The sequence below is a fragment of the Syngnathus acus genome, chromosome 4, assembly GCF_901709675.1.
Source record: "Syngnathus acus chromosome 4, fSynAcu1.2, whole genome shotgun sequence".
In the NCBI taxonomy this organism is placed as follows: domain Eukaryota; kingdom Metazoa; phylum Chordata; class Actinopteri; order Syngnathiformes; family Syngnathidae; genus Syngnathus; species Syngnathus acus.
The window spans coordinates 11963406-12105578 of NC_051090.1; the positions used below are offsets into that span (position 1 = coordinate 11963406).

Genomic DNA, 142173 nt, shown 5'->3' on the forward strand with positions numbered 1-142173 from the left:
CCAGGCGAGGTCGTCTGTGATGTGGACTCCCAGGAATTTAGTGCTGCTGACCACCTCCACAGCTGAGCTGTTGATGATCAGTGGAGCGTGGTGAGGCTGGTTCTTCCTGAAGTCGACGATGATCTCCTTCGTCTTCTCCACATTCAGGATCAGGCTATTTTCTCTGCACCAGCCCACCAACTGCTCCACCTCCTCTCTGTAGTCCAGGTCGTTGTTGTCCCTGATGAGGCCCACCACCGTTGTGTCGTCTGCAAACTTCACGATGTGATTGGTGGTGAACCTGGGGGCGCAGTCGTGTGTCATCAGGGTGAACAGCAGGGGGCTCAGGACGCAGCCCTGAGGGGAGCCTGTGCTGAGGGTGATGACATCGGAGGTGTTCTGTCCGACCCGGACTGACTGAGGTCTGTTGGTGAGGAAGTCTAGCAGCCAGTTCCGAAGGGGGGTGCTGAAGCCCAGGTGTTCCAGTTTTTCCACCAGATGTTGTGGAATGATGGTATTAAACGCTGAGCTGAAGTCCAGGAACAGCAACCGCACGTGGGTGTTCCTCTCCTCCAGGTGAGCCAGGCTCAGGTGAAGAACGGAGGAGATGGCATCCTCAGTGGAGCGGTTCTGCCGGTAGGCAAACTGGAACGGATCGAATGTTGGGGGGAGTCTGGAGACGATGTGATCTTTGAGCAGCCTTTCGAAGCACTTCATCATGATGGGAGTCAGTGCCACAGGTCTGTAGTCATTCCATGAGGTGATTTGAGGTTTCTTCGGCACCGGAATGATGGAGGCAGCCTTGAAGCACACTGGCACTTTGGCTTGGTCCAGCGAGATGTTAAAAATGTCTGTGATGACACCAGCCAGCTGGCCTGCACATTCCTTGAACACCCGCCCAGGTATGTTGTCGGGGCCTGGGGCCTTACGTGGGTTGACTCTTCTCAGAGTCTTCCACACGTCGGCTGAGTCAAGGCAGAGGACCTCCTCTTCCTGGTGGGGAACAGTTTTAACTGCCGGAGTGCTGTTTAGTGCCTCAAAACGCCCAAAGAAGTTATTTAGACCATTTAGGAAGTCAGCATCAACCTCACCCACCGGGGGGGAGGGTGAGTTGTAGTCCGTGATCGCCCGTATGCCTTGCCACATACTCCTGGTGTTATTGGCGTCGTGGAAAAAATCCTGAATTTTTCGACTGTGGCTTCGCTTCGCTAGCCTGATGGCACGGTTCAAGTTGGCTCTCGCTGTCCTCAGTGCCTCCTTGTCGCCAGACTTGAAGGCTGAGTTCCGTGCTCGCAGCGTATGACGTACATCCTCAGTCATCCAGGGTCGTTGGTTGGCTCGGGTGATGATGTTCTTAGTGGTGCTGACGTCCTCGGAGCATTTGTTGATGTAGGCTGACACAGTCATGGCGTACTCATCAATGTTGATCTGATTGTCATATGTTGCTGCTGATTTGAACATGTCCCAGTCAGAGCACTCAAAGCAGTCCTGGAGTGCCTCCATGGCCCCCTCAGACCACACCCTCACCTGCTTCACTGTGGGTTTTGCTCTGATCAGCAGGGGCCTGTATGCAGGGGTTAGCATAACAGATAGGTGGTCTGAAGAGCCGAGGTGGGGGCGGGGGGCTGCTCTGAATGCATCCTTTATATTGGTGTAAACCAAGTCCAGAGTGTTCTCTCCCCGAGTTGGAAAATCCACGTGTTGGTAAAAATGAGGGAGAATAGTCTTCATGCTAGCCTGGTTGAAGTCCCCAGCAATGATGAAAACCCCCTCTGTGTGCGTGGATTGCAGCTCACTAATTGTCCGGTAGAGAACCCTCATGGCCTCTTTAGTGTTAGCGCTAGGAGGCACGTACACAGCCGTGATGCTAACAACAGTAAACTCCCTGGGCAGGTAGAAGGGTCTGCAGTTCACAGTCAAAAGCTCGATGTCCGAAGAGCAGAAGCTGGCGACAGATCTAGCATTTTTGCACCAGTTGTTGTTGATGTAGACACACAGCCCACCTCCTCGGGATTTACCGCTTAGCTCGCTGTTTCTGTCGGCGCGGAATGTAGCGAGCCCCTCCAGGCTAACGGCGTTGTCCGGCATTGATGAGTTCAGCCATGTCTCCGTCAGGATGAGAGCGCAGCAGTTTCTAACTTCCCTCTTTGAAGAGAGTTCCAGTTTTAGATGGTCCATTTTATTATCCAGCGAGCGGACGTTGGAGAGGAAGATGGATGGAAGCGGCGGTTTGTAGGGGTTAGCTCTCAGCTTAGCCGTTAGCCCACCTCGACAGCCGCGCTTTCGCCGCCGGTCACACCGCCTACGCTTACTCCTCCTCCGGCGTGTGCTGCCCGGCGAGCCCGCTGCGTCGTGAGCTCCTGGGGCTAGCGCCCTGAGCACTCCGAGGCTACGCAAACAGACTAGGGTAGTTGTGGCTACGTGTCCGAAAACACTCGATGACCGTACCTCCAGCAGGCGCTGGCGATCATACGCTAATCTACTGGATGGATAAACTAAACTTTGAGTTGTTTGTAGTGTCCTAGGCGACATATTTTGTGAAAATCCTCGTCGAATGCTGAGACCCGTCGCGGCCGCGGCCAACAGGGGCGCCGCCATCTTGGAAAACTTGGAGGCTTGGAGGTCCTGCCTTGACTCCACTGTCCACTTCCTCACAGTCCTCACCACAGGCTTAGAAGTTTTTAGTTTCTGCCTGTAGGCCGGGATCAGATGAACTAGACAGTGGTCCGAGAGTCCTAAAGCTGCACGAGCCGCAGAGTGGTATGCATCCTTGATCACGGTGTAGCAGTGGTCCAGAGTCTGTGCCCCTCTGGTGGGACACGTTACGTGCTGTCTGTATCTGGGGAGTTCGTGTGCGAGGTTCGCCCTGTTAAGATCACCCAGAACAATGATTAGTGAATTTGGTAGAAGTTTCTCCATGTCTGTTACCTGGTCGGCCAGCATCTGCGTGGCTTCACTCGCACGTGCGTGTGGTGGAATGTAAACAGCCGCCATGACGATCGAGGAGAACTCCCGTGGTGAATAGAACGGCCGGCAGTTTATGAAAAGTGTTTCTAGGATCCGGTTGTTCCCAAAGATGATCTTTTTTCTGAAATAATTTTACGTTTACGGACTTAAGTAGGAGTCAAAATTTGGGTGCGTATTATACATGGGTACAGGCTTTTTTCCAGCATCGACATGCCATTTTTAGGGTGCGTATTATACATGGGGGCGCATTATACATGGCAAAAACGGTAATTATACCTACACACCAAATCAATAAAGAAGACATAACTAGACATTTTTGATAGGTGGTAATGACAAAGGTTTTGATAACTTCATGATCTGATATGTATTTCTGTGCACTTTGAAATAACAAATGTTTTTCGATATATTGCCTGAATAGCTTAATGACCCTTAAGGAACTGTTTACTGCATGCCTGATTATTTTCTAAATCACGGACACTGCCAAAGTCGTCTAAAAATGTTCAGTACTTGATTATATCTTATTAATTAATCTTGATTAATGCTAGACGGCAGCTTTGGATTACTACTGAACGTTCTGGACAGAGGGAAATGTTTTGCCTAACAATGAAAAGATATGTGTCAAAAGATAGTGTCAAAAGAACAAACAAACAAATGCATGGTAAGTGGTGAGTAAGAACTTTGCAAAGTCAGGGAACATTAACAAATTGATGATGTCACAGCCAAAAGTTCACATAATTCCGTACAAAATGACAAAATTGAAAGAATGATGAATGGGCGGTGTGCGACAGTGGGCGAAGTGGATGTATGTGCAAGAATGGTACAGGAAGGACACTTGGAGATAAAACCGGTAGAGGTGCCAGAGGAAGAGCGGCAGGAGGAAACCAACCAAGAACCCGGTCAAAGGTGATCACCAGGGCCAAAAGACGGGATGGAAAACAGCAGCCCCCACACACACCGAATCGCCCATAATCAGCACCCATCCCAACGGAACCAGCACCGACTACCATGGAATCAAACTCTCCTGCAAACTTGCCACACCCCCTGACTCATCACCGATCAAACTTGGCCCACACTGGCATGTGCAAGTGAACATAAACTGACCAAAGAACCCTTGAACGTTGCCTTTTCTGAATGGAGACTTTCTGCTCTTGAGCATGGTCGCACAAAAGGCCCAGCGCTGTATTGTACTTTCCTGAAAACAGAGCTTTGTTAACAAGAATTGTGATTGAACTCAACCAACCTGTGTAAGTCTAATTTTGTTTCGGTGTCTTAGTCTTTTCCTAAAACTGAAAAAGAAAACGAACACGCAGTGAGTCAACATATGATTGGCTCTGGCTTTTGCCATGAGGTGCAGATAGCGCGCTTCCCAAATTGTGGACCAAATCCAACCCCAAGGTAGCGTTTACTTGCGGCATAAACTTTTTGATTGGTTAAAAGATGTCAAGTTGTCCATACATACATAACACGTAACAAAATAAGTCCCCTCACAATATTTATGAACACGTGGTGAATTGTCTTCGGTGCTCAGCTGGTCTTCAAAAGCACGTGGTGGAAGGTGGCTGGCTCGGGGAAGGAAAACCTCTGTGACATATGGCGGATTTTAAAGATTTTATTCAACCAATGTCAGAGTAAAGTGCCTCACGCCCAGAAAACATTTCGAGTGCGCCCCCTGAGTCTTCCAGTCTCCATGCTTCATACCTGGCGACTCTTAACCCCATTGCTCTGCCTAACAGCTGCGGGTTGACCTCCGACTTGCCGATACGGCCTCCCTATCATCCTTTTCTGGTCACAACCAACTGGATGTTCTATATTCTGTCGGCGTAAATCTTCATTCCTGAAACCAAACCCCAATATCCCGCACGAACTGGTTAGTCCCTGACCTGGTACATGACCCCAGCCTTATGAGGAAAACATACAAAAATAAGAGCAGGATAAAAATATACTACAACATCTCGTAAACAAGCACTGCAGTCAAGCAACAAAGTAAGCTAATGCTAGCACTAGCGCAGGGGTCACCAACACGGTGCCCGCGGGCATCAGGTCGCCCGTGAGGACCGCATGAGTCGCCCGCAGGACTGTTCTAAAATTAGCTCAAATAGCTGCACCTGTCAGTGAGCTGCATCTACAGTGGAGCCTTGGTTTTCGAACGTCCCGGTTCTCGACGGTATTCGAACAAAAAATTTGAGATTTTTTTGCTTCGGATGTCGGACGAAATTCGGTTGTCGAACCTCGCGAGATGAGCCGAGAGGACCCGCATGCCAACTGACTCCGTTCGTTATTACGTTCTCGTTACTCTGAGGATTGCATCAACTCTAATCATGCCTCCAAAGGTAGCAAGTGGGTGCAGTAAAGCCATCCTAAAACACAAAGATGCTCCTAAAGCAATGCGACACTGAGCGCCTGGCGCGCTGCGGTTGCGCGATCGGACAAAATTAAGCTCCCTGCGCACTGATGTCCACTTAAATTTTGGAAAGTACATCAGGACTTTAAAAATATTTTCTAAATTTCAGCGACGGCTCTGTCACGATAATGCGACCAGCGCAGTGCAGTTGCGCGGTCGTCGACGCGCTACGGTTGCACGTTCGGCGGTGCACTGCAGTTGCGCGATTGGACAAAAATGCGCAAATGAAAAAATGCTTAAAAAAGGCGGTGGTTTTTTTGGGCTTGGAACGGATTTTTTATTTTTCATTATTTGTAATGGCAAAATATGAAACGGAATTCAAACGATTCACTTCTCGAACAGCCTTCTGGAACGGATTGTGTTCGAAAACCGAGGCTCCACTGTATTTATTTTCCAGTCAAACCTCGGTTTTCGAACGTCCTGGTTCTCGAACAAATCGAAATTCGAACAAAAAATTCGAGATTTTTTTGCTTCGGTTGTCGAACAAAATTCGGAGGTTGAACCTCGCGAGATGAGCCGGGAGGACCCGAGAGAACCCGACCGCGCGGCCCGGATGCCGACTGACTCCGTTGTCATTGTATTTTCGTTACTTTGAGGATTGTATTAAAACCTAATCATGCCTCCAAAGAAAGCAAGTGGGAGCAGTAAAGCCATCCTAAAACACAAAGACGCTCTTAAAGCAATGCAACAGTGAGCGCCCGGCGCGCTGCGGTTGCGCGATCGGACCAAATTAAGCTCCCTGCTCACTGAGGTCCACTTAAATTTTGGAAAATACATCAGGACTTTAAAAATATTTTCTAAATTTCAGCGACGGCTCTGTCACAATAATGCGACCAGCGAGGTGCAGTTGCGCGGTGGCCGACGCGCTACGGTTGCGCGTTCGGTGGTGCGCTGCAGTTGCGCGATCGGACAAATATGCGCAAATGAAAAAATGCTTAAAAAATGCGTTTTTTTTGTTGTCTTTCCATTATTTGTTATGGGACAAATAGATTCGGAATTCGACCGATTAACTTCTCGAACCGCCTTCTGGAACGGATTGTGGTCAAATCCAAGGTTTGACTGTATTTTTGCTTGTAACTGCATCTGAGGCAGTATTTCAGCTCAAAGTATTTTTGTTCTTGCCTATTAATGGTGATCAATGAGGCGGAACATTTTTCTGTGTCGTTTCACACGGACCCGTTTTAGTGACGGACCACCGGCAAAAATCTCCGCTAGGAAAGGCCAGTTTTTCTAAGCTGTTGACTAGCTGTTAGGCTACGGATTTTAGTTATTGATCTGACTCCAAATTATGATCAACATTTAACACATGAATCGTTACGTCCTAATCCACACACTGGTACACCTAACAATTTTGCGAGTTCGTTCTGTCAAAGAGAAGACCAATAAATCAATTAGGCCGAATTTACCAATTGTTTAATCCTGACAAAGCAAGCTAATACAGGCGCCTGGGTCTCGGGTCCTTAACACAAAAACTAGTGTGCCTTCTGTGACCATCAAAAGACAACACATTCTTCCGGGTTGCCCAGTTTTAAAGAAACACAATATGAATATTCAAGCATGCAAAATATTGTGTGGTGATTGGTCGATGGTCGTCTCCTCCTCGTTTGGGTTTTTCCCCTGCTCAGCACAGGTGTCTGGACCACAAAGACGAGTTGTTCCTCACCGGCCTTGAGATATCCTCCCTGTCTGGACATCCTGTTCCACAATACTTTGTAGAGAACAAATTCATTGTAGCCTGCACATTCCTTTCCACTTATTAATCACCACACGAGCACACTAGAAATTATATTGATATGATTATATATGTCTAATGCAGCCTTAATCAAATATGTTTGCAAACTGCCGAAAGTACATTTCCCTTTACTAGCCAAGTTACAGTTAAGTTTCTTAAGCCTTATTAACCACCTCTCACGCCTGTATATGCAGCTAATAAGTTCTCACGGTCTGTCAAAGTCTGCCAAGTCAAGATAAACAGATCAGTAACAAAAAGAACTCGAAGCTGTCTTTTATATACGAGGAGGAGTTATAGTGAGAACTTACTGCTTCAGAAGACAGCAGTGAGCAACATAAACCAAGTAAGATGTCTGAGAGTGGCAGAAAGCATGAAAGTGTGCAGGGCGCAGACTCGCAGCCACAAGTGACTGGAGGCACATTGGTCAGCAACCCGACTACCTCAGAAGAGCCACGACTAGGCCAAAGAGTCCGCAATAGGACAGAAAAGGGTCAAGAACTGCACGGTGAGCAATTAAGAAGAGTTGCACATCGTTTCAGTGTGTGCTATGACAAGTGGAAGGATGCAATTAAAGTGGCCAAACAAGCGCTTCGTGGAGACACTAGAAGGTACTCAGATGAGCAGCTGAATGAATATATCACTCAAGTATGCAATGCATCTAAGAGGCTGAATGATGTGTATTATGAGTGGAGACGCATTGATGTTCCTGACAATGAAACACGTCGTCGAGCTGACACCTGTGAAGTAGTGACAGGGACGATTGTCAAGGAAGCGATGGACCTTCTAGACAAAAGGGCTAAAGGTCAAAGGCCTGAAAAACAAATACTTGATGACAGGCTGTCCGTAGCCTCACATGAGACAAGCACTACCTCTCACCACACTAAATCCTCCTCTGCAAGCAGGAAAAGTGCAGCTGCTGAGGTTGCCGCTAACGAAGCTGCCTTAGAGGTAATGCTGGAACAAGAACGTCGTATTGAGGAGCTTCAGAAACTGGAAGCTGAAGCTGCTGAGTTAAAAGCCAAACAAGAGGCTGAAAATACAGAGAGACAAAGAGTGGTAGATGCCAAACGCCGAGAACTAGAGCGACTGAAGACTATTAAGAAGCTAAACGCTGCCAAGGCACGGCAACAAGTATATGACCAGAGTGAAGGATCAGGTCACGTGTCTAAGGGCAACTGCTCAGATGAAGAAATAAATGAGCTTCTACATCGTCGTGTCTCTGTGAAGAGAGAAATTAAGTCTCGAACTAGTTCGCCACAGAACCGTTCTCCACCAACACTAGAATTACAATGTTCTCCAACAAGGCAAAGGGACAGAGTTGAGGACAGCACATCAGCTCTTGTCAGAGCACTTGCAGAATCCATCAGTGCGAGTCGCATTCCTCTACCAGTGTTCAATGGTGACCCACTGAGGTTCAATGACTGGAAGGTGTCCTTTCAGACGCTCGTTGACAGAAAGAATATTCCTGCAGAAGAGAAGATATATTATCTTCGCAAGTACGTGGGGGGAGCTGCCAAAAGGTCCATAGAAAGTTACTTCTTGCTGGGCTCTGAGTCCGCCTATTATGCAGCATGGCAAATGCTAGAAGAACGATATGGCAATTCATTCCTAATCGCCAAAGCTTTCAGAGACAAGATCGACTCGTGGCCCAAGATAAATTCCAAAGGCAGTGTGGAGCTTCAAGAACTTGCTGACTTCCTGCGCAGCTGTGAGTCTGCCATGTCTCAAATCAGAGGTCTTCAAGATGGCGGCGCGTGCACACGCAGCGACCTCTCTCTGTCCCGCCCGTACGGTGTTTTGTTCGTTTAATGAGTGTTTGTCCGAGAGTTTTCTGTGTTCGTCTCGTCGTACTGAGTCGTGCTACAAGTACATGTTCTGCTCGACATCGGCGAAAGCGAGTTTTGTGGCGTTCTGGACTTTGAAGCGGGGACATTAAAGGAGCTAGGACTGCTCCGTCCTGAAACGTCGCCGGACTCGCCTGCTATTCCTCCCCCGGTTAGGGAGCGTCGGAAGCGGTGTGCGAGGAGGCTGAAGAGGGGCAAGCGCGGAGGCGTCCGGGCCAGGCTGGCGGCCAACCCAGCTCGCCCGGCCGTGCCTTCCATTCTTCTGGCGAATGTTCGATCGCTGAACAACAAAATGGATTACGTTCGCCTGCTGAGATCTACGAACCGGACAGTGCGTAACTGCTGTGTGCTCGTGTTCACTGAGACTTGGTTGACTGTCAACATTCCGGACTCTGCTGTACATCTGGAGCGGCTAGCGTGCTATCGGGCGGACCGGGCCATTGTAAAAGGGGGAAAAACGCGAGGAGGTGGAATATGCGTCTACATCCGTGACGAATGGTGCCGGGACTCTGTAGTGGTATGCAAGCACTGCTCGCCACTGGCGGAGTTTGTGATCATTAAGTGCCGTCCTTTTTACCTGCCGAGGGAATTTACTGCGATTCTGCTAGTCGCGGTATACATCCCGCCTTCCAACATCGAAGGCGACAGGATCGCGGCTCTTAGTGAACTGTACCAGTCTGTCAGTGAACAACATCTTCGCTGGGGATTTTAATCACGCTAACCTGAAGTCTGTTTTTCCGAGGCTTCACCAACATGTTAATTTTCCAACACGTGGTGACAGCTTCCTGGACCTGGTCTACTCTTCACATAAAGGAGCTTTCAAAGCCGCCCCCCTCCCCCATCTTGGACTTTCTGACCATATCACTGTTATGCTTTTGCCCGCATACAGACAAATGGTGAAAGCATCCAGGCCGGTTCGCAAGCGGGTGAGAGTGTTGCCTGAGGGTGCCTCTGATGTGCTTCGAGACTGCTTTGGCTCTACTGACTGGGAAATGTTTAAGCAGGCGGCCACTTGCAATGGTCGGACGGATATAGAGGAGTATACTGACTCTGTTTCCTCTTACGTCGCGAAGTGCATTGCTGATGTGACCCACTCGAAATACATCGTCACTCGGGCTAACTGGAAGCCGTGGCTGACTGGGGCTGTCCTCAGGCTGCTGAGGGTCAGGGACAAAGCCTTCAGAGGCGGGGGATGAGGCTGGCTTGAGGACAGCGAGGGCCGACCTGTCCCGGGGCATCAAGGAGGCGAAAAGGGCGTTCTCTTGCAGAATTACCGCCCACTTCAAGGACAGCAAGGACGCACGGAGCCTTTGGCAGGGCATTCAGACCATCACGGACTACAAGCCCGCGCCGCAGAGCTGTGAGGGCGACATCCGTCTGCTCAACGATCTCAGTCGCTTCTTTGCTCGCTTCGACGCTCAGAACAGCACTTGCCCGCTGAAGGCCCCTCTTCCTCCACAAGAGCAGCCCCTGTGCCTCTCTGCTGATAGCGTGAGGAGGGCGCTTGCCGGTATCAACACTCGTAAGGCGGCGGGCCCTGACAACATCCCGGGTCGAGCGCTGAAGGACTGCGCTGGGGAGCTGACGGGTGTCTTCACGGACATCTTCAACATTTCCCTGCAGCAAGCCATCGTCCCTTCGTGTTTCAAGGCTGCCACCATCGTACCTGTGCCGAAGAAACCTGCCCCGTCCTGCTTCAATGACTACCGCCCCGTGGCACTGACGCCCATCATCATGAAGTGCTTTGAGCGGCTTGTCATGGAGCACATCAGATCCATTCTACCCCCCACCATAGACCCCTTCCAGTTTGCGTACCGAGCCAAACGGTCCTCTGAGGATGCCATCTGCTCGGCCCTCCACTCGGCCCTCACCCACCTGGAGAGTAGGGACTCGTATGTGAGATTGCTGTTTGTGGACTTCAGTTCTGCCTTCAACACCATTGTGCCACAACGACTCATCTGCAAACTCGCCAAGCTGGGCCTCAGTACCTACCTCTGCAACTGGCTACTAGACTTCCTCAGTCAGAGACCTCAGGTGGTACGTGTTGGCGACAAGATCTCCGCCAGCATCACGCTGAGCACGGGGGCCCCCCAAGGCTGCGTGCTCAGTCCGTTGCTCTTCACCCTGCTGACGCATGACTGCGCTGCAACCTACAGCGCCAACCGCATGGTGACATTTGCTGACGACACGACTCTGGTGGGTCTCATCACCAAGGGCGACGAGACTCAATACAGGTTGGAGGTTGACCTTCTGACCACGTGGTGCAAGGACAACAACCTACTGCTGAACGTCAACAAGACCAAGGAGATTGTTGTTGACTTCCGGAAGGGTCACACCCAACACCTGCCGCTGACCATCGACGGTGCTGTGGTGGAGAGAGTGAGCAGCACCAGGTTCCTGGGGGTGCACATCAGTGAGGATCTCTCCTGGTCCACCAACACCGCATCACTGGCGAAGAAGGCCCAGCGCCGCCTGTACTTCCTGCGGAAACTCAGGCGAGCGTGTGCTCCTCCGGCCGTCATGACTACATTTTACCGTGGCACCATTGAGAGCGTCCTCTCCAGTTGTATTGCTGTTTGGGGTGGTAGCTGCACTGACTACAACATGAAGGCCCTCCAGCGCATAGTGAACACGGCTGGTAAGATTATTGGTGCTTCACTCCCCTCCTTGAAGGACATTTACGCCTCCCATCTCACCCGCAAGGCGACCACGATTGTGAGTGATGTGAGTCACCCCGCTCACTCTTTGTTCGATCTTCTGCCCTCTGGGAAGAGGTACAGGAGCCTGCGCTCCCGCACCACCAGACTCACCAACAGCTTCGTACTCCAGGCTGTTAGGATCCTGAACTCTCTCCCCCCTTCTGCGTAGCGTCCTGTACTTTTGCGCTATATTCTGACTGTCTGCTGTATGCTCCGTTTTGCTCCTCTTATTTATTTATTTATTTATTGTGTTATTTGTTTATTTATTATTTATTCATCACTCTTATTATTCATTGTTTGTGCCTTCTTGTTTTTATTTTGTGTTGTTTGCTTGTATGTATGTCGTGTACTATGTTTTGTCACCGTGGGATAGTGGAAACGTAATTTCGATTTCTTTGTGTGTCTTGGCATGTGAAGAGGTTGACAATAAAGCAGACTTTGACTTTGACTTTGAAGTACTAAATGACTGCAACGAGAACCAGAAAATACTCTCCAAACTACCAGACTGGTTGACCTCAAGATGGAACAGAAAGGTCATTGAAATAGAAGAAGAAACTCACATGTTCCCCAGCTTCAGTCAGTTTGTAAAGTTCCTCACGCGTGAAGCCAAAATTGCATGCAGTCCTATTACATCTCTCCATGCTCTGAAACCAACGGAAAGAGTTTTGGAGAAGGGCTCAAAGATCAGAGGTCCTGGAGCAAAGGTCTTTGCAACCAGCTCAGATGGGCAAGCCGTCCCCACAAACTGTATCTTCTGTGACAAGGTCGGACACAGTCTTCAAAGGTGCCGGAGGTTCATGCAGAAGACAAACTTAGAACGAGTCAAGTTTGTTCAAGAAAGAAAGTTGTGCTTCGGCTGTCTGAAGTCTGGTCATCGCTCCAAGGACTGTGGAGAAAGAAACACATGTGATACTTGTGAGAAAGGACATCCAACTTGCCTTCATGATGATCGCGCCAAGGAAGAAAGAATGTCAACAAAGCCTTATGGATCAAGGTACAGTGACAAGCCCAAAGAGAAGGAAAATGAACAGCCACAAGAGCAGGCAGAAACACCATCAAATGAGGCAACAACAAATAGAGTTGTACAGAATACCGTGGACACGCATACTTCCACAATAATTCCAGTGTGGCTGTCATCTGTAAGTGAGCCAAATCGTGAAGTCCTTGTGTATGCACTCCTTGACACACAAAGTGACACAACCTTTGTCCTCGAGGAGGCGGTAAAGGCTCTCAACACAAAGAGTGCGCCAGTTCAGTTAAAGCTCTCAACACTGGCTTCGAGAAACACAGTCGTGTCCTGCCAGAAACTGACTGGTCTACAAGTACGAGGATTTTATTCGGACAAGCTTATTCCTCTGCCAGTGACGTACTCAAGAGAGTTTATTCCTGCAAACAGAGACCATATTCCCACACCAGAGACGGCAAAGGCATGGCCTCATCTTGAACACATCCCTGATGAGATTGCTCCTCTGCAAAGCTGTGATGTCGGCCTGTTAATCGGCTACAACTGTGCTCAGGTCCTTATACCAAGACAAGTGGTGCCTGGGGAAGAGCATCAGCCGTTTGCACAGAGAACAGACTTGGGCTGGAGTGTGGTGGGATATGGTAACCCCTGTCTCAACTATGGAGATGCAATTGGAATGAGTCACCAAGTGATAGCGAAGCAAGTGATGCCAGGGCTACCGTCCTCATCAGACCTCACAAGTGAAGTTCACTATGTCTGTAGAACACAGATAAAAAAGGTTATCTTACCTGCAGAAGTCATGAAGATGCTGGAGTCTGACTTCATTGAAAGGTCATCAGAGGCCAGTTCCATCTCTCAAGAGGATTTAAAATTCCTGTCAGAAATGGAAACGGGCATCAAGTTAAAGAGCGACGGACATTATGAAATGCTGCTGCCATTCAAAAAGGAAAGGCCTAACTTACCCGATAACAAGATCTGTGCTATTCAACGCCTGAAGTGCCTTGAAAGGAAAATGAAAAGAAATCATCAATATTACGAAGATTACAAGACCTTCATGGACGAGACCATTAGCCGTGGGGATGCAGAAATGGTCCCAGAGGAAGACATTCACAAAACCCCAGCTTGGTGTGTATCACCCTCAAAAGCCTGAGAAGATACGTGTTGTGTTTGATTGCTCTGCCAAGTACCAGGGCACATCCTTGAATGACCATCTCCTGACTGGTCCCGAGTTGACAAACGCTTTGGTGGGAGTTCTGTATCGCTTTCGAAGAGGTCCGGTGGCAATCATGTGTGACATAGAACGCATGTTCCACCAGTTCCACGTCAAGGCAGAAGACCAAGATTACCTATGATTCCTTTGGTGGGAGAATGGGGATCTTGAAGGCCAACCTTCCATCTATCGGATGAAAGTCCACTTGTTTGGTGCCGCTTCGTCACCTGGTTGTGCCAATTACGGATTAAAGCACATCGCCATTGAAGGACGAGGGCATTTCAGTGAAGACACCATAAAGTTCATCCAACGGAACTTCTACGTTGATGACGGACTGTCAAGCGTAGCATCGGAAGACCAAGCAATACAACTGGTGAAAGAAGCTAGAGAGCTTTGCAGCACAGGCAAACTCCGGCTGCATAAGTTTGTCTCTAACAGCAAAGAAGTCCTAGCTACAATCCCAAAGGAAGAATGTGTAGAAGCTGTCAAAGACAAGGACATGGCACTCGGTGAACTGCACATGGAAAGAGCACTCGATGTAGAGTGGTGCGTAGCCTCTGATGAGTTCCAGTTCAGAGTGACCGTCAAGCAGAACCCACTTACTCGAAGAGGAGTCTTGTCCACGGTTGCTTCCATATACGACCCACTGGGATTTGTGGCACCATTCATCCTGGTGGGAAAGCAGATCCTGCAGCAAATGTGTCGTGACAAGCTTAGCTGGGATGACACCTTACCCGATGATTTACGACCTCGGTGGGAAAGCTGGCTCCAAGACCTGCAAAATTTGGCTGGGGTGAAGATTCCGAGATGTTATGTTCCATCAAGCTTCAAGGTCCAACACCACGAGTTACACCATTTCTCTGATGCCAGTGTATCAGGCTATGGAGCGTGTTCATACCTCAGAGCTGTGAGTACAACAGGTGAAGTTCACTGTTCCTTGGTTATGGGAAAGTCAAGAGTTGCCCCAACTAAGGTCATAACCGTACCAAGACTTGAGCTGTCTGCAGCAGTTGTAGCTGTCCGCACCAGTGACATGCTCAAGAAGGAGTTGGAATTGGAATGCCTACAAGAAATCTTTTGGTCTGATTCAAAGGTTGTCCTCGGATACATCAGCAACGAAGCCAGAAGATTTCATGTATCTGTTGCAAACCGTGTAGAACGCATCAAGCAAAGCACAGAGTCTACCCAATGGAGGTATGTGGCTTCAGAAGACAATCCAGCCGACCACGCCTCAAGAGGTCTCACAGCAGAGCAGCTACTATCCTCCAACTGGTTCACAGGTCCAGATCGTCTTTGGCAGAAGGAGTTACAAAGTGGAGAAGTCAAGGTGGGAGAGATTGCAAGCGACGACCCAGAACTTAAGAAAGTCCAGGTTCTCGACACCCAGGCGAAAGAAGTCAGGTCGGTGCTGAATCGATTGCACAAGTTCTCTGTTTGGTCCAGAATGGTGAAAGCTATCGCCAGACTCAAACACCATGTGAAGGAAGTTAAAGGTCTCCAGCCAAGGTCCTGTGAAGCCACCAGTTTGGAGGAAAGGAGAGAAGCTGAGCTGACCATAATCAAGATGGTTCAGGAAGCAGCTTTCTCGCAAGAAATACCGCTACTCCAGAGTCACAAGGAGACACCAGTCAAGGGCAAGGCCAGTAAGTTGCATCGGTTGGGTCCCTTCCTGGATGACCAAGGTGTTCTCAGAGTTGGAGGCCGCTTAACTCATGCCACCTTACATCCACAAGTGAAACATCCAGCGATTCTTCCAAAAGACAATCATGTATCGATGTTACTTGTCAAGCATTATCATGAGAGAGTGCTTCACCAGGGACGAGGGATGACCATGAATGCCCTCCGATCCAATGGCATATGGATACTAGGCTGCAGTAAAGCAGTATCTTCCCACATCTACAAGTGCACCAAGTGCCGGAAGTTCAGGAGATGCACTGAGCAACAAAGAATGGCGGACCTCCCGGAAGACCGGATGGAGACGGCTCCTCCATTCACTTACTGCGGGATGGACTGCTTTGGACCATTTTACGTAAAGGAAGGAAGGAAAGAGCTTAAACGCTATGGATTGATACTTACCTGCATGTGTTCCAGAGCTATTCACATTGAAATGCTCGACAACCTGTCCACAGATGCATTCATTAACTCTCTGCGTTCATTCATCGCTATTCGTGGAAATGTGCGCCAATTAAGAAGCGATCAAGGAACCAACTTCGTTGGGGCAAGACGAGAGTTTGCCGAAGCTTTGAAAGAGATGAATCAGGAAGAGTTCAAGGAACTGGGATGTGAGTTCATCATGAATACCCCAGCTTCAAGTCACATGGGTGGTGTCTGGGAAAGACAAATCCGCACCATCAGAAGTGTCTTGACGTCCATTCTAGAACAGTCATCCTCACAGCTTGACTGCTCCTCTCTAAGAACATTCCTGTATGAAGTCATGGCAGTTGTGAACAGCAGACCTCTGACCACTGACTGTCTCAGTGATTCGTCCAGTCCAGAGCCCCTGACGCCGAACCACATACTGACCTTGAAGTCCACAATCCTCGCTCCACCTCCTGGGAAATTTGCCAATGAAGATCTGTACCTCCGCAAGAGATGGCGTCGAGTTCAACTACTAGCCAACCACTTCTGGACAAGATGGAAGAAGGAATACCTCCTGAACCTCCAGCAGAGACAGAAGTGGACCAAAAGTCACAGGAACGCAAGGGTGGATGATGTTGTAATCCTGCAAGAGGATACTACACCGCGTAACCAGTGGAAAATGGCAAAGGTCACTGAAGTGTACCCAGGAAAGGATGGGAGGGTGCGGAAGGTCAAGTTGCTCATCAGTGACTCCACCCTTGATGCGAAGGGAAAGCGCTCCTCCAAACCTGTCCACCTGGAAAGACCCATCCATAAGACGGTGACACTGGTAGAAGCAAGCTAAAGATTCCAGTTTTTTCCTCTTTCTCTCCTCTTCCTGTCATTCACTCCAGGTGCAGAGTGAGGTGACCATTCTGGAAGAAGCCAAGACCAAGTTGTTGATTTGTTATAATTTTAAAATCATATTCAGTACCGTTGATATGTTTTTGGTGGGAGTGTAACTGCATCTGAGGCAGTATTTCAGCTCAAAGTATTTTTGTTCTTGCCTATTAATGGTGATCAATGAGGCGGAACATTTTTCTGTGTCGTTTCACACGGACCCGTTTTAGTGACGGACCACCGGCAAAAATCTCCGCAAGGAAAGGCCAGTTTTTCTAAGCTGTTGACTAGCCAAGTTATAGTTAAGTTTCTTAAGCCTTATTAACCACCTCTCACGCCTGTATATGCAGCTAATACGTTCTCACGGTCTGTCAAAGTCTGCCAAGTCAAGATAAACAGATCAGTAACAAAAAGAACTCGAAGCTGTCTTTTATATACGAGGGGGAGTTATATTGCTATTCTTGTTAAAATCACACTTACATGTGAACTGGAAATGACAATAATAACACATAGTGAAAGCCAAATTGAGCAAATTGGCTATTTCAGAAGTGTGTGTCAAACTGGTAGCCCTTTGCCTACGCAGGTTAATCACCACCACCCAGGGAGTAGCTCTCGGTTTAAGAAAGGTTGGTGACCCCTGCACTAGCGTTAGCGAGAAGCTAATGAATGCATTAAACACTTTGTAGTGCCCAAGAATAATACAGCACCTTTGATGCAATTTATCTGATACAACTAGTCAAAATACACCAACAAGTGAAAACATAGAGCGCACAGCTCCAAAATCAGCCGAAAGACTGACACTAAAGCTCTGAAAATGAGTGCATAGACATGCAATATTATTAAAGTGAAATCGTTTATTATTTTGGTGTCATCTCAAGCTTACCGCTTTACTGTGTCCGTTGTTTCCATAGATTGAAGGAACTGAACCATCAACGAATCAAAGTCTTTCGGCAAATCCTTCTCTATACAGACAAAAGAGTTCTGAAACACTCGTCCTTGAACAAGCAGGACTTTGCCCAAAGATGTGGGAACACTGCTTGATAAATGGTATTTGACCAGGCACTTATTTGAGGTTCTGATGCTGGGGGACGGTGCAATTAGTTGTGTAGATCAATGCAGCCAACAATGGAACATTTTGATCCCTCTACTTCGACATCCTTGAGTTCTTTGGACTACAAAAGTCTCCCCGAATAATAAAGATGGCGAATTTGCGAAACCGTTTGGCAACACCCATTACCTTGTTTGGTTTGTCCCGCCCCAATGGATGTGATGTAATAGATAGAAATACATAATAGAAAACGGAGAAAACTGAACGGAGTAAAAAATAGCCCCCAAACAGATCATAAAAGTATCTCTGCAGCACCTGGCGGGATAGATCACACCTTTCTCTTGGAAATGCCAAAATACACAAGAAAATGAATATAAAAGCAAAAAAAAAAAAGTGGATTTTCCATGATATGTCTCCTTTAGAGCTTACATACCACATTTATAAATTTTTCCGTTTTACTCATTCAGTTGTGGTCTATATAAAGTGGAACAACGATGCTTTTGTCTGAATTCCTTGTTTTGAGATATTTCACATTCATTCCCTCCACAATGCAACATGTGCACCTCCCTTTCCGGTTGGACATATTTAAAGTTTTTTAACTGAGGTAGACTTTCCTTGCGCCACAAACATTTTTATTGATTCAAATATGTAAATGGCAGAAGACTTATCCATACAACCATACATAACACGTAACAAAATAAATCCCCTCACAATATTTATGAACAAGCACTGCAGTCAAGTTAACCAGTAGGCTAATGCTAGCGTTATCAAGGACCTAACAAATGCATTCAACATATTGTGTTCCCCAATAATACAGCACCTTCGATGCAATTCATCAGAAATAACTACTCAAAATACACCCACAAGAAGTGAAAACAGAGCACACAGCTCTAAAATCAGCAGAGACTGACGCTAAGCCTATGAAAACGAGGGCATCATAGAATAACACAAAAGTGAAATATAGTTCATTATTTTTGTGTCATCACAAGTGTGTGGCGAGGCAGAGTCGCCTCCTAGCAGGAGGGTGGCCAAGCGTAGTATAGGAATAGGGGTTAGACCAGGGGTGTCAAACTCATTTTTTTCGCAGGCCGCATTGTAGTCATAGCTTCTTTCGGAGGGCCATTATGACTGTCAACCCAAATAAATGTATGAGCACCTCATTATATACAGTAAAAGCTACAAAACAAACTGACAAATAACTCGTTTTCAAATCAGATGAGTAAACAACTGGTCAAATATTTAAAAAAAAAAAGATATTAAAAGTGAAGACAATTTGCAATTCTAGCCATGGCACACAAATTTGATGCACAATTAGTCTTCGCGGGCCACATAAAATGATGTGGCGGGCCGTATCTGGTCCCCGGGCCTTGAGTTTGACAGGTGTGGGTTAGACCTTCTTCCGCAATCTCGCAGAGAAGGCTCCACAGCTGTGTACCGATCTTTCTGGCATACATTAAATAGTTAAACTGAGAAGGCAGTCTCCTGGTAATTTCTATTAGCATAGCGAGCATTAAAGATAAAGGATCTAACACACAAACTGAGAAAAAGTATGAGAACCAATCATCTAGGAAAATCAGATTGGAGCGCTCCTTGAGAAATTAGGGTTTTGTCCAGTCGCATTGATAAACACAAATATGCAAATGATGGCACAGACAAAAAGATTGTTTAATAATAGAAAAGTAGCCATTGTAATTTGAATTAGAGAAGAAATTGGATGCTTTGGTCCGGACGAGACCTGCCGATCAAACGCCAGCAATACGCCTGTCACCCCATCACCAGTCAGTTAAAAAAAAAAAAACATCCATTAACCCATGATGCTCATCACCAGGATGAGCAAATGTGCTTGGTAGTCAGCTGGCTCCGCCTCCTCTTTGGCAAACAGCAGCAGAAAAAACAAAAATTACATTACGTGTACATAAATATTTCTAAGTGAAAGTAAAACTAATTAATATCGATCAAAGAAACAACAAAAAAACAAATATACCACCCAAAAATAAAAACAAAGTCTTTGGCCGATTTTACTTCAGAGGATGTCGGTCGCCACTCATCTCAGGTCAAAGGTCGGAGTGGGTACCCCGTGTCGCGTCACGGGGTACCCACTCAGACCTGTGGAGAATGCGAGCGTCGTAGAGCGTGTTATCGTCGTCGTCGTTGTCACTCGCCGCCGTCAGCGCCAACGTGTCCTCCGAGTGGGCCAGCAGGCCGTACGTCTTCCTCGAAGGCGCCTTCTTCACACTACACCAAAAAACACAGCGCAGAAAATGCGCGCATGCGTCGAAATTTCGTAATTCAGCATAGCAAATATTCGCCGAGTTTTCGGCGTTGCGGGTCGTCAACAGTGACGTCACGATGCTCACCGCACGGCCCTGACAAGGAAGTAAAGCATGCCCAAGGCGGTGATGGCGACGAGCACGTACAAGGCTCGCTGCACCATCGACGAATCCGCGTTGAAGCCGCTTAGCGTATGGCCTTCTCTTCCCGCATTTCCTGCTGCGCTGCTGCTGCTGTTGCGCGAACTCGCCTCAGTAGGTCTGCTCACTTCATCGGTTTGCGGCGCCGCCAGAACGACAAATGTCCGTCGGAAGACTGGAAGAAGAAACAGAACCAGGGGAAGAACAAGCGCCGAGCGCGTCGGCGCCGCCATTGAAACGAAAGTAAATTTGAGCCCTTCGCTGAAACAAGTCGAATCGGCAGTCTGCGTTGTTGTCAATGTACACACCGACCAGGAAGTGAAGTGACGCTACGTATGTCCTCACGTCGACTGCACTTGAACGGCGCGGCCCCTGGTGGCCATTTCCGGCAGCACAGCGACTTTTCATCAAATGTTAGAATAGGCCCCTTTCCCGTCTCTATGACACTCTTTGCACATATGTAGAAGTTGATCTCAGTTAAGACCAACACCGGCTCTACGCAGGGGCAAGAGGGGGCAACGCCCCCTCAAACAGATGTCCTGCCCCCTCGAATCAAACTTTTAGAAGTGAAAAATTCGCTGATAGAAACACACTTTAATCAGCCCCCTCTCTTCTCTCATGTCGGTGCAGTGTGTGTCCTCACACAGCCTGCTGTCAGGACTCCGCGCCCCTGCGTAAACATCCAATCACTGTGAGTATGCAAATGAGGCAAGACGCAGCCAGAGAGTGTCAAGTAACAGTCAGCGCGGTAGGAGTTGGAAGAAGCAGTAAAAACTCCACCAAACTCGTCGTAATGACTGACCCGTGAAATAACTAATGATTAACGACAACTCAAATAATAGTTAATATAACATTCATATTATATGTTCCCCCCCTGAGAGATTGCCACCTTATTGTGGTCACGGGGTTTGCGTGCCTCAGTGACCCTAAGAGCAATACCAGCAGAAGCTTTAATCTTCAGGTGGGACACCCAAGCTGGACAGGTCTTAGTGTAGAGGCCTGACAGAGTGCAATCCACTTCTCCAGGTTGAGATCTGGACACACAGCTAACAACTGCCGTGAAGAAAACACTAACAGTGTTAAAAATGTGTAAAAAAAAAAAAAAAAAGAACATGCCCCCTTCACATTTCTGACTGCCCCCTCTTATGTGCATTCCTAGAACCGGCCCTGGTTTAGACTACAAGGTCACACAGGCTAGGCAGTCGCCCCCTTGCTGGAGGGCGGCCCAGAGTAGTATAAGAATAGGAACCTTGGAGGTTTCTCTGCAATCTCGCAGGGAAGGCTCCACAGCTGTGTATCAATCTTTCTGGCATACATTAAATAGTTAAACTGAGAAGGCTGCCGCCGGGTAATTACTGTTAGCATAGCATTAAAGATAAAGAACTGGGACAATTTCTGACAGAACGTTCAACCAATGGATAGTCATTTACTGAATAGAATAAGAGAAGTTGAATTAAGATGTGTCTAACGAAATTACATCATGAAGATGTGGGCGCTCATGCAGCCTTAAGTGACAGCTCGAGCGCCCAATGGCGAGGCTCAGATTGGCCCTAGTCTTCTCGGGGGCGTGCCCAGTAGATTACAGCCGCCGCAGATCACATCACAACACGTCACAAGCCATCAGAACCATTTGGACCATCGACTCTTGTTGCCGGATCCCCTTCTAAAACTGGAACCCGGTCGGACTCGTTTCTGGGGCTGCGACGGCCGCGATCATGGTTCGAACGGAACAAGCGTTCGAGTATTTATAAACCCGATGGAGGCCGAGCAGGTTTCGGATTCAGGTGTCGGACTGGAGTAAAAAACAAACAAACAAAAAAACACGAAGAGGGAAAAAAGGTCGTGTCTGTTGTACGTTTTGGGTCTTAAACGGAGCAGGAGGCGGAATTAAAGACCCACTATTCACTCCCTCTAATCCGGTTCTGAGCCATTTGGATTTGGGAGGGCGCGCGTGATCGGAGCCAGACGCAGCGTCAAGATGCCGACGTCCCGGCCCGGTTCAGAAGCAGTGCCAGCGGACTTCTGGGTGGACGGCTCGCGCAGGGACGGGACGGTGGAGGAGTTCTACATACTCGGCTCCGAATTGGGCAGGTCAGTCCGGACGGACGCACGCGCACGACACCAATGAAGCGTTGTTTCGAATGGGGGGGGGGGGGGTGCTTTCGGGTTCACAGGGCAAACTGTCAATGACTAAATACGTTTTGTCGTGATTATTTTTATTGTTACAAACGTGGTCTGGTCACGTGATCATGATTCTTGGCAGTTAAAGTTGAGCTCAACAGTCCTGAAGGAAGAACAAATTGACGTTGCATTGCTGTCACGGCAACAGGGAGCAGAGCATAATGGCTAATCATGGAGTTGAGTTTGTGTTTTTTTGCACTAAAGTGTGACATCACCCAGCGGCAAACACACAAATGTGTTCGTGTGCCGTCGTGAGGCCTGTTAGCAGGTGTGCTGTTGCCATGGAGAACAGGCAGGCCTGTATGGACATGATCTTCTTCCGCCATCTGGCACACATACTTACATACAAAACACACACGACACAAAAAGTGCACCCACACACCCGCAGGCACTTGCAGGATGTGTTGCGTTGTGTTTTCAGAGGCGCCACATCTGTGGTGTATCGCTGTGAAGAGAAAGAGAAGAAGAAGTCGTACGCCATCAAAGTTCTCAAGAAGACGGTTAGTGATCTCACGACGACGACGTCGTCACCTCAGCTTACCAACGAGCCCAGCCCGCCGGCTAACTTGCGCGACTTTGCTCGTTTTCCTGAGCCGCAGATCGACAAGAAGATCGTCCGCACGGAGATCGGTGTCCTGCTGCGTCTTTCGCACCCCAACATCGTAAGTGTGGCGTCGCTTCCCGCCACCGCATCACGGGTCCGTCCGATGACTATGATCTTTTGTCTGTTTGCTCTTTACTCCTCAGATCCAGCTGAAGGAGATCTTCGAGACGGACACGGACATCGCTCTGATTCTGGAGCTGGTGACGGGAGGCGAGCTTTTTGACAGGTGACCTAGCTGACATTTGCCGTGACGCGTCACTCCAGGTGTCCCCGACGAGCGTCGCGACACGTTACGCGGCAGATCGTGACGCGCAGCGTAATTGGTCACACGGTGCGTGGCGTGACGTTTCACCTGCCCACACGTGACTTTTGCCTTTCAGGATTGTGGAGCGCGGCTACTACAGCGAGCGAGACGCTGCCCACGTCATCAAACAGATCCTGGAGGCCGTGGCGGTAGGCTGTTCGCGTTGCATTTTCTGTCTTAAAGTATCAAAGTAAAAGATATCAAGTCTTAAGGTATCAAAGTCCAATACTTACAATGGAGGAGCTCATGAAAACAAACATACAAACATATCAGCAAATACATCTGAAAACAAACAGAATCCAAAGAATCAACATTGACATGGTTTCTGAGTTGTCCGCTGATGCAAACGTGAGGAGGAAGGAAGCTTCAACTTGTCTGTTTCCACCTCCCAATCTTGATTTCATCATTAACCTAGCTACAGTATCAACGTCCATCATCCAACCTCCATCACCTCTCCCGCCCTTAACTCTGCGGATTTGAAAACTCCCGGTGCGTGATTGCAAAATGATTCGGCATCTGCAACTTTGTGGACTCGAGAGGTGACCAGAAAACGGCCTGATTTGCACTAGGTTAGGCTAGCCTAGCCGATGGCGCACGAGCCGCCTGCATCGGCCGGCCGTTGTCTTTCATCTGTTGCTTTAGCGCTGTTAGCGTTTAGCTTCCAGCTCGCACGCTGTCGTGCCATCGCATAGCGTCTTCTTATGTAACATCCAGCTGCTCTACAGATTAACACGATCACATGGGATTAAAAGCGCATGCGTGCACGTGGGCCATAGATGACCTCGATCCCGCGTGTTGCAATGAGCGCGAGTCGACGTCCTTCTCCGGTAGGGCGCCTTGTTAGCATTGGCGTCGCGTCGCCAACTGTCTTGCCAATACAAATGTTTCGAATGAATTTTCAAAGATGAAAACAAAGACAATCTTAATTAGTGTGCAGGCGATGGCCTTCACACTTATGTTATTCTACAGTGTAGATCGGACAGGATCTCCAGGGGTGTCAAACTAATTTTTGTCGCGGGCCGCATCATAGTTTCCTTCGGGGGGCCATTACGACCGTCAACAAACTGATTAATAACTAAGTTTGAAACCGGACACTAGTAAAAACTGCTCAAATATTTTTAAAAGATCAATGGTAGCAAAAATTATTAGCTATATCTGTATTTTTCGAAAGTGAAGACAATTTGCAACTATTGACTGATGAAGTTGATGCAAAATTTGTCTTCGGGGACCACATAAAATGATGTGGCGGGCCGTATCTGGCCCCCGGGCCTTGACTTTGACACCTATGTTTTACACCAGCCAAATACGGGCCGCGGGCCACATCCAGCCCACGCGGCCGTTTAATCCGGCCCGCCAAACCTGAATAAATTGTATTATTAAACTTTTTTTTTGGTCATTTTCCCTGCAATCACTATGTTTCCCCAATAGATGGGGAAGGGCCCGCCTGCGAATTTACTCCCGGAAGGCGTGTCAGAAAGCTCGTGCACACTCACAAGTGTACGTACTAAGTAGTATCCGCGCTCGATTTCCATCATTGCCGAATTTCGAGTGTGGGCTGTGACGTCAGCATTCTCGTAATTCGCGCGTTGAGCTTACAGATACAGTTTTACGCTAATGCCACCCACAAACCTTCCCCTGGAATCCTTCCATTAAAATAAGTGGCCCGAGGAAAAGAAAGGTGGACACTGAGTGCCGAGTGTTTAATAAAAAAAGAGTGGACAATTTGGCTCGACCTACGTGTGTGAGCAGATCAAAGTCAAAGTCAGCTTTATTGTCAATCCCTTCATGTGTCAAGACACACAAAGAAACCGAAATTCCGTTTCCTCTATCCCACGGTGAAGAGACACAGTACACGATAGACATACAAGTAGACGACACAAAATAAAAACAAGAAGGCACAAACAATAAATAATAAATAAAAAATAATAAATAAATAATATGAGCGATGAATAAATAATAAACAAATAACCCAATAAATAAGAGGAGCAAAACTGAGCCAGTGTGCATACAGCAGACAGTAAGCATAGCGCAAAGAACAGGACGCTACGCAGAAAGGGGGAGCGAGTTCAGGATCCTAACAGCCTGGAGTATGAAGCTGTTGGAGAGTCTGGTGGTGCGGGAGCGCAGGCTCCTGTACCTCCTCCCAGAGGGCAGAAGATCAAACAAAGAGTGAGCGGGGTGACTCACATCACTCACAATCGCGGTCGCCTTGCGGGTGAGATGGGAGGTGTAAATGTCCTTCAAGGAGGGGAGAGAAGCACCAATAGTCTTACCAGCCGTGTTCACTATGCGCTGCAGGGCCTTCAAGTTGTAGTCAGTGCAGCTGCCACCCCAAACAGCAATACAGCTGGAGAGGACGCTCTCAATGGTGCCGCGGTAAAATGTAGTCATGACGGTCGGAGGAGCGCCCGCTCGCCTGAGTTTCCGAAGGAAGTACAGGCGGCGCTGGGCCTTCTTCGCCAGTGATGCGGTGTTGGTGGACCAGGAGAGATCCTCACTGATGTGCACCCCCAGGAACCTGGCGCTGCTCACTCTCTCCACCACAGCACCGTCGATGGTCAGCGGCAGGTGTCGGGTGTGACCCTTCCGGAAGTCAACAACAATCTCCTTGGTCTTGTCGACGTTCAGCAGGAGGTTGTTGTCCCTGCACCACGTGGTCAGAAGGTCAACCTCCAGCCTGTATTGAGTCTCGTCTCCCTTGGTGATGAGACCCACCAGAGTCGTGTCGTCAGCAAACTTCACTATGCGGTTGTCGCTGTAGGTGGCAGCGCAGTCATGCGTCAGGAGGGTGAAGAGCAGCGGACTGAGCACGCAGCCTTGGGGGGCCCCTGTGCTCAGCGTGATGCTGGCGGAGATTTTGTCGCCAACACGTACCACCTGCGGCCTCTGACAGAGGAAGTCCAGTAGCCAGTTGCAGAGGCAGGTACTGAGGCCCAGCTTGTCAAGTTTGCTGATGAGACGACGTGGCACAATGGTGTTGAAGGCAGAACACACCATTGTTCAGCCACATGAACATCAACAAAACCCGTCACAGATCTAGGTTAACGGACCGACACCTCGGCTCTATCCTAAGACTTACCACAACAAATTTTACTCCAGACCATGATGCACTAGCAAAAACGGGAGACCAACAATACTATTGATTTCTTTATTACTTTATTTAGATGTATTCTTTCACTAATTCTTCAGGATGATGTATTTGGTCAGAATGTTTGCCGTTTGATGTGATTTCTCCTCATTAGATAAACATATTTCATAAATCTGGCCTGCAAGCGCTGAAGTGATGGAAACTATTATTCATAATAACAGTGTTGTATTTAATGAGAATCACTGATAGTAGTTTTTTGGTGAAATATTTTTTTAATGCTATTAATAAATGCATTTGTTTTCAAAAAGCTTTTTTTGAATATCCATGCTTTACTACCTACTAAAAGTACAAACCTTTTATGCAATGACCTTTACATGTCATTTCTTTTACTTCACACAAACACTACATCCATCTGCTCCTGGTTCGGCCCCCCGGTCAAAATCTAGAACCAAATCCGGCCCGCCGCTCGAAAAGTTTCCCCACCCCTGTTCTACACCATTCGCTATATTATTGTGTGAAGGCGAAGGCCAAGTTAAAAAAATTCACGATTAAAATTTGCGCAGAATTTCACAAAAATTCATTTTTCACTTCTAATTTCTACATTTTTCAACCGATTCAACAGATTCCAACTTGAAATGTTCATCTTTTGCCTACCAATTCCAAAACTTGCCACTTACCAAAAAGTCAACGTTTTAAATTTTGAAATTCACGCAAAATTTCATTTTTCACTTTTAATTTCTACATTTTTCAACCGATTCAACCCATTCCAACCTTAAACTGTTCGTCTTTTGCCTACCTATTCCAGAACTTTCCACTCACCAAAAATTCCACACATTCAAAAAGTCAACATTTTAAATTTTGAAATTCACGCAAAATTTCATTTTTCCCTTCTAATTTCTACCTTTTTCAGCAGATTCAACGCGTCCCAAATTTAAACTGTTCATCTTTTGCCTACCTATTCCAGAACGTCCCACAATTCAGGGGTGTTTTCACTTTTCTCTTTCAAAAAATTCAGAGTTGTACCAAAATTTACAAATTTATCTGCCATATTTTATCTAACTTTTACAATCTTTGACTGATTCAACCCGTTTCAACTTTTGTAGTCCAAACTGAACCTTTCAAACCCGTAGTTTTCCTTTCGTTCCAAATTTCAAAACGTTTTGGCACATTTGTTTTTTAAAATTCCCATTCATCCTCTATGGGGCATTGAACATTTGCTCTAACTTCTAATTCTTTTGTCTGATTCAACCCATTTCAACTTTAGAATTCCAAATTGAACCTTTCTAACCCGCAGTTTTTGTTTCGTTCCAAATTTCAACGTTTTATGGCGCATTTCTTTTCTAAATTCCCATTCATGTCATCGTTTTAGCGATTGATTTGACCCACATGCAGAAAAACCAAGTTAGACGTCCAGAATGAGTGAGGAGTGTTTATTGGAGGAGCTGCGGCGGAGGTAGAGCGGGATGATCGGAGCCAGGAGTACGGAGCGGGGCAGCAGTGGCGGAGCGTGAGGAGTTCAGCCAGAACGGGGTGGATCTTGGCGGTGATCGGTGGAGGTAATCTACAAGCAGGATGCACAAGACTTGGTCAGAGAATTCAACGTGGCTGTGGCGGGGATCTTACTGTGAACCAGAGGATCTGAAGAACTTGGCGTCGAAGAGCAAGGCGAGAACTATGAGCGAGGAGCTAGAGGCACAACCATGGAGAAGATCACACTGAAGGGACACTTAGGCGACGAGCAGTTGACAGCATGCTCCTTAAGAGCGCTCCTTCAACGAGCCTGATGGGTCGCACCTGGGCCCTCTGCACTCTGCCACTCTGCTCACAGTTGCTCCCTGTGGACAAAAGAAGTATGCCACCCCGGACCCTGACACCACCCCCCCCTCAACGGCCGCCCCCCGGCGGCCCAGAAGAGGAAGATGGGAGTGACGACCAGTAGTCTGAGATGAGGGTAGGGTCGCAGATGTAGGAGCGGGGTACCCACGACCGGTCCTCGGGACCGTAGCCCTCCCAGTCGACGAGGTACTGCCACCCACGGCCCCGCCGACGGGCGTCCACGATCCGTCGGACCGGGTAGACCGGGTCACCATCAAGATCCCGGGCAGGAGGCGCGGGCTCGGCCGGGGGAAGAAGCACACTGGACTCGACCGGCTTAATCTGTGAGACGTGGAAGGTGGGATGGACTCGGAGGCTCGGAGGAAGACGGAGACGGACTGCCGAGGGACTAATCACTGCCAGGATCTCATATGGCCCGATGAAGCGGGGGGGCAGTTTCCGGGACACGGACTTGAGGGGGGACATCTCGAGAGGAAAGCCAGACCTTCTGACCTGGGGAATAAAGTGGGGCAGGCGTGCGTCGTCGGTCGGCATACTTGCGGTTCTGTTCGATGGACCGGTGTAGGGCCTTGACGACGTTGGACCAAACGTTCTTGCAGCGCCGTATATGGTGGCGAACAGACGTGACCGCGATCTCCTTCTCGTCGGCTGGGAACAGCGGCGGTTGATAACCTAACGAAATCCCGAACGGGGAGAGTCCCGTGGCAGAGGAGACATGAGAATTGTGGGCATACATTACCCAGGGGAGAAACGTGTTCCACTCGGACGGGTTATCGGAGCAGAGACATCGGAGTGCAGCCTCGAGCTCCTGGTTCAAGCGCTCAGTCTGTCCGTTCGTCTGGGGATGGCAGCCCGATGTCAAGGAGATCTTCGCATCAAGGGCTGAACAGAACTGTTTCCACACCTGGGATATGAACTGGGACCTCGATCGGACAGGATCTCCTGCGGGATACCATGGAGAGGGAATACGTGTTTAACGAGAAGCTGAGCTGTCTGGAACGCAGAGGGGAGTTTTCTGAGCGGTACAAGATGACAGGACTTGGAGAAACGGTCGACGATGGTGAGGATGGTGGTCATTCCCTGTGAGACGGGCAGGCCTGTCACAAAATCTAATGCAATATAGGACCAGTGGCGGTTGGGTATGGCGAGAGGCTGTAGAAGACAAGTCTATGGGATGACTTGTTGCGAGCACAGATGGGACAGGCGAGAACGTATTCCCTGACATCCTTGTGGACGGATGGCCACCAGAAGCGTCTGGTGATCAACACGATGGTGCGGCTGGTCGCGGGATGGGCTGAGAATTTGGCCGAATGAAACCAGTTAATTAGGCGAGAACGGACTGAGGAAGGGACGTAGGTCTTCCCCCGTGGCCCCGTGCCTGGATCGGGTTCCCGTAGCTGAGCCTGAGCAACGAGCCCCTCGATATCCCAGGAGAGGGAGCCTATGGTGCAACTGGGGGGAAGGATGGGAGCTGGTTCCTCCACTGACTCGCCGGGAGCGAATTGGTGGGACAAGGCGTCTGGCTTCGTGTTCTGGGAGCCTGGGCGATAAGAAATGGACAAATTAAAACGAGAGAAAAACAAGGACCAGCGAGACTGTCGAGGATTCAGGCGTTTGGCGGACTGTAGATATGACAGATTCTTGTGGTCGGTCCAGACCAGGATGGGTTGCTCAGTGCCCTCCAGCCAGTGACGCCACTCCCCAAGCGCCAACTTAATGGCCAAAGGTTCCCGGTCACCGACATCATAATTCCTCTCTGCGGGTGACAGACGTCGGGAGAAAAAGGCACAGGGGTGAAGCTTCCCATCAGAGTCCGAGCGCTGCGACAAGATAGCCCCTACTCCAGTGTCGGAAGCGTCGACCTCCAGGGTAAATTGTTTGCAGGGATCTGGATGAATCAGGATTGGTGCCTGTGAGAACTTCTCCTATAAAGTGATGAACACGGCGTTGGCTTCTTGAGTCCAGGTGAATGTTGTCTTGGTAGAGGTCAAGGCTGCAAGGGGAGCAGCTGTCTGTAGTTGCGGATGAATCGGCGGTAAAAGTTGGCAAACCCGAGGAAGCGTTGGACCTGGTTGCAGTTCTCAGGAACAGGCCAGTCCAGGACGGCCTTGATCTTGTCGGGGTCAGGCCGAACTTGACCTCCCTCGAGAATAAATCCCAAGAATGTGACGGAATGTTTGTGGAACTCGCACTTCTTGGCCTTGACAAATAAGCGATTCTCTAGAAGATGCTGCAGCACCAGGCGGACATGATGGCGATGTTCGGGGAGGTTCCGTGAATAGATGAGGATGTCATCAAGGTAGACAAAGACGAATATGTTGAGGAAGTCCCGAAGGACATTGTTGACTAACGCCTGGAAGACTGCGGGGGCGTTGCAAAGTCCAAAAGGCATGACAAGGTACTCGAAGTGGCCTAGCGGGGTCTTGAAAGCGGTCTTCCACTCATCTCCCTGGCGGATCCTGACCACATGATATGCATTACGGAGGTCGAGCTTGGTGAAGATGATGGACTCCTGGACTGGTTCAAATGCTGATGAGAGGAGAGGAAGAGGATACCTGTTTTTGACAGTGATGAGGTTGAGGCCACGGTAGTCAATGCAAGGGCGGAGAGTCTTATCCTTCTTGCCCACAAAGAAGAAACCTGCCCCCAGGGGTGAGGAGGACTGGCGAATGATGCCAGCGGCCAGTGATTCGTTGATGTAAGTCTCCATAGCTTGTCTCTCGGTGCGTGAGATATTGTAGAGTCTACTGGACGGTAGTGGAGCTCCGGGAAGAAGCTCTATGGCGCAATCATAGGGGCGATGTGGTGGTAAAGATGAAGCCTTGCTCTTGTTAAAAACCTGTCTTAGGTCATGGTATTCACTGGGTACTTGTGAAAGATCGATCGGTCCAGGTTCCTCGGGTGCTACTAGGGGCGGGCGAGATGGCACGGCAGACTGAAGACAAGAGGACAAGCACGTCGTGGACCAGGACTCGATATGGCATTCTGACCAGTTGATCTGAGGGTTGTGTCTCTGGCGCCAGGGGAAACCAAGAACAAGGGCTGATTGTCTTACGGGGAAAACATAAAATAATAATAATAATAATAATTCATTCAATTTATATAGCGCTTTTCAGTAACCCAAAGTCGCTTTTACATGGAACAAAAAAGAGTGGAGGGGGGGGGGGGGGAGACAATAGGTTATAGTTAACAAGACATCGGTCAGCAGTGCGAAGGAGATGGATGGAGGAGCAGGAGGGGCGGGAGCGGAGGTTGTTGAGGTTGCCAGTACGGGAGGTGGGGGTGACGGGGGGTTGGCAGTCCAAAAAGAGGAGATGGATGAGCCATCGGGGAAATGCTGGTCAGATGTAGCGGCGACGGCGAAGGATCCCAGCCTCGTGTGGAAGCAGCAGTGGACCAGGTGGTGATGCCGGTCGACCTCGACTGCACCCGCTCGAACGGCAGGCCCCAACGCACCACGGCGGCACATAGCAGAGCCACAGTTGGCGAGCCCACAGGGAGTGGAGCCCGTCCCCCAAGGACGCCGGACGGAAGGCCAGAGAGCCGGGCCAGAACTGCCGACGAGTCCACAGCAGGCGGCCACAGGTTCCGAGTCGGGAGGCAGGAGGTTCCGGTGGTGGTTTTGGCCAGTTGGCTGTTGGCTAGCTGGCTAACGTAGTTGGTAGTCCGAGGGAGAGGAAACAGATAGGTGAGAGCGGAGCTGCGGGGATGCGAGGTGGACGAAAGACAACACGAGAAAAATAAAAGAGACGGGTGCACTGAAAACGGGAAAACGAAAAACAAATAACGGACACGGTCCGGGACAGAAGCGGCAGTCAACAAATCTGACGCCAGCGTGCTCTAACCCGGAAGACAACAGACGGTGGGGGAGGAGGTGCTTCAGCATTAGGCGGATTATCACATGACCTTGAAAAGGAAATGATTTCACGATGGTTGCCAGAGATGATTAGCTCCACGGGTTTGGTGCGTTGGGTTATGCTAGAGAGCCCTCTCCCATCCAGGGCAGAGACAGCGAGAGGCATAGGGAGAGGCTCCGTCTCGACTTTGGCTCGGGAGACATAATACCTGGTCGATCAAGTTTCTCTCGCACCCCGAGTCGACCAGCGCGGATAGCTTGTAGTGATGGTTGTGCACAGACATCATGGCGGGTAGAAAGAAGCGAGGAGACTTAACACTTGTCGGCTGGTCCGGCGGTCCTTCCCTCAAGACCGTCGGACCTGCTCTTTTGGCCGAACTGGACAGTAGGCAATGAAATGATCCGGGGTGCCGCAGTACAGACACTGTCGGGACTTGCGGCGCTGCTGCAGCTCCTCCGGCGAGAGTCGGGCCCGGCCAATCTGCATGGCCTCGGGTTCTGGAGAGGACTGGCTAGGCGATCGCCTGGGCGGACTGGGCCTGGTTAAAAAAGACTGTGATCTCTCCTCCGTCCGCTCCCACCGGGAGCTTTTCCGTGTCTCCCTAATTCGATTGTCCAACCTAATGGCCAGGGAAATCAGGTCGTCCAAAGTCCCTGGTTCTTCCAGGACTGCCAGTTCGTCCTTTAAGGACTCATTTAAGGCTTGAAAAAAAAACATTTTCAAGGCTACAGGGCCCCACCCGGACGCAGCTGCTAACGTACGAAACTCAATAGAGAAATCTGACACGGTGCTGTTCTCTTGCCTAAGCCCCCACAACCGGCGAGACACACCGGTCTGATCGGTCTCGGTCAAAAACGTCTGCTTAAATTCCTTTAAAAACTCATCGTAAGAACAGCCAAAATGCCTGCAGTTAGAAAATCGGGTTCTGCCCATCTCAGCGCCTTGCCCGTGAGGAGTCCCAAAATAAACGAGATCTTAGCTCCGTCGTGGGAAAAAGACTGGGGAGACTGATTAATAACTAGCGAACACTGCAGGAGGAAACCTCCGCAATTACCACCTTCTCCGGAGAACTTCTCCGGGTGAGGGGAACGAACCTCGCCAAAGTGCAGACTCGGCGGCGATACTGAGGAGCTCGAGGCGCCTGCTGGCAGCAAGGGGGTTTCTCTGACCTGGGTGTTTTGAAGCAATCTGGTCATTTGTTCCAGCTGATCGTTGGTTTGCTGCTGCTGCTCCAGGAGGGCTTGGAGAGTGGACTCGTGGGATTGGAGTTGGTATTGCTGTTCTGCGAGGGCGCGTCTGAGTGGCTCTGCTGGGTCTGATTGGCTTGAGTGTTCTGTCATCGTTTTAGCGATTGATTTGACCCACATGCAGAAAAACCAACTCAGACGTCCAGAATGAGTGAGGAGTGTTTATTGGAGGAGCTGCGGTGGATGTAGAGTGGGATGATCGGAGCCAGGAGCATGGAGCGGGGCAGCAGTGGCGGATCGTGAGGTGTTCAGCCAGAACGGGGTGGATCTTGGCGGTGATCGGTGGAGGTAATCTACAAGCAGGATGCACAAGACTTGGTCAGAGAATTCAACGTGGCTGTGGCGGGGATCTTACTGCGAACCAGAGGATCTGAAGAACTTGGCGTCGAAGAGCAAGGCGAGAACTATGAGCGAGGAGCTAGAGGCACAACCGTGGAGAAGATCACACTGAAGGGACACTTAGGCGACGAGCAGTTGACAGCATGCTCCTTAAGAGCTCTCCTTTAACGAGCCTGATGAGTCGCACCTGGGCCCTCTGCACTCTGCCACTCTGCTCACAGTTACTCCCTGTGGACAAAAGAAGTATGCCACCCCGGACCCTGACAATTCATTCTCTATGGCAGGGGTCACCAACTCCGGTCCTCAAGGGCGCCAATCCAGCCTGTTTTAGATGTATCCCCCCTGCAACACACCTGATTCAAATAATCAGGATCGCTATCAGCCTTAATAGAGCTTGCTGATGAGCTGATCATTTGAATCAGGTGTGTTGTTGCAGGGCTGCACCTAAAACAGGCTGGATTGGCGCCCTTGAGGACCGGAGTTGGTGACCCCTGCTCTATGGGGTATTCAACATTTGCTCTAACTTCTAAATTTTTCAACCGATTCAACACATTCCAACTTTAAACTGTTCATCTTTTGCCTACCTATTCCACAACTTCCCACTTACCGAAAATTCAAAATTTTCAATTTTGAAATTTGCGTCAAATTTGACAAAATTTAGTTTTTCCCATCTAATTTCAACCCGTTCCAACTTTCAACTGTGCATCTTATGCTTACCTATTCCACAACTTCCGACTTATGAAAAATCTTCAACTTTAAAATTCACCCTAAATTTTACAAAATGTTGTTTTTCCCTTCTTATTCCTACATTTGACCGATTCAACCCGTTCCAACTTTAATCAGAATCGCCTTCATTGTTGCTGTACACAGTACATCAGAATTTGAGACATCATTAATTATCATCCTGTAGCATTCTCCGAATATTTATTCAGCTTCTTCGCTTTCACACGCAATTTCTCCAGAAATTGCAAATTCTAGTTGGATGTATCCTTGCTTTTTTCAATGTAAAAAGTATTTTGTGAATGAAACACTTGTTTTTGTTAGATTTTTTTCTTTGTCTTCAATGTTGTTGTCATGCCTTTTTGATCATGAATAATAACTGCTGTTTCCGTGTGTCAGTACCTGCATGAGAATGGCGTGGTGCATCGCGACCTCAAACCGGAGAACTTGCTCTATGCCGACCTCTCGCTCCACGCGCCGCTCAAGATCGGTGAGTGCCGCCTTTGGCGTCACCGTGACGAGCGCACACTCTGCATCAACCGTGCGTGCTGCCGTTATCTTTCAGCGGACTTTGGTCTTTCCAAAATAATCGATGAGAGGGTGACCATGAAGACTGTGTGCGGCACGCCCGGATACTGTGGTGACTGCGCCTCCGCGACGTGCCTCCTCACCTTCAGACGGACGAGGGGAAGACCATGCTGTGCCGTGTCGTGGCCGCCTCACCCTTTTCTCGCTTTGTTTGTCTTTTGAGCTCCTGAGATTCTTCGAGGAAACGCTTACGGACCAGAAGTGGACATGTGGTCAGTAGGCGTCATCCTCTACATCCTGTGAGTTACGCACATGCGCTGCGCCAGGCACGAGTGGCAACAGGGCGCTGACCTGTGTGGGGGCGGTCGCAGGCTGTGCGGGTTCGAGCCCTTCTTCGACGCACGAGGGGACCAGTACATGTACACGCGCATTCTCAACTGCGACTACGAGTTTGTCTCCCCTTGGTGGGACGACGTCTCGCTCAACGCCAAGGACCTGGTGGGAGGCCGCCGCCGCCGATCCGACCGTCTCTCAGTTCATCTGGTCGTCCATTTGCTAAGAGTAAAGCCAATGTCGCGCGCAGGTGAGCAAGCTGATTGTGTTGGACCCGGGCAAGCGCCTGAGCGTGCACCAGGCCCTGCAGCACCCGTGGGTACTGGGCAAGGCGGCGCGCTTCTCACACATGGACACGGCGCACAGGAAGCTGCAAGAGTTCAACGCCAGACGCAAGCTGAAGGTGAGCCGGTCCAAAACGCAGCGAGTCGCATCAGAGGACGTCACATGACATCGTTGCCCGTAGCTCGACTGGTCGGTGTCATGAGACGCTGTCGCGCCGCTCAAGCGACCGTCTCATACATCACGTTACATGGTGAGTTGGCCACGGCCCAGTCACGCGTGGCCTCACGTGACATCTTGCGACTCCCGTGTGTCAAGTGACGGTTGCGTGACCGTAAAGCACTGGTGTCAAACTCAAGGCCCGGGGGCCAGATATGGCCCACAGCATCATTTTCTGTGGCCCATGAAGACAAATTGTGCATTTAATTTATGTCATACTAAAATTGCAAATTGTCTTAACTTTTAAAAATCATCTTTTTAAAATATTTGAAAAGTTTCCACTAGTCTGATTTTGAAAAAAAAAATTGTCAGTTTGTTTTGTAGCTTATACTGTATATAATATGAGGTGTTCATTTATTTGGGTTGACAGTCGTAATGGCCCTTCGAGGGAAACTGTGACTAGAATGCGGCCCGCGCCAAAAATGAGTTTGACACCCCTGTGCTACAGCATATGGCGTAATGCGCCCGTCATGTGACTGTAACGCGGCAGGCGGCCATGAAGGCGGTGGTGGCGACCGGTAGGATGCACGAGTCGTCTCGCCGCCGCACCGACAGCTGCGAGATTCCCGCCACGCAGAGCAGTGTGGGGCAGGACCCGTCCCTCGAGTCGGCCACCCCCGACCCCAAAAAGGCCGCGCTCTCGGAGAAACAAAGGGAACAAAGTAGCCCTGTCCTTTCTCGCAAGCAGGACGCCGCGCCCGCCCCGACTAGGCCGCCGCTCCGGGCCGACGCCCAGCGGCAGGCCAGATCGGCGGTGGCCCCGCCCAGGCCGCCCAAGAAGAGCTACTCGGCGGGCCAAACAGCCACCGGGAACCGGGCCGAGCCCCCTGGCCCTGACAGCCTCAGCAACGGCTTAACGGCAGGGGTGGAGCCCGATGCAAAGACCGACCACGGCCAATGAACTCTTTCCAGAGACGCTAACGGTGCGGAATGGTGTTAGCTTGTGAATATTGACAAATAATTCCAAACTGACTTTTACTGACAAGTGCATGAAACCCTGCGGCTCGCATGCCAGCTAATATGCTAAGGTCTGAAATGTGAAGTTGTCAATCTGTTTACACTCTCTCTGTTTTTCAAGTAAAGCTAAGATGACTTTTTTAATAACTAAGATATTTTATGCTTGAAAGATTCTTGTTCTCATGCATTAGCAAGGTTGCACGTTTACGCCGACTACCTTTTTTTGCTCGTGTTTGCGCCACCTAGGAAACACCCTCATGTTAGCTTAGCTCGGCATCAACGGCAACAGGAGCGTTCCAACCGGAAGTCCACAATTGAGCAATGCTCCGTTTGTGTCGTCACGTTCAAATAAAACCGAGATGTGTGCCTGCATCACTTGGTGATGACTTCCACCTTTGTCATTGATTTAGCTTAACAGTCCATGTGTAAGCTAAGCTATGTGAATGGCGGAGATGTTCAGATGACAGCTTCCTGTTTGCTTTTGGGTGGGCGGGGCTTAGAATAATTAGTGTCCTTGTGTTTGTCGTGTTGATGCAGACAGAAAATGACATCATCAGACCTCAGTAAAGTTTCGTCACTCCAAGTGTTGAATTGTCTTTTTATTGCAATTCAAATGTATTTCTGCCGCCAAGCCCCGAAAAGTCTCCAAGAGCTTCACGTTTTTTTTTGACAAACGCTGGCAAGCCATGCAGCGCTTACTAGTCTACAACACACGTGACAGAATCAATAATGACTAACGCTTACAGCGTAGTGTGCGTATTGGGCGCGCTGCCACTGAGTACATGTATTATGTTTGAGCCAGTAGAACAAAAATCCTGGACGATTTTGAAATCCCCCCAGACATTTTTTTCGGTCTCAAAAGTAGGACATGTACGGGAAAAAGAGGACGTCTGGTCACCCTATATTATTGTAACCAGATTTAGACGCATCTATAATTGGTCTTTGCATTGACCAGTGGTTCTTAACCTTGTTGGAGGTACCGAACCCCACCAGTTTCATACGCGCATTCACCGAACCCCTCTTTAGTGAAATATGTGTTTTTTATTTTCAAATTCAAGACATGGATTATTTTTACTGTTTCACAAAATGAGCCGTGCATGAACATCACCTTGTTCAAAGAACAAAACCAACACAGTCCATGAACTCGCAACAAATTACATACCTGCAAATCAGTGTGGCTTCTGCTGTTGCCTTTGTGAGACCAGTTCAGACATGCGTCATCATGAATTTACACGATAAATCAGGTGTGTATGGACCTCCGCAGTGGAGGCTCTGCCGAACCCCTGAAACCGACTCACCGAACCCCTAGGGTTTGATCGAACTCAGGTTAAGAACCACTGGCATAGACCAAATATAGATGACAAAATTAAATCCATCATTTTTTTATTCGTTTTTTTATTTATTTATTTAATTAATTATTTTGTGTTGAAAGATATTTGAGAACATTGGAATGTTTTATCAGCGCTTTTCTAGTCAGTCAGTCAGTCAATATGTGGTTAATTCAGTCGTCTGTATCTGCTGTAGGATCATTCTTATTCTTTTATTTATTTAATTATTACAGATTGATTTATTTTTCTATTCATTTTTTATATTTATTTATTTAATTCATTATTTTGTGTTAAAAATAAAAATATTTGAGAACATTGGAATGTTTTATCAGCGCTTTTCTTGTGGAAATCCTGATGCTGCCCAGCCTCACCCAGACTCTGCCTGCAGCGGCCCCCAGGTAAATTGAGTTTGAGACCACTGCTTTATAGTGTCCGTAAGGAAGAGAAGAGAAGGGAGGGGGAAGGAAGGTCCTTATATACGTATGTTCTGTTATCACCTGAATGTTCTGTTACCTGCTGAATGTTTTGTGTCTATGTGTCATGGAAATCAACTGAGCTGTGTCCATGCTCTCTGCCTATGTGTAAGTTACAAAGCTCTGTGTGCTGTGTCTGTGCTCTGATTGAGCAACTATGTTTGTATAAACTATATAATATGTACACATTGCTGTTGCTCTCTCTTCAGTCCCCCTTTTAACCATGACAGAGGTCAACCAAAAGGCAAGGACAAACTAACAAGGGGTGTCATGAACACCGTCAACCAGGTGAGTGTCGGGTGTGTCATCCGGAACATCAACAGGAACGGGAATATTAGATCATCTGATAGGCGGGAGGTCGGTCTAAATTGTGTATTTCAATAGCAGAAGGTGTGGTAGAATCGTGTACCATTTGGAGGGGAGTTCGTAATTCGAGCCACATTAGTGGAGAAATGATAAAGAGCGCAAAAGCACAAATTCCTAAAATAAGGCGAGTAAGCAATGGACAGGTGAGGATTGCAATAGGCAAAAACCATCATTAAAAACCTTAGACAATGTTAGTAATAAACTGCGGGGAGGAGGGGGTCTTGCCCCATTTCTCCTGTTCAACTTGAATGTTTGAGTGAAAAACCATCGATATGGTCAGAAAGTCCAATATGGGGGAGGGGGGCGGCTTTGAAAGCTCCTTTATGTGTCGAGTAGACCAGGTCCAGGAAGCTGTCACCACGTGTCGGAAAATTAACATGCTGGTGAAGCCTCGGAAAAACAGACTTTAGGTTAGCATGATTAAAATCCCCAGCGAAGATGGTGAAACCGTCAGGGTGCGCCGTCTGTTGTTCACTGACAGCCTGGTACAGTTCACTAAGAGCCGCGATCCTGTCACCTTCAATGTTGGAAGGCGGGATGTATACCGCGACTAGCAGAATCGCAGTAAATTCCCTTGGCAGGTAAAAAGGACGGCACTTAATGATCACAAACTCTGCCAGTGGCGAGCAGTGCTTGCATACAACTACAGAGTCCCGGCAGCATTCGTCACGGATGTAGACACTGAAGGAATCGGGTCAAAAGACACGAAACCCGCCTAGCCACAATAACAGATACGCTCACATCTCTTTGGATAAAGTATATAAGCAGACAAGTATATTCATGGAGTCAACCAATAAAGCAGACATAACTAGACATTCTTTGATATAAGATAATAACAGAGGTTGCTACAACTTCACGATTCAATATGTATTTCTGTGCACTGCAAAATAAATGTCTTTTGATATGTTGCTTAAATAGCTTAATGACCCTTAAGGAACTGTGTAATGCATGCCTGATGTTTTCTCTCTAAATCATGGACACGGCCAGAGTCGTCTTGACCGTTCAGTACTTGATTATATCTTGTGTTTTGACTAAACGTCATATGTCGCCTAAATGTGAGACGCCAGCTTTTCGATTACTACTGAACGCTCTGCACAGAGGGAAATGTTTTGCCTAACAAAGAATAGATATGGTGGGAAGTATGATTAAACTAAGAATATAATGATGTGAGCAAAGACATGGAATATCAAAAGAACTAACTTTGCATAGTCAGGGAACAGTAATAGATTAATGATGTGACAGCCAAAAGCTCACATAATTCCGTACAAAATGACAAAATTGAAAGAATGACGAATGGATGAGGTGCGACAGTGTAGGAATGGAGCAGAATGTTTACAGGAAGGTCACTTGGAGATAAAACCAGCTGGTGCCATAAGGAGACAGCCAAGGACTCGGCCAAAGATGATCCCCAAGGCCGAAAGACAGGATGGAAGATGGCAGCCCCCACACACACACCGAATCGTCCATAACCAGCACCCACTCCCATGGAATCAAACTCTACTGCGAACTCGCCCCACCCCAACGACTCATCACCCATCAAACGCGCCCCACACCAACTGAATATAAGCTGACCAAAGAACCTTGAACGTTGCCTTTTCTGAATGGAGACTTTCTGCTCTTGAAAGGCCCAGCGCTGTATTGTACTTTCCTGAAAACAGAGCTTTCTTAACAAGAATTATGATTGAACTCAACCAACCTGTGTAAGTCTAATTTCTGCTTCAGTGTCTTTGCATTTTCCTAAATCTGAAGAAATTAAACGAGCACGCAGTGAGTGAATTGGATAACAGGTGATTGGCAATGGCTTTTGCCGTGAGGCGCAGATAGCGCTCCCTAAATTGTGGACCAAATCCAACAACACATATTCCCCCCCCTCGCGATTTTTCCCTTTTTACAATGGCCCGGTCCGCTCGATAGCACGCTAGCCGCTCCAGATGCACAGCAGAGTCCGGAATGTTGACAGTCAACCAAGTCTCAGTAAACACGAGCACACAGCAGTTACTCACTGTCCGGTTCGTAGATCTCAGCAGGCGAATGTAATCCATTTAGTTGTCCAGCGATCGAACATTCGCCAGAAGAATGGAAGGCACGGCCGGGCGAGTCGGGTTGGCTGCCAGCCTGGCCCGGACGCCTCCGCGCTTGCCCCTCTTCTGCCTCCTCGCACACCGCTTCCGACGCTTTCTATCCGGGGGAGGAGTAGCAGGCAAGTCCGGCGTTGTTTCAGGCCGGAGCAGTCCGAGTTCCTTTAATGTCTCCGCTTCAAAGTTCAGAACACCGCAAAACTCGCTTTCGCCGATGTCGAGCAGAACCTGCCTGCTGTACTTGTAGCACGACGTAGTACGACGAGACGAACACGTAAAACTGTCGGACAAACACTCATTAAACGAACAAAACACCGTTCGGGCGTGACAGAGAGAGGTCGCTGCGTGTGCACGCGCCGCCATCTTGATTTAATATTGTGATATATACTTAGGCCATGAATGACTTTTTACAGTGTAACCAGTGTGCCACTGTGCCGCCATTTGTTGACTTATTAACCAAGTTAAGTTGGTGGAATTTGGGACAAAAGGCATGGAAGCATGTTTGGGTGCTGGGAGTTTTGATAAAAAGGGTTAGGTAAGGCTGCTTATTGACACTAAAACGGGGATAAAAACAACAAAATACATAGATATGGACAGTGAGGATACACTGATAATGACAAATCATGACGGATAGCGTGATCAGAAACTTTGCTCAGTGAACATTGATCAACAGAAATTTAATCATTTAATCATGGCATGAAGTCTCCTGAAGTCTCTTTTTGCACTTTTATCCCCCAACTTGTACCTTCCTGTAAATCGAGCTGTTGTTACATGCAGTTTCTCACACGTGAGATTAATAAAGTTCCTCTTATCTTATCTTATCTTATCTTATGGAATTTTACAGGTGAACCTATGAACCTTTGGATTTGGGCAACAGGAGGCTGACTAGCTCAACTTAATTTACCTTTATCAAAACAACTGAATTTAATTACACATCAAATTACTGTTTTATAAGATGCATGTTTGAGATTGAAGAAGTGAGGGTTCATAAATTTTTTTTAATTCTGGATAGTCAGCAAAATAGTAATAGAGGGCACTACTTTAGAAAATAATGCAGTAGGGCTCTAAATAACAAATGCCCTAACATTAAAAATTGATTTAAGTGGCAATTTATGTTAGGAACCTCGGGTGAGGATTAACAATCCATCCATCCATCCATTTTTTATACCGCTTGTCCCAACGGGGTTAGCAGGCGTGCTGGAGCCTATCCCAGCAGTCATCGGGCAGTCACCGGGGGACACCCTGACCCGGTTGCCAGCCGATCGCAGGACACACAGAGACGAACAACCATCCCCACTCGCACTCACACCTAGGGGCAATTTGGAGTGCTCAATCGGCCTACCAAGCATGTTTTGGGGATGTGGGAGGAAACTGGAGTGCCCGGAGAAAACCCACGCGGGCCCGGGGAGAACATGCAAACTCCACACAGGGAGGGCCGGAGGCGGAATCGAACCCGCACCCTCCTAACTCTGAGGCGGACGTGCTACCCAGTGCGCCACGTCAGACTAGATATATCAAATAAATGTAATATAAACAACAATTTTATCGAACCATCCGTGTCACTCCAAATCATTAAATCCATCGGAATCTTCGTCTTCCGTGTCACTTAAAAAACAAACACACAGCTGTTGACTCCGGAACTACGTGCGCCGCTGACGTCAGCCTCGTCGTCAGCCTCGTCGTCAGTTGCGGCTCCAATTATTCCACAGATCTACATATATATTATAGTCACTTCCCGTATGCCGCCGATTGCGGCTGGGACTCCCCGTATGCCGCCGATTTTGGCGCGGACTCTCCAAATGCCGCCGATTGCGGCGCGGACTCCCTGAATGCCGTCGATTGCGGCGCGGACTCCCCGAATGCCGTCGATTGCGGTGCGAACTCCCCGAATGCCGCCGATTGCGGCGCGGACTCCGGGGAGTACAGCGTGACCAAAGTTCCAGGCAAGACGTGGGTTTGGTAATCGGCTCTTTATTTTACAAAACAAGAGCTCAACATATGTGTGTGTACTTGAAGCAAGCGCCCTGGATCGTTACCTGTCTCGTATTTAAGTCCTGTCTGCGTGTCACTCCCCTGTCGGATCATTGATGTCTTTTGTCTCACGTCTCTGTTCAGTTTCTGTTGTTGGTTTTGTTAGTAAGTTACGTCAGTCTGCCGAGTCTGTTAGTTTGTGTTCTCCAATAAACCCTGGTCCAAGCTGCATTTGGTTACCCTGCTCCATTCCGATCCGTGACAATAAGTAGTTTATCGAACCATCTGTGTCACTCCAAATCATTAAATCTCCTGACACCGGAAGTCAGTGAATGGAACTCATTGTCAGTGAGGTTCCAATTATTCCACAGCCATAGTGCGCCCTCATGCGGTTTAAAGTGAAAATAACATGTGAAGTGATCAACTATAGTAGTAAGTAATGTGTTAATGATTAAGTAAACTTTTGTGAATAATTTCACATATAAGTCACTCCTGATTATAAGTCGCCTCCCCACCCAAACTATGACAAAAACCGTGACTTATAGTCAGAAAAATACGGTACATATATATATATATATATATATATATATATATATATATTAATAAAAAAATTTATATATATATTTTAGAATATATATATATATATATTTAAAATTTATATATATATATATTTAAAAAAATATGTATATATATTTAAAAAAATATGTATATATATACATATATATATATATTAATTAATAAATTTTTTTTTTTTTTTTTAGTTAAAAGATTTATGTACAGGGTCCGGCAAAATGATCTGACACATTTGTAGGTTAATAAATGTTAATAAAATGCAAATAAATTAAATAAAAACGTTTTTTCTTATTTGCGAAAAGTTCGGCTGACTTAACTGTATTCCTGGAGGCGATGTTGTAAGCCTCAATCATCCTGCTCCTCCATTTTCCAACATAGTCTTGGTAGGAGCCTGGGCTTTCTTCCTGCTCAATGCCGAATAGAGGTAAAAGACAGTACGACAGGAAAATCTATGGTCCACCACTTCAGGTGGGCAGCCGTGTTCTTGTCAGAAATGTCGTTGAAAAGGGAGGTCCGGGCAAGATCCGCTCATATTGGGAAGACAAGATTTACGTCATCAAACACCAAAAGGGCGAGGACAGTCCAGTTTTCGAGTTGGAGCCAGAAAATGGCACAGGCAGAACAAGGATCTTACACAGGAATTTGTTATTGCCCTGTGACTTTCTTCCACTAACTCCACAGGAAAATAAGATGGTGGAAAAGAAAAAAAAAAAAAAAAAGACATTTTTATGAAAATGGGAGAACAAAGGCACAACAGATGCAGCAGGTGGAAAGTGAGGTGGATCCAGATGAGGACTTATTGGATGCTGCCACATGGTCTATCCATGAGCCGCACGGCTTGCGTTTGCTGGACCCCACTGCAGTAGAATTTGTCCCACAGATCGCGAGAGATGCTTCTGTGCAGGAAGAGCGTTCCAAACAAGCTGAGGAGGAGGAACGGGTCGAGCTAGTCCCTTCTCCATCTGTTAGGGAAGTTGAGTACACTGCAGATGCAGGTGATATATCCGATGAGCCGGATTCCGAAGACGCAAGAGCAGCAGAGCAGAGAAGGTGGTACTCAAAAAGGGAAAGACGGAAGCCACAAATTTTGACTTACAATACGCTGGGTCAACCGACTGTCACAGAGAGGACAGTAGCTACTAAATGTTTAGATGTTAGGGGTTTCTGGCGACCTTGGTGTTGAATGCTTATATTTGTATACATGATTTGTGACGTCATAGTTGGCTGTTTATTTGAACTATACCACCAATGTATTTCGACGTTCATTGACGTAAGGTGGCAAATACAGCCAACTATGAAGATGTAGGAACCGGAAAAACATTGTTGTAACATGAACATGGACAAATGCCACATGTGTATGCAGGTCTTATATGTAATTGGTTATTGAAAATGTTGGGTGGTTGAATGCTTACACTGAATTTTTCAGGAGTATACACAACTGTAATGTATACTGGTCGGGGTATGTGAAAAAAATAAATAAAAATTGCTTCAAACCGGTTTACCGGTCTATTCCGTGCTATTCGGTCTGTAAATTGGTTACCTTGATGTGAGTGTTAGGTCAAGATGATTTTTTTTTTTAAGTGGGGAAGGGTGTTGTTGGATTTGGTCCACAATTTAGGGAGCGCTATCTGCGCCTCACGGCAAAAGCCATTGCCAATCACCTGTTATCCAATTCACTCACTGCGTGCTCGTTTAATTTCTTCAGATTTAGGAAAATGCAAAGACACTGAAGCAGAAATTAGACTTACACAGGTTGGTTGAGTTCAATCATAATTCTTGTTAAGAAAGCTCTGTTTTCAGGAAAGTACAATACAGCGCTGGGCCCTTCAAGAGCGGAAAGTCTCCATTCAGAAAAGGCAACGTTCAAGGTTCTTTGGTCTGCTTATATTCAGTTGCTCATGCCGGTGTGGGGCGAGTTTGATGGGTGATGAGTCGTTGGGGTGGGGCGAGTTCGCAGTAGAGTTTGATTCCATGGGAGTGGGTGCTGGTATGGACGATTCGGTGTGTGTGTGGGGGCTGCCGTCTTCCATCCTGTCTTTCGGCCTTGGGGATCATCTTTGGCCGAGTCCTTGGCTGTCTCCTTCTGGCACCAGCTGGTTTTATCTCCAAGTGACCTTCCTGTAAACATTCTGCTCCATTCCTACACTGTCGCACCTCATCCATTCGTCATTCTTTCAATTTTGTCATTTTGTACGGAATTATGTGAGCTTTTGGCTGTGACATCATCAATTTATTAATGTTCCCTGACGATGCAAAGTTTGTTCTTTTGATACTCCATGTCTTTGCTTACATCATTACATTCTTAGTTTAATCATGCTTCCGCACGTATCTCTTCTTTGTTAAGCAAAATATTTCCCTCTGTGCAGAGCGTTCAGTAGTAATCGAAAAGCTGGCGTCTCACATTTAGGCGACATATGACGTTTAGTCAAAACACAAGATATAATCAAGTACTGAACAGTCAAGACGACTCTGGCCGTGTCCATGATTTAGAGAACAAACATCAGGCATGCATTACACAGTTCCTTAAGGGTCATTAAGCTATTTAAGCAACATATCAAAAGACATTTATATTGCAGTGCACAGAAATACATATTGAATCGTGAAGTTGTAGCAACCTCTGTTATTATCTTATATCAAAGAATGTCTAGTTATGTCTGCTTTATTGGTTGACTCCATGAATATACTTGTCTGCTTATATACTTTATCCAAAGAGATGTGAGCGTATCTGTTATTGTGGCTAGGCGGGTTTTGTGTCTTTTGACCCTATTCCTTCACACCCTCTGTTGACCTCAGTTTAACTGAGGTCACCAAAAACCCATATGTGTTCGTAATCCCTCTGTCGGCCCACCACGTCCCTCTGTGGAGCCGCTTCAAGTCCCTCTGTGGGCCCGCCAATGAGTGAGAAAAATAAATATAGATAAAATTCATACCCAGACATTTGTAAAAGATAGAGAGGGGAAAGGCAATTGGCCTAGACGACATTCCAGTGACAGCATGGAACTATCAAGGAGAGATGGCAGGGGAGATTCTTAAAAAGCGAGAAGATTCCCGAAAGAAGTGGAAGATGAGAAAGAAAATGTGAGAGAAAAATACATAAACAAATAACGAAATACATACATACATCTATACATGCATATAGACAGACAGACATCGAACGATCGCCCATTCGGTCACTCAGTCTTTTGGTCTCGGTCATTCTGTCACTCGGTCATTCAGTCAATCAATCAATCAATCAATCAATCAATCAATCAATCAATCAATCAATCAATCAATCAATCCCGCACTCACAAGTGTTAATTAATTTGTAATAGTATTGCAAGCAGTTTAAACTCTATTGGAATATGTGAATGTCCATATCTGTTCTATCAAATTCTAATCCTTCTTTGCCTTTGTATAAGGCACAGGTGTCAAACTCAAGGCCCGGGGGCCAGATGCAGCCAGGCACATCATTTTATGTGGCCTGCGAAGACAAATTGTGCTTCATATTCATGTGTCATTACTCGAATTGCAAATTTTCTTCACTTTTAATAATATTTTATTTTTAACTATTAGACCAGTTTTTACTTGTCTGATTTGAAAACGAATTACTTGTCAGTTTATTTTGTAGCTTTTACTGTATATAATATGAGGTGCTCATACATTTATTTGGGGTGACAGTCATAACAGCCCTCCAAAAGAAGCTATGACTACAACGCGGCCCGAAAATTATTATTATTTTTATTTTTTATTTATTTATTTTTTTATTTTTTGACACCCCTGGTATAAGGGATAGCCTTTTCAAAGCATAGTCATCGTAATTTATTCAATCTGTTGTTTCACTAACATTTAATCATTGATCAATCACGTATCTTAATTCATGCCTTTCCTCCTTTGAAGCGACTATGTACTTCAAACCCAAACGCCACCATTTTATAGGGAAAAACTTTTGTTGAATCTATTTGTTTTCGACATAATACTCCTGCAGTCGTCTTAAATTTGTTCAATTTATCAATCCCTTCCATTGTTTATCCTGCAAATGAATCACGTGAATAATGTGTTATTCAAACTTTATCGTTCATAAGTTATCCACCTGTTCCAAATTCGTTTGGAGTCTGTATGTTATTGTTCCAATTTTTTTTTACATTTAATACTCTCCCACCTATTTGATCCTATCTTGTAAAGGTCTACAATTTATTCTAAGCTATTTTAAAACTCTCCACACTTGTTACCAGGCTTTGGCTCCATTTCCCGATGTTGTCTCCCATTCACTTCATTTCTGCCAAGCTGCTTCTTCTCCTCCGTCTCGCATGTTGAAGACTTAAAAACCATCAATTCTGAAAACACTTAAAATCTCACAATTCCCCCCTTTGTATTTTTATTATTTTCAATTTTTATTTATTTATTTTTTTTATTATTATTATTATTTTTTTCCTCCCCCTTTTTACACATTCTAAAAAATGTGTCACAATGGTTAAAAAGTAAAAATAACAATGTCCATGGTAACATACCCATCGCCAGCTGGACTTCGGTGTACCTCCAGATGCCATCCTGGCCTGGAATCACCAATTCTCAGTCCCTGAAACTCGACTGGCAGCATCTCACATGGCTGTATGAACAAAAGCCATCACCCTCCTGTAGCTGTGCATGCAGCTCTCCGGACAATAAACATCCATAATACCAAGAAATAAAATTCATAATGCTAAACAAAAAAGAATCCACACACGGGCGCATGTCAAACGTATGAAATTGAAAACTGGAGCCTGCCGAGCCTGTCCTGAAAACGATCACATTTACAAACTCATTATGAAAAGTAAGGGGTTAGTTGTTAATGCATGTTCACAGACATGACACAAAATTCTCCAAGACTGCAGTTGACAACCTGCAAAGTAAACACGAGTTTAACAAATAAAGCACAATCTGCTCCCTGGGTTGCTGTTAGAGGCTGCAATACAATTAGGTAAAACATCAAAACAAAGCAAGTCATCACAACTTCCGTCACATACATTTCGTCACACTGTCAGGTAAGTCCAGAGTTGTTGTCATACACTGTCTTGACTCAGAGTCTTGATTGTCAATGCAGGTATTGTCACGTCTGGTCATAATCTTGAATTGGGCCTTCTCCATTGAAGTCTTTTGTTGTCAATGGTGCCCCAGAGTAATCCCAAACCCATATTTAGTCCAAAACTAGCCCTGATCAATCTTGCTTTTTCAAATCTGTAGCATCTTTATATTTTTCAGGTGAGAGGAATGTTATCCTCTGCTGTGACCACATCACCCCAACTTTGAATCATGTTAACCATTCACAATACACCAACACCACACCACAAGCACAGACTTGACATTCATACACCATTACAGACAAACTGTCATCCCACAACACACATAAAAACGTACAATATTAAATTGTAAAAGGAACCATCCCTACGCAAAATTTTCTCCTCAATTAAAATTTCCCTTTTTTTTTTTTTTAAATCCAAAATTAATATCTAATTGTCTGGTCTCCTGTCCTCTCATCGTTTGCCAATATGCAGAATGCTGGAACATGATTTAACTCCCCATTTAGTTTGCTCCCATCTCACACTTAGACTATTTGACACTTTGTGTAGAGCTGTAACTTCAATATTTCCACCTTCCCATATTTCTTCCACTAAACAGTTCCATTTTGCTTTCAGTTTAAATTCATCCCTCCAAATAACTACCTCTGGCAAAGAACCAAAAAATTATAGAGCACTCCCTTTTACTGTTACCTTGTTCCTTCATTCATCTCCTCACAAGCATAACTGACCCTCCTAAAAAATAATGATACTAAAAATAATGTTTAAAAACAATATACACAGCTTCTTCCTGCCACTTACACTATCACCTTGAAGATTATCGTTCTCATTTTTGTTGATGCCAATTCTTAGAATTAAAAAGAAATGCTTACTCTTGATAATGGAGTCACGCTAAATCACAAATTTTGAAACCTTCTTCCATGTTCCCCCTTTGTACCTATCAAAACCAATTAGAAATATTTTTACTGTCATGATCATCATTGTGGCCTTCACACTTATTGTTCCTGTACTTTAAATTGTCAATTTTTGTACATTTGAAGCCCTTTGAGACTTGCTTGTGGGCTATATACGTAAATAAACTTGACTTGCCTTGACTTTATTATTATTCAACTTCTTCTGCATTCTTCTGCCTCTTTTTATTTATTTATTTATTTATTTATTCTTTTTTTTAATTTTTTTTTTATTTTTATTTTTTTTTAGCTTAACTACTTCTACAAATTCATCTGATTCACTTCATTCCACTTTTAACACTTTTAACACATTCCAAATATTCATGCCAAATATTCTAAATATTTACGGTTTTCGAGAAATTTACAAATTTTAAACCAATATTTCACCATTCAATCTTCATGGCACATTCAACATTTCTCATTTTCTTCCACATAATTCTTCCAATTCACCTTCTTTCACTTTCTAGATTAAAATTTCACATTTTCACTTTCATCATTGCGGTAAAATTTTGCAAAATTTCCTTTTTCCCTTATAATTTCTAATTAAATTATTATTATTTATTTATTTTTTTTTTTATGTTTTTATTTTTTTTTTTCACTGACTCAACCCATTTCAATTTTTGAACTGTTCATCTTATGCCTACCGATTCCAAAACTTCCCACTTTTGAAAAATTTCAAATTTTCAACTTTAAAATTCACGCCCAATTTTACAGAATTCTTTCTATATTTTCATCCATTTTCTGACCACTTCAACACGTTCCAAATTTAAACACAATCTTGTAGCATTCCCCGAATTTTTATTCAGCCTCTACGCCTTCACACGCAATTTCTACAGAAATGACAAATTCTAATTATTATTGTTAATCCTCCGTGACCCTCGTAAGGACGAGCCGCACCAGTAATGGATGGATGGATGGATTGTTAATCCTAACCCCAAGTACCTATCATAAATTGCCATTTAAATCAATTGTCGCAAGGGTCATGTCACTGTAATTGTTATTTAAAAACCCTACTGTATTCTTTTTTAATTAAGTAGTGCCCTGTATTACTATTGTGCTGACTATCCAGAATTCCAACTTTCTTATGGCCCCTCACCCCTTCAAGCTCAAATATGCATCCTATAAATCAGTCGCAATTGATGTGTAATTAAATTCTGTCGTTTTGATAAAGGTCAATTAAGTTTAGCAATTCAGCCTTCTTTTGCCCGAATCCAAATTTTCACCGATCCAATTATAAAATTTCATTATTTCAATTAGATTCATCGTGTCTTCGAAATGCTATGTTACATATCGAAATTTATGATTCAAATGATTTAATTTCTATCGATCAATGTCCACTTTGCCCAGTTTCTGATCACGCTGTTGTATGATTTGTTATTATTAGTGCATCTTCACTGTCCATATCTATGTATTTTGTTTTTTATCCCCGTTTCAGTGTCAATAAGCAGCCTTATTATTCCCTCTTTTATCAAAACTCCTCAGATATGTCCGCCCCAGCACCCAAACACACTTCCATCCCTTTTGTCCCTTACTCCACCAACTTTGTAATGCTTTAGCAGTCTTTAGCAATGTGTCCAGTTTGACTTCATGTGCCTCGTGCAAGTCTTTAGCAGCCTCTCCTCTTAGATTCTCATGATGATGACTCAGGGCTGGATTGTCCGCCATTCTCAAATGCGTCCATCTTGTTTTTGTTCTTTCAGTCCATTTTCTTTTTGATCTGCAACTGTGTGTATTCCACCAACTGTATGGTTCTTGTCCTGTGAAGAGCTGTGCTTGCCCCCTTCAAGCATGATAATAGTTCCCGTTGTTCTCCCAAAGGTCAAAGGTGTCTCATGACCAGGGACAGTCCTCTGTTGATTTTGAGACAGCCAGTGGAGTACGAGGACTCAGTTCAGGACTTGTGCCACACGCTAGGGCAGAACACACTGGGACACAAATTTCACAAAACTATCTTCGTGTTAAGGCGGCTCGGTGGCGCACTGGGTAGCACGTCCGCCTCACAGATAGGAGGGTGCGGGTTCGATTCCACCTCCGGCCCTCGCTGTGTGGAGTTTGCATGTTCTCCCCGGGCCCGCGTGGGTTTTCTCCGGGCACTCCGGTTTCCTCCCACATCCCAAAAACATGCTTGGTAGGCCGATTGAAGACTCCAAATTGTCCCTAGGTGTGAGTGCGAGTGCAAATGGTTGTTTGTCTCTGTGTGCCCTGCGATTGGCTGGCAACCGGTTCAGGGTGTCCCCCGCCTACTGCCCGATGACGGCTGGGATAGGCTCCAGCACTCCCGCGACCCCCGTGGGGACTAAGCGGTTCAGAAAATGGATGGATGGGATCTTCGTGTTATCAGTCTTCCTGTGTAGTATTTGTTCCTTACACCCCAAATCTTCCTCTTAACATTTTGTCTCCTACCAGTTGCGCACACTCATCATCTTACTATCAAGCCGCCCTTATCAAATGCTTTTTTTTTTTTTTTGAGTAATCCATCCACCCGACCCATTAACACAGCTAAAATCCTCGTTCCAGTGTTTATCATCAAATAAAGTTCCGAAATCCTTTGTATTAAACTGTAATGTAATTTAACAATCTACCAACATGGTTGTATATGCGGTGAATGTTATTGTTCAATCTATAGGTCATACAGCGCCTGTGTTCCAAATGTGACACTCCTCCTTGATTTACCATCTCATATGTTATTGTTGTCAGCAGCGCTAAATCATAGTGCTTGAAAGTGAATGTCTTATCGCCCAATTTAAAACACATGCCACATTTGAGCTAGTATTTATTCATTTATTTATTTGCCATCCTCATGTTAGCTGGCATGTGTCAGAATTAAAATGTAATTTTGCTTTTAATTTTAAGTCTTTCAAAATTGCTATATCCTTACTGCACCGAGATAAACTGTTAAATATATCTTTAAAAACAAACAAAAACAATCTCTGCTCCTGCACAGACTCTTAAAAGTGGCACCCAAATGCCAGCTTACAACTCAAACCTCCTCCTTCACTCTCACATTTTTGATAAAACAGTCTATTTATCGAGACACTGTCATCACGTACTAAATAATGGCCTCCAAATATAATGTTGTTGCTGTGGTCCCTCAAAACATGTGACTAGAATTTGGACAATTATTAACCCTCATCAATTGATCAATTATCTCCTCACTAAATTCCTAGCCTGTTAACCTATCTGCATAAAGAAGACATTTACAATGCAGGCGATAAGAGAATAACAAGGAACACCTGAACCCTAACCCAAGAACACAAAGAAAACATAACAATAAACAAAATAAACCCAAGTACTCCAAATATTTCCTCATTAAAATTGTAGCCTTTTTGTGCAGAGCACCATTGATTTCTAATCATTGACCTAATTTTATCCTTAATTTAATCCCAATCACGAATGCCCCCTACTTAATAATTTACTTGGTGTTCTTTTAATAAAAAGTGCCCCCTTGCAATGTCGTTTTTATTTGTTGTTTTTAACTCTAAGTGATTCAAATCTTTGATTTATTCTTACATGTAACCACCTTGCATAGTCTAATGTCCTAATCGATCAATAATTCCTCCTGAATGTAACATCTGCAATCACAATTTAATTTTATCCAATTCTACAATGTATGTTCTCTCTCTTACTCTCACATTTTTTATGAGTGCTGGGCACTCTCCTCGTTGGACCAGTTTCTCCCCACAGCCCTCAGATTATTCTATAATTTCTCATTTTTACATTTAACAATGCCAATCTGATAAACCATTGTCTAGCACACCATCTTCGTGCAACATTTTAGCCCAATTCCATCATTTATAACAAACTGATACACAAAGACAAACATAGATAACACACGGGCCCACAACATAGACATGACAATCTTCCCAGTTGATGACAAGGGGGGGGGGGGGGGCAACCGAAGTGTGGAGAGCCTCGCCACCACCACGTCGCACAATGCAACCCCCCACCTCTGTCCAAAATATGCATTTGTGCCCACCTGACCGTTTGGCCCAAACTTTAGAGCCGCACCCTTTTGAAAACAAAAATGGTTACAGTTTAACCCCACCACACAATGGGATACAACCTTCATGCTAATTATATATACATTCTTTATCAAATTCTTTTTAAGCCATTTTTCTGACTCCAACTCACATGCCAAATATAAATCAACAATTTTATACAAATCAACTTATTGTTCTTCATGAACCACAAATCATCACTTCCACCCCATGAACAGCAGCACCACAACTAATCACTCACTTCTCCAGCTGCGTCGCTGTCCCATCTGACAGCCAAGCCTGCTTTCCACACAATATCATCATAGACCAGGGGTGGGCAAACTACGGCCCGCGGGCCACATCCGGCCCACGGGACCGTTTAATCCGGCCCGCCAACCCTGAATTAATTGTATTATTAAACTTTTTTTGTTGTTGTCATTTTGCCTGCAATGACTGCGTTTCCCCAGTAGATGGGGAACCGCTCGCCTGCGCATTTACTACCGGAAGCCGTGTCAGAAAGCTCGGTGCACACTCACAAGTGCGTGTACGTACGTACTCAGTAGTACGGACATGGCGCACTCGCGCTCTATTTGTATCAGTCCCGAATTTAGAGCGTGGGCTGTGACGACAGCATTCTTGTAATTCGCTCGCTGAGCTTTCAGATACAGTTTGACGCTAAAGCCACCCACAAACCTTCCCCTGGAATCCTTCCATTAAAATGAGTGGCCCGAAGAAAAGAAGTGAGTGCCGAATGTTAAAAGAGTGGCCAATTTGGCTCGACGTACGCGACGTGACGTTCAGCCACATCAACCCGTCACAGATCGAGGTAAACGGATCTCTCCTAAGAGTTTGATGTGATCTCATAAGATAAACATTTTTCATTAATCTGACCTGCAGGCACTGAAGTGATGGAGACTGTTATTCATAATAATAGTGTCGTATTTTATGAGAATCACTGATAGCAGTTTTTTAGTGATTTTTTTTTTTAATGCTGTTAATAAATGCATTTGTTTTCAAAAAACTTGTTTGGAATATCCATGCTTTACTACCTACTAAAGGCCAAAATCTTTTATGCAATGACCTTTACAGGTCGCTTATATTACTTCACACAAACACTACGTCCATCTGCTCCTGGTTCGGCCCTCCGGTCCAAATTTAGAACCCAGTTCGGCCCGCGAGTCAAAAAGTTTGCCCACCCCTGTCATAGACACACTTCAACAATTATGTAGCGACCTGGTTAACCCAGTTACCCTTCGCCCTAGACAACAATATAAGTCTCTAAGGTCGCACTATTGAGGTCGCCAGGCATCTGTCCTGCTATATCAGCGATGCCTTCACCTTTTTTTTTTTTTTTTTTTTTTTCACGAGTCCCCGACTCGTATTGGTGGCCTGGCCGATCCAATCGACCCTGACCTTAGGCAACAGTACAAAGTCCCTAAGCGTCTACTATTGAGGCCACTCCGGTGCCCATATGCTAGCCATTGGCATCCCACAAGTTCCACGGTGTGAGTTTCCTTCGCTGATCAGACGAAGTCCTCACCACCTTTCTCCTTTTCTTTTCCACAAAACGTCACTTTTTCACCAGTTCCCATACAAGCATAAATGTAGTATATACATACAACCACAATTCCTGAACACAGAGCTAAAATTATTAATATTTAATTTTAATTTTACTCCGCTTTCATTCTTTCAATTTTGTCATTTTGTACGGAATTATGTGAGCTTTTGGCTGTGACATCATCAATTTATTAATGTTCCCTGACGATGCAAAGTTTGTTCTTTTGATACTCCATGTCTTTGCTTACATCATTACATTCTTAGTTTAATCATGCTTCCGCACGTATCTCTTCTTTGTTAAGCAAAATATTTCCCTCTGTGCAGAGCGTTCAGTAGTAATCGAACAGCTGGCGTCTCACATTTAGGCGACATATGACGTTTAGTCAAAACACAAGATATAATCAAGTACTGAACGGTCAAGACGACTCTGGCCGTGTCCATGATTTAGAGAACAAACATCAGGCATGCATTACACAGTTCCTTAAGGGTCATTAAGCTATTTAAGCAACATATCAAAAGACATTTATATTGCAGTGCACAGAAATACATATTGAATCGTGAAGTTGTAGCAACCTCTGTTATTATCTTATATCAAAGAATGTCTAGTTATGTCTGCTTTATTGGTTGACTCCATGAATATACTTGTCTGCTTATATACTTTATCCAAAGAGATGTGAGCGTATCTGTTATTGTGGCTAGGCGGGTTTTGTGTCTTTTGACCCTATTCCTTCAGTGTGAGACTCTCAACGGGATCACCAATATTTGAGTGATGTTCCAGTTATTTATTATCTTTCTGTGTGTTCACAATTGTCATGGTGATCTTTCTGGTGCTTTCTTAACTAGGCTGGATGTATTTTTCTTGTTAACGTTGATTTCTCCGACTGCCCAAAAAGGCTCCACCGCGATCAGTTAGGTGGGGGAGAAAAAGAGAGAAAAGTGACGTGTGGAGATGTGAAAAAGGCGGCTCTGTATGATAGAGAAGTTGAGGAGGAATAAAAACACCCTTGGAAACCAAAACTTGCCCCTCGTCGTGACTCGGAGCCGCAACACATATAATGCCATTTTGTTTTGTTTCGTTTCATTTCATTTTCGTTTCGTTTCGTTTTAGAATAATTTTATTTTGTTTCGTTTCAGTAGCGTACATGACCTGCGTGAAGCTGGCCCCCCACCCCACGCAAAATTTAAGTAAAATAGTCTGTTTCGTTTGTGCTTCGTTTGTGCTGGTTTGTGCAGCAAAAATTTTCGTTTGTGCTGCTATGGTTTTTTAGTTATGAACGATTCTTTTATAGGTCATCCAGAGTTCACCCAGCCCCCCATCTGCTCAAAATGAACCCAAAATGGTACCGTTCGTTTGTGCTTCGTTAGTGCTGGTTTGTGCAGCAAAAATTTTCGTTTGTGCTGCTTCCGTTTCGGAGATATTACACATTTATTTTATAGCGATGACGTCACCTAGCCCCCCACTTCGCTCCAAATGGACCCAAAATGGTACCGTTCGTTTGTGCTTCGTTTGTGCAGGTTTGTGCAGCAAAAATTTTCGTTTGTGCTGCTTCCGTTTCGGAGATATTACACATTTATTTTATAGCGATGACGTCACCCAGCCCCCCACCTCGCTCCAAATGGACCCAAAATGGTACCGTTCGTTTGTGCTTCGTTTGTGCAGGTTTGTGCAGCAAAAATTTTCGTTTGTGCTGCTATGGTTTTTTAGTTATGAACGATTCTTTTATAGGTCATCCAGAGTTCACCCAGCCCCCCATCTGCTCGAAATGGACCCAAAACGGTACCGTTCGTTTGTGCTTCGTTAGTGCTGGTTTGTGCAGCAAAAATTTTCGTTTGTGCTGCTTCCGTTTCGGAGATATTACACATTTATTTTATAGCGATGACGTCACCTAGCCCCCCACTTCGCTCCAAATGGACCCAAAATGGTACCGTTCGTTTGTGCTTCGTTTGTGCAGGTTTGTGCAGCAAAAAAATTCGTTTGTGCTGCTTCCGTTTCGTAGATATTACACATTTATTTTATAGCGATGACGTCAGGTAGCCCCGCCCCCCTGTTTACTTCCAAATTGACCCAAAATAGTGCCGGTCGTTTGTGTTTCGTTTGTGCTGGTTTGTGCTGCAAAAAGTTTCGTTTGTGATGCTACGGTTTTGCAGATATTACACATTTAATTCATAGCAAAGACGTCACCCAGCCCACGTCACTGTATTTTGTCGCGAATTTCAAGCTCCTGGACTGGAATGCTCCTGATGCAGGACGAATACAAGGTAAACATGTTCTTAGCCTTTTTTTTCTTTTCTTTTTATCTTACAGAAAACTTTCACTGCGGGGAATGGCTTTTAGTACGAGGATATTTCTGTAATTATGTTTGTATCGTGCTCATTGATTAATTTCCTTGTTTTCAATAAGCCTATGTGATCATTTTTTTCAATTACATCTGACATGCAAAAGGTTCACCGCAATCTAAATACCTGATGAGTCTATGTCTGCTCCAAAACATTAATTAATGCAACAATTAATACATGTATGTGAAGTTGATGACAGCCAGAAAAAGAAACTTGAAAACGTGAAAAAATAACTTTCTTTGTCAAAGGGAACATTATCAACATTTTTTTCCAACAATTCAAACAATGCATCACTGCACTGTGTAGAACAGCATGTGGGAAGATCTTAGTATTTACTGATGCTGCTTTCACTCCACTTCCCAGGTCATTATAGATCTCCCAGGCATATGCAGTCCTCCTGCAGTATGCCACATAATGCCCGAGAGAATCCTGGGTCAGTCCTGGTTCAAAGCCAATGACTGCTCTCAAAGTAAAGGTCTTCTCTTTTAGCTCCAGACTGGAGGGAAATTCAAGCAAGGCAACTTCCTTGCAACTGCTGCCAAGGTCAGTGTCAATCCACACAAACTCTCCCAGATTGTAGCTGTGAGTAACATTACCTGAACACAGAGCCTTGCCTGTATTGTTGTCCTGTGTTTTGAATGAAGACGGACAATGGGAAGGATTTTCAATTGGCCTGAGGCAGAGAGAGTCAGGAAGGCTGAGTCCCTCTTCAGCAGCAGTCTGAAGAGAAGCCATGCCACAGGTCTGCAGGACAGCAACGTTTGGACAAACAAGTGAAACTTGCCTTGTTACTTGTTGGCTTAAACTGCAGTACTGTGAGGAGCATTGTTTTATCAAATAAACACTTGGGATATTCCTCATTGCGCTCTCAATTACAGTGGAGATGTGGCATTGTGCATCAATTTGGAGAGCACCAGAGGTCAGGAGGACAGGTTTGAATATTTCCCCCAGCAGTTCTGCCCTCTGTGAGTATACCTGTGGGTTCACACTCTGTGTTGTGATGGTTTTCACCAGGTGGAGGAATTGGTTCCCATGTTCATAGTTCAGAACAGTCTTTTCAAATGAAAAACTTTCACAGAAAGAACAGCATAAGCATTGCAAGACAGAATCAAATGCACAAGTATTGAGCACAAACACTTTTGATGTGCGAAGTTTAACAGGCTGTTGATGGTTCCCGTTTTTCAACAATGGTACCTTGACTTTTTTCCAGCCCACTTGTGTGCCAATATGCAGCCATTCAGGACAAGGAGAGAGATATGAAGTTATCTTTCTTTTTTTCGGTGGGACCGCTAAACCTCTCCAGTTTTCAACTGCACTGTCAGTAGATGCATCTGGCTCCGCTCCAGGATGAGATTTTTCTCCCCTTTTGTTTACTACTTCAGTTTGAGAAGTACTGCAGACATTGTCAGGCTCTCTGACGGTCGTGGCATCACACACATCACTTTTTTGTTTTGCAGAGCAAATCCGCATGTTTCCCTCAATGAAGGAAAGATGACGAGCAACAAACCGGTCCACACGAATGGGTAGGCTTTCATGCTTGAAAAGGCCTTTTTTTATGTTTTTGAACTCTGCTTCAACAGCTGCGGAACTTGCAGTGATGCTGGCGCTTTTGAAGAGAGGGACCATTATTGCTGTCCAGAGTGGCAAGTAACTTCCAAGTCTTGTTATTTGGGGAATAATCTCAGGGAGGAAGTGGATGTTGTCTCTATCCCCATCAGCCATGGCAAGTGACCTGCTCTCCTCACATATTTCTGTCACCCACTCTCGGACATTAGTCTGGATGTGCTGATTTAATGAATCACCTGGTTCTTGTCCCTCAACTTCCTCATCTGAAATGGGGACAAATTCCTCTGCGATTTGCGCTCTCAAGTATTTCTTGCACTTTTCTGATGGGATAGGGGCTCCAGAATTGTCATTACCCTCTGTCTCACTCAGTGCCACAATGGTGATAGCACGAAGAAGTTCTTTTGCATGTTGCAAACATTGTGACTTAAGAAGCTGTGCTATTGACCTAACAAAGAAATCCTTAACACGAGGTCTTTTGTTTTTCAGGCAGTCCCATCGGCAGATCATCTTAATGCAGTGTGCTACATCTACCCTGACAAAACATGGGGGTAGATGTCCAGGTTGATTCCCACGTGAAATGTTAAAGCACTCATTGATGTAGCTCTTCAGATCAGGATGAGGGGTAAAAGCTTTGACTAGAGCTCCAAGAATCGCCAGAGAAAAGTCACTCACTGCTTCTTTAGGAACAGATGCACCTGCATGGATCCATTCCTTCAGCCACTGTGTGATAGCATTAACATCATGCTTCTCTGACAGCATCTGCACGACTGGGACACTGGAGCTGGTATGCCCTGTCATAACACCCTGATACAGGAAGATATGGCCAGACATGCCATTCGGCCTCATCAGTTTTTTAACTATTGAGCCAGTTGCATCAACACATAATATTGGGTGGGATTTCTTTAAGCTCTTGTACACATGCATTTGTGTTTGACTCCAATAGTGACAGAAAAACTTGTCAAGTCCAATGTCTTTGATGCTGTCACTGTGAGGTGCACTGTATTTCAACATCTGCAATGATAAAATTGGATTTTTGTCACCTAATGCCAAATCATTTTTCTCTTGCTTTGCCTTGCGCAGGGTGGCCAAATTTGGCAGGTGGCGTGGCTCAGGGTCTCCGAAGTCCATCGATTTATTTGCCTGTGATGCTCGCCATACATGTGGTTCCATCCTGCCCTCACAAAGTTTTTACTTACATTGGTCGATGGTCACTTCCCAGAAAAAGACACTTTCTGTCACTCACTGTTATTAAATCTTCAGAGATAGTTGTGTATTTGTCGCTTGAAAAAGTTGCACGTCTTTGTTTTTCGCCACCCTGTTGCGATATGTCTTACCGGCCTGCAGAGGTCACTTGGCATGGTAATTAGTTGGATAATACATGTGTAAGAATTAAGGAGTTATCATGATGTCAAGTGAAAAAGAATAAAATACATGACAGGGGGTTAATGAAGATGCATGATTTTAATAATGAAAAATTGCAATGGCACAAACAAATGGTTAATTAACGATCCATGGAGCAAGGATTTGACATCTCTAGAAAATAAATTAGTATTAAATAAATGACAAATTGAATGATTCACTGAACGTCAACAAATTTTTTTGCGGCACAATCGGTACCATTTTTGCAGCACAAACCAGCACAAACGAAACACAAACGAACGGCACTATTTTGGGTCAATTTGGAAGTAAACAGGGGGGCGGGGCTACCTGACGTCATCGCTATAAAATAAATGTGTAATATCTCCGAAACGGAAGCAGCACAAACGAAAATTTTTGCTGCACAAACCTGCACAAACGAAGCACAAACGAACGGTACCATTTTGGGTCCATTTGGAGCGAAGTGGGGGGCTAGGTGACGTCATCGCTATAAAATAAATGTGTAATATCTCCGAAACGGAAGCAGCACAAACGAAAATTTTTGCTGCACAAACCAGCACTAACGAAGCACAAACGAACGGTACCGTTTTGGGTCCATTTTGAGCAGATGGGGGGCTGGGTGAACTCTGGATGACCTATAAAAGAATCGTTCATAACTAAAAAACCATAGCAGCACAAACGAAAATTTTTGCTGCACAAACCTGCACAAACGAAGCACAAACGAACGGTACCATTTTGGGTCCATTTGGAGCGAGGTGGGGGGCTGGGTGACGTCATCGCTATAAAATAAATGTGTAATATCTCCGAAACGGAAGCAGCACAAACGAAAATTTTTGCTGCACAAACCTGCACAAACGAAGCACAAACGAACGGTACCATTTTGGGTCCATTTGGAGGGAAGTGGGGGGCTAGGTGACGTCATCGCTATAAAATAAATGTGTAATATCTCCGAAACGGAAGCAGCACAAACGAAAATTTTTGCTGCACAAACCAGCACTAACGAAGCACAAACGAACGGTACCGTTTTGGGTCCATTTTGAGCAGATGGGGGGCTGGGTGAACTCTGGATGACCTATAAAAGAATCGTTCATAACTAAAAAACCATAGCAGCACAAACGAAATTTTTTGCTGCACAAACCAGCACAAACGAAGCACAAACGAAACAGACTATTTTGCTTAAATTTTGCGTGGGGTGGGGGGCCAGCTTCACGCAGGTGACCGGTGAGCATCGCGCTTTCATTGTGGAAACGTTTATCAAGAACGAATCTGTAACTGCAACTCAAAGAGCGTTCCGTTTGCGCTTCAGACTTGGTAGACATGATCCCGTACCTGCTCGAAACACGATCTTGTTATGGGTTACTAACTTCAGAGCCAGTGGATCAGCTTTGAAACGAAAATCAACCGGCCGACCTCGCACCGCCAGAACTATTATTCGAAAATGAAATGAAACGAAATGAAACAAAACAAAATGTCATTACAGTAATCCTTTGCTACATCGCAATTCGATTGTTGCGGCTTCAGTACATCGCGGATTTTTTCCCCCCAAAAGAAAAATTCACAAATTCAAAATAAACCTTCTAAATTGAGGAATTATGGCATGAAAGTTGCCCACACGCCAGCAGAAGGCAACACAATTGCAGTACATACACTTGTACCTTTTTATGAAAAAGTTGTTATAATAATAAAAGAGTTCTAAAAACATATTTACAGTATGTATACTTTAGCTACGTGTACATGTCTCACACGCACACACACGTTTTATATTTATATTATTTATACATTATTTTCTGTGATTTATACTACGTATTAATATAGTATTTACATTTTTGAAACTATTATTTAATGTTCTATTGATAACATATGCACTTCCCGGGCGCGGCACCGCTGCTGCTCACTGCTCCCTTCGGGGATGGGTGAAATGGAGAGACAAATTTCACTACACCCAGATGTGTGTGTGACAATCATTGGGTCTTTACCTTTTTTTTTTTTACCTTTTATGTGGTTTAATATACACTTAATGATACACAAACAATGTATGTATGTTAAAAAAAGGGTGACACTACTTTGCGGATTTTCACATATCATATGGTCTTGGAGGCAATTATCCGCGATAAATGAGGGATTACTGTATATCTACTTTTCAAAAAAAAAAAAATTTGTTTCTTTAATTTATTTGCATTTTATTAAACCTGCGAATGTGTCAGGTCATTTTGCCGGAACCTGTATGTATGTTTATATGTATGTATACGTATATATATACATACACATTAACATAAATTTTTTAACTTTTTTTTTTCAAAACAACCCATTGACCCAATTTTCAACCCAACAGTTTTAAGGGCGTATCACTTGACAACACACATGAATAGTCGTGCCTAAAGTTTTCCACATTTGCTGTTGGCACAAATGGGTACTGAAAGCAGGCGAAGAAGTGAGGAAAGAAGGTGGGGGAGGATGGCTGTGCTGTGCTGTGCTGTGGGAGGAGGAACGAAGGGAAGGAGAGGAGAAGTGGCCGCTCCCGAGTTCCCGTCGGAACGTGTGCATGTGCGCTTGTGTGTTCGGCACAAGCTTGGAGCGACATGACAGCAGCGGCGACGTCCAAGTCCGGCAAGATGGGTAGCGGCACCAAGGCGGCGCTGGTTGTTCTGGCCCTGTGGTCCGTCATCTCCCTGGTGGTCATCGTGGTGTGGTCCACGTCTCCGGACCTGAAGAGCTCGGCCCGCTGCCGCCAGGACCTGCGGGAGAGCCAGGAAAAGATCCTGGGTGCCGAGGCGCTGTGCGTTCAAGACAAGGACGAGCTGGAGCGGCGGCTGGCGGAGGCGCACCAGCGACTCCGGCACCAGGAGGCTGCACTCGCTCTGCTCGACCAGCGCCTGCGACACACCAACCAGACCCTGAACGCCTGCTACACGCGTGAGGTAGGCTACACCTGTGCTTGCTCTGGGGGACACAAGTGTGTGTGTGTGTGTGTGTGTGTGTGTGTGTGTGTGTGTGTGTGTGTGTGTGTGTGTGTGTGTGTGTGTGTGTGTGTGTGCGTGGGTGTGGGTGGGTGCGTGCGTGCGTGCGTGCGTGCGTGTGTGCGTGTGTGTGTGGGCACCTGGAAAGTCTGCCCAGCCCATGTCATGTTGTCGCCCTGTTAAAAAACGGAGCCCATTCCTATGTTCCGTCATGTGCAAAAAATGACAGCATGAAGGTGGCTCTTTTCTCAGAACTGCATTTGGCCACTTTTGGAACAATTAGCACTTGATGCAGTCAAGCTGCCGTTCGATGGGGCTCACGTTCGCCTTGGGCCCATTCCACCTCACTCAAGCGTGAGGAATAGCTTCTGTCACCACGCTGCCAAAACTCGGACCTGGAATCATCATCTGTCCTGTCGAGAGAGAGAAGAGCATCGGTCATCTTTGGCATGATGCCACGCCAACAGAGCACCCACCGAGCGCATGACCTCATGGCAGATGACGACTCGTTTGTTGATTGGATCCGAGCGCAGAACCGGCAAAGGTCTTGAGCGGCCGATCGGCTTTGGCGTGCGGGCTCTGGTGCAGATAGAGAACCTTTCCAAAAGATTCCAAAACGGTAACGGGGCGTGGGCCAATTTTGCTTTTCAAGAGTGAAATGATCCCAAACTTGGGACGTTTCGCATTTTGGTCTTCAGTCTCGCGTGAATCCTTGCTGAAAAACAGTCACCATGATTCCCGCGACCTCGTGCGGTTAAAGGTACGACGCAAAGGTCAACGATGCACCGAACCCTTCAAAAGTCGACAATATCGTGACGGACGAGTACAGAGACAGACTGCAAAAAGACAGCCTTGCAATCGACGTGTTTGTCCCTAAAAAGCCTGAATTTGTCTGCTACACAAGCTACATCCCGTGAAGGCCCAAAGTGCACCCCCCGTCGGCCCCCTCCCTTTTCAGGCAGCGTGACACAACTTTTCCAGCCTTCAACATGCTGCATGGAATAAGTGACTGTTAGTGAGTCAGCCCCCCCGGGCCCCCGCCTCCTCCCTTCCTGCCGCGACTCCCTTTCCTTCCCATTTCAGTAGCGGCCGTGTTGCTGGTCGGCCTCCCGCAAGGCACCGGGAATGTTGGCTGCTATTTCTCGTGCTAAGCTAGTGTTAGCGCCAGAGGGGCAAGGGAGTAGCCGAGGTCTTGTCGTTGCTGTTGTTATTGCTCGGCAAGTATCCTGTCGTCAAGGTAACTGACCAACAGCAGCTTCTAAAAATGGAAACTGTTCAATCCAAGATGCCATCTGCTTTTACTCAATGCCAGCTGGGACTGATTGAGAACAGAACAGAAGCAAAAAGTATGCCAGTGAACATCCCCCAACAGAACTGAGCAGGATAGAAACTAGCAGAATTGAAGCGAGCTCAACCAAATCAAACAAACGCGAATGGAACAGAACCAGATATGAGGAGGGCCTCGGCAGACAACCACAAGGAAGTTTGCCGTCCCGCCACCTGGTCGATTTATTTATTTTTTGTCTGGTTACACCTGCATTTTTTTTTACACCAAGTCTACATAGACTCCTGGGAGGTATTCCAGAAAGCAGGTTCAACATACTCTGAGTCTATCCCTGAACTCTGAGTTGACTTATTTTGAGATGGGAGACTCTGAGTATTCGGTTCCAGAAAAGCTGATCTGAGTTAAATCAATCAGTATGTTCACTTGGAGTTACGCACGTGCACAACTCCTATAAAAAGCCATTATCAATCGAGCCCCAATACGAGTCACCATAACAACTGAGGATAAACAGATCACCTTCTTTGACTTTATCGGAGGTCCAAACGCTGAGTTCTGCTCAGCCAACAGAAAAAAAGTAATGCTCTGCATCCCCGATATTATAAAGAAAATGCCATTTGCAAAAAAGCATAGTGCTATGCATAAAGGTTGCTCTGATATTAGTGCTCGTTTGGGGTGTGTGGGAATCGAACTCATGATGCCTGCACACAAGACAGGCAAATGTACCTCTACAAAATACCGTATTTTCCGCCCTAAAAGGCGCACCTAAAAACCTAAAATTTTCTCAAAAGCCGACAGTGCGCCTTATAGTCCAGTGCGCCTTATATATGGATCAATTGATGAATTTGTTGATCCATACTGGTTGTACACAGTGCTCTGCCAAAATGTTTCAGTACGTTTTAGTACGACTAGTAAATTACAAGGTCGCATCGCTTCCCAACATTACGGTAACTGTAGTCAGGGGGCGTCACCGAATAGCTGTTGTACGCGCGAGGCTATTTCATTTCAAAATAGGCTGCTCCGTTAATGTTTCGAGTAAATTTACGGATTGATATGGAAGGGAAACATAGTTTTTATTTTGTCTCGTCACCGTGGGATAGAGGAAACGGAATTTCAGTTTCTTTGTGTGTCTTGACATATGAAGGGATTGACAATAAAGCTGACTTTGACTTTGTAAGCAGTACCAATGTGTTAGATCGAACTTTAGTCAGTTCCGATCATTTTATAGGAGATCGTTTGAGAAACGCGATTGTTTACACTTTGCTGAGGCTCATGGGAGATTGCGAGCTGAGGCTCGTGGGACTTTGCGGATGGCTAATGCTATAACGATAGCTGCTATACGTACCAGGCTATTTCATGTCAAAATAGGCTGCTCTGTTAATGTTTCGAGTAAATCTACGGATCGATATGGAAGGGAAACATAGGTAAGTAGTACCAATGCGTTAGATCGAACTTTAATCAGTTCCGATCATTTTATAGGAGATCGTTTGAGAAACGCGATTGTTTACACTTTGCTGAGGCTCATGGGAGATTGCGAGCTGAGGCTCGTGGGACTTTGCGGATGGCTAATGCTATAACGATAGCTGCTATACGTACCAGGCTATTTCATGTCAAAATAGGCTGCTCTGTTAATGTTTCGAGTAAATCCACGGATCGCTATGGAAGGGAAACATAGGTAAGTAGTACCAATGCGTTAGATCGAACTTTAGTCAGTTCCGATCATTTTATAGGAGATCGTTTGAGAAACGCGATTGTTTACAGAGGGCTCGTTGGTTATTGGCTAGTGGATGCATACCGCAACCCTAGTCAACCTCAGTTTGTTGCAGTATAGCTTCTATTTTATGCGCCTTATAATCCGGTGCGCCTTATATATGGACAAAGTTTTAAAATGGGCCGTTCATTGAAGGTGCGCCTTATAATCCGGTGCGCCTTCTAGGGCGGAAAATACGGTATATGTCAAACTCAAGGCCCGGGGGCCAGATACGGCCCGCCACATCATTTTATGTGGCCCGCGATGACAAATTTTTGCATCGACTTTGTGTCATTACCCATATTACAAATTGTCTTCACTTTTTAAAAATTGAGGTATTGCCATCAATTTTGATTACCATTCAGCTTTTTAAACTATTTGAACAATTTTTACTAGTCTCTGATTTCAAAACTAGTTATTCATCAGATTGTTGTGTCGCCTATACCGTTTGTATATAGACGACGTTGACAGTCATAATGGCGAGGGAACTATGACAACAATGCGGTCCGTAACAAAAACGAGTTTGACAGCCCTAAAAGCCCTAAAAGCCCTAAAAAACCATCAGGCATTCCACCGCCAGCGAAGGTTATTGAGATAAATTTTACTGTTCAAAGAAAGCAGTAGCGCTCGAAAAGATATTCTTTTAGAAATAATGAAACATCTAATCTGGGTCGGAAGATTCTCTCGCGACGTAAAGCGTTTTGAATTATTACAGCTTCCATGTCGATTGGATTTTGAATTAATGGCCAATCCATGATTAACTGCTTTCTTTGTGTGGGAGGAGACAGACTGAAACTCTAGGTCTCTTATAGTACCGTATTGGCCCGAATATAAGATGATGTTTTTTGCATTGAAATAAGACTCAAAAAGTGGGGGTCGTCTTACATTCGGGGTCTAGACATTATAATCATTCACAACACTAGATGGCGCCAGATATCTTTAAAGCGAAGTTACGTAACCGCGCCTTAAATCTCGCGTGAGTTACCTCAGCTTATCGCGATTGTTGGAGCTTGTGCGCAGCGGTAAGTTAAACGTTGCAGGTATCGACTGAGTATGTTGCTGTGATTGTGTGCGTCCTTGACACATAGTGAGTATATACATTTCATTGTTACTACTGTCCACTGTTGTGCCGTTTGTCTGATCGCGGTTTGCTTCATGTGCGCGCCGTTTGATTGACAGCTCTGGTGCGCTCCTTTAAATTTGCCTCGCATCGTACGATCAGCCATTACGCAGCGACACAGCGACTAACGGTCGCCAGCAAATGTATTTTGTTGTCTCGATGACTTATGTTTGGTGTGTTGCCGAGAGTATTTCATTTATGGTTATTTAGTATAGTGGAATCGTTACGCGCAGTTAGTTATGTAATGTGTGCCGTCTACAAGTGTTGTGTGAAGTCAGAAGTTGAGCGTTGATTTACGTGCTGTAATTCTGTCCGTTGCAGAACCACACACACACACACACACCCCACAAACCACACACACCCTTCACACACTTCACACACTTCACACAATACCCTTTTGTCAGTTTGCCTGTATGCCCCTATGAGCCACAGTGCCTGTTACTTTTTTGCCAATAATTCAGTAAAGCAATCAAAACTGAACCACGTCTTCCCTCCTGCATTATTTTATTGCAATGATTTTCCTTATTCAGATTTGTTTCCGACTACAGTTACAGTTAGACTTCACTTTGATGGTTAATGCAGTTATTGCAATTTTGTTGTTTTACCACAGTAGATTGGTTTATTTACATTTCAAAAACCAGAAGCCATCCATTTACAAACGTGATTGCAGTTTAGTTTACCTTTTTTAAATGTTCAGATATTAGGATGTAATAGACAGTTTTTGCATGATTTGAATGAGGCAAAATAACATGCTTTTTCTCTCGAATATATTGTCATAATCATTTGTTTCAGATGTACTGTAATCATTTTCTGTATAAAAATTAAATTTGGTGTTCAAAAAGTCTTTTTTCAAACTTGAGTCACAAAGTATTTTTTCAAATTTGAGTCTTGAAAAAGAGGGGGTTGTCTCATAATCAGGATCGTCTTATATTCGGGCCAATACGGTAACCCTGCCAGCAAGTAGGTTATGTTCACAGAGTAAGTTACTGCAGTAACTGACCCAGAGTTTAAGTTACCTCTCTTTCTGGAACGGTTAACTTAAAGTTTGTCTCATTTCCGGGGTACTTTACTCAGAGTTTTAACATAACCCACTTTGTGGAATACCCCCTTAGTCTGCACTTTAGGTTGAACATGCTTCCCGCTTGCCTGTTGCTCTCTGTCAAAACTGACATTAAAAGTCGGGATGCGTCCAGCAACACCGATGAGTCGGCGCATGTGTTGAGCTCATAGCACGAAGCCCCGTGTCGGTGCGCATATCGCTTTAAAAAAGCCACATGACCGAACGAGCAGCATTGTAGTCTGTCAAGGAAGCGCGCTTTAGCTCTATTAAAGGAAGCGCATTGTCAACGGGATGGAACTGAAAGGGAGCAAACAGTACAGCCAAGTGCGTAGCGACAGAGACTTTATTGTGGGGAAAGATGGGAATAGTGGGCGCTGGAGCGGCGATCTGGCTGGGGCGGACAGGCACTTCTGCCGGAATACCAAAATGGTTAAGCGAGTCAGGCTTACAGGAACGGATGAGCGAAGCGGCATCACGGGACAGGCTAGCGGGATAGCGCTGTCAATGAGCCCGTGACAGGTGGCGGCGATTCCGCTGACAGGAGGGGCGTGGTCGTGTCGCAGGTGGCACCAGCACGTGACACCAGCACGTGACAGAACCCCCACCACAAGGGACGGCTCCTGACGTCACCAGGAACCAAAAAAAAAAAAAAAGAAAGAAACCCCCCGGACGACCAGGTGGAGGGGGCAATATTCCGTCGAAGCGTCCGACTCCTCGGCGGACGCAGGATCGACGGACGCGGGAGCAGAAGACCCCGGTGCCGGCGGACAAGGCCGCCCCGGACCCTCCCCCCTGGTCCCCTCGTCCCTGCTCGGACGTCCGTGCCGAGGACCCGGTTGGTCCGGATGACAGCGATGAAATTCCGCGATGAGCGAATGGTCGAGTATCCAGCGGCTCGGCACCCAGGAGCGGTGCGCGTCATCATAACCCTCCCAGTCCACGAGGTACTGGAGGCCATGACCGCGCTGCCGTGATTGGAGCAAGGAGCGGACGGCGTAAGCCGGACCACCTTCGACGAGCTGGGGCGGCGGGACGGGCGCCGGCGCCAACTTGCTCTCAAAGATGGGCCGCACACAGGACACATGGAACGTGGAGTGAACCTTCATGGACTCTGGAAGGAGAAGACGGACGGCGGACCAGCTAATCACCTTCTGAATAGGGAACGGTCCAACGAAGCGGGGCGCCAGCTTGCGGGATCCCGCTCGCAACGGCAAATCCCGCGTCGAGAGCCACACACGATGCCCCACTCTGTACTCCGGCGTCCGGCGCTTGTTCGCCTGGCGGGCGTAGCCTGAAACTGAGCGGAGGAGAGCGATCCGGGCTCTCGCCCAGGCTCGATGATACCGGTGGACACAAGCAAGGGCCGACGGGCACGCCGCACCACGCTCCTGGTGGGCGAACAAGGGTGGCTGGTACCCGAAAATACAGTGGAAAGGCAAAAGCCCCGTGGCCGAGCTGGGGAGGGAATTGTGGGCATACTCTACCCAGGGAAGCCGTTGGACCCACCCGCGCTGGTCCCCGGCGGCCATGCATCGGAGGGACCTGCCCAGTTGCTGGTTCAGGCGCTCCGCTTGCCCATTGGTCTGAGGGTGAAACCCCGAGGAGAGGCTGGCCGTGGCGCCAAGGACTCGACAGAACTCCACCCAGAAGGTGGAAGCGAATTGTGGACCGCGGTCTGACACGATGTCTTGTGGGAGACCGTGGTGATGAAAAACCTCCCGCACCATGATGGATGCAGTCTGCTTCGCAGACGGGAGCTTAGGCAGAGGAATAAAATGTGTCATCTTGCTAAAACGGTCCACTACCATGAGGACCACCGTGTTCCCTTCCGAAGGGGGGAGGCCCGTGACAAAGTCGACCGACAGGTGAGACCAGGGACGCCGGGGAACCGGCAAGGGCTGGAGCAGCCCGGCCGGAGGAAGAGTAGACGTCTTACAGCGGTTACAAATTGAGCAGGCTCTGACGTAATCACTGGTGTCCACTTGCCAGGTGGGCCACCAGATACGTTGGGCCACCACGTACCTCGTGCGGGCAGCCCTGGGATGACAGGCAAGACGTGAGTCGTGCGCCCACTCCAGGACGGACAACCGCAGGCCTTCAGGGACGAACAGGCAACCTTCCGGGCAGTTGATCGCGCGAGGCGGCTTCCACTTGGCGCTCAGTCTCCCATGAAAGAGCCGCCACCTGAACCGAGCTCGGGAGGATATTCGGAGGCGGGCCCTGCCCCTCCTCCCCACCAGGAAACAAACGTGACAGGGCGTCCACTTTTGCGTTGCGGGAACCCGGTCTGTAGGAAAGAGAAAACTCAAACCGGTCAAAGAAAAGAGCCCACCGTGCTTGTCTCGCGTTCAGTCTCTTGGCCAATCTCAGGTATTCCAAGTTGCGGTGGTCGGTCCAGACAATGAACGGAGTGGTGGCGCCCTCCAGCCAATGCCGCCACTCCTCCAAGGCCAACTTGACGGCGAGATGCTCCCGATTGTCGATGTCATAATTCCGTTCTGAGGCTGACAAGCGGCGAGAAAAGAAGGCGCACGGGTGGAGACAATCGTCCTGGCTGCTACGCTGGGACAGCACCGCCCCGACACTCACGTTCGAGGCGTCCACCTCGACCACAAATTGTCTGTCGGGCTCGGGAACTCGGACGACGGGAGCGGATGTAAATCTCCTCTTAAGCTCTCGAAATGCCTGTTCTGCCCGTTCTGTCCATTTGTACGGGGAGGCGGGGCTGGTAAGGGCGGTGAGGGGCGCGGCCACCGTGCTGTATCCACGAATAAAGCGGCGATAAAAGTTCACGAATCCTAAGAACTGTTGCAGCCGCTTGCGTGTTTCGTCGGGAACAGGCCATGACGTGACCGCTTGCACCTTCCTGGGGTCCATTTCGATGGATCCCTCACGCACCACGTAGCCGAGGAATTTGACAGAGGGGGCGTGGAACTCGCAACTCTCTGCCTTCACGTAGAGCGAATTCTCCAGGAGGCGGTGCAGCACCGCCCGGACATGTCTGATATGTTCAGGGAGCGAGCGGGAGAAGATGAGGATGTCGTCCAAATAAACACAAATTTGTCCAGCATGTCTCTTAGGACGTCATTTATTAAGGACTGGAAAACCGCCGGGGCGTTGGTGAGTCCAAATGGAACCACCAAGTACTCGTAGTGTCCGCTCGGGGTGTTGAAAGCCGTCTTCCACTCGTCTCCCTCCCGGATGCAGATCAGGTGGTAGACGTTGCGAAGATCCAGCTTCGTGAAGATGGTGGCACCTTGAAGGCTCTCGAAGGCGGAAGAAAGAAGAGGCAGAGAGTAGCGGTTCTTTATAGTGATTTCGTTTATTCCCCGGTCGTCGACGCACGGGCGGAGCGTGCCCTCCTTTTTCTTCACAAAGAAGAAACCCGCTCCAGCAGGCGAAGAGGATGGCCGAATGATGCCGGCCGCCAGGGACTCCCGGATGTACTCCTCTATGGTCCTGCGCTCAGGAGCGGACAGGGAGTAGACGCGGCCCTTGGGAGGGGAGGTGCCGGGCAACAGGTCGATGGTGTAATCGTAGGACCGGTGTGGGGGAAGAGAAGTGGCCCTGGCTTTACTAAAAACCTCCTTGAGTTCGTGATACAGCGCTGGGACAGTGGAGATGTCAGGACTGTACTCGGGCGGGGCTCTCCCAAGTGGGCTGGTGGCCGCCTTCAGGCACACACGATGGCAGCGTTCACTCCACTGCCGAACAACCCCCACCTCCCAGCCCAGCACCGGGTTGTGCTGCCGCAGCCAAGGATGCCCCAGAATGAGCCGCTGTCCTGGGAGGGACAGAAGAAAAAACTGAATGGTTTCATGGTGATTGCCAGAGAGCAGTAACTTAACTGGTTCCGTCACGAAGGCCACCTTGCCGATCGGTCGGCCATCAATGGCACGTGCGGGGATGGAGGGGCTCAGAGGCAGGAAGTCAATTCCCCACTGACGAGCCAGGCCAATGTCCATGATGTTCCCCTCCGCCCTGGAATCCACCAAGGCTGCCACGTTCTGGTCGCCCACTGCAAGCTGGACACGAGCCTGCAGCGTGAGTGTGCCGGGACTGTGAGAGCCGGTGTTGGTCGAGCTCATGCGGATCCCCCGACGCCGCGTGAGCTCTGGCCTTTTAACGGGCACCTCGCCGCCCGATGACCCCCCTCCCCACAGTACAAACACAAGCCTAGTGAGAGGTGTCGACGGTGCTCCTCTGAGGGGACTCGAGCTCCTCCCAGCTCTATGGGCTCGGCTGGTGGTGTGGTTGGCAGGTCCCGAGTAGACGGAGGAGGGTGACCACACGGATTCCGCAGGGACCTCCGTTCCCGATTGCGCCACCGAGCCCGGATCCGTCGGTCTACTCGGGCCGCTAAGTCCATCGCGCCGTCCAGGGTTCGAGGGCGATCGTAGGACACTAATTCGTCCTTCATATATTCAGCGAGACCGTTGAGGAAGGTACTAACGAGCGCCAACCTGTTCCATCCGCCGGTGCCAGCCAACGTCTGGAACTTGAGCACGTACTCCACGACCGATCGGCTACTTTGATGCAGCGTCGCCAGTTCCTCGGCGGCGTCTTCGGTGGCGGAGCCCAGGTCGAATAGGCGGAGCAATTCCTCCGCGAAGGCGTCGAACAAATCACAAGCTGGAGCCATTCTTTCGTATTCAGCCAGTCCCCACAGCCGCGCCTCGCTCGTGAGGTGGGTCAGGACGAACCCCACCCTGGCAGGTTCTGTCGCAAACGTGACGGGCTGGAGGCTGAACATTATGCGGCAGTTAGTCACGAATGCCCTCACGTGCTTGGGATCTCCGTTAAACTTCTCAATATTGCCGAAGCAGGGCTCCGGGACGTCCACGAGCCTCCTGGCCTCGGCAGACGGGCGGTGCGGGGGTGCCGTGACAGCCGGGGACGCATTTACCGACAGTCCCTGGAGGGCTTGGGCCATCTCCTGCTGCTGTAGCTGCAGCTGTTGCTGTTGTCGTTGACCCACCTCGATCAGCGTCCGGATGTTGGTGGACAGGCTGCTGATGGCGGTCTCGGCTTGCTCCAGTCGGCTCAATGCCGTCTCGTCGTTCGCTGGCTGCATAGCAATGGTCAGCCTGTACTGTATGGGAGCAGACAGTACAGCCAAGTGCGTAGCGACAGAGACTTGATTGTGGGGAAAGATGGGAATAGTGGGCGCTGGAGCGGCGATCTGGCTGGGCGGACAGGCACTTCTGCGGGAATACCAAAATGGTGACGCGAGTCAGGCTCACAGGAACGGATGAGCGAAGCGGCATCACGGGACAGGCTGACACGCGGTTTTGTGCTGGCAGCGCTGATATAGCGCTGTGAATGAGCCCGCGACAGGTGGCGGCGATTCCACTGACAGGAGGGGCGTGGTCATGTCGCAGGTGGCGCCAGCACATCTGCAAAAACAATATCTGATCTTTTGCGGTTCATCCTCGAAGTTATCAAGAATTATGGAGCAGCCCTAAGTCAGATACTGGGACAATCAAAAGACCCACTACACTGTACTCCAGCATCATTTGTGCCGTGTGAGTGTGTTTTCAACGGTGGGAGTTGTGTCCAAAAAGCGCAACAGGCTCAATTTCAAAACATTGGAAAAACTTATTGTTCTAAATAAAAATGAGTAAAAAACAAATCTCAGTGCACAAGCATCCTCTTTCACAACACGTTCACTTTTCATGTTACAATACATGTTCACATTATTGATTGACTGCAACTAAAAAATAAAATATATTTTCAATTTAAATGAATATATGAAACAATACAATATAAAATATAATTACTTAAATTAATTAATGTATATACTAGGTCATCAAATCATTGTCAGTCGTGTCTGTCAACTAGGTTGCCTGTAGTATTTTTAAGGTCCAGCGGGTGTCAGCAGTCAGCGACACAGTATCGACACAGTGTCAATACAGTTTGGCAATGTGTCGAAACGACACACGACGCTTCATGGACCCACCACGAATTAAAAGTCATTAGCAGCGAGTGCTGCGCTGCGATTTGGCCTAATGCGTTTAGATGCTAACATTCTAATGTTAGCACGTCCATGGCGTTTAATTTGACAGTGCGCGCGCGTGCGTGTATGTGTGCAGGCAGTCCTTATGGCCAACATTAGTGTGGTGCGGGAGGGGGCGGAGCTTCTGCAGCGGGCTCAACTCAACCTGACCAATCAGCTGCAGCGTCAAGAAGGTAAACTGGCCGACGGGAGCGAATAAGGGGCGGCCGCGGTAATGGTGTTGTTGGCATCCAGACCACGTGGAGGCGCTGAAGCACAACTTGACTCAGAGCGACCATCTCGTGGCAGCTTGCTCCAGCCTGAAAGCGGCCGCCGACAACCACGCCGCCGCCGCGCACATTCAGACGCGTGCTTGCGAGGCCAAGCAGGAGTTTCTGCGCAAACAGCTGTGAGTTTCCACACGTCACACCTGAACGAGTTGCCATGGAAACGATCAGCCAATCAGTAAGCTAATAGTGCCACCGTTTTAGCGTGGTAGCTCTGCTACCTGTTCATAGTTGGTCTTTTCTCTTGTGTAAGCAGAGCCGATTCAGACCTCCATGGGGCCCGAGGCAAAAATATGTAAAGGGTCCCCCCTAACTAAAGTCGTCCTGAGCACCCCCCCGGACACACACACAAAGACCAGAGACACAAAATTTGACTGACTCAAACAGGGCTGGACTGGTAGATTTTTTCAGGCCAGGAGTCAGTTCTGGAACCAGGCCACCCTGGCCTTGCCCACACGTGCATGTTCACACCCACACTTAAATGCATGGGCACAAGCAAAACGCATTTGTGCGCACACACATGCACACAATCATTCTTTGGGTTTTGTTGTGGGTGGTACCGAAAAACCAAATCAAAATGTCTAGAATGAGGGCGAGCAAAATAGATAGATAGATAGATAGATAGATAGATAGATAGATAGATAGATAGATAGATAGATAGATAGATAGATAGATAGATCTTTCCAGGGCTGTGGACTCGGTCGGATTTTAGCTCCGAGTCCGAGTCCGGCCTCTTGACCACGAGTCCGAGTCAGAGTCCGAGTCCGGCTGTCCATTTTTTTCTGTTAATTCATGTGACTGCTTAGTCTTTATTCAAGGCTAATTTAGATCAAAATCTAAATAATTACAACAGTTTTGTGATGGCTTTGTCTTTATTAAACATATAAACGAATACAATAAACAGATACTTTCAAGTTTTAATCATTAATTACACCATTATTGCTCAGACATTTATCTAAACCAGGGGTGGGCAAACTACGGCCCGCGGGCCACATCCGGCCCACGGGACCGTTTAATCCGGCCCGCCAACCCTGAATTAATTGTATTATTAAACTTTTTTTGTTGTTGTCATTTTGCCTGCAATGACTGCGTTTCCCCAGTAGATGGGGAACCGCTCGCCTGCGCATTTACTACCGGAAGCCGTGTCAGAAAGCTCGGTGCACACTCACAAGTGCGTGTACGTACGTACTCAGTAGTACGGACATGGCGCACTCGCGCTCTATTTGTATCAGTCCCGAATTTAGAGCGTGGGCTGTGACGACAGCATTCTTGTAATTCGCTCGCTGAGCTTTCAGATACAGTTTGACGCTAAAGCCACCCACAAACCTTCCCCTGGAATCCTTCCATTAAAATGAGTGGCCCGAAGAAAAGAAGTGAGTGCCGAATGTTAAAAGAGTGGCCAATTTGGCTCGACGTACGCGACGTGACGTTCAGCCACATCAACCCGTCACAGATCGAGGTAAACGGATCTCTCCTAAGAGTTTGATGTGATCTCATAAGATAAACATTTTTCATTAATCTGACCTGCAGGCACTGAAGTGATGGAGACTGTTATTCATAATAATAGTGTCGTATTTTATGAGAATCACTGATAGCAGTTTTTTAGTGATTTTTTTTTTTTAATGCTGTTAATAAATGCATTTGTTTTCAAAAAACTTGTTTGGAATATCCATGCTTTACTACCTACTAAAGGCCAAAATCTTTTATGCAATGACCTTTACAGGTCGCTTATATTACTTCACACAAACACTACGTCCATCTGCTCCTGGTTCGGCCCTCCGGTCTAAATTTAGAACCCAGTTCGGCCCGCGAGTCAAAAAGTTTGCCCACCCCTGATCTAAACACAAATAATTAGTGACGACCCCACAACTATCGAAACACATCAATGATATAAGCTGGGTGACATAATCGTCCTTGACATTGGTACAAAATGTAAACATTAGCCTAAGTGCAACTCAACGTGGCCGCATTGATCGTAACTTACGCTCCGTTTCCCCCCCAAATCTAGAGGCAAAACATTGTTCTCTCGCTACTCCCGGGTTCTTCCATCTTGGCTGCGCGCGGGGCATTGTGGGTCTTGTACGTGCACGCACGCAGGCAGGCAGGCGCGGGCGCGCACGCAACAACTAAATTTGTCTTCATAACAAGCAAGCAGGGCTGTGGACAGTATTCCTACGCGCATTCTCAGCAGCATGATGAAAATAAAATTCAATAACGTCACTGAGGCATATTTTAACGAACTCCACTTCATTGTATGGCTTTTTAGCCCGTGCAATGTTCCAAGCCAGTTGAAACAATGCAAGTGTGACAGTCTCTGAGTGCTTCGTAATTTTTTTGAAAAACTGTACCTATTTTTCTGCCTGACTTTTCAAAGTCTCCAAACTTGTGCTTGCGAAATTCAGTCCCTTTTGCAAAGTCCTTATCGATATTGGCATGAAGTGAGCTGAAGTGGCGCTGACCATTTGAAGCTTTTAAATGCGCCAATGACGTCCGACATATCAGGCAGAATGGCTTCCCATAGCGTTCAACAAAAAACAACTTTAACTCTGTTAAAAACGTCCTGTGTTCATCGTCATATATTCGTTTAGCTGTGCATTTTTTCCTTGCCATTTTGGCAAGCGTCTTGTCAGCTTTTCTGGACCTAATGGGCCCCCGTAGTCACAGTCGCCATTCATTAAAAAGCCAGCAAAACCAATCGCTCTGTTTGTCCCTCCTCCTTTGCGGGATTTCCCCTCACGCGCATGCGCGTTTGACCAAAAACCATATTGAACTCAAGCGAAGCAAATACGCACGAAAAATAAACACAAATGTTGATATGAACGTATTTTTTTTTTGTCGGACTCGGTGGACTCGGTCAAAATCAGCTCCGAGTCCGAGTCCGGCAAAAACGACCGAGTCCGAGTCCCCGAGTCCGAGTCCGAGTCCACAGCCCTGAAATTTGTCACACATGTACAACGAAATTTTAAAAAGTGCCAACCGATCAGTGCAAAAAAATAAAAAATAAAATAAATAGAACTAGAAAATGCAATTTCTGGAGAAATTGCATGTGAAGGCGAAGACTATGAATAACGTCTTGGGGAATGCTGCCGAATGATGTTGAAACGAGTTGAATTACTTGAGAAATGTAGAAAACTTGGAGAATTTGTGGTGAATTTCAAATTTGAAAACTTGTCATTTTTGGTAAGTGGGAAGTTGTGGAATAGGTAGGAAATGATGAAGAGTTGAAAGTTGGAACGGGTTGAATCGGTTCAAAAATGTAGAAGTTAGAGCAAATGTTGAATGCCTCAGAGAATGAATGAAAATTAAAAAAAAATATTCCGGCCAAAATTTTTGAAATTGAGAACAAAACGAAAACTACAGGTTCAAGAGGTTCACTTTGGAGTTCTAAAGTTGAAACGGGTTGAATCGGACGAAAATCGTAAAAGTTAGAGCAAATGTTAAATGTAGGTCACTTCTGGTTTCATTTAGGGCACTTCTTGTTGAAATAAGGTCACTTCCAGTTTATTTGGGTCACTTCCGGTTTGATAAAGGGCACTTCCGGTTTAGCTGAGGTCACTTCTGGTTAATTTTGGGTCACTTCCGGTTTGTTTGGGTGACTTCCGGTTGATTTTGGGTCACTTCCGGTTTGCCTGAGGTCACTTCCTGTTTACCTGAGGTCACTTCCGGTTTGATTTGGGGCACTTCCGGTTCATTCTGGGTTCATTGGGGGCACTTCAGGGTCAATCCAAGATGGCCGCCACACTAGAAGTGGGGGTCAAGGGTTGAATTGTGTAAGCATAGTGGAAGTGGGGGTGAGGGGGGTGAATATGGTAAGCATAAGGTGAACAAAGTGAATAAAGTTGGAATGGGTTGAATCAGTCGAAAAATTTAGAAATTAGAGTAGAAAAACGAAATTTTGGAGAATTTGGTTGAATTTCAAATTTGAAAGTTTGGAATATTTGGTAAGTGGGAAGTTGTGGAATAGGTAGGAAAAAGATGACCAGTTGAGAGTTGGAATGGGTTGAATCAGTTGAAAAATATAGAAATTAGAGTAGAAAAATGACATTTTGGAGAATTTGGTTGAATTTCAAATTTGAAATTTTCGGTAAGTGGGAAGTTGTGGAATGGGTAGGCAAAAGATGAACAGTTGAAAGTTGGATTGGGTTGAATCGGTTGAAAAATGTAGAAATTAGAGTAGAAAAACGAAATTTTGGAGAATTTAGTCGAATTTCACATTTGAAAATTTGGAATTACAAGCCCTCTCGAGAGGGGCTGGACTCTCTTCCACTCTGGAGTTGCCCACGGTGAGAGGCGTCGAGCAGGTGTGGGTATACTTATTGCCCCCCGGCTGGGCGCCTGCACATTGGGGTTCACCCCGGTGAACGAGAGGGTAGCCTCCCTCCGCCTTCGGGTGGGGGGACGGGTCCTGACTGTTGTTTGTGTCTATGCACCAAACGGCAGCTCAGAGTACCCACCCTTTTTGGAGTCCCTGGAGGAAGTGCTGGAGGGCGCTCCTTCTGGGGACTCCATCGTTCTACTGGGTGACTTCAATGCTCACGTGGGCAATGACAGTGAGACCTGGAAGGGCGTGATTGGGAGGAACGGCCCCCCCGATCTGAACCCGAGCGGTGTTCTATTATTGGACTTCTGTGCTCGACACGGATTTTCTATAATGAACACCATGTTCAAACATAAGGGTGTCCATGTGTGCATTTGGCACCAGGACACCCTAGGCCGCAGTTCGATGATCGACTTTGTAGTCGTGTCATCGGATTTGCGGCCGCATGTTTTGGACACTCGGCGAAGAGAGGGGCGGAGCTGTCAACTGATCACCACCTGGTGGTGGGTTGGCTCCGATGGTGGGGGAAGATGCCGGTCCGACCTGGCAGACCCAAACGTTCTGTGAGGGTCTGCTGGGAACGTCTGGCGGAATCCCCTGTCAGGAAGAGCTTCAACTCCCACCTCCGGCAGAGCTTTTCCCACGTCCCGGGGGAGGCGGGGGACATTGAGTCCGAGTGGACCTTGTTCCGCGCCTCCATTGTTGAGGCGGCCGACCGGAGCTGTGGGCGTAAGGTCATTGGTGCCTGTCGTGGCGGCAATCCCCGAACCCGCTGGTGGACACCGGCGGTAAGGGATGCCGTCAAGCTGAAGAAGGAGTCCTATCGGGCCGTTTTGGCCTGCGGGACTCCGGAGGGAGCTGACAGGTACCGGATGGCCAAGCGGAACGCGGCTTCGGCGGTTGCTGAGGCAAAAACCCGGGCGTGGGAGGAGTTTGGCGAGGCCATGGAGAATGACTTCCGGACGGCTTCGAGGAAAGTCTGGTCCACCATCCGGCGTCTCAGGAGGGGGAAGCAGTGCAACGTTAACACTGTTTACAGTGGAGATGGCGTGCTGCTGACCTCGACTCGGGACGTCGTGTGTCGGTGGGGAGAATACTTCGAAGACCTCCTCAATTCCACCGACACGCCTTCCATTGTGGAAGCAGGGCCTGGGGACTCTGAGGCGGACTCTCCAATCTCTGGGGTTGAAGTCACTGAGGTAGTTAAAAAACTCCTCGGTGGCAAGGCCCCGGGGGTGGATGAGATCCGCCCGGATTTCTTAAGGGCTCTGGATGTTGTGGGGCTGTCATGGCTGACACGTCTCTACAGCATCGCGTGGACATCGGGGACAGTGCCTCTGGATTGGCAGACTGGGGTGGTGGTCCCCTCTTTAAGAAGGGGGACCGGAGGGTGTGTTCCAATTATAGGGGAATTACACTCCTCAGCCTCCCTGGTAAGGTCTATTCAGGGGTGCTGGAGAGGAGGGTCCGTCGGGAGGTCGAACCTCGGATTCAGGAGGAACAGTGTGGCTTTCGTCCTGGCCGTGGAACAGTGGACCAGCTCTTCACCCTCAACAGGATCCTCGAGGGTGTATGGGAGTTCGCCCAACCAGTCCACATGTGTTTTGTGGACTTGGAGAAGGCGTTCGACCGTGTCCCTCGGGAGGTTCTGTGGGGGGTGCTTCGGGAGTACGGGGTACCGAGCCAACTGATAAGGGCGGTTCGGTCCCTGTATCACCGATGCCAGAGTTTGGTCCGCATTTCCGGCAGTAAGTCGGATTCGTTCCCAGTGAGGGTTGGACTCCGCCAAGGCTGCCCTTTGTCACCGATTCTGTTCATAATTTTTATGGACAGAATTTCTAGGTGCAGCCGAGGCGTTGAGGGTGTCCGGTTTGGGGACCTCAGCATCGCGTCTCTGCTTTTTGCAGACGACGTTGTGCTGTTGGCTTTTTCAGGCCGTGATCTCCAGCTCTCACTGGAGCGGTTCGCAGCCGAGTGTGAAGCGGTCGGGATGAGGGTCAGCACCTCCAAATCCGAGTCCATGGTCCTCGATCGGAAAAGGGTGGAATGCCCTCTCCGGATCGGGGATGAGATCCTGCCCCAAGTGGAGGAGTTTAAGTATCTTGGGGTCTTGTTCACGAGTGAGGGGAGGATGGAGCGCGAGATCGACAGGCGGATCGGTGCAGCGTCGGCAGTAATGCGGACTCTGTACCGGTCCGTCGTGGTAAAGAGAGAGCTGAGCCAAAAGGCAAAGCTCTCAATTTACCGGTCGATTTACGCTCCTACCCTCACCTATGGTCACGAGCTATGGGTCGTGACCGAAAGAACGAGATCCCGGATACAAGCGGCCGAAATGAGTTTTCTCCGCAGGATGTCCGGGCTCTCCCTTAGAGATAGGGTGAGAAGTTCGGTCATCCGGGAGAGACTCGGAGTAGAGTCGCTACTCCTCCACGTTGAGAGGAGCCAGATGAGGTGGCTCGGGCATCTCATCAGGATGCCTCCTGGACGCCTCCCTGGGGAGGTGTTCCGGGCATGTCCCACCGGTAGGAGACCCCGGGGACGACCCAGGACGCGCTGGAGAGACTATGTCTCTCGGCTGGCCTGGGAACGCCTTGGGATCCCCCGGGATGAGCTAGATGAAGTGGCTGGGGAGAGGGAAGTCTGGGAGTCCCTCCTGAAGCTGCTGCCCCCGCGACCCGACCCCGGATAAGCGGAAGAAGATGGATGGATGGATGGATGGATGGATGGATGGAATTAGAATTGAAAGTTGGAATGGGTTGAATCTGTTGCAAAATGTAGAAATTAGAGTAGAAAAAGGAAATTTTGGAGAATTTGGTAGTCATTAAGGCTGGTGATGTGGCGTTTCTTGGGCAGGGGGACTATAGTGGAGGATTTTAAACAGGATGGGACAGTGGACTCGGTAAGGGACTGGTTGAAGATCTTTGTGAAGACTCCAGCCAGCTGATCTGCGCAGTCCTTTAGGACACGCCCAGTGACGCCGTCAGGACCCGCAGCCTTCCTCGGGTTGATGGTCTGCAGTGTGCGCCTCACCTTGTGCTCCTTCACTGTGAGGGTGAAGCTGCTGCGGACTGTGGGATGTGATGTGGCCGCTTCAGGTGGCTCGGACTCGAACCGGGCAAAGAAGGTGTTAAGGTCCTCTGCCAGTGAGGCGTCCCCTTCAGCAGCTCCGATGGTGGTTCTGTAGTTGGTGAGATGCTGGACTCCCTGCCACACCTGCTTGCTGTTGTTGCTGTCCAGGTGATCCTCAATCCTCCTCTTATAGTCAAGCTGGGCCGCTCTGATGCCTCTCCTCAGGTTGGCTCTGGCTGTGCTGTAGAGAGCCCCGTCCTCAGACCTGAGGGACAGGGCGGTGTCCCTCTCCTCCAGCAGCCGAAGGACCTCCCGGGTCATCCAGGGCTTCTGGTTGGGGTATATCCGTATGGGTTTGTCCACTGTGACAGTGTCTTTGCAGTGCTTGATATAACACAGAACACTGTCTGTGAACACGTTCAGGTCCCGGTGTTCGAAGATGTCCCAGTTAGTCCTGTCGAAGCAGTCCTGCAACTGCTGAGAGGTGTCATCAGGCCAGGTTTTAACAGTTTTAGTGATGACAGGAGCTGATTTCCTGATGGTGGTATATGCAGGGATTAATAGCAGTGACATGTGGTCAGACTGGCCCAGGTGAGGTAGCTGTTATGCCCTGTAGCCTAGCTTGATGTTGGAGTAGACCTTGTCCAGAGTGTTAACTCCTCTAGTGGCACATTTAACATGCTGGTGGAATCGAGGGAGTGCTGCTTTCAAGTCTGCATGATTAAAGTCCCCTGCTATGATGTGGACTGCGTCAGGATATCTGCTCAGCTGGCTGCTAATACTGCCATGTAATAGTCCAATAGCTAGCTTAGCATGTAGACAACAGTCGTCATGACTACGGTAAATTCACGAGGGAGGTAAAAGGGCCTGCATTTAATAGTCACATACTCCAGGTCCGGGCAGCAGTGACTGTCTACAGTCACCATATTAGTACACCAGTTGTTATTGACGTACATACAGAGCCCCCCCCCCCCCCCCCCCCCCCTTGCTCTTGCCGGAGTTCTCAGTCCTGTCATGACGCTGTGTGGTGTAGCCTGCTAGCTCGATAGCAGAGTCCGGTATGAGTGGATGAAGCCAGGTTTCCGTGATCAGCACCATGCAGCAGTCCTTCGCGGTCCGGTTCGCAGACATCTGTAGCCTTAGTTCATCCATCTTGTTAGCGAGAAACCTGGCGTTGGTGAGAAACAGGCTAGGGAGCGGTGGTTTGAACGGCCGCTTCCGTAGCCTGGTTAGTGCGCTGGCCCTGCAGCCTCACTTTTGCCTCCCCTCTGCCTTCGCTTGCTCCCAGCGGGGATGGTGATCCAAGGGGAGCCAGGGCGCCTGATGATATCCTCCGGTGTGTTTTGCGAGTGGTGAAACTCCGCTATGACACTCAACTCGCAGCAAACTCCTATCCTGAGGAGCTCCTCATATGATTGACATACAGTGGGTACAAACACTAACAAAAAACAAACAATGCGTAGATCGGGAGAGCACAGAGCCACTGCAACTGCGTGCACCGCCATTACGTTTTATAAAATAATCAAAAGGTCTCTCTGAGTCTGACTGTGTCCTGAGTTGGCCTTTCCCTTGCACTGCTCCCTGGACTTGTCTTGCCAGTATACTCTGCATCTGCTGGGAGTGTCAGAAAAACCAGCATAATAATTATATTATCGACAAGAACACATCTAAACAATATCAGAAGAATGACATGGTTAAATATATGCTTTTTTTCCAAATGTTTCATGCATAGTCATAGCGTATTCAATTCCATGTATTGATAGATGACTGTCTGTTCTTTACCTGTCAGCTGCTCTCATCTGGTACTAGGCCTACTTTCTGAAGCACCAAAACTGGCAATATTTCCACCTTTGCATAGGAAACAGACATATATTTTATTATTAATTTAGCCAGGGCCAGTTCCAAAGTTTAGAGGAATGTGCAAGGTCAAAGGTCTGGGCATGTTTTCACTTGGCATTGTGCAAGATTTTCACTCATGTTCCATACGAAATTAACCACAGAAGAAGGGCAATGGGTTGCTTAACCATAAAAAGAGAGGGGTGACGTTGCCTTGCTTACCTGACTTCTGTTGTCTTTACTCATTGTCATAAGAACGCCTCTTTCTTTGCCCGATTTAAAATGCCGCAACATCTTTGCGGCTACAAGTCCACGACATGCTTCTGCAAGCCATGCAGCGCTACTAGTCTACAACACACGTGACAGAATCAATAATGACGTCATGCGCGTGAGGCCTAACGCGTACAGCGTAGTGCGCATATTGGCCGCGCCGCTACTGTGTGTAAGGATGTGGAGTTCAATATTTGAGCAGATGTGACCCCCTGCACCCGTCCATCACTACACATTGTCAAAGTGCACGAAAAACGTCTTGTCATCCAAGTTAGCTAGTTGCACTTAAAATGTAGCAGGTCTTATTTATAATTAAAACCAATTTACCCAGCGAGGGTACGAGTTGATTTGGTGCCTAGTGTATATACACGGGTCGTCCGAAGCAACTTGACACGGTCGCGTTACTAGCGTTCACGACATTCTCACAGTTGGGCATTATGCATATATGACATGATCAACTTTGCAGATACATAAGGAATGGGTCAAAGCACTACAGTAACAATGTTACCAAAGTTATATTTATCGGCTTTGCGTATTAGTGTGTGTGGAGAGGACAGAATTTCACAAATGATTGTCATGTGATGTGCAAAGAGGTAGCGGGTAGGATACAGAATAGTTCACTGCTGAAAAAGTACACTTGCACAGCCCCCCAGCCAAGGATGGTTTAATGTTCTGTTAAGTTTGACATGAGAACACTCTTTGCACAATATAGACTATTGAATATTAAACTGATCGTGTGTGTGCGCGTGTGCATGCGTGTGTGTTCACCTGCCTATAAGGCCTTTTTAATTTCAATATTGTGCAAGGAGTGCTCTCATGTCAAATTTAACAGAACATTAAACCATCCTTGACAGTAGGCACCAGATCAACTCGTACCCTCACTGGGGAAATTGGTTTTAAATTTAAATAATACATTTTGTAAGCGTTAGAGCAGGTCCCCAACCTTTTTTGCGCCACGGACCGGTTACGTGTCAGAAATATTTTCGCGGACCGGCCTTCATATAAATAAATAATACATTTATATAAAGAAATAATACATTTATAATAAATATATAAATACAATGACATAAAATGATATGACTGGCATAAAAACAAGGATAAACGACATAAAAATAAAACTCACCATTACGTTGAATTAGTGGGAGTACTGAGCTTGTTTCTCAGAAACGAGCCGGTCCCTTCTAGGCGTAATCGGCGACAATGACACCCAAAGTGGTTAAGGTTTGTCTTTCAATGCAGGATGCTTGGTCTCCATGTGCCGAAGCAGTTTTGAAGGCTTCATTGCCTTAGCTAGCCTGTTGCCACATATTATGCAGAGTGGGCTTGGCGCGTCAGGGTCACCTGTGACGATAAATCCATATTTTAAGTAGGACTCCAGAAATTTTCTTTTAAATGCAGCTTTCCTTTTCGTAGAAGTCGTAGCCTCTTCTTCTTCCGTCTCCTCATTGGGCTTATTTCCCTTTCCAAAGAAGCTTTCCAAACATCTCTGTTTCTTGCTCATATTTGCTTGCTTTGCGGGCTCGACTGAGGTGACATGTCACGTGACCGAGACGAGCGTCTTGACCTGAACCGACGGATGTAATTGGGAAAAAGAATCACCAATTTTTTTATATTTTTCAAAATACATTTTTATTCATTTTTGCTAGCTTTGTGGGCTCGACTGGGGAAACATGTCACGTGACCGGGATGAGCGTCTTGACCTGAATTAATTGAGCATCGATAAAAAATGTTTTATTTTTTTTTTCTTCTGTGCGGCTTGGGGGCCCGGTCCGCGGACCGGGGGTTGGGGACCCCTGCATTAGAATGCATGGCTCGTAGTATAGCGGTAAAGCCATCGCCTTGACAGTGTTTTCTTATTAATTTTTGTCACGGGTTCAATCACGCATTCTACTGTATGTTTTCTTAAATTTTTTTACTGTTTGCAATTTCTTGCAGCTAGTCGGAAATGTAAAGGAGATGTTTTGTTCTGTGTGTTTATTGAGGAATTGAACAGTTTTGCAGTTCGACACTTATTATGTGGCTTGTGACGAATTTGGAGTCAGGAAACACAAGATTAATGAACTAGCTTTGCCCTTACGGCCACGTCTGGATTCGGGGAGCCAGTACTTGGAAGCGAGTTGAACCATAACATTGGGAAGCTATGGCAATCTTTATTCCACTTAGACTTGGTACGCATCTATCCAGTGACTTTTCCATCGTAATAAACTCGGTGAAATCTGATTTTCAGAGTCGACACTGGAATATGACCTTTGCCCCACTGTGAAGGGCTGACTCTCGGTTTGGTTCAAATTTGAACACAAAACCAAAATCCCGCCCTTGGCTTTGGTGACACCAACAGGACAAAAACATAGCAAAATTATGCTAGTTTTCATTTTTGGGGGCGGGTTGAGTACGTTTGTTCTTGCGTTTGTCTCTAGTTGACTTGTGTTGTTGTGTGTGCCCAATAATCATGGGCGCATTTTTGTACTTTTGCACTCGTGTTTGTGTGTTTTGCGTGTCTGTTTGCATGTGCTTTCCTTTGTTGACGTGCATGCTCGCATGTGCTCACGCAGCGTGAAGTGTCAAAAGGCGGCGGCGGAAGCCCCTCCCCCTCTGCCCCAGAACCCGGCGCCACCTGAGTCCCGGTCCGGTAGGCTGTGCACGGCGCCCACCATTGTCGCCTTGCTGTTCGGCTCCCGCTTCCTCATCAACTGAGTGAGTGACACCTGCCTGCTCGCGCCATGATGATGTCATCGCGCGACCGTTTCTAATGCGTGCGTGTGTATGTGTGTAGGGGAACCTGACGCAGGAAGCCGAGCACTGGTTCGATAATGGGTGGACCCTGGAGAGACTATACACTGCTGTACAAGAACACGCACACAAGCGCGAACACTCTCACACATATACACACACACATATACACACACACACATATACGCACACACGTACACGTGTACACGCACGCACTGCCGTTTTTGATAAGATGCGGACACGTTACTGCCACCAGAGGTCGCCACTAATTAGCCGAAACCGTTGAAGTCCCGCTGAGTATTTATTTCAAAGCGCTCACTACACAAACTGTCGTCTCTCTGCTTCATCCCCAAGCGCGCCGTTTGCTCTCCCATCCCGCGCTGGGCTACTCAGAGGCTGCCGCAATTTCTCATCATCGCAGATAAGAATAGCCATGTCCCTACCGTGGCTAATAAAGACATCTTAAACAACTTTAGTCTTCTCATTGGACGGCGACAAAATGTTTTACTCCATATGGGCACTTTTACGCCTCCATATTTATGTTCTTTGTCAAACTAGATCTGCCACGTTAGTCAAGAATAATATCAAGAATATTTGTTGTTCACCCCTCCGTGAGTCGTCACCTTATCGTGGTGGAGGGGTTTGCGTGCCCCTATGATCCTAGGAGCCATGTTGTTGCTTCATGCCCCTGGTAGGGTCACCCATGGCAAAAGGGTCCTAGGTGAGGGGCCAGACAAAGCACGGCTCACCCAAGCCCCTTATGACGAAAAACACAAATGGACTTCATTTTCCCTTGCCCGGACGCGGGTCACCGGGGTCCCCCTCTGGAGCCAGGCCTGGAGGTGGGGCTCGAAGGCGAGCGCCTGGTGGCCGGGCCTTCGCCCATGGGGCCCGGCCGGGCACAGCCCGAAAAGAAAACGTGGGTCCCCCTTCCGATGGGCTCACCACCTGTAGGAGGGGCCAAAAGGGTCGGGTGCAAAGTGAACTGGGCGGCCGCAAAAGGCGGGGACCTTGGCGGTCCAATCCCCGGCTGCAGAAGCTGGCTCTTGGGACATGGACTGTCACCTCTCTGGCTGGAAAGGAGCCCGAGCTGGTGTGTGAGGGAGAAAAGTTCCGACTAGACATAGTCGGACTTGCCTCCACACATAGTTTTGGCTCTGGTACAAGCCCTCTTGAGAGGGGCTGGACTCTCTTCCACTATGGAGTTGCCCACGGTGAGAGGCGTCGAGCAGGTGTGGGCATACTTATTGCCCCCCGGCTGGGCACCTGCACATTGGGGTTCACCCCGGTGAACGAGAGGGTAGCCTCCCTCCGCCTTCGGGTGGGGGGACGGGTCCTGACTGTTGTTTGTGTCTATGCACCAAACAGCAGCTCAGAGTACCCACCCTTCTTGGAGTACCTGGAGGAAGTACTGGAGAGCGCTCCTTCTGGGGACTCCATCGTTCTACTGGGTGACTTCAATGCTCATGTGGGCAATGACAGTGAGACCTGGAAGGGTGTGATTGGGAGGAACGGCCCCCCCGATCTGAATCCGAGCGGTGTTCTATTATTGGACTTCTGTGCTCGACACGGATTTTCTATAATGAACACCATGTTCAAGCATAAGAGTGTCCATGTGTGCACTTGGCACCAGGACACCCTAGGCCGCAGTTCGATGATCGACTTTGTAGTCGTGTCATCGGATTTGCGGCCGCATGTTTTGGACACTCGGGTGAAGAGAGGGGCGGAGCTGTCAACTGATCACCACCTGGTGGTGGGTTGGCTCCAATGGTGGGGGAAGATGCCGGTCCGACCTGGCAGGCCCAAACGCTCTGTGAGGGTCTGCTGGGAACGTTTGGCAGAATCCCCTGTCAGAGCTTTTCCCACGTCCCGGGGTAGGCAGGGGACATTGAGTCCGAGTGGCCCATGTTCCGCGCCTCCATTGTTGAGGCAGCCGACTGGAGATGTGGCCGTAAAGTCGTTGGTGCCTGTCGTGGCGGCAATCCCCGAACCCGCTGGTGGACACCGACGGTAAGGGATGCCGTCAAGCTGAAGAAGGAGTCCTATCAGGTCGTTTTGGCCTGCGGGACTCCGGAGGCAGCTGACAGGTACCGGATGGCCAAGCGGAACGCGGCTTCGGCGGTTGCTGAGGCAAAAACCCGGGCGTGGGAGGAGTTTGGCGAGGCCATGGAGAATGACTTCCGGACGGGTTCGAGGAAATTCTGGTCCACCGTCCGGCGTCTCAGGAGGGGGAAGCAGTGCACCGTCAACACTGTTTACAGTGGAGATGGCGTGCTGTTGACCTCGACTCGGGACGTCGTGAGTCGGTGGGGAGAATACTTCGAAGACCTCCTCAATTCCACCTACACGCCTTCCATTGTGGAAGCAGGGCCTGGAGACTCTGAGGCGGACTCTCCGATCTCTGGGGTCGAAGTCACTGAGGTAGTTAAAAAACTCCTCGGTGGCAGGGCCCCGGGGGTGGATGAGATCCGCCCGGAGTTCTTAAGGGCTCTGGATGTTGTGGGGCTGTCATGGCTGACACGCCTCTGCAGCATTGCGTGGACATCGGGGACGGTGCCTCTGGATTGGCAGACTGGGGTGGTGGTTCCCCTCTTTAAGAAGGGGGACCGGAGGGTGGGTTCCAATTACAGGGGAATCACACTCCTCAGCCTCCCTGGCAAGGTCTATTCAGGGGTGCTGGAGAGGAGGGTCCGTTGGGAGGTCGAACCTCGGATCCAGGAGGAGCAGTGTGGCTTTCGTCCTGGCCGTGGAACAGTGGACCAGCTCTACACCCTCGGCAGGATCCTTGAGGGTGCATGGGAGTTCGCCCAACCAGGCCACAGGTGTTTTTTGGACTTGGAGAAGGCGTTCGACCGTGTCCCTCGGGAGGTTCTGTGGAGGGTGCTTCGAGAGTACGGGGTGCCGAGCCAACTGATAAGGGCGGTTCGGTCCCTGTATCACCGATGCCAGAGTTTGGTCTGCATTTCCGGCAGTAAGTCGGATTCGTTCCCAGTGAGGGTTGGACTCCGCCAAGGCTGCCCTTTGTCACCGATTCTGTTCATAATTTTTATGGACAGAATTTCTAGGCGCAGCCAAGGCGTTGAGGGTGTTCGGTTTGGGGACCTCAGCATCGCGTCTCTGCTTTTTGCAGACGAGGTGGTGCTGTTGGCTTCTTCAGGCCGTGATCTCCAGCTCTCACTGGAGCGGTTCGCAGCCGAGTGTGAAGCGGTCGGGATAAGGGTCAGCACCTCCAAATCAGAGTCCATGGTCCTTGGTCGGAAAACGGTGGAATGCCCTCTCCGGATCGGGGATGAGATCCTGCCCCAAGTGGAGGAGTTCAAGTATCTTGGGGTCTTGTTCACGAGTGAGGGCAGGTTGGAGCGCGAGATCGACAGGCGGATTGCTGCAGCGACGGCAGTAATGCGGACTCTGTACCGGTCTGTCGTGGTGAAGAGAGAGCTGAGCCAAAAGGCAAAGCTCTCGATTTACCGGTCGATCTATGCTCCTACCCTCACCTGTGGTCGGTCACAAGCTATGGGTCGTGACCGAAAGAACGAGATCCAGGATACAAGCGGCCGAAATGAGATTCCTCCATAGGGTGTCCGGGCTCTCCCTTAGAGATAAGGTGAGAAGCTCGGTCATCCGGGAGAGACTCGGAGAAGAGCCGCTGCTCCTACACGTTGAGAGGAGCCAAATGAGGTGGCTCGGGAGTCTCATCAGGATGCCTCCTGGACGCCTCCCTGGGGAGGTGTTCCGGGCATGTCCCGCCGGTAGGAGACCCCGGGGACGACCCAGGGCGCGCTGGAGAGACTATGTATCTCAGCTGGCCTGGGAACGCCTTGGAATCCCCCGGGATGAGCTGGATGAAGTGGCTGGGGAGAGGGAACTCTGGGAGTCCCTCCTAAAGCTGCTGCCCCCGCGACCCGACCCCGGATAAGCGGAAGAAGATGGATGGATGGATGGATGGATGGATGGATGGATGGATGGATGGATGGAAGACCGTGTGACAATACCCAGACGTCAGACATGCCCCCCAGCTCATCTCGACAACTACCGAGTTAGCTACGTAGGGCACAGGCAACCAGATAGGCATGGGCACGAAGAGGAGTGGCCTTCTCACCAGGAGGGAGCGGCCAAGATGACCCCCCCTCGCTTCACCCACTCTCCCTATACTGACCATCACGGGCGGGATGCTGACCTTCAGGAGATGGACCTGTACCATCCAGAGCGGCAGAGCTACAGTCCGGAAACCCAGCTAGCCCACCGGCAGTATTCAGAGAGAGGGCCCAGGGAGGAAGTCCGAGAACCACCCTTACCTCATCTAGCACCTCACGCCCGCGTCTTGAGAGCAGAAAAATGAGATATAAGAAAGGAGAGTAGCATGTAACAGCAGTCGCAGAGCTTCATCCACGCCGGTGTCGCCGCATTCAGGGAAGTTCAAGCCGAGATGCGAAGGCTAACCGACACAGTACTTAGTCTTCAACAGGCTATGCCGTCAGCCAAGAAGAACCCTATTCGGCCCGCCTTGTGGAGGGGGAGGAAGAGGATTGGCCCGAACCCCCGCCGTGGACCAACACCGTCGACCACGACAACCTGCCGCCTCCGGCACCAGCAGTGACGGACAGAATAGATAAGCTAATCTCCGAGTTACAGCAGATGAAGATTCAAGCATCCAGCAACGGTGACATGTCACCAGCGAAGCCCTTCCAAGCCTCAGTCTTCCGCCTCTACAGCGCTTCCAGTCCCCAGTGCCGACTCTACCTCAGAGACCAGAGTACCAGCTCCCGCCTAGCAGGGCTACACCCTACGCTGCTGCTTACGCAGTTCAGCAGCCTTCAAACTTTCATCAGCCTGCCTACGCACAGCCTCTACGTCCTAGACTTGCTTCCCATGCAGCAACCAGTAACCCTCAACAGTTCGCTCAACCACCAGCCGTCGCACAGCAGGCTTCAAGGACACCAGGACAAGCCTGGCAGGGCCCAGCCACCTTTCCCCGTGATTCAGCCGTCACAACCGAGCAAAGCTATAGGGGGACGAGCCCAAACCATACCTCACTTCAGCCGCCGAGATCCATGTGAGTTTGCACGTTTGAAGATGGCCCTAGAGAGCATTTTGCCAGAAGAAGCCACTGAACTCTTCAAGTACCAGATTCTGGTTGATCTCCTTAAACTCGAGGAGGCTAAGTTGATTGCCGACTCCTACCTCAACTCACCGATGCCCTACACGGACACCATGTCTGCCCTCAACGAGAAATTTGGTCAGCCACACCAACTAGCTCTCAAGAAGATCGCCAGCGTCCTTGACTCACCTGATGTTCGCCGTGGTGACATGCAGCCTTCGAGCGGTTCGCCCTTCATGTCCAGTCGCTGGTTGGGCTTCTAAAGACACTGGGCACTGATGGTGAAGCTGAACTTCGCTGTGGGTCCCATGTGGTGCGACTCCTCAGCAAACTACCGCCAGAGCAGCGTGCAGACTTCCGTCGGTGCACCTTCCAACAGGCAGGCACTACGCCTAACATGCTCAACCTGGCTCAGTGGCTGAAATATGAATCGTGGTGTCAAGACTTTGATGGGCCAACCGCATCTAGCGGGCTGAGCACCTACGTCCGAGAGCCGCCAAGAACAGCAAACTGTCACTGTTCTCCATGGCTCCAAGAGCCTAGAGGACCCCAGAGAGACCTGAAGAGTAAAGGGGGGGGAGCCAGACCCTACTGCCCTCTGCGAGAATGAAGAGCACTTCCTCAGTCAGTGTCCGGAAGTTAGCAGGGAAGCACTCGTCGACTGAATAAAGGCCAACAAAAGGTGCTGGCGCTGTGCAAGACCCCACCAAGCAGCTCAGTGCGACCTGAAGAAGCTTTGCGGTCTGTGCCAAGGTAAATATCTACAGGTCCTTCATGAGGTCAACGACAGGCGGCCTAGACCTTCAAACCGCGTCGACAGTCAACAGGCGAGCCCCACTACTGAGGTATTGTACGTCGACCGCCCACCAGAAGGCAACAGAGTCTTACTAAAAGTCGTCCAGGTCATTCTTCGCAATGGCAACCGTACCCTGACAACCTACGCCATCCTGGACGACGGCTCAAAGAATAATGCTGCGCTCAGCAGCTGCCCAAGAGCTTGGCATGCGAGGAGTGAGGGAGGACCTCCCATTGGGGACCATGCGGCAGGACGTCCAGACACTTCGTGGGTCTACTGTGTCCTTCCACATCTCCCCGGCTGCTGATCCAAAGATCAGCTTCAAAGTCTCCAAGGCCTTCACAGCAGCACGCCTTGGCCTGGCCGACCAGTCCTACCCGACAGACCAACTCCGGCAGAGGTACTCCCACCTCACTGGACTACCAATAAGGACTTTCCACAAGGTCAAACCATTGTTGCTGATAGGATCAGACCACCCACATCTGATAACCACCATCAAAACGATCAGACTGGGCACTCCAGGCGGACCAGCTGCTATCTGTACCAGACTAGGTTGGGCCCTGCAGGGTCTGGTGAAGTTCACTCAGAACAGTTCGAGACCACATCAGTTTCTGGTGACATTCGTTCCCCAACCTCCCGAAAACTGGCCAGTCAGACCCAGCGCTGACCCCAAAGATGACGCCTCTGAGCTGAGAAAGTCCGTCTTCTGTGGTGTCAACACAGTCATGGCCAATGCAGCAGATACCAAGCAGCATGACACTTGCCAAGACCTGCTGCACGCTACAGTCCATGAGCTGCACGGGGCGGCAGATCAGAGCGGCAAACCCACCGCTGAAGATTACCGAAAGGCAGAGTTCCTTATCTTTAAGCGATCCCAGCGTGAGAGCTTCCCCAATTAGCTGAGACTCTTGACAGCTGGTAGGCTTGTCCCGTCGAACAGTAGATTGCTCACCTTGTTCCCCGAGATGGACCAAGAGGTGCTCATTCGCGTTGGAGGTCGGCTCCGCCATGCTGAAGACCTTAACCAAACAGCAGTACACCCCATATGCTGGACCCGAGCCACCGTTCTACCCAGCTCCTCATTAAAGACTTTGACAGCCGTTTGCATCACCCTGGACCAGAGAGAGTGTTCGCAGAGATACGGCACTCTTACTGGATCCTGCATTGCCGATAAGCAGTGCGCCGCTATCAGCATACCTGTCCAGGATGCCGACGCTGGAAGGCCAGACCAGCTGTCCCCAAGATGGCAGATCTGCCACATGCTCGTCTCCGCCGCTTCAAGCCAGCCTTCTTCTCGACAGGGATGGACTGCTTTGGCCCATTCCAGGTTAAGATGGGGAAGCGCACAGAGAAGAGGCGGTTCATCGCCCGCCGTGGGACACCTGCAGAGCTGTACTCCGACCAAGGAACCAACTTCCGAGGAGGAGAAAGGGAGATGTGAGAAGCTTTCGCAGTGTTGTCCCCAGAGCTACAGCAGCAGCTATCCAAGCAGAAGGTCAGCTTCCACATCAACCCCCCTGCAGCACCCCACTTCGGAGGGGTGTGGGTACGGGAAATACGCTCGGTGAAAGCAGCCCTGCACACCACTCATCAACGACCTCGACCCTGTGACACCCAACGTCCTGTTGATGGGGCGGCCAGATGGATCATTGCCCCAGATTGTGTACCCAGAGACTGACCTGCTAAGCCGTCATGACTGGAGACACTCCTAGGTTCTAGAGAACCACTTCTGGTCCAGCTTCCTGCGGAACTACCTCCCAAGCCTACAGACGCGTCAGAAGTGGCACTCCACCAGAGCAGACCTCACCGAAGAAACAGTCGTCATGCTGATGGATCCCCAACTGCCACGAGCATCGTGGCCAGTGGTCCATGTCACTAAGGTCCACCTGAGCGGTGATGGACACATCCGCTCTGCTGACGTACGCATCGGCGAGCGTCATGTCACCATGCCGGTAGCCAGGCTGGTCGCTTTGCCAGCTCTTCCTGCTGGAGAGGACGACCCTGCTACTAAGACGAACCTGCCGTAAGACATTAGAGACTGTCACCTTTCTTAGAAGCGAATGTACCGTAATTTTCGGACTATAAATCGCGTTTTTTTTCATAGTTTGGGTGGGGGGGCGACTTATAATAAGGAGCGACTTATATGTGTTTTTTTTCAAACATTTTCCAAAAAAAAAAAAAAATGAAACCGCGATAAACGAACCGCGATGTAGCAAGGGATTACTGTAATTTGAATTTCAAGTGACGTCAGCAGCGCGACGCGATGCGGCGCGGCGGTTGTTTACATAAAGGACAAAGATTGATCACGGGATGATGAAGATGACGAAGGACCCTACGTACTACCGGCATCATTAGCGGCTTTGTTTCTAAGTGACACGGCGGACGAAGAGTTTGAAGGATTTAAAGATTTGGAGTGACACAGAAGGTTTGAAAAACTATTATGGTTTTTACGCACGCCCGGTCCTATTCTATGGAGCTCTCTTTCACCTCCGTGGATGGAAGTCTTGGGCCGGCGATCGGTCGGTTGGCTGTCCGGGGACGGTGGATAGGGCTCGGTCATGGCTTTTACGCACGCCCGGTCCTATTCTATGGAGCTCTCTTCCACTTCCGTGGCTGGAAGTCCACGCTGCCACAGGCCTGGAAGTTTGTTTTGTTAAATAAAGAGCCGTTTACCAAACCCACGTCTTTCCTTGTACTTTGTTAACACTACAATCTAGTTATATACTAGATCTGTGGAATAACGACGAGGCTGACGTCAGGGCGCACGCGCGGCGTTGTTGACAAAGGACGAGGAATTTGATCGATGGATTTAATGATTTAGACTGCACAGATGGTTTGATAATACTATTGCTTATAGTTAGTTGATATCTAATTTCTTTATCGTTATATGGGCCTGTGGAATAATTTGAAGTGCAAGCGCCGTCAGCGGCGCACACCCATTGTTGACAAAGGACGATCGATGGATTTAATGATTTGGAGTGACAGATGGTTTGATAACATTATTGCTTTTATAATAGTTATTTGATATATAATTTATATATCGTTATATGGGCCTGTGGAATATTTTGAAGTGCAAGCGCCGTCAGCGGCGCGCACGCATTGTTGACAAAGGATGATCGATGGATTTAATGATTTGGAGTGACACAGATGGTTTTATTAACGTGTTATTTATGTAATAGTTTTTTGAATAACGTTCTCAGCTCTTCGTTTGTGTTTATGTCACGTTAGCATACCTATCGTTTAGCCTGTTGTTGCTCGTTCATGACTGTTCTTGGTGTTGGATTTTGTCGAATAAATTGCCCCCCAAAATGCGACTTATACTCCGGAGCGACTTATATATGTTTTTTTTTCACTTTTTTGGGCATTTCATGGCTGATGCGACTTGTACTCCGGAGCGACTTATAGTCCGAAAATTACGGTACTTCATACAATCGGCTGTTAGAAAGCTTCCTATGTTGATGTTGAAAATCAATGTATATTTTGTGTTGAATGTTGAGTTAGAAAGTTACGTCACCACGCCTTAAGGCTCGCGTGAGTTACGTACATCAGCTTATCGCGATTGTTAAAGTTAAGTTAAGTTAAAGTCCCAATGATCGTCACACACACATCTGGGTGTGGTGAAATTTGTCCTCTGCATTTAACCCATCCCCGTGTGACTTTGATCCATCCCCTGGGGGAGAGGGGAGCAGTGAGCAGCAGCGGTGCCACGCTTGGGAATCATTTGGTGATGTAACCCCCCAATTCCACCCCTTAATGCTGAGTGCCAAGCAGGGAGGCAGTGGGTCCCATTTTTATAGTCTTTGGTATGACCTGGCCGGGGTTTGAACCCACAACCTTCCAGTCTCAGGGCAGACACTCTACCACTAGGCCACTGAGCTGGTACTAGGCCATTGAGCTTGTTGCAGATTGCGCGCAGTGGAAAGTTACACACGGGAGTTAAAGTGGCTGGTATCGACTGAGCGTGTTGCTGTGATCGTGTGCGTATTTGCCAACCCCCCCCCCCACACACACACACATAACACCGCCCCCCACACACACACACATAACACACATCCCACGCACTTTTCACACGCTTCATACCATAATCACACACACAAGAATCACATTCATACACCCAAAGAATGTGTGTGTAGTGTTCATGGGTGACCATGAACACTACACACACCTGCTCTCACATCCTTACGACAAAACGTGTGCCTTTGCCAATTTGCCTGTATGCCCCTATGATTCAGTAAAGCAATCAAAACCAAACCACGTCTTCCCTCCTGTGTTCTGACCGACACCCGGGGGCGAAAAGAGCATAAACATCCGAGCCAAGCCCCTATACAGTCTTCAGGCTCCCCAACACCCAGAGTTTCTTCCTGTCTCTTCCCACACAAATAAAGCGGTTAATCATGGATTGGCCGTTCATTCAAAATCTGATCGACATCGAAGCCGTAATAATTCAAAACGCTTTACGTCACGAGCGAATCTTCCGACCCAAATGAGATGTTTTATCATTTCTAGAAGAGTATCTTTTCGAATGCTACCGCTTTTCTTTGAACAGTATACCGTTTTTTTCCGTGTATAATACGCAAAATTTAACTAATTTATTGTCCTAAAATCTGGGGTGCGCATTATACATGGGTACAATTTTTTTTAATTTTTTTTTTTTTAATTTAATTTTTTTTTTTTTTTTTTTTTTTTTTAAGAAAATCATGGTACTGGTACGAGTATTGATTCATGTATTGTTCTCTTGTCATGTTGTGAAAGAATGTGGGTTGAATAAATACCGAAAGAACAATAGTGTGTTTGTACTGTGCTCTGGTCATTTCGTCAAAGAAGGGATAATAGTCCTCTTCTCTTCTTGACTGACAATGAATGTGATAGTTTAATACAATCAGCAAATAACAAAATGCGTATTACAGGTAATATTTTATTTCACAACACTTTGCCTTGTTCCTTTCGTCTCTGCTGTTCACTTCAAACACGCTCCATACGAACGCAATGCTCTCGTATCAGACGCTTGCTCGATCACCTGCTCGTTTGCTGTCACAATGTACCCTACACAAATCCGAAACATTTGTTGCGGCTCCGAGTCACGACGAGGGGCAAGTTTTGGTTTCCGAGGGTGTTTTTATTCCTCTTCAACGTCTCTCCCATACAGAGCCGCCTTTTTCACATGTCCGCACGTCACTTTCCTCTCTTTTCATCTGATCGCGGTGGTGCCTTTACGGGCAGTCGGAGAAATCAACGCCAACAAAAAAAATACATCCAGCCTAGTTAAGACCATACCAAAGACTATAAAAATGGGACCCATTGCCTCCCTGCGTGTGTGACGATCATTGGGACTTAAAAAAAAAAGAAAAAAAAAAAAAAAAAAAATTGGGTGCGTATTATACATGGGTACAGGCTTTTTTCCAGCATCAACATGCCATTGTTAGGGTGCGTATTATACATGGGGGCGTATTATACACGGAAAAAAACGGTAATTTATGTCAATAACCTTCTCCGGTCATGGGATGGCTAGTGTAGTGGTACACTCGCCAGTCTTGTGTGCAGGCATATGATGATGTACATGTATGTGTATGCGTGTGACTTTAAAAAAGAAATACCTTCCCCGGCCATATATCTCCAACCTCACAACACTGTGGACGAGCACTCACATCAGAGCACTTTATGCAGAGCACTACGTTTTTTTGCAAACTGTGTTTTCTTTATAATATCAGAGATGCAGAGCATGACTTTTTCCTGTTGGCTGAGCAGAACTCAATGCTTGTTTTAAAATAGTATTTTAATGAGTGTTGGTGTAGGCTACAGCGTCACATTTTAAATGACTTCAATATATGACTTCAAATAATATGTTTGTGTTGATGGAATGGGGTCGAAATACAAAAAGTCCTGCCTAGCTACAAAAACAGATATGCTCAAACCTCATCGAATAAAGTACATAAGCAGACAAGTATATTCACATAATAAATCAATAAAAGAAACATTTTAAGCATATAATTATACCTACACACCAAATCAATAAAGAAGACATAACTAGACATTTTTGATAGGTGGTAATGACAAAGGTTTTTATAACTTTATGATCTGATATGTATTTCTGTGCACTTTGAAATAACAAATGTTTTTTGATATATTGCCTGAATAGCTTAATGACCCTTAAGGAACTGTTTAATGCATCCCTGATGATTTTCTAAATCACAGACACTGCCAAAGTCGTCTAAAAATGTTCAGTACTTGATTATATCTGATGTTTTGACTAATTGTCAGGGTTTTCCAGATTATCTTGATCGTATGATTATGTTGGAATGTAACCTGTAATAAATAACCTCGCTAGATTAGTTTTATGCTTATGTTGGAATGTAACCTGTAATAAATAACCTAGCTTGTCCCATCCTACACAACGTCGTAAAACACCCCCTGCTATGCTTTGACTCGAGGTCAAGGGCTTTCTCTCCATCCAGTCCACTCTCACCCCCACCCTGTTTCTCTTAATAAAAATGCTCTTGCAAGAGGCCAGAGTCAGACCTCATTCGATCATCGCTGTATGCACAGCGACGAATGACTCTCCACCTGCAGGTGTTTAAAAGGGCATACTGTCTCCCGTGTGGTTCTTGCAAAATAAGTTAGAGTGAGCACCACTCTAACATTTTGGTGCCGAAACCCGGGATCTCTCATACCCGCCATCTGGCTGACGGAGGAGGACGTGCTGCATTGTCGACAAGCCAGCGTCCATTAGGAGGACCTGGAAAAGAAAGTCCTGGGAAGAAAATTCTTTGCTGGGCCAGCATCTTAGGTCTGCCTTTGTCTGACAGAGGTGGATTGACGGGATCCGGCAGTGCAACGAACCAGGGGACAAGTAAGTTAAAGCCCTAAAGTTGTGTGATTGTGTTGTTGTGAAATGCGTAAAAGGTAGAAGTGCACGGGATATAGCTTGGGTTTAAGTCCCAGGGGAAGAAACAGGCTAAGAAAAGCAGAGCTTCTTTTTCGTTCATCAAGGAAGTGCGTCGATTCTTCTTTGTCTGTTTCTCCAAGCTGAGGGATCTGGCTTGGGTTAGAGTCCCAGTGGAAGGAACGTGTTAAGAAACACGGAGCTTCTTTTTTGTTCATCAAAGAAGAGCGTAGATTTTTCTTTGTACGTTTTTCCGGCCAAAGAACAGCTTGGGTTTAAGTCCCAGTGGAAGGAACGGGCTAAGAAGAAACAGAGCTTCTTTTTCCTAATTGAAGAAGGGCGTAGGTTCTTTTTTTGTCCGTTTTTTCCAAGCTGTTTGGGAGGGTTTTACACCCATCCTGGATAGGCCTAAAAATAAAAAAGCGCTGGAGTTTGTGTGGTTGAGAGTGTGACTGGTAGGATAAATTGACTAAATAGCAGTTCTAGCATTGATCAGCGGCAATAACACAGGCTAGTAATTTGTTGAAAGGTCAATTTAAACCTGCATTGAGGATCCTCAAAGAAAGAAATATTTTTTTTGAAACAAATTGTATAAACCTAAAAAATACCAAATTAAGATGGGAAACAAAAACGGTACATCTCTAGCTGTTGAAGGAGATGTGAAGTACATGGCGAGTAAATTTCTTGATTGTATGCAATACATGCCGAAGTGGAAGAAAAAGTATGGAGTAGAAGGAAAGTTGAAAGTTGAAATGTGGAAGATAGTGGTTGAAGTTTTGGAGGAGAGTGTGGCTAGGAAGCCAAAGGGATTGAGAAAGAGAGAGAATTGAATTGTTCTAGAGTGTGGTTGAAAGCTTCACAAAGAGATGAGAACAAATTCAAGAGACAAAACATAGAAAGATGAAAACTGATGAGGTCACAAGTGTTTGTCAGACCAGAACACAATAAGGCCCCAGTGCGCTGGTGCAAGGCCGCGGCTCAAGCAAAGGGGCAAGAGGAGCTTCCGCTCCTATGTAAATCCATCCATCCATTTTCTGAACCGCTTAGTCCCCACGGGGGTCACGGGAGTGCCGGAGCCTATTCCAGCCGTCATCGGGCAGTAGGCGGGGGACACCCTGAACCGGTTGCCAGCCAATCGCAGGGCACACAGAGACAAACAACCATTTGCACTCGCACTCACACCTAGGGACAATTTGGAGTCTTCAATCGGCCTACCAAGCATGTTTTTGGGATGTGGGAGGAAACCGGAGTGCCCGGAGAAAACCCACGTGGGCCCGGGGAGAACATGCAAACTCCACACAGGGAGGGCCAGAGGTGGAATCGAACCCGCACCCTCCTAACTGTGAGGCGGACGTGCTACCCAGTGCCCCACCGAGCCGCCCCTATGTAAATCATGTATCCAAATTTAAAGGACCTGAAGCGTCCCCCATATGACAGCAAAATATGTCATTGTCAGATTATTAGAATTTGTTCTAGATTATTAGAGCTCCTTGTCCATACAAGAAGTATGACAATGCTGTTTGTATGCCCAATGACAAATGACCAGAGCTCAAACTGTGTGCACACTAAAGTTAAAATTTGCAAATCAAGTGGTAAATAAATGCAACTTGCTTCTAGAAGATAAATAAAAAATTAGAATGTGCTGTCCTCGTGTGCGTGGGAGGGACCAGCTCATGATCGACTGCAGGAAATGGCCAGCCTGTGACGAATCATTGGTGCTGGGACCTACCGTTCGCGCACGAGAGCTGTGCATGTGTGTGCGTATGTGTTAAAATGATGAAAATTGGCTAAACTTTTAGTGTAAAGAAATTTGCTAGACTGTGGTCTATCCAATTTGCACCGCAGAACAGAAACGATTTGGAAAGATAAAAATGAGAGGAAAAGAGAGAAATCTGTTTGCGAGTAGAAACTGGTCCACACTAGTGCACGTTAGTGTCGAGCCCTCATGAGAAATCCGAAAAAGAAAAAAAATGACAGAACATGCTTTCAGGAATTGGAAGAAGCAAAATTGTGAATTTAAGACATTGCAATGCTACATTTACCGTATTTTCCGCCCTAAAAGGCGCACCTAAAAACCTAAAATTTTCTCAAAAGCCGACAGTGCGCCTTATAGGCCAGTGCGCCTTATATATGGATCAACTGATGAATTTGTTGATCCATACTGGTTGTACACAGTGCTCTGCCAAAATGTTTCAGTACGTTTTAGTACGACTAGTAAATTACAAGGTCGCATCGCTTCCCAGCATTACGGCAACTGTAGTCAGGGGGCGTCACCGAATAGCTGTTGTACCCGCGAGGCTATTTCATGTCAAAATAGGCTGCTCTGTTAATGTTTCGAGTAAATCTACGGATCGATATGGAAGGGAAACATAGGTAAGTAGTACCAATGCGTTAGATCGAACTTTAGTCAGTTCCGATCATTTTATAGGAGATCGTTTGAGAAACGCGATTGTTTACACTTTGCTGAGGTTCATGGGAGATTGCGAGCTGAGGCTCGTGAGACTTTGCGGATGGCTAATGCTATTGCGATAGCTGCTATACGTACCAGGCTATTTCATGTCAAAATAGGCTGCTCTGTTAATGTTTCGAGTAAATCTACGGATCGATATGGAAGGGAAACATAGGTAAGTAGTACCAATGCGTTAGATCGAACTTTAGTCAGTTCCGATCATTTTATAGGAGATCGTTTGAGAAACGCGATTGTTTACACTTTGCTGAGGCTCATGGGAGATTGCGAGCTGAGGCTCGTGAGACTTTGCGGATGGCTAATGCTATTGCGATAGCTGCTATACGTACCAGGCTATTTCATGTCAAAATAGGCTGCTCTGTTAATGTTTCGAGTAAATCTACGGATCGATATGGAAGGGAAACATAGGTAAGTAGTACCAATGCGTTAGATCGAACTTTAGTCAGTTCCGATCATTTTATAGGAGATCGTTTGAGAAACGCGATTGTTTACACTTTGCTGAGGCTCATGGGAGATTGCGAGCTGAGGCTCGTGAGACTTTGCGGATGGCTAATGCTATTGCGATAGCTGCTATACGTACCAGGCTATTTCATGTCAAAATAGGCTGCTCTGTTAATGTTTCGAGTAAATCTACGGATCGATATGGAAGGGAAACATAGGTAAGTAGTACCAATGCGTTAGATCGAACTTTAGTCAGTTCTGATCATTTTATAGGAGATCGTTTGAGAAACGCGATTGTTTACAGAGGGCTCGTTGGTTATTGGCTAGTGGATGCATACCGCAACCCTAGTCAACCTCAGTTTGATGCAGTATAGCTTCTATTTTATGCGCCTTATAATCCGGTGCGCCTTATATATGGACAAAGTTTTAAAATGGGCCGTTCATTGAAGGTGCGCCTTATAACCCGGTGCGCCTTTTAGGGCGGAAAATACGGTAATAGGAATAATTGATTAGTTGTGTTATAAGATTATACAAACCTCTATATGCGAGCTAAATCTGAGAGATTGAGTTCTTTAAATTTAAAAACAAAGAAAAAATTCTGATTAATTTGCCAGTAGTTTTTTTTGTGTTGAGTTTTTTTTGGATTGGTGGATTGTTCTATCAGGAACCTTGAGTTGAAAATGGTATATGAATGTTGTGTGGAGAGCTTGGATAAATTGGGACCAATGTGATGGAAAGACTCCTTTTTCGAGACTGTGTGTGAGATGCAAATGAGCATTTATGAATGATTGCCTGAATGAAAGGAAAATACAGGTTGAATGGTTGAAGTTGTTGGCGACTACTATGGAAAATTAGTAGAGCGACTTTGATGAAAGAGTGATTTTGAGTAAGTTAAATGCTAAGAAAAAGAAAAAAAACGTTGCTTTTGGATTGATAATTAACTCGAAAAAAAACTGGAGAACCTGTAACACATGCAGGAGATGTGTGAACTGGGAAATTGAGAAGCGTTTTGGAAAGAAAGTCAAATTAAATGATGATAGAATCATAGTATGTAGTAAAGAACATGGTCTCCCAAAATGTTTGTCAAGGTGTGAGGCATGGGCGTTGCCAAGCCTCAGAAAGATGGAGTGAGTGAAGAAAGGGGGGCTAACTCATAAATAATGAGGAGATATTGGGAGTAATCTTGGTCCTTTCTTTAAGACCCTTTAAATGGTTTCCAGGTGTAGATAGGTTAGTAACACGAGAGATTTAGAGGTTCAAAAGAAAGACAGTTAAAAGAAAACAAAATTTTTGATTTGGACAATTGCAGGCTAACAGGAGCATGAGAAAGAAGAGCTAAGAAGCGGGATCCAATTTGATCAGGGAGATTGGAAATTCACAGCACCATATTCTAAGTCACATTTTTGAGTAAGCATGACACAGGTAATAACGTTTGAGAGGTCAAGACATAGATCAGGGCTAGATGTGGAACGCAGACCTCGATGAGTTAATTTTGAATAATGATACTGAAGACAACGTACTGTTCCATTAAATTGGAACTATAGACGAAACGTAGCTCGAAAATAGGATGAGTTGCAGGACTTACAATATAATAACGAGATCGTTGTTACTAGGAGAATTTGAAGTTTGGTAAACAAACGTTACTAGCGAATTGATGGCAGCAGCTACATTTGGTTACAAGTTTGATGTCCCAGTCTGTCACTCTCAGTGCCAGGATCCCTGAAACTCGATCCCGAGACTCCGCCTGCAGCCGTGGACGACTACAAAACGGTGCCTGGCTTTGAGGCACCTTTGACCTTTGGCAAGGACAAGGAAAGACTGTTGTTGTGCTTGGAGGGGGCAAGTACACTCCGGAGGAAAGACGACATCCTCGGGGACGAGAAAAGACAGTGAGAAGCGGAGGAACTCACAATAAGGAAAATGGACTCATTTGAACAATGGACTCATTCGAGAGTGATGGAATGGTTGGCTCTGAAGCAACAACAAAAGAACACCAACTTGAGAGGGTGAGGTGCTGCAAAAGACACATGGACATGAAGTGTCCGACAACCAAATCGCACCCCTTGCTGTGGCGTTACCAAACTTGGTGGAGCTTGGGTCAAAGTGGAAGGGAGCTTCATTGTGCACTGAGTTTGACAGAACTGAGGAGATTTGATAAAAAATTGAATAATGCGTAGAGCTACAGAGAAAAGCATCATAATCGGAGACTGAACAGATTTGGATAGAACAAATAGGCTAAAAAGGTAGGAAACAAGAGCGAGATCTGATATTTTGGCTCGTCAGGCTTAAGAAGTAGAGGTCGAGTTATATAAATTTTAGAATAGGACATTTGGACTAAAGTTGAATTCAGTCAAGAGGAAGCTAGGTTGCTCAATGTACCTACTCAATAAAATAGTAAGTTCGATGCACCACAGTGGAGGTTGGGTGGTCAGAAAGTTGGATACGTTCAATTTTTGACTTTCACACAATCATGCATAGGAGTCGCACAAGGCGACAGTTAACAAGATAATGACTGCAATAGGGGTCACTTACGACTGCACCGACATTGAAAAGTAGAAGCAAGGGAGTTGAGTAAGGGATTATATGCTAAACAGTCCGCTATACAGTTACCAATAGGAGATTCTATCAAAATAAGCTACATGAGAGATGGATAGAATCCCTTTGTCTGTGTGTTCTGTGTTCGTGCGTAATCTCTGTAAAGTTTGTGTCAGTCTGTTGTCGTTCGTCTGAGCTTTGTGTGCGTGCTCGGTGTGTGTGCGTTTATGTGCACGCTCTGTGTGGGTGCGGGCGTGTGAGGAGGAAGACGGCATGGATAAGAGAATCTCCTTTAAAACAGGAGGCAATAAATGGGAAAGCCCCTGTCATAAATGGTCTTTGGTTAGGAGGAATCATTAGGAAGTGCTCAAACTCTTCCCGCAAACACTCCTATCTGCCCAGTTCAAAAGGGCAATAAAATTGACTGCAAGAGTTGCAAAAAGCAGACGAAGAACATTGCTTGGCAGGTAGCATGAACAGATGTGTCAAATGCAAATTTACTGCCGCCTGATCTTTCTTCCCCACAGGTCAACAACCGCTCCAAGCCAGGAGACTGAGACGCACGACATAAAGGTCATCAAAAAGGACAAACTGGGCCAGCCATGGTGGGAGGGACCATTCCAAGTCTTGCTGACTACCCCCACTGCACTGAACATTGCTGGAAGGCCCAGCGAAGATTCACCTCAGCCACTGCAAAATACAGGGAGTGCTGGACCCCTCATTTCGGGGTGGTGGGGAAGTCTGAGTCTCATCGTTTAGGGTGGGGCGTCTCAATGTTGGTGAAGAATCCATCGATCCCCACTCCGCTAGGCGAGGGTATGTCTCGGTTCGGTGTCCCTGTCATCCTAGTAGCAACGGGGCTCCACATGCCAGGTGGATCCTCTGCTGCGTTGTGGTTGGAGCGTGCTATGGTCTATGGACACATCTGAACAGACCAAGTGACAATGTTGACCGTGGAAAACGAGGGTCACACGATGAGAACTTTGAGGACTGGTCATGGGACCCCAGAAACCCATACGAAACCAACACTTGGTACCGGTATGTAAAGGTCACTGTGAGAGCTCACACACAGGAGGGATGTTATGTGTGTGTTCGAAACTCCCCTCTTCCTCCACACAAGTTCACTTGGAGGCCAGAGCAATGAATGTCACTGAAGCGAAATGTATGGCATCCATGGGAGGAGTTGGATATCAACACCGTGCTGTCACAGTCAGTGATGCTGACCCTTCCCGCCCTGGACTTGCAGACGGTGCCTGTGATCAGCTTTTCTGGACAAATTTCAATGCGACTGTTAAAGGACGAACATTGCCGCAAGTGGCCTACACAGAGAGACCAGCTGGAGTGAATTACACATGTTACATCCAAGGTAACGAGACCCACGAATGCATTAACGACGACTGCTCTCCAGGAGGAAACTGGATGGGAGCTTTGGACATCACCGCTGTGTGCCAGGATGGGAGAGCCATTTCAAGGCGTAAGGGCTCTCCTACCAACATGGCTGCACCATCGGACGGGACCTACTTCATTCAGAACGGATCGTGGCTTTGTGGTCACAAGAGTTGTCCGATGCTGCTTGCCAACTGGACACGAGTGTGTGCACGAGTGTGGGTGACCGACCACACCTACAGGGTTCAATATCATCAGCTGACGACAGCACACAACTCTTCTGGACGTCGACGCAGGGCTGTTGCAACCTGTGACCCTCATGACCCTGTCTGGGGTGCGAATGTTCCAGACGACCATAAAGTATGGTCCGTCGGAGACAAAGTTGTTCATGCCCTTTTTCCTTGGATCGGAGTTGGAAAACAATCACTCTTCATCGAGACACTGAACTATCATTTTCAATCCTTTGTGAATCTCTCACGGCAAGTCAACAATGGATATAAAGAGAGATTCAGGCTATTAGACTGATGGTCTTGCAAAACAGGATGGTTCTGGACTTGTTGACGGCAGCACAAGGTGGTGTGTGCCACATCATTGGGACTTCCTGTTGCACATACATTCCAGGAGATAACGACACACACATCAAGGATGCCATGACTTCACTGAAGAACTTACAGCAGGCCATGTTAAATGACAAAGTCCCACATCAATGGGATTTCTTTTCATGGCTATTCTCTGGCAACTGGTGACAACTGCTGTTGAAATTTGTGACTCCTCTGCTTGTTGTGCTGGTGTTGTTGTGCTTGTTTACGACCTGTGTTATCCCATGTTTGAAGTCTGCTGTGACAAGGGTTGTGTCTTCTACCGTAGCACAAGTACGTATACAACTTCTTAGACGTGACTGATGTGATAATTATAATGAAACGTGGATTGCGTAGATGCTGTTTAGCTGAGCATGTTTTACAGAAACTTGGTGATTTGACCATCGACAATGCCTCACCAGTGATGGATACAATGATGTACTGTTTCTGTGTTTTTCTTTTTGGGTTTATTTTTTTATTGATAGCATTCTGGTCGCCTAAAAAAATTAACCTATTTGTTGTTTTTGTGCTCAGGCCATGTATTACAATATAAAAATTTGCTTAGGCTTCATCTTGTGGCATATATGATAAACAGGTGGGATATGTCAGGGTTTTCCAGATTATCTTGATCGTATGATTATGTTGGAATGTAACCTGTAATAAATAACCTAGCTAGATTAGTTTTATGCTTATGTTGGAATGTAACCTGTAATAAATAACCTAGCTCAGGGGTGGGCAAACTACGGCCCGCGGGCCACATCCGGCCCACGGGACCGTTTAATCCGGCCCGCCAACCCTGAATTAATTGTATTATTAAACTTTTTTTTTTGTCATTTTGCCTGCAATGACTGCGTTTCCCCAGTAGATGGGGAACCGCTCGCCTGCGCATTTACTACCGGAAGCCGTGTCAGAAAGCTCGGTGCACACTCACAAGTGCGTGTACGTACGTACTCAGTAGTACGGACATGGCGCACTCGCGCTCTATTTGTATCAGTCCCGAATTTAGAGCGTGGGCTGTGACGACAGCATTCTTGTAATTCGCTCGCTGAGCTTTCAGATACAGTTTTACGCTAAAGCCACCCACAAACCTTCCCCTGGAATCCTTCCATTAAAATGAGTGGCCCGAAGAAAAGAAGTGAGTGCCGAATGTTAAAAGAGTGGCCAATTTGGCTCGACGTACGCGACGTGACGTTCAGCCACATCAACCCGTCACAGATCGAGGTAAACGGATCTCTCCTAAGAATTGCCACAACAAATTTTACTCCAGACTATGATGCACTAGCAAAAAAGGGAGACCAACAACACTGTTCCCACTGAAAATGAAGGGGAGGCTCTCAAGTTTGTTGTAAAAAAATGCATTTTGAATATGATTTGTACACATAGCAGGGATTGAAACTAGCGACCATTCTCATTTTCAAACAATGCAGGATGCTCAAGGACATTGATGCACCACCTGTTTGCGACTAATCTTAACCTGTAAAGTTCTTAAGGCTTACTTTAAGGAAGTGTTTCCCGTTTCCTCACCTCTGTTACCAGGTGTTTGTGAGTTAAAACTCTGCTCTGATGTTCAGATACCCTCACCGTGTTGCCGTTTTGATTACTTTATTTGGATGTATGCTTTCACCGATTCTTCAAGATGATATATTTGGTCAGAATGTTTGCTGTTTGATGTGATCTCATAAGATAAACATTTCTCATTAATCTGACCTGCAGGCACTGAAGTGATGGAGACTGTTATTCATAATAATAGTGTCGTATTTTATGAGAATCACTGATAGCAGTTTTTTAGTGATTTTTTTTTTAATGCTGTTAATAAATGCATTTGTTTTCAAAAAACTTGTTTGGAATATCCATGCTTTACTACCTACTAAAGGCCAAAATCTTTTATGCAATGACCTTTACAGGTCGCTTATATTACTTCACACAAACACTACGTCCATCTGCTCCTGGTTCGGCCCTCCGGTCCAAATTTAGAACCCAGTTCGGCCCGCGAGTCAAAAAGTTTGCCCACCCCTGACCTAGCTTGTCCCATCCTACACAACGTCGTAAAACACCCCCTGCTATGCTTTGACTAGAGGTCAAGGGCTTTCTCTCCATCCAGTCCACTCTCACCCCCACCCTGTTTCTCTTAATAAAAATGCTCTTGCAAGAGGCCAGAGTCAGACCTCATTCGATCATCGCTGTATGCACAGCGACGAATGACTCTCCACCTGCAGGTGTTTAAAAGGGCATACTGTCTCCCATGTGGTTCTTGCAAAATAAGTTAGAGTGAGCACCACTCTAACACAAATGGTAGACACCAGTTTTCGATTGCTACTGAACGTTCTGGACAGAGGGAAATATTTTGCCTAACAAAGAAAAGATATGGTTGGAAGCATGATTAAACTAAGAATATGATGACGTAAGCAAGTACATGGAGTATCAAAAGAACAAACAAACAAAAACATGGTAAGTGGTGAGTACAAACTTTGCATCGTCAGGGGACATTAATAAATTGATGATGTCACAGCCAAAAGCTCACATAATTCCGTACAAAATGACAAAATTGAAAGAATGATGAATGGGTGGTGTGCGACAGTGGGCGAAGTGGATGTATGTGCAAGAATGGTTTACAGCAGTGGTTCCCAAACTTTTGCAGGCTGGCGCCCCCTTTGGCTCCCCAGTGAATTCCTAGCGCCCCCCCCAAGGCACATATGGAAACAAACACCTCTTTCTTGATATTTGGTTTGCTGCAATTTGAAAAGAGAAAGGTTAAACACAAATGTGTATTTCACAAATAAAACCCAATTTAGTATTTAGTAAACCAATTTATTTTTTAGCAGTTTTAACTGTTTCAGCAACATAGAATCGTAAATAAACATTCCACCAGTAACCTTCATTGTCTCGCACGTAATATTAATGGGATGGATGTGCTTGGTGCAGGGACATAAGCTTCTCAACATCAGGCTGGAACTCACTAAGAAGAAGTCGTAGATCCCCGCGGTCAGTAATTTTCAGTCGGTTTCTTTGCTTGGAAAGAAGCAAGGTGACTGCACTGAAGCCCCGTTCTACTAAATATGATGTTGGGAAGGCAATGAAGTACATCTTGACCTTGTTCCACAGCACTTGATAGCAGTCAGAGATTTTTTTTTGTAACCAAAAATCTTGATATGACTTTTTGAACTTTGGCCTTAGCTCAATGTCATTTTGAATTGAAATCAGTTCTTCCTCTGCCACTCCAAACATGACCGGGACGAGTGTCTTGACCTGAATTAATTGATCGTCGATAAAAAAAAAAATTCTGTGCGGCTTGGCGGCCCGGTACCAAGTGACCCACGGACCGGTACCGGTCCGCGGCCCGGTGGTTGGGGACCACTGCCCTAACCAGCTCAACACAACACAACACAACACGGCGCGTTCTGGCGAGTCCCCAATTTCATGTTGACTTGAACTCAAGATGATGTTGACCGCCAGAATGCGGTTTTTATTATAAGATAAAATTCTGAACATTACAAGCTTGAAATTACAAACCTGAGCTTTTGCTTTTGTAGTCTATGCTGTCGGATCTGACTGGGCCAGAGCGGCGTGTTGTGTACAAATCGACTGCCGCCCCCCTACCGCCCCCCTACCGCCCCTTTCTTCCTCACCGCCCCCTCAGATCTTTCCACCGCCCCCAGGGGGGGCGGTACCGCCCACTTTGGGAACCACTGGTTTACAGGAAGGACACTTGGAGATAAAACCGGTAGAGGTGCCAGAGGAAGAGCGGCAGGAGGAAAAACAACCAAGAACTCGGCCAAAGGTGATCGCCAAGGCCGAAAGACGGGATGGAAGACAACAGCCCCCACACACACCGAATCGCCCATAATCAGCACCCACCACCACGGAACCAGCTCTCACCGAACCAGCACCCACTCCCATGGAATCAAAATCTCCTGCGAACTTGCCACACACCCCTGACCCATCACCCATCAAACCCGGCCCACACTGGCATGTGCAACTGAATATAAGCTGACCAAAGAACCTTGAACGTTGCCTTTTCTGAATGGAGACTTTCTGCTCTTGGGCATGGTCGCGTGAAAGGCCCAACGCTGTATTGTACTTTCCTGAAAACAGAGCTTTCTTAACAAGAATTGTGACCTGTGTAAGTCTAATTTCTGCTTCAGTGTCTTAGCATTTTCTTAAATCTGAAGAAATCAAACGAGCACGCAGTGAGTAAATTGGATAACAGGTGATTGGCAATGGCTTTTGCCGTGAGGCGCAGATAGCGCGCTCCCTAAATTGTCGACAAAATCCAACAGTGTCAAGTGTTAATCCACAAAGTGTAAAATTAACTGAAAGGAAATTATTACATTGTCATTATTAAATTATTTTAAGTAGCCACTGAATTAATATTGACTTTGTTTAATAGTCTAAGTCCATTTAAAGTAATTAAATTAAAATGAGGTGCAATCAGCCTAAAAAACGAAGCTCAGATGGAATGCTCCCCCTTCAAAATAAAATCACGCCATCAGCTCATTGAAACGAAATAGAATGCATAAAAACCAAGGAAGAACAAAAAACAATAGACATTTGTATGCAAGTCATCGTGAAACGTCCTATTTTGAAAAGATTAACCGTTTGGAAATCCAACACGTTGTGACGGGTTGCGCGAGCTTCGTTCGGGCATCGTCGGTGCGTTCCGGCAAAACCAAGCTGGGAAAAAAAAGAAGAAAAAACGAAAAACAACGTTTGTGCGTCATTCGTCACTGATGGACGAAATCTTTCCGTTTGCATCTGTTCTAGCCCGGACGCCCTTCGCTCCTACCCACCCCCATCATCATCATCATCATCATCACATCCCCTTGCCCCTCCGTGGCACCTCCACGCATCGTCGTCGTCCTTCAATTCTTTGCTGCTCGTCGTGTGGCCTTTTTGCCTTTTGACAGACGAGCACAAGGACAACTTCTCAAGGTCAGAAGCTCTTTCCAGCCTCTCCTCTCTTCTTTCCGTTGGATTTAATTTGCACGTCTGCATATTTAGCGGGGCGCGGGGTGCAAGAAAGAAGCGCAATGACGAGAGATGGAGGGATGGAGGCAGGTGCGTTGATGAAAATGGAGGCTGGACAAAGGAAGGAGAAGCACGCACGACGAGAGCAACATTTCTTACGGCAGCTGGGTATTGTTACCGGATTCAACATAAACGTGCATATTGCCGTTTCGCCTTGAACATGATCTCGATTTTAATTCTTCCTCAGGGGCATAAAGAGGAGGAGGAGGGGACCGACGGGGGGGGGGGGGGAGGCGGGGCGAGGTCGTTTTTCGTTCGGTCTTGAAATGAAACGCTTTCGAGGATGAATTGCAATGCAGCCTGTAATTAGTTGTTTATCGTGCTCTCAAATAATTACATAAAATGCGGAGCAAAGAGCGAGCGAGCGACGGAAGGCGTGGTTTATGTATGGTAGTACGCACTTTTTTATTTTCTGCTCTTCGTTCTTTGTTATGCACATTAGTTTATTTGCTCAGCAACTGCTCATTAGCATGGTGGCAGCATGAGTAGGTCACATGGCTTCTTTTGCCTGGAAGGGAGAAACATCTTTAGCTGCTAACCTGTGCTAAGCTAGGCTAAGTGCTAACTTTTTTTTTTGGTCACACACACACACACACACACACACACACACACACACACACACACACACACACACACACACACACACACATTAAATGAATGATTGAATGAATTTATTTGTTTCAAACATGTAAACTATACATCATCAAGCAAATGAAGACAAATAAAATAAAAAAACAAAAACAAGGTGAAAGTCATTTAAATTATGACTGTATAAATACTAGGTACGAACATAATACAATCTACTGCACAAAATGGGTAGAGTTTACTTGTCTGAAAAGGACTGGGAAGTAAGATTTATTTAATGCCACGCCCTATCCAATTTAAGACAAAAATGAAAGATAAAATGTGTAGTTACCTGTAACAGAGTTGTTACTTTACCTATTGTTGTCCGTGACTTTCACATGAATAGAAAGGAAGAAGGAGAAAAAATAATAAAAAAATTAAGTAAAAAATGCCATTAAATTATGTAATTTCAATGTGTTCGTAGCTCATGAGTGTCAATTCTTTACATTTACTTTTAAACATCACCATGTTTTAGGTTATTGTTCCAGAGTTTAACACCTGCAATGGAGATACAAAAGCTTTTCCTAGTTAATCTGTGTTTGGGTAGAGTAAATATGTTGTCATTATCCCTTAGTTTATAATCACTGTAGGTGAAAATGCTTTTAAATATTTTTAAGCAAACTGTTTTGCTTCACTTTGAGCATGATTTGAACAATTAGATTATCTACCAAATCTTTGAATTTAAGAATTTGTGATTTAAGAAATAGCCTGTTAGTGTGTTAGTGTTTATAATTCTAATGTCCTTTTGTAAACGCGTGATTTGTCCTACTGAGCTTTTGTAGTTGTTTCCCCGTATCTCTGCGCAGTAGCTCAAGTATGGTGATATTAGAGAGCAACATTCACACCGTCATGAGGGAATTGAACTCACGGTGTTGGCACACAAGACAGGCAAGTGTACAGCCTACACCATCAGCGACTCCCAGGCTAAGTGCTAACTACGAAGGAAGCAGCACGACGTCACAAAGTGCTAATCAATGCCAAGCTAGGCAAGGCTAATGTGCTGTGCGTGTGCATTGTTTCCGCTCCTCGCCTGTAGGATGGGGTTGCCGTGGTAACTTGACAGTCTTGGGAAGTGTTGCATCAGCACCTTTGCTCAGCAACATTGCTGATGACGTTGATGACAGTTCTCTGTCCTTTCAGAGCTAACTAGCATGGAGTTAGCATAGCGGCTCACATCATGCCACCACGCTTTTCCGTGCAAAGATGAACACGACAGCTGCGACTACTAAAGTAACCAGACGATTGTAGAAGGAGCAGTGGTCGTCATTCGCAGATGCTCTTTGTTTACTTTTTGATGCAAGAGAATGGTGAAGATGACCTGAAACCACTTCCTGTTTCAGGTCCGCACATCAGAGACCCCCCCCAGCTCTACAATTATTGATGTTTCCGTCTACAGTTTATTTTTGGAGACTATTTCCATAGCCAACATTTTAAAATATATAATTCGTTTATATCACACTATTTCACGCCCTCATGTCATGTTTCATAAAATCACTTTTAGTCATCCATTGACTTTTGATCCAGTTTTACTCTGAGGCTCTGCTTCCGGATGCGCTGCGGAAACAACACCAAACTAAAGTCAATCAAATGAGCTGACTTCAGTTGGATTTGGAATTAGAATATTTGCACAATCCATCATTCTATCAATGATTCCATGGCTTCCTCTCCTGCAGGGGCGTGCCCTTCTGCCCTTGCGTAGCCATGGCCAATGCAGCGGTGACGTCCTATGACCAGCTGGCCCACCAGGTGGCAGCACTGCGCAAGGAAAACTCCCATCTGAGGAGGGAGCTAGAGGACAACTCTAACCACCTTTGCAAGCTGGAGAGCGAGACCTTTGGCATGAAGGTCCTAGTCTTGACTGAGACACTTCAACGGTTCCGTTTGCCGTGACCTGCCAATCATTTGTCGTTGTCGTGGCCCCCACACAGGAAGTGCTGAAGCAGCTGCAGTGTAAGCTGGAGCAGGAGGCGGGGACTTTGGCATCATCGGGACGCAGCGACGTGCTCCACCAACTCAAAGGTCTGACCCTCTAAAAACACTCACCATAGTGATGACGGTAACAGGACCGAGTTCCGCATGAGGAGGTCGCCCAACGAGCGAGAGAATGACAGACGGACTTTAGCGCTCTGACTGTTTCTGGCGTACATTGGGGATCTCCAAGTCTGGTTCTTGAGAGCCCCCTTGCGAAGTACGAAGTAGTAAAAAGCGCTAATATTCTTCCTCAATGGCCTTTCACACAGTTCGAAATATCACCCACATACGCACTCGATGGGCTACTGCAAAGGAGCCCGGGTGTGAGGCTCATCATAATAGAGTGCAGAGCACTCAACGACAGTTGCCGCTTGACAACAAGCGATGCTGCAACTTAGATGGGGACCTTCTCTGCCTCTTGTTACCGTTATGGACTCAGCGCCGCCCGGCATTTCCTGGCACAGTGCGCTAGCACATTAGAGGCATGTAACTGTAAATGTCAACTTGCCTATAAAAAGTGCCTCATCTGCGGTACTGTGAGCTAACACCGTAATGCTAACTGATAATGTTAACGTGTTTCAGAGCTGCACGTGGACCTGACCAAGTACTACGAGCTGAAGCATCAAGATCATCAAGGTCATCGGTCGCATCTGTTGGCGGACAATCAAGGAGGTCCAGCGGAGAGAGAAGACCACCTGGCACTGCCCTCATGCCAGGCCTCCCCCTCTTCTTCAGCTCAACAGCCAACTCGCGACGACGTTACCGCCATCATGTCACCGCATCACTTCCTGGACGGAGCCCCGCCCAAAACGGCCGTCTTCAGCGGGGCGGACGGGCGCCTCAGCGACCATCACATGGACGAACTCTACAAGGAGAGGTGGGCAGGCGGGCGGCAAGCAGGGGACGAGCGGGCGGGCGGTGAGCGCCCTGCGCTTGCCTCTTATCCAGTTGATTGATTTTGTGTTTTTTTGTAGAATTTATTTCTTAGTAAAGCGCATCCTTGCTGATGCGCAGCGCTTCCACTGATTGGGCGTTTTGCTGGTGTTGGCCACCTTTGTGACGCCTCCAATGCCGAGCTAGCTACAAGAAAACAATCGACGACTAGCGACTTTTCATTCCTGACCACCTGACAGAATCAATTTGACAATGCGTTTAGTGGTGGAGGCCCTCGGAAGTTAGTGATGCAAACCCCTAACGGCGCTTTCGTCCCACCGCAGGAACCAACTTTTGGGAGAAATTGACCGTGAGGAGCGAGAGCGCTGTTGGTACTCCAGCCAGCTGGAGGCGCTATCCCAGAAACTCACACACCTGCCTCGCATTGACACGGTAAAGGCACGCAGACGTGATCGATGAGGGAAAGAGCGGCCCGGCCCAGCCGGCGGCTGACACTTGTGTGTTTCCTCTGCTTGCCGCAGTTTTCCCTGCAGATGGACTTGATCCGCCAGCAGCTGGAGTTTGAAGTTCAGCAGGTGCGCCGCATCATGGAGGAGCGCTTCGGCAGCGGCGAGCAAACGATGCATCGTGCACAGGTAGCCAAGCACAAACGGCAGACCGGTGCAGCCCGCTCATGCGTCATGTGTGCACATTGCAGATGCGTGTCGCCCGTCTGGAGCAGCTGGAGAAAGAACTGCGGGAGACCCAAGGGAGTCAAGAGAGCCAACTGCAGGTCCGGAATGCCTCCAATGTGCCCAACTAAAAGACTTGGGCGACAAAGTCTTTGTTTTTGCCATGCAAAAGGCAAAACTGTTTGTCTTGACTCTGACTTTGCCGCCGGACAATGCGGGCACATAATAGTAAGACTTTGATGCCTTCCGGGATTGTGACGCTGTCAATAGAGCTGTCTTTCGGAACTACTCTGTAAGTCGGCGCCAGCCGGAAGTCGGCGCAGTTGCCCGCTCCTCTGGGCAAGTTGGTGTGTCTTTATGATAAGACCTCTGCTTGCGCCTTTAGTATGTGACAAAATGCTGCCTGCCGTCTCTTTTGTAACACAATCGAGCTCTTCTTTCAGTCTTCAGCCGCTAGCCTCATCCGCTACGCTCGTCTTTGTCAGGGTGTATTCAGACCTGACTTTTTTGTCCGCTTTAAACGGACCAGGGTTCCATTGGAAGGCTGGTCCGGACCTTTTATGCAGGTGTGAATACAGGCAAACGAATCCTGGTGCGGATTAAAGAAACGGGCCGAGACCCACTTTTTCAAGTGGTCTCGATTCGCTTACAAACGAACTCTGGTCCGGTTCGCTTCAGGTGTGAATACAAACAGCAAAGATCCGCACCAACAGCACAAATATGCAGAGCAGGAACGCAGCGCGTAGGACTCGCATGTTTTACTCCATTTGCGGGTCTGTGCTCTGTGTGCCGCCCTGGTCATTGCTGTCCAATGGGAGCACAGATCGTTACAAGCGTGGATGTGTATATTTCACTTGCAAAATGTACAGTCTGAATAGGAACCGCACCAAACGAAAAAAATGAAGTCCGCTTTTGGTCCAGACCAAACAAGCGGACTAAAGGATTTTTTTGGTCTGAATACACCCTAAGTCTCACTCACTTCCTGTTTGCCATTGTCACTTGACTCCACAGAGATAAAAAAAAAACATGATTCCGATCCAAAAGGTCTGCTTGTGCACTACAATAAAAATGTCAAAGTCATTGTCTTCTATTGGGCGTGCGTGTGTGTGCAGCTGCTGGGTGCAGAGAGGCCTCCTGTGGGAGAAGCAGAGAGCAACACGACAGCCTGCGCAGACGGCATGACAGACGGAGGCAGCAAGGTAGCTAATCGGCCGGCGTGACTGGACCGACTCGTTGTCAACGGCGACTGCCTCTTCTAGGCGGAGATGATCTTCTGGCTGCTTTCCATGCTGGGCAACAGAGACAAGGACGAGATGTCCCGGACCCTGCTGGCTCTCTCCAGCTCCCAGGACAGCTGCATTGCCATGAGGAAGTCAGGCTGTGTTCCCCTGCTGGTCCAGATGCTCCACCAAGATGCCGGCGGGCCGGGAGAGGCGCGCTGCAGCCGCGAGGCTAAGTCCCGAGCCGGCGCCGCCCTGCACAACATCATCTACTCCCAGCAGGACGAGGGCCAAGCCCGCCGGGAGATGAGAGTTCTGCACATGCTGGAGCAGCTCCGCACCTACTGTGACAGCGGCTGGGACTGGATAGAGAACCACAGCGAGACCCGGATCACCAGTGAGTACTTTATACGCACACAATGATAAGCCCGAGGGATGTCAAAAGCGTGGCTGGTTGTATTCTCTTGAAATTAGGATGGGAGGTCTCAGTGTGTTCCACCGGTGATTCAGGTGTGCCTAAAAAAATGGCCAATCTCATTTCATTGGCCCCAAAAAAATGTTTGTGACATTGTGCCTTGGCTGATTTTTTTCTTGATCTACTCCGTCAGATATTCCCGAACCTGTAGACCCTCAGATCTGTCAGGCCACGTGCGCCATCATGAAGCTGTCCTTTGAAGAAGAGTTTCGCCGTGCAATGAACGAATTAGGTGGGTGAAATCCGCAAACCAAGCAGACGGTTCCCAATTGAGTTCTGAGAGAGTGCCTTGCGCTGCCCTCCAGGTGCTCTGCAGGTGGTGGCAGAGCTGATCGACTTGGACCAGCAAATGCACGGCACGCATAGCGGCATGCATGACCTCATCAACACGGCTCTGCGGCGCTACGCCGGGATGGCCCTGACCAACCTCACCTTTGGAGATGTGGTCAACAAGGTGGGGGCCCACATGCGTCCCAAGCTAACACCAGCCGATGACGCTTGCGAGCATGAAGCGATCGGTGAAGGAGCAGCGCAGTGTGCACTTGTTGTCCCTGCCCGGTTCAGTCAACAGTGTCCATCCGCAGGCCACGCTGTGCTCCCGGAAGAGCTGCCTGCTGGCTCTCGTGGCACAGTTGGGCTCAGACAGCGAGGAGCTCCACCAAGTGGTATCCAGCATTTTGAGGAACTTATCTTGGCGGGCCGACATCAGCAGCAAGCGAGTCTTGCGAGACATCGGCTGCGTGTCCGCCCTGATGACGTGTGCCCTGCAGGCCACGAAGGTGAGGCCCATGAGACGCGGCTGTGTCGCACCAGAGCTGCATAAATTTGGCTTTCTTTTCTAGGAGTCCACGTTGAAGAGTCTGCTGAGTGCACTGTGGAATCTGTCGGCTCACAGCTTGGACAACAAGGAGGCGGTGTGTGCGGTGGACGGCGCTCTGGGCTTCCTGGTTAGCACGCTGACGTACCACTGCCAGACCAACTCACTCGCCATCATCGAGAGTGGAGGCGGAATCCTGAGAAATGTTTCCAGTCTGGTGGCCTCGCGAGAAAACTACAGGTGTGAATGTCCGCTCGTGTTGTGGGTGGGATGGGTGGATGGATGGAGGGAGGGAGGGAGGGAGGGATACTTTATTGATGGCCAGGGAGAAATTCAGTTTTCCAGCAGCATTCATACCGCAGATTGGCCGCCATTGCCCGCCCGCCCGCTTGCTCGCTGGCTCACCATTTGATTGGATGCTTTTCTGTGTTCAGGCAAGTCTTGCGAGATCACAACTGCCTCCAGACTCTGCTGCAGCACCTGCGCTCACACAGTTTAACCATTGTCAGCAACGCTTGTGGCACGCTGTGGAACCTCTCGGCTCGAAGCCCAAAGGACCAGGAGCTGCTGTGGGATTTGGGCGCAGTGAGCATGCTGCGCAATCTCATTCACTCCAAGCACAAGACCATTGCCATGGGCAGCGCCGCAGCTTTGAGGAACTTGCTGAGCGATCGACCCCCAAAGTACAGGGACGCTTCGGTGCTGTCGCCGGGCTCGTGCGTGCCTTCGCTCTACATGAGGAAGCAGAGGGCGCTGGAGGCCGAGCTGGACGCCAAACACTTGGCTGAGACTTTTGACTCGCTGGCCAAAAGGAGCTCCAAGCACTTGAGCTTCACCAAGCAGCTGCGCCACATTGAAAGCCTGCCCAAGGATTACGCTTCAGATTCCGGCTGCTTTGAGGACGAGGAGGCCCCCGTTTCCTGCGGTCTGGACACTGCAACTTTATCCATGCTGTCCACGTATCTCAGCAACTCCGACTCACTGCAAAATCCCAAGCGGGACAGTGACCCCGAGCAGGACCTGGAGCGTAGCCGACCGCTGTCTGATGAAGTCATGTCCACTGCTGCTGAGAAACTGGCAAAGAAGATCACCAACACCGTTGCTAAGATTGACAGATTGGTGGAGGACATGAGCATGCATACATCCTCCGAGGACAGTTTTAGCCTCAGCTCTGAAGACCACCTGGCCGATTGGCCTTACGGATCAAAGGAACTCAACGAGAGTCGCGCAAAGTCGTGTTCCCCCTGCCGTCTCTCAGACACCACCAACTCGGTCCATCGCCAACGCCTCAGCAGGGCGCATGCCTTATTGCGACTGAAAAGCGCTCGCACCAGTGTGTCCACCGACAGCTTGAACAGTGGCAGCACCAGCGACGGCTTCTGTGGTGGCAAAGACAGAGTTGGGCCCGCCCTAAAACTTCGCATCCCCCAGAAACGACCCGACCGGCTGGATCTGGAGGTGGCTCACCACAACGTGCAACATGCTCTCCTGAGTCAGCAAGATCTTCCGGAAAGAGATTCCGTGGACGGCAAAGACAAGATGGCTTTGGAACTCTTCGACTCAGATGCAGAAAAGAAGCAGGACCCGCCGGCGCAGACGCCAGTCAGTGTGTCCACTAAAGTCTCTTCTGACATCAGCATGGCCTCCGTCAATGTTTCTCCTTCATATCTGCCTGTCATTCAGAGCTTCGCTAAATATGGTGTGGCAAAGACGTCAATGGGCGATCAGGCTTCTGAAGAGACGAGGAGGCAAGCCTGGGTGCCCACCGCAGTAACTGCAGGCAGCATCAGCAAGTTTTCGCCAGTGACGTCGGGCAGGAGTCCAACTGTTTGCACAATGGAGACGGTGCAGAAATACTCTGTGGAGAACACGCCTATCTGCTTTTCCCGGTGCAGCTCCTTGTCCTCACTTTCTTCTGGAGACGGAGCACTGGATGGACCAAGTGACAACGAGCTGGAGAGTGACTCCTCACTTGAAATGATTCAAGCGGGAGACAATGTCCAGCGGGCTGAGGAGGACGAGACCTTAGAGGATCTGAGTGACAGCCAGTTGCTCCTGACCGACTTCCCCAGTCAAGAGAGCCATCCCATCCCAATTGTGTGTCCGGACAAAAGAGAAAATGTATTTATTCGGGGATCCTCGCCAGTCGTGCTCGAAGACACATCCCCATCCAGTTCTTCAGAGAACTACATCCACGAGACTCCTCTGGTCATGAGTCGCTGCAGTTCTGTCAGTTCTTTGGGCAGTTTTGAGTCTCCGTCCATTGCCAGCTCCATCCAAAGCGATCCCTGCAGCGAGATGAACGACGGAGCCATCAGCCCCAGCGATCTTCCAGACAGCCCCGGCCAAACCATGCCTCCCAGCCGAAGCAAGACTCCTTGTTGCATGGAGTTCAACGGAGGGGAAGTGCACTCTGTGAGCTCGGCTGCTCAGTGGGAGAACACTCTGCGCAAGTTTATCGAGGTCAGCGACTCCAAAGACAGGTTCAACCTTCCTCCTGATTTGGACACCATGATCTACTTCACAGTGGAAAAGCCCACAGAGAATTTCTCCTGTGCATCCAGCCTGAGTGCTTTGCACCTGCACGAGCACTATGTCGAGAAAGATGTAGAGCTGAAACTGACGCCGCTCCTCCAGCAACGTGACAAGAACCTGGCTCTCCAAGACCAAAAGGACCAGGGTGAGAAATACAGTGAAGGCAACTCTGACGACGACATAGAGATACTGAAGGAGTGCATCAATTCGGCCATGCCGTCCAGATTCAGAAAAGTCAGGCCTTCCTTGGTGACCGGCGTTGCTCCCCAATTTCTCACTTCCCAAAAAGCTTTGCATCTTCCCGTTTACATGATGCTACCAAATAGCAAGACGCAGCTGTATCCTGGCAGGAGAACCGTCGTCCCGCACAACCACGTCAAGTTTGACGACTCGGCCGTCACCGACTCAGCTGACGGGACTCCGGTCAACTTCTCCCGTGCAACTTCACTGAGAGACGAAACTCTCCAGCACCCAGTAAAGGACTGCCCGTCTCGGCCCCTGGCCAAGGAAAGAATACTTGATGAGGAGGCAAAGCGGATCCAAGACTTGAGACTCTTCTCCCACTTCCACAAAGCAAACAAGATGAGGCCGCCGCCGCCGCTGCTGCTGCCACCGCCACCGCCCGTGGTTTGCTCAGACCACACAAGCAAACATGTCATCCCCACGCAGAAGGTTCTGATGCAGAGCAAAGAAGTGGCTGACAGAGTGGCCAGCCAGAGGAATCGCCAGGACTCGCCCGGCCAACGGAAGAAGATGAAATGCCAGGGTGCCGCTGGGAAGCTCCCATTACCCGTTCTAAATCACAAGGCAGAAAATAACCTTCATCAGAGGAGACACGCGGCACAGAGGTCACCTTCTTTAGATGAGACCAAGCGCTTTTATCAGGACAAAGCCAAAGTTGCCAGCAGAAGCCACACCAGGGAAGAAAACAGGACTTCTCTCTCAACAAGCATGACCAACATCGTCAGGTCGCCAGCAAAGCCCATAGGCTTTCACATGCTCAAGCAAAAGCTGATGGACGGCTTCCCAGCCTCTTCCTCACTCAGCTCCTCACTGAGCTCCCTGAGCGACGCCGAGTCTGGGGATCACCGATACAAAACCCAGCAGATTTGCTCCAAGAACAGACACAACAAAAGTCTACATATGATGCAGCAGGCCAAGTCCTCGACCGTCTGCAGACATGTTGACGCTCTCCAAAGCTCTCCAAGTTCACTCAGCGTGGACTCAGAAGACGACCTCCTTCACAAGTGCATCACTTCGGCGATGCCCAAACAGAGACGGAAGATGGCCGCCAGGAAGAAGAAAGCGGAGAATGGCCAAAAGCCCAAGGAAGTCTGGAACATAAATGAAGACAGTGATGACCCAGCGTGGGATCAAGCATCGGACCTAAACAGTGTGGAATGGAGAGCCATTCAAGAGGGTGCAAATGCTGTGGTGACGGGACTTCAGGCAGCCAAGTCCCAAGAGTTCTCCTCTGAAGAAAGTGAATCTGTTTTGTCCTTTATGTCCACGTCAAGCTTTACCCCCAAGGAGAAGAAATTTGCTCAAGACAAAAAGGCCAACAAACCTCTGGACTTTGCACAGCGCAAGCCAGTACCCAACTTGCCGGTGGTTTTCAGAGGCAGAACAGTCATCTACACTCCCATCAAAGAGATGGCTCCGTCGCAAATTCCTCCACCCAGGAAAGTGGCCTCTCCAAAGAACCCAGAGCTGGCTCAGCACAGGTCAAAGAGCCTTCACCGATTAGGACGACCGCAGGACACGGAGCTCTATCTGCCAAAAAGGAGCTCAACTCCACCTCCGAGGATACCGCACAGTTCTTCTTCTGGGTCGTCACAAAGTTCGACACCATCCAAGCATTGTCAGAAGAAACTCACAAGCAGGACTATCCAGAAAAAGAATAGCCCCCCTGAAAGGAAAGGACGCTCTCTGGTGGTTACCAAAGTGGAAAAAACACCACCACCCAAAACCCAGAAGTCACCAGTCAGAATACCTTTTATGAAGAATTCCGTGAGGCCAGCCAGACCTCTTTCACCTCTGGTCACCCACCAGGCCACAGGGAGACAAAATCAGGTTGGTGGCAAACGAGTCCTTCCCACGAGCCCAACTGACCTGCACAGGGTGAGCCCAGCCCATTCTTATGATGGTGAGTCAGATGCCAGCGGATTCTTGAGACAGCTGACATTCATCAAGGACTCAAAGAGCGGACTGAAACGTGAGTGCATGCCCCGTGTCCACAAGTCCCGATCCCAGAATGCTTCCCCCCACCAGGCGGCTTCGGCAGTCTTCCTTTGCTCGTCCCGCTGCCAAGAACTCAAGGTGGCTGCCCAGCCCCCGAGAAAGATGACAGCAACAAGTACAGGCCAAGCACAGCGAGTCCACAGACCTCAGCTACAGGCCACAATCGCCTCCAGGGAACGGGACCTGTCCACAAGACGTCCATCTAGGAGAACCAGCTCTGAAAGCCCCAACAAGGCAGCTCAACAAAATGCCCCAGGCAGAGTTTGGGGAGACAGACAACAACAGCAGCAGCACAAAGAAACATCTAAAACATTTCACGCTTCATCTCCGAGTATAAACACCCTGAGCCGAGTGACCAGTCGCTCTTCCCTCCGTTCATCATCCTCAGATTCAAGCGCACGAGCCAAAAGCGAGCATGATACAAAGAAGAAAAGTCCCAGAACCTGTATGAATGACGGCGTCACCTGGAGGAGGATCAAGGATGAAGACGTAGCTCAGCTCTTAAAAAGCTCTCTGCCGCCAAACGCCTTGCCTCTGGTGCCATCACCTGACGGGGCCAAGCCATCTCTGGCTCTGACAGAGAAGATGCCGACGATCCTCCTAGCCTCGCGTAGTGTGAGTGACGCTACGGTTCAGACAGAAGAGTTCTCCAACACAAAGATCAACTCCAGCACCTCTCCCAGTGCGGAGTCAACGGCAGCCATTCTGGAAGATGCGGCCGGACGAGAGCTGCTCAGAAAGAGTAGCACCATTGCTGGGGGGGAGAACTTTCAAGATGGAGAGTCAGACGGCACCGCCTCTACCGCAAAACCAGACGGGCATGTGGGCGGAGCTGTGCATTTCCGCCACGTATCTCCAAGCAAGGCGGCCAGAGTTTCTCCATTCAACTACGTCCCCAGTCCCATGGTCCAGCTGGAGGCCCCAGGCACAGAGGTCCCGGGCACGAAGGCCGACCACAAAACGGAAAGCAGAGGTCAGTCTTGAATGTTTGATGAAAGACATTTGAGAGAGTCTTCATTTGAGCTAACCTCGTGTGAATTGAATAAGCAAACGCTAATAAACAAAGGAAGGACACATCCTAACTCTTATTTATTGAGGCACAATATTACATTAGAGATAGCAATATTGCAGTCGATATGATAGTACAGTCAAACCTCGGTTTTCGAACGTCCCGGTTCTCGAACAAATTGGAATTCGAACGAAAAATTCGAGATTTTTTGCTTCGGTTGTTGAACAAAATTCGGAGGTCGAACCTCGCGAGATGAGCCGAAAGGACCCGAGAAAACCCGACCACGCGGCCCGGATGCCGACTGACTCCGTTCGTTATTGTATTTTCGTTACTTTGAGGATTGTATTAACCCCTAATCATGCCTCCAAAGAAAGCAAGTGGGAGCAGTAAAGCCATCCTAAAACACAAAGACGCTCTTAAAGCAATGCGACAGTGAGCACCCAGCACGCTGCGGTTGCGCAATCGGACCAAATTAAGCTCCCTGCGCACTGAGGTCCACTTAAATTTTGGAAAGTACATCAGGACTTAAAAAATATTTTCTAAATTTCAGCGACAGCTCTGTCACAATAATGCGACCAGCGTGGTGCAGTTGCGCAGTCGGCGGCGCGCTACGGTTGCGCGTTCGGCGGTGCGTTGCAGTTGCGCGATCGGACAAAAATGCGCAAATGAAAAAATGCTTTAAAAAGGCGGGGTTTTTTTTGTCTTGGAACGGATTAAAGTTTTTTCCATTATTTCTAATGGGAAAAATAGATTCGGAATTCAACAGATTAACTTCTCGAACCGCCTTCTGGAACGGATTGTGGTCGAAAACCGAGGTTTGACTGTACATAACCATGTTTCTCTATTCACGAGTGCATCCTGACTCTAATTTAATGAGCGTTAGTGTACTTTGTCTAATTGAAGTTGCCGTAACATGACGCCATCAACAGTCACACGCCCCTGAGCCGATCTGAACACCCGGGTAGACCGGCAGACTGTGAGAAGCGTTTCAAGAAAATGCAGGAAAAGATGATCATCCCGAGAACTACAACACGTCCATGTAAGAATACAAAAGTAAATGGGGGAAAACAGGCTTGGAGAACTGTGAGCGAGGAACTTGGGATATACTTAGTATGTTGTTACTTTTTTTTTCCTTTAATTTTTTATGCTGGTGAACTCGATCCATACGGCACCAATGTTTACATGACAATGTCGGCCACTCGATGTTGAAACATGTTTTGGTCATCAGCGGAGATTTGCCGTAATAAAATTAAAAAGACACACAAGAGCCCCGTACTATGGGTTAACACACATGCTGACAATAATTTGGCACTCGCGCAAAAGCATCAGTTCTCATATTAGCAGTTGATGTTTACATGACAATGTCGGCCACTCGATGTTGAAACATGTTTTGGTCATCAGCGGAGATTTGCCGTAATAAAATTAAAAAGACATACAAGAGCCCCGTGCTATGGATTAACACACATGCTGACAATAATTTGGCACTCGCGCAAAAGCATCAGTTGTCATATTAGCAATTGATTGATACCAGTTAATTATTGTAGCTTTGACTGTGTTCCTCACAAGTTTGTACATAACAGCACACTAGAAAATAAGACGTGCCGATGCATTGCTCAATGTTGGTGTGAAGCGATATGAAAAAAGGTGTTTTGTGTACATTTAGCGTGAAAAGATCCGCCTATCGGCTTGTGCCATTTTTACATGTCAAGTTGCTCCCATGTTATCTTGCTCACCGTCTCGAGTTACGACTGTTATGGTAAAGCGATTTTGTGTTTCGTGACTGGAGATTCGTCACAAGCGACTTGGAACTTGCCTGACTGCAAAACTGTTCAAATTCTCAATAAAAAACGCTGAACGAAACGTCTCGTTTGCATTTCCGACTGGCTGCAACACATAGCAAACACTAAAAAATATATAAAATAGAAAAGTCATAAGCGGGATTCGAACCCGTGACGCAAAGAAGCAAAGTACAGCGTATTGAGCACCGCCTTAACCGCTGCGCCAACGTGGCACAAAGTTAAAGTTATGGATAATTTTTGATATAGCCAAAACTAAATTACCCGGCGAGAGTACGCGATCTGATGCCTTGTGTATACCCGCCCATGTTAACTGGCTCCTCGGAACCAACTTGACATGGTCGCGTTCCAAAGCTTCACGCCAACCTCACAGCAGGGCATCATGCATTTATGACATGATCAACTTTCTAGACACATATGGAAATGGATCTGTTGGATTTTTGGTCCACAATTTAGGGAGCGCGCTATCTGCGCCTCACGGCAAAAGCCATTGCCAATCACCTGTTATCCAATTTACTCACTGCGTGCTCGTTTGATTTCTTCAGATTTAGGAAAATGCTAAGACACTGAAGCAGTAATTAGACTTACACACGTTGGTTGAATTCAATCACAATTCTTGTTAAGAAAGCTCTGTTTTCAGGAAAGTACACTACAGCGCTGGGCCTTTCGTGCGACCATGCTCAGTTCAGTTTCAGTTCAGTTTATTTAAAGGAAAGGTCGACATGTAACATCAAAGTTTCATGGACTGGCCTGACTCAGTTCAAGAACTGTTTTACAGCAGGTTCCTATAACATTACATACATTTCAATACAATATATACAATATATATACGTATATACTATATTATTGTTAATGGGTGCAAGTTTGGTTTGTTATTAAAAAATATGTGTATAGCCGTTTAAATTGCATAATTGAGGTGGCTGATCTGATTTGAAGGGGTATCTTATTCCAGATCAAAATAGATGTGCGGATAAATGAGTTCAGACCAAAATTGTTTTGGTATGCTGGGGTTCGGATGAGGTCCTGTGTAACTGAGCGGGTGATGCGGGCCTGTCTTTCATTACGGCCTGGGATGAGTGAATTAACTATAGGTGGGAGAGAATTTGTGTGTAGTTGATAGAAGAGTTTTATTGCCATGAGAATTGTGTAATTCTGGAAGGTTAGTGCATTGGAGCGTGCAAGTGACGTGCAGTGATGGGTCCAGATTGATAGTCTGCCATGTATTTTGTATGCTCTATTGCAGGGGTGCCCAACCTTTTTCAGCTCGCGAGCTACTTTTGAAATAACCAAGTCACAAAGATCTACCCACTAAAAAACTAATAATTTTATATATATACGTATATATATATATATATATATATATATATATATATATATATCATCGTGAAAAAAAAAGTCCTATTCCCATTCCCTATGAAAGTGATACTTCTTACTATGGCCAGCTGCCCCACTCATTTTTATACCCTTTCTTAAGTTTAAGAGAAAAAACAGGGTTCTGACAATTGGAGGGAACTCGCGAGCTAGCGTGTTTGTGTTGTGTTGTTAGCGCCGTTGTTTGAACACGCGTCAAGTGCGAAAAAAAAAAGAAAATGTTAATATCACGCGATCGACCAATAGTGGCTTGGCAATTGACCGGTCGATCGCGATCGACGTATTGCGCACCCCTGCTCTATTGTATAGTCTGGCTATAGGATCCAGAGTTTCTTTTGTGGTGAGAGACCAAATGGGAAGACAGTATGATAGGTTAGACAGTATGATAGAATGTAGATAAATAATTGAGACATTATGGGTGAGATATGGCCTGATCTTGTTATAGACAGAGGCGTAGCCAAGCCGGGGCGAGCCGGGGCGGCGCCCCGGTTAGGACTCCCTGCGCCCCGGTTGAAAAAAAAAAAAAAAAAATCGAGCTTGTTTTAGCGATCAGCGAACGGCGTGGGTGATGTTCGATTTTTTTTCCTGTGGGCGTGCGCCCCTACTGGAAAAATTCCTGGCTACGCCTCTGGTTATAGACATACATTTTCTGTTTGAGCTTATTCGTGAGAGTGTTAACATGTTTTTTGTAGGTGAGGTGGGAGTCTAAGTGCACACATTTATATGTGTTTGTGACTACTAGAGTTTGATCGGATAGAGTAATGGGGACAGTTATGGAGATGTTTTTCCTAGGGGAGTGGAAATACATTATTTCAGTTTTTTTTATATTGATCGTCAGATGGTTTACTTTTAGCCAGTCATGTAGGAGCTGGAGATCAGAAGTAAGTTTGGAGTATATGGTTTCGATGTTCGAATCTGAGGTGAAAATAACTGTGTCGTCAGCATATGATATGATTTGAGTTTGTTTTCATATGTTAGGCATGTCATTGATGTACATAATGAATAATAATGGGCCCAGAATGCTGCCCTGGGGAACACCAGTGGGAGATGGTAATGGAGTAGATGTGGCCTGACCAATATTAACAACCTGGATTCTATCCGAGAGGTATGAAGAGAGCATAGTTAGCACTGAGGGGGAGAGATGAAAGGAAGCTAGTTTGTTATGGAGTATTTGGTGATTAACTGTGTCAAAGGCTTTATGGAAATCTACAAAGACTGCTCCTGTGATGTGGCCTTTATTAAGAGAAGTGTGTATATATTCTGTGAGTAGTAGCTGTGCAGATAATGTAGAACGAGCTGATCGGAAGCCAAATTGTGAGTTGTTGAGAAGGTTGTTTGTTTCAAGATGTTCTATAAGTTGTTTTCACAGGGTTTTTTCTAAAAGTTTTGATATAGGTGGGAGGATTGATATGGGACGGTAGTTGGATAGGGTTGTTCGGTCGTCTGATTTAAATATGGGGGTAATTTTTGCTTTTTTCCACGCAGTCGGAAATATGGAATGTCTTATGCAGAGATTGATTAAATGGAGGATTAGGGGTAGGAAGCTACTGGCATGGGTTTTGTAAAAGTCTGTGTTTAGTTCATATATGTCTTTGGCCTTTGACAGTGGCGTAGCCAAGCCGGGGCGAGCCGGGGCGGCGCCCCGGTTAGGACTCCCTGCGCCCCGGTTGAAAAAAATCGAGCTTTTTCGATTCTTCATTTTCATGCCGTTTTTTTTTTTCGGTCTTGCGCGAATGTGCTTGCGCTATTCTATGTGCGCGATGTTCTCCATTCACCGTTTGCCTCCCGGACCCGGATGTTGTTTTAGCGATCAGCGAACGGCGTGGGTGATGTTCGATTTTTTTTCCTGTGGGCGCGCGCCCCTACTGGAAAAATTCCTGGCTACGCCACTGGCCTTTGAGTTATTGAGTGAGCTGAGAATACTGGATAACTGAGAGCGTAATCTCAGAAAAGGTTAGCTTGTCTGATGAGGGAGTTATAGGTGTGGGTGGAGACGGAGGATCAAAGTGTTCTGTCAGTTCTTTAATAGAGGTGATGAAGTAATTATTAAATGCATTTGCAATCTGTTCCTGATCAGTAGTGAGTGTATTTTGTAAAGATATTTGTATGTTGTTGTTTGTATTTTCATGAGTTTGCCCAGTGATGGATTTTAGTGTCTGCCAGAGGATTTTGGGGTTCGTGGCGGCCTGAGTGATTTGCTTCTGGAAGTAAGTGGTTTTAGCCTTACTTATCTCTAAGGTGCATTTATTTCTAAGATGTGTGAGAGCTGTTTTATTTTCAATAGTTTTTATTAACCTATACAATTTCAGTGCAGTGGTTTTCTGTGCGATTAAATTGAGAATATCTGAGTTTATCCATGGTAATTTATTCTGTCGTAGACTGAGTTTTCTGGTAGTAGTGTATTTTTTCCGTATGGCTTTTATACGATTCTGGAAATCTGCTAAGATTTGTTCTGGGTCGGTGAGTGCTAGTTGATTGCTCCAATCAATATTCTTTATTTCGGTTTCATACTGTGGTAGCTTAGATCTTGGTATATTTGAAATAGTGCACTGTTGATGATTTTTCCGAGGTTTCGGGTTTTTCCTAACTGTGTATATGAGAGAATGGTCTGATACAGCTACGTGGATGACTCCTGATATGCTATATTTTGCGGATTGATTGGTGAAGATGAGATCAAGAATAGAGCTGCGAGTGTGACATATTCTAGTTGGTTCTTTTATCAGTTGGTGGAGTCCTAATTTTTCTGCCATGCTTTTTAGAGGTTTGGATGATTTGTCTTTGTAGTCCAAGTTCAGGTCGCCAATTATGATATATTCCTTTGTTTTTATATTTTTTATAATATTGGATAGATTTTTAATATAATCTGTGGGGTTTGTTTGGCGGCCTGTAACTGGCAATAACTGTGATTGCATGTTGGTTGGTAAAGCTGATGACCAGTTGCATTGTTTCAGTTTCTGTTGTGATTGGGGTTACTGTGTGTGCATATGATTTATTTACCGTAATTTTCGGACTATAAATCGCTCCGGAGTACAAGTCGCATCAGCCATAAAATGCCCAAAAAAGTGAAAAAAAAACATATATAAGTCGCTCCGGAGTATAAGTCGCATTTTGGGGGGCAATTTATTCGACAAAATCCAACACCAAGAACAGTCATGAACGAGCAACAACAGGCTAAACGATAGGTATGCTAACGTGACATAAACACAAACGAAGAGCTGAGAACGTTATTCAAAAAACGATTACATAAATAACACGTTAATAAAACCATCTGTGTCACTCCAATTCATTAAATCCATCGATCGTCCTTTGTCAACAATGCGTGCGCGCCGCTGACGGCGCTTGCACTTCAAAATATTCCACAGGCCCATATAACGATATATAAATTATATATCAAATAACTATTATATAAGCAATAATGTTATCAAACCATCTGTGTCACTCCAAATCATTAAATCCATCGATCGTCCCTTGTCAACAATGGGTGCGCGCAGCTGACGGCGCTTGCACTTCAAAATATTCCACAGGCCCATATAACGATATATAAATTAGATATCAAATAACTATTATATAAGCAATAAGTATTATCAAACCATCTGTGCACTCTAAATCATTAAATCCATCGATCAAATTCCTCGTCCTTTGTCAATAACGCCGCGCGTGCGCCCTGACGTCAGCCTCGTCGTTATTCCACAGATCTAGTATATAACTAGATTGTAGTGTTAACAAAGTACAAGGAAAGACGTGGGTTTGGTAAACGGCTCTTTATTTAACAAAACAAACTTCCAGGCGTGTGGCGGCATGGAATTCCAGCCACGGAGGTGGAAGAGAGATCCATAGAATAGGACCGGGCGTGCGTAAAAGCCATGACCGAGCCCCATCCACCGTCCCCGGACAGCCACCCGGCCGAGCGCCGGCCCTCGACTTCCATCCACGGAGGTGAAAGAGAGCTCCCTAGAGTAGGACCGGGCGTGCGTAAAAGCCATGTCCGAGCCCCATCCACCGTCCCTGGACAGCCACCCGGCCGAGCGCCGGCCCCAGACTTCCATCCACGGAGGTGAAAGAGAGCTCCATAGAATAGGACCGGGCGTGCGTAAAAGCCATAATAGTTTTCCAAACCTTCTGTGTCACTCCAAATCCTTCAAACTCTTCGTCCGCCGTGTCACTTAGAAACAAAGCCGCTAATGATGCCGGTAGTACGTGGGGTCCTTCGTCATCTTCGTCATCCCGTGATCAATCTTTGTCCTGTATGTAAACAACCGCCGCGTCGCGCTGCTGACGTCACTTGAAATTCAAATTACAGTAATCCCTTGCTTCATCGCGTTTTTTTTATCGCGATTTCACTTTTTTTTTGGGGGGGAAAATCTTTGAAAAAAAACATATAAGTCGCTCCTTACTATAAGTCGCCCCCCCACCCAAACTATGAAGAAAAACGCGACTTATAGTCCGAAAATTACGATACTAGTAATAGAATACCACCACCAGGTTTATTTGCCCGGTCTCTTCTGTGTAGTTGATAATTGTCTATGGAGATAAACGAGTCTGGTGTGATAGGAGAAAGCCACGATTCTGTAATGATGAGAAGATGTGGTTTGCTTGTTCAGTGAGTATTTTTATTTCATCAAGCTTTGATGTGATGCTTCTTGCATTGAGGTGGCATATTTTAAAACCTTTAATATTGCTTAACTGGGATATGGTTTGAATTTGTTTTATGTGATTCTTATTTTTCCGTTTTGTCATTTGTACGTTATTATGGGTGCTAGATTGGGTGCCGGCATCTGTTTGACTGGAATAAGATTGCGTGATGGGCTGGGAGCGAGCTCCAGAGGCATGTAGTTTTGGCCTAGGGTTTAGTGGGATATTTATGAGGTTATTATGATTGGTTAATTGTGCCTGAGATCGATAGCCGGTGGTGGATACTCTAAAAGTGTGAACATGAATTTTTTGCAGTGGGAAGGTAGTGTGTGACAGTGGTGTGGTTTTTCCTTTGGTGAAGGTGGGGGGGGGGGGGTGGAGTAAAGGGGCCAGGTGTGAGGACTAGCGTGTCTTGGTTAGTCCGAGGTCTGAGGGGAGGTGAACTGTTGTGAGGGAGAGAATGGATCGGACTATCCTCGCGTCACGACTCATGGAGCCAGTCCAGGGATTCCAGAGTGAGCTCCATGGAGAGGGAAAGCAGCCGTGCCCCCGCCTGGTTGAGGTGTAAACCGTCCCTTGCAAAAAGATTGTGCTGTTTCCAGAAGGTTGTGAAGTTATTGGTATAGGGCAGTGGTCCCCAAACTACGGCCCGCGGGCCGTATACGGCCCCCTTCCGCATTAGACCCGGCCCCCTGAACAATACCAGAGATGGAAAAAAATGCTAAACAATACCAGACCCCCTGAACAATAACAGAGACGGGAAAAAAAATGCTAAACAATACCAGAGACGGAGAAAAAAATGCTACTACGACCTCACTTTGCCCCAGCACGTTTTTACCCTTATGGCCACCCATACCCCAGTCATAGAACGTGAAAGAACGGAATAATGGCAAAAAGGTTGGGTAAGAGAAAAATTGATTCCGAATGCAGGGTATTTAACCCGCAGTGGACACACTTTTTTTTTTTTGTTCAATTCAAAGAAAAGACTGCTTGTCTCGTCTGTCAAGAGATGGTGGCGGTATTCAAGGAATACAACCTGCGCCGACATTATGAATCCCGTCACAAAGACAAGTACGCCAGCTTGCAAGGCCAAATGCGAGCAGAAAAGTCCTGAAAGGGGGGCTCCTGAAAGGGGGATCCTTCCATCTGTGGTCCCTTCTCAAGGTTTCTCATTTTTCCCCTGGTAGGGTTTTTTTTAGTTTTTCCTTGCCCTTTTGGGAGCTTAAGATCAGGGGATGCTTTGAGAATAATTGTCAATTGTTTGTCTATGTGAAGCCCTTTGAGACTGCTTGTGATTTAGGGCTGTACAAATAAACTTGACTTGACACCGCGGAGCTTCTTATTTTTATTCGTGGAGTTACCACAAACTTTGAGATGTGCGAGGAGCTGGCATCCCTACAAAGCCTGAAAGGCACTACGACTGGGGAGGATATTTTCGACAAAGTATGTAAAACCATGCAACGGTTGGATCTGGACTGGGCAAAGGTTGTCAGCGTCACGACTGACAGGGCCCCAAGTATGGTGGGCGCGTCTCGGGGTTTAATAGGACGCATGAGCCGGGAGATGGAAGAATGGGGTCTCAAGCGAAGTTGAACTTTTACCTAGGATTGTGCACAGCACAGCATAACTTTCTTTCTGTTAAGAACCCACTGAGGGTTATTTGATTCTTTATCGAGTTCATAAATAGTGTTATTGGCCTATATATTTTCCGCGTTATTTTATTCTGTGAAGAACCCAGAGAGGGCTATTTGATCTCAGAAAGGGTTATTAATATTTGGATATGTGTGGTGCGCTGGAGTGTCAGCATGTTTTCTGGAAAACACTAAATGATTACATTTAGGGACACCTGTGATTGTCACACTTTTTCTGTTCGAAACTGACCCCGGCCCCCCATCAGAGAAGGGAAAAGTTATGTGGCCCTCATTGGAAAAAGTTTGGGGACCCCTGGTATAGGGGATCTTGTTGGCGGTGCAATGGGCCTGGAGCCAGATGTGTAAATCACGGATCCGACTGAACTGGGTGTCGGTGAGTCGTGGAGATGGAAAGGGGCCGGAGATAATGAAGGCCTTACCAGTTGCAGAAACGGTGGAGATGAGTGTGCGAAAATGTTGTGTCTCTGACTGCTGGAGTTTGATGTCATTGGTCCCGATGTGTATGATGACAGTGGAGATCTGTGGACGGTGAGCTGTCAGTTGGGGGATGCGGGTGTTGATGTCGAGGACCTTGGCTCCGGAGAATGAGTGGGTCTCAGCTTTGGGGAGGGAAACGTGGCGTACCATTGAGGATCCAACCACCAGCACAGAGGGGATGCGGGTATGGGTGGGCGGGTGTACAGTTTGGTGCCGGCAGGGCTGCGGTCCGTGTCCTGTCAGATTGCTGGTGGCTCTGAGCGTGGTGTGGTGGGAGCGGTCGGGGAAGTGAGTGCTTGAAAAGGGGGTGAGGGGGAGGAAAGGTGGTGGGTAGCGGGGGGTTGGGAGGAGAGCTGGTCGACAGTGAGCTGGCCAGTGGCGTGTTAAGGCGTGTGGCAGAGAAGATGGTGGGTAGGGAGGGGTAGGGAGGAGAGCTGGTCTACAGTGAGCTGGCCAGTGGCTTGTTAGGGCACGCGGCAGAGAGGACGGTGGGTAGGGAGGGGTAGGGAGGAGAGCTGGCCTGCGTTGAAATGGCCTGGAGTGTGGCTGGAATGGTGGTGGGTAGAAAAGGATGGGGCGGGGGTTTGGGCATCGCCGTGTCTGCCTAGGAGGTGGGTTGTGGATGGTGGATGCTCTGCTGGTTGTCCTGCCGTCAGCGGGCCAGGTTTTGGGGAAGGCTACAGTAGGGGGGGCGGGGTTGGCGAGGGTGATGGAGGTTGATGAGGGGAAGGGGAGAGTACTCTCGGTACTTCCCAGGGGGGCTGTGGCAGGGGGCGTGGAAGGGGGGGGGCGAAGAGGGAGGTGTGGGGGTAGGGGGGCGAGGAGGGCTGGGGGGGTTTGAGGCGGATGGCAAGGGGGAGAAGGTGCCTGAAACAGCCCACAGCGACCAGTCTGTTCCAATAACTTCTCCCAGTTTGTGGGGGGAGAGGACCGCTTAGGGTTGGGGGTGTAGTGAAAGGCTAATGGTGGTTTGAGGGTGGAGGAGAAGGAGCTTCTTGGCTTCTTGGACCTGGGTGAGTGGAGACGAACATCCTTCTCAGCCAGGAGCCTGAAACGGTTTGGGTGTGTGGGGATGTCACCTGAGGGTGAGGTGCTGATGCGTGAGTCCCATCCCCCTCTCTTGCGGTTGATGTGCGGTTCATCCAGAGCTCTGAGTGGCGACGGGCTGTGGAGCAAGGGCTCTGCGGTGGCTCCTCCACTGCAGCAGCATTGCAGGCTGTCGCACCAGGAGCAGGGTGTCAGCTTGGGTTGGATCTTGGAGGAGGGTGGAGGTCAGGAGGGAAACTTGCTTCTGTAGGTTGAGGAATCCATGGGACAGCTCGGCCAGCGTGAGGTGGTCCGGGGGTGATGTCCTGACAGACATGCTAGTGTTAGCATGCACACAAGGCTTCTAGAAAGAGGCCTCGATGGAGGCCCTAAGATTGGGCCTCTTGAGTTGGATTAGCTTGCCAAAAATCACAGCTGGGCTGAAGTAGCGTGGTGGTAGCTGTGCCTCTGTAGTCCAGTGGTGGCAACTGTAGGCTGCAGCAGCCTGGTGGCTTATGCAGCCTGGCGGTAGCTACTGTAAGCTACAGCGGCCTGGTGGTAGCTGGGCATCTGTAGTCCGGAGGTAACTACTGTAGTCTACCGTACCCTGGTGGTAGCTGGGCCTCTGCAGTCTGTAGTCTGGTGGTAGCTACTGCAGGCTTCAGTAGCCTGGTGGTAGCTATTGGCTGCAGTAGCCTAATGGTAGCTGGGCCCCTTTAGTCTGATGGTAACTGCTGTAGACTGCAGTAGCCGGATGGTAGGTGGGCTGCTGAAGCCAGGTGGCAGGCTGCAGCAGTCTGGTGGCAGGTGGGCTGCTGTGTAGGTTGATGGTGGCTAGCATGGCTAACAGATAGCAAGGCTAGGAAAGCTGGCTAGTGCTAGCAGGCCTGCTAGCATACCAGAGCACATGCTCCAAAAAACATAGAAATAGTCCACAGAAAAAACAAAATTGGTTTTCTGACTAACCTGTACAATGGTGGTACACTTGCATTCGGCAAATGGCCAGAAAGCTCTCAAGAAAACACTAAAATCACTCTAAAATTGCAGGCAAGACTAGGAGCAAACTATACCGGCAGCCATCTTGAAAGTGGGCGTGGCTAAAAAAACGAGGTGTGTCGAGGGCAGTGTGATTGTGCCCCTCCCGTCCAAGAGCAGAAAGTCTCCATTCAGAAAAGGCAACGTTCAAGGTTCTTTGGTCGGCTTATATTCAGTTCAAAGTCAAAGTCAGCTTTATTGTCAATCCCTTCATATGTCAAGACACACAAAGAAACCGAAATTCCGTTTCCTCTATCCCACGGTGACGAGACATACAAGTAGACGACACAAAATAAAAACAAGAAGGCACAAACAATAAATAATAAATAATAAATAAATAAAATGAGCGATGAATAAATAATAAACCAATAACCCAATAAATAAGAGGAGCAAAACTGAGCCAGTGTGCATACAGCAGACAGTAAGCATAGCGCAAAGAACAGGACGCTACGCAGAAAGGGGGAGCGAGTTCAGGATCCTAACAGCCTGGAGTACGAAGCTGTTGGAGAGTCTGGTGCTGCGGGAGCGCAGGCTCCTGTACCGCCTCCCAGAGGGCAGAAGATCAAACAAAGAGTGAGCGGGGTGACTCACATCACTCACAATCTTGCACATGCCAGTGTGGGCCGAGTTTGATGGGTGATGAGTCAGGGGGTGTGGCAAGTTTTGATTCCACGGGAGTGGGTGCTGGTTCGGTGAGAGCTGGTTCCGTGGGGGTGGGTGCTGATTATGGGCGATTCGGTGTGTGTGGGGGCTGTTGTCTTCCATCCCGTCTTTCGGCCTTGGCGATCACCTTTGGCCGGGTTCTTGTTTTTTTTTCCTCCTGCCGCTCTTCTTCTGGCACCTCTACCGGTTTTATCTCCAAGTGTCCTTCCTGTAAACCATTCTTGCACATACATCCACTTCGCCCACTGTCGCACACCGCCTATTTATCATTCTTTCAATTTTGTCATTTTGTACGGAATTATGTGAGCTTTTGGCTGTCATCATCAATTTATTAATGTTCCCTGACTATGCAAAGTTTGTACTCACCACTTACCATGTTTTTGTTTGTTCGTTCTTTTGATACTCCATGTACTTGCTTACGTCATCATATTCTTAGTTTAATCATGCTTTCAACCATATCTTTTCTTTGTTAGGCAAAATATTTCTGTCAGGCTCAGGGCAAGGAGAGGACTCGAATGCAGAGCTCCAACAAAGGAGTTTATTTCCTTCACGGAAGACCGCTCCAAAAAACAAAAGCGCCTCACAATGAGGGACAAAGGCAAAAACAAAAGGCGCCTCAAACTGAGGGAAAAACGAAGGCAAGGGCTCACGCACAACACACAAAGCGTGAACCAAAAAGTCTCTGTGATCAAGGCAATCAAGGGCTATATCTGTGGCTATGGAGTCGCTGGTGGTCATGGCTTGCAAGACGCACTGGCACAGGACAAGGGGAAGACGCAGGCTAAATACACACACAGAAGAGGAAGGACACAGGTGCAGACAATCAGGGCGGACGACACAGGTGTACGTGGTTAACAAACGGGGAGGTCAAGTGAACGACCGTGCAGCGGAAGGACCAGTGATCTGAAACGTGATGTACAAATAAAACAGGAAGTTAGAATATGAAGGACAGGACAAAACAAAACAATCTACAAAACCTGACAGCATGACATAACCCCCCCCTCTAGGGCCGGATCCCAGACGGACCAGGAGCATCTGGGTGAGCCGCGTAGAAGTCGTCCAGCAGACTGGGATCCAAGATGAAACTGCGCGGCACCCATTGCCGCTCCTCTGGCCCATAACCCTCCCAGTCGACCAGGAACTGCCAGCCCCTTCCCTTCCTGCGCACGTCCAGTAGCTCCTTGACCGTGTACGCAGGCCCACCCCCCACAGTCCGCGGAGACGGAGGCGGCTCGGGAGCCGGCACCATCCCACTCTCCCTGACCGGCTTGATCTTCCCGACGTGGAAGGTGGGATGCACAGCGAGGGACCGGGGCAGGCGAAGTCGTACAGCGGCTGGATTCACGACCTTGGAGATGGGGAAAGGCCCCACAAAACGGGGGGCCAGCTTTCTGGAGCCCACTTGGAGCGGAAGATCCCGAGCGGACAGCCAGACCCGTTGGCCCCGCTGGTAGGCGGGCGCCGGCCGTCGTCTCCGGTCGGCCATCCTCTTCACTCGGTCCCCCTGGTGGACCAGCGTGGCTCGCGCTGCCGCCCAGATGCGATGACATCGACTTACCACGGCGCGCGCCGAGGTTACCGACACCTCTGGCTCATTGTCAGGGAAGACCGGGGGCTGATAGCCAAAGACGCACATGAAAGGGGACATTCCAGTAGCTGTGGTAGGGAGGGAGTTATGGGCGTATTCCACCCAGATCAGGTTCTTACTCCATGTGGAGGGGTTCTGGGTCACCAGGCAGCGGAGGCCTGTTTCCAGCTGTTGATTGATGCGCTCCGCCTGGCCGTTGGCCTCCGGGTGATAGCCCGAAGTGAGGCTCACGGTGGCCCCTATGTGTCTGCAGAACTCCTTCCAGAATCGAGACACGAATTGGGGCCCCCTATCCGACGTGACATTCCGCGGGAATCCGTGTACTCTAAAAACATGGTCCATGAGGACTTCGGCCGTTCGCCTGGCTGAGGGTAATTTGGGCAGGTGCAATGAAATGGGCCATTTTGGAGAACCGGTCCACCACAGTGAGTATCGTTGTCTTCCCCTTGGATACGGGAAGTCCCGTGACAAAGTCCACAGAGATCTCGGCCCATGGTCGAGAGGGAATGGGGAGAGGTTGCAGCAGACCCACCCGGGCGCCGGGGGTGTTCTTACTCCGCGCGCAGACGGAGCAGGCTGCCACATATTCCCTGACGTCGGCCCCCATGGAGGGCCACCAGAACCGCTGCTGAATGACGTACCGGGTTCTTCTCACGCCCGGATGACAGGCGAGCCGGGAGGTGTGTGCCCAGTGGACGACTTGGGGACGCAGCCTGGGTGGAACAAATAGTCGATTCGCCGGGCATTCACCAGGGGGTGGCTCGTCGCCGTTGGCCTGCTTCACTAAGTCTTCGATGGGCCAGGTTACGGCCCCCACCACGCAGTGAGGACGGAGGATGGGTTCGGGCTCCTTGGCCACCGGATCTGGACTGTAGACGCGTGACAGCGCATCGGGCTTGATGTTCTTGGCCCCCGGTCTGTAGGACAAGGTGAAATTGAAACGGTTAAAGAAAAGGGACCAACGTGCCTGGCGGGAGTTCAGCCGTTTTGCGTTCTTGATGTATTGAAGGTTCTTATGATCAGTCCAAACCAAGAAGGGTTGTTGGGCTCCCTCTAGCCAGTGTCTCCACTCTTCGAGAGCCTGCTTCACTGCCAACAGCTCTCGATCTCCTACGTCGTAGTTCTGCTCGGCGGGGCTCAGCCGTCGGGACAGGTAGGCGCACGGATGCAGCTTGTTGTCTGCTGGTGACCTTTGGGACAAGACAGCGCCGATCCCTTGACTGGAGGCGTCTACCTCCACCACGAACTGACGAGACGGGTCGGGTAGTGTGAGGATCGGGGCGGAGCTGAACCGCTTCTTCAGATCCTGGAAGGCGGCCTCTGCCTCAGCCGTCCAACAGAACGGAGCCGCTGGAGAAGTCAGAGCATGCAGCGGGGCCGCTGTGGCGCTGAAGCCTCTGATGAAGCGTCTATAAAAATTAGCGAAGCCAAGAAATTGCTGCACTTTCTTGCGACTGTCGGGTCTAGGCCATTGTGTCACCGCGCTTACTTTTGCCGGGTCCATTTGTACCTTACCGGGGGCTATGATGAAACCAAGGAAGGACATAGTCTTGGCGTGGAACTCACTCTTTTCAGCCTTGACGTAAAGGTGATGATCCAGGAGGCGATGCAGGACTGACTTTACATGGGTCTCATGGGTCTCCATATCCGGTGAATAGATCAGGATGTCATCCAAATATACATAAACAAAACGGTCTATAAAGTCCCTCAGAACATCGTTAATCATGGCCTGGAAAACAGCGGGGGCATTGGTGAGACCGAACGGCATCACGAGGTATTCAAAGTGTCCCCGGGGAGTGTTGAATCCCGTCTTCCATTCATCGCCCTCCCGGATGCGCACGAGATGGTAAGCGTTATGCAAATCCAATTTGGTAAAAACCCGGGCTTGCTGCAACTGATCGAATACCGTCGCCATGAGTGGAAGGGGATATCGGTTCTTAATGGTGATTTGGTTGAGGGGACTGTAGTCTATACAGGGACGTAGGGTACCGTCTTTCTTGCCGACAAAGAAAAAACCGGCCCCTGCAGGGGAGGACGAAGGTCTGATCAATCCCGCCTTAAGTGACGCGTCTATATACTCATTTAGAGCCTGTTTTTCGGGTTCCGAAAGGGAATAAAGTCTCCCCTTGGGTATACTAGCGCCCGGCAGGAGCTCTATGGCGCAGTCGTACGGACGGTGGGGCGGTAGAGAGCTAGCCTTGGCTTTGCTAAATACATCCGCGAGTCGGTGGTAACATACTGGTACACCGGTGAGATCTGGGGTTTCGGGGTCAGAGCTACGGTTAAGGCTGATCGGGGGGTTAGGTACGACACACGACTCTTGGCAACGGGGTCCCCATCCCCTTATCTCCCCGGACGCCCAGTCCATGGTTGGATTGTGGCGCGACAGCCACGGGTACCCGAGGATAATCGGATTCTTGGGGGAGGTTATCACATGCAGTCTGACTTTCTCGTGATGAGTCCCGAAAGACAGTGAGAGAGGTTCGGTCACATGGGTTATATCAAAGAGCGCCTGACCATTGAGCGCCTCGGCTTTCACGGTCGTGGCTAGCGGTTCGGTTCTTATTCCCAGCCTCCGAGCAAAAGTCCAGTCAATCATACTCTCATCTGCCCCGGAGTCAATTAGCACCCCGAGCTTGGTGATTTTCCCAAGGCATGTAAGCGTGCCGATGGGTAGGGTCCGAGCCTTCTGCTGGCTACCGGAGAAGACGCCTACCTTCATTGTCCGTTTCTCGGGGCAGGAGACGACAATATGTCCCAGAGCGCCGCAGTAATAGCATCGACCTTCCTGGCGTCGGCGCTGCTTCTCCTCGGCGCTCAACTTGGCTCTGCCGAGTTGCATGGGTTCAGCCCTAGGCGGTAGCAGTGCCGTGTTCGATGGTTGGCGCGGGGTCTCGAGGTGCGGCGATGCCAACCCGGCCGCGGGGGGGAAGACGGACGCGCTCCGGCTTGCGCGCTGCCTCTTCCTTTCCTGCAGGCGATTGTCGGTGCGGACAGCCAGCGCGATGAGCGCGTCGAGGTCAGCGGGGAGATCGAGGGGAACGAGCTGGTCCTGGATGGTTCCAGAAAGGCCCTTGAGGAAGATATCATACAGGGCCGTCTGGTTCCACCCGCATTCTGTGGCCAGAGTGCGGAAGCGGATCGCGTAGTCGTTGACTGGCTCACGCCCCTGGGACAGCTGGCTCAGCTCGCGCGCTTTTTCACGGTCCGAGGAGACAGGATCGAACACCATGCGCAGGGCTTCGACGAACGCGGCGAGAGTTCGGCAGGTGACGGAATCCCGGGCCCATTCTGCCATTGCC

At 47.8% G+C, this 142173-nt stretch overlaps 5 protein-coding genes and 2 long non-coding RNA genes across 22 annotated transcripts; 5 read left to right on the forward strand and 2 right to left on the reverse strand.

Moving 5' to 3' along the window:
* Nucleotides 1-15282: 15282 nt before the first annotated feature.
* LOC119121644 lies at nucleotides 15283-59961 on the forward strand. Of its 11 annotated transcripts, none has more exons than XM_037249474.1 (7): nucleotides 57197-57273; nucleotides 57715-57894; nucleotides 57996-58124; nucleotides 58230-58316; nucleotides 58809-58874; nucleotides 58932-59074; nucleotides 59404-59961. In XM_037249474.1, exons 2-7 carry the CDS (start codon nucleotides 57806-57808, stop codon nucleotides 59427-59429), a joined length of 540 nt encoding a protein of 179 aa, XP_037105369.1. In that variant the 5' UTR covers nucleotides 57197-57273; nucleotides 57715-57805; the 3' UTR covers nucleotides 59430-59961. The 11 variants fall into 11 exon arrangements, 3 of the variants coding, with proteins under 3 accessions (XP_037105369.1, XP_037105371.1, XP_037105370.1); XM_037249476.1 differs by having other exon boundaries at nucleotides 58932-58994; XM_037249475.1 differs by having other exon boundaries at nucleotides 58947-59074.
* On the reverse strand, nucleotides 19464-20569 carry fam174c (family with sequence similarity 174 member C). The gene is made up of 2 exons (XM_037249594.1): nucleotides 20160-20569; nucleotides 19464-20037 (listed from the first exon to the last, which is right to left on the reverse strand). Exons 1-2 carry the CDS (start codon nucleotides 20444-20446, stop codon nucleotides 19857-19859), a joined length of 468 nt encoding a protein of 155 aa, XP_037105489.1. The 5' UTR covers nucleotides 20447-20569; the 3' UTR covers nucleotides 19464-19856.
* Nucleotides 21403-37296, forward strand: si:ch73-60h1.1 (calcium/calmodulin-dependent protein kinase type IV). 4 transcript variants are annotated; one of them, XM_037249449.1, is made up of 12 exons: nucleotides 21403-22052; nucleotides 22141-22304; nucleotides 22816-22894; nucleotides 22994-23056; nucleotides 23142-23224; nucleotides 23379-23451; nucleotides 34789-34879; nucleotides 34955-35029; nucleotides 35141-35216; nucleotides 35289-35415; nucleotides 35501-35653; nucleotides 36242-37296. In XM_037249449.1, exons 2-12 carry the CDS (start codon nucleotides 22192-22194, stop codon nucleotides 36650-36652), a joined length of 1344 nt encoding a protein of 447 aa, XP_037105344.1. In that variant the 5' UTR covers nucleotides 21403-22052; nucleotides 22141-22191; the 3' UTR covers nucleotides 36653-37296. The 4 variants fall into 4 exon arrangements, with proteins under 4 accessions (XP_037105344.1, XP_037105343.1, XP_037105345.1 ...); XM_037249450.1 differs by adding an exon at nucleotides 35717-35785 and having other exon boundaries at nucleotides 21404-22304; nucleotides 36242-36320; XM_037249448.1 differs by having other exon boundaries at nucleotides 21403-22304.
* Nucleotides 41277-53016, forward strand: LOC119121736. Its single transcript, XR_005097751.1, has 3 exons — nucleotides 41277-41290; nucleotides 41483-41488; nucleotides 52771-53016. It is a non-coding gene; the product is annotated as an uncharacterized LOC119121736 (long non-coding RNA).
* Nucleotides 59962-62453: 2492 nt separating the features above from the next.
* On the reverse strand, nucleotides 62454-64238 carry LOC119121730. Its single transcript, XR_005097746.1, has 2 exons — nucleotides 63728-64238; nucleotides 62454-63664 (listed from the first exon to the last, which is right to left on the reverse strand). It is a non-coding gene; the product is annotated as an uncharacterized LOC119121730 (long non-coding RNA).
* si:ch211-1a19.3 lies at nucleotides 62763-87439 on the forward strand. Of its 3 annotated transcripts, XM_037249565.1 has the most exons (5): nucleotides 62767-63212; nucleotides 74556-74652; nucleotides 74714-74867; nucleotides 86791-86932; nucleotides 87012-87439. In XM_037249565.1, the coding sequence occupies exons 1-4, from the start codon at nucleotides 62874-62876 to the stop codon at nucleotides 86930-86932; spliced, it is 732 nt and encodes a 243-aa protein (XP_037105460.1). In that variant the 5' UTR covers nucleotides 62767-62873; the 3' UTR covers nucleotides 87012-87439. The 3 variants fall into 3 exon arrangements, 1 of the variants encoding a protein (XP_037105460.1); XR_005097720.1 differs by lacking the exon at nucleotides 87012-87439 and having other exon boundaries at nucleotides 62763-63212; nucleotides 74714-74923; nucleotides 86791-86929; XR_005097721.1 differs by lacking the exons at nucleotides 86791-86932; nucleotides 87012-87439 and adding an exon at nucleotides 75002-75073 and having other exon boundaries at nucleotides 62763-63212; nucleotides 74714-74923.
* A 24381-nt stretch (nucleotides 87440-111820) lies between these two features.
* apc2 (APC regulator of WNT signaling pathway 2) lies at nucleotides 111821-124696 on the forward strand. Its single transcript, XM_037249268.1, has 14 exons — nucleotides 111821-112078; nucleotides 114472-114643; nucleotides 114727-114817; nucleotides 115352-115646; nucleotides 115987-116095; nucleotides 116185-116298; nucleotides 116361-116435; nucleotides 117447-117533; nucleotides 117594-117951; nucleotides 118163-118261; nucleotides 118335-118483; nucleotides 118614-118808; nucleotides 118872-119086; nucleotides 119281-124696. Exons 2-14 carry the CDS (start codon nucleotides 114500-114502, stop codon nucleotides 124604-124606), a joined length of 7257 nt encoding a protein of 2418 aa, XP_037105163.1. The 5' UTR covers nucleotides 111821-112078; nucleotides 114472-114499; the 3' UTR covers nucleotides 124607-124696.
* The last annotated feature ends 17477 nt before the right edge of the window (nucleotides 124697-142173 follow it).

What these genes read in the sequence shown, in the direction of transcription:
- LOC119121644 (XM_037249474.1), top strand. Translation starts at nt 57,806, where the DNA reads ATGACTGCTCTCAAAGTAAAGGTCTTCTCTTTTAGCTCCAGACTGGAG. An exon ending in AGCAACGTTTGGACAAACAA is followed by an intron (nt 58,125 to 58,229) that starts GTGAAACTTGCC and finishes TCTCAATTACAG; the next exon opens with TGGAGATGTGGCATTGTGCA. An exon ending in CCCCAGCAGTTCTGCCCTCT is followed by an intron (nt 58,317 to 58,808) that starts GTGAGTATACCT and finishes TTTGTTTTGCAG; the next exon opens with AGCAAATCCGCATGTTTCCC.
- fam174c (XM_037249594.1), bottom strand. Translation starts at nt 20,446, where the DNA reads ATGGCGGCGCCGACGCGCTCGGCGCTTGTTCTTCCCCTGGTTCTGTTT. An exon ending in TTCCTTGTCAGGGCCGTGCG is followed by an intron (nt 20,038 to 20,159) that starts GTGAGCATCGTG and finishes TTTTTGGTGTAG; the next exon opens with TGTGAAGAAGGCGCCTTCGA.
- apc2 (XM_037249268.1), top strand. Translation starts at nt 114,500, where the DNA reads ATGGCCAATGCAGCGGTGACGTCCTATGACCAGCTGGCCCACCAGGTG. An exon ending in ACCTGCCTCGCATTGACACG is followed by an intron (nt 116,096 to 116,184) that starts GTAAAGGCACGC and finishes TGCTTGCCGCAG; the next exon opens with TTTTCCCTGCAGATGGACTT. An exon ending in GCCTCGCGAGAAAACTACAG is followed by an intron (nt 119,087 to 119,280) that starts GTGTGAATGTCC and finishes TTCTGTGTTCAG; the next exon opens with GCAAGTCTTGCGAGATCACA.
- si:ch73-60h1.1 (XM_037249448.1), top strand. Translation starts at nt 22,192, where the DNA reads ATGCCGACGTCCCGGCCCGGTTCAGAAGCAGTGCCAGCGGACTTCTGG. An exon ending in CTCGGCTCCGAATTGGGCAG is followed by an intron (nt 22,305 to 22,815) that starts GTCAGTCCGGAC and finishes TTGTGTTTTCAG; the next exon opens with AGGCGCCACATCTGTGGTGT. An exon ending in AGATCCTGGAGGCCGTGGCG is followed by an intron (nt 23,452 to 34,788) that starts GTAGGCTGTTCG and finishes TCCGTGTGTCAG; the next exon opens with TACCTGCATGAGAATGGCGT.
- si:ch211-1a19.3 (XM_037249565.1), top strand. Translation starts at nt 62,874, where the DNA reads ATGACAGCAGCGGCGACGTCCAAGTCCGGCAAGATGGGTAGCGGCACC. An exon ending in ACGCCTGCTACACGCGTGAG is followed by an intron (nt 63,213 to 74,555) that starts GTAGGCTACACC and finishes GTATGTGTGCAG; the next exon opens with GCAGTCCTTATGGCCAACAT. An exon ending in GAGTTTCTGCGCAAACAGCT is followed by an intron (nt 74,868 to 86,790) that starts GTGAGTTTCCAC and finishes GTGCTCACGCAG; the next exon opens with CGTGAAGTGTCAAAAGGCGG.